General features: G+C 35.5%; 1 protein-coding gene and 1 long non-coding RNA gene across 7 annotated transcripts; both read right to left on the bottom strand.

The window, feature by feature from the left end:
• Positions 1 to 44,499: 44,499 nt before the first annotated feature.
• LOC120779723 (transcriptional activator cubitus interruptus) lies at positions 44,500 to 97,573 on the bottom strand. 6 transcript variants are annotated; one of them, XM_040112092.1, is made up of 7 exons: positions 84,526 to 84,933; positions 83,997 to 84,178; positions 51,530 to 51,946; positions 50,594 to 51,258; positions 49,973 to 50,434; positions 49,551 to 49,715; positions 46,242 to 49,424 (listed from the first exon to the last, which is right to left on the bottom strand). In XM_040112092.1, exons 2-7 carry the CDS (start codon positions 84,028 to 84,030, stop codon positions 46,242 to 46,244), a joined length of 4,926 nt encoding a protein of 1,641 aa, XP_039968026.1. In that variant the 5' UTR covers positions 84,031 to 84,178; positions 84,526 to 84,933. The 6 variants fall into 6 exon arrangements, with proteins under 6 accessions (XP_039968027.1, XP_039968026.1, XP_039968029.1 ...); XM_040112095.1 differs by lacking the exon at positions 84,526 to 84,933 and having other exon boundaries at positions 50,594 to 51,189; positions 51,247 to 51,258; positions 83,997 to 84,445; XM_040112093.1 differs by lacking the exon at positions 84,526 to 84,933 and having other exon boundaries at positions 44,500 to 49,424; positions 83,997 to 84,445.
• Positions 97,574 to 105,740: 8,167 nt separating this feature from the next.
• Positions 105,741 to 107,049, bottom strand: LOC120779697. The gene is made up of 3 exons (XR_005705718.1): positions 106,930 to 107,049; positions 106,824 to 106,856; positions 105,741 to 105,772 (listed from the first exon to the last, which is right to left on the bottom strand). It is a non-coding gene; the product is annotated as an uncharacterized LOC120779697 (long non-coding RNA).
• Positions 107,050 to 144,179: the final 37,130 nt, after the last annotated feature.

Raw genomic sequence — 144,179 nt, 5'->3', positions numbered from 1 at the left:
TCCGGGGTTGTCACTTTTTTCCATAAAATTTCAGAAATATATTCAATTTATGATTTTTAGCTTTTGAAATCGTCGCGCAAAGACGCTTGTAGGCAAAGCATGCTCGGGGAGATGTATGGCGACTGCTTTCATGAATGAATCGAATATGCTTTTTGAAAGTACGTTTGCGTTCATGAATGAAAATTTTGTTGTTGTGTAATTTACTATAAATTTTGACATCGGCAATTTAGCTGCCATATTGGTTTCTGATGCTTTTTCAAACGATTTTTGTTTTTGTAGAACAATATTTGTAATTTTTGCCGGTGACATAAGTATACACATGTGAACGCATGTAGGTATGTATGTTGTGTATGCATTGTTTGTGTGGGAACGTCATACGCACATATGTACATACATTGATTTGTGTATACGTAAATATAGAGAAGCGCGCGCTTTTTATATTACTGATAAATGACAATATATTGATTTGAAATTGATTTATACTTGCATACATACATATGTTTGTATCTGCAGGATAGATGCGTATGAAAGTTTTAAATGATAAGAGGTATGATTTCATATATTATTATTGTAATATATTATGTGTTTAGGATATTACGATAATATTTCATATATGTATATAGCATATAAGTATACATGCATACGAATTTATATAATATTATCAAAGATAAGAAATATTTAAAAAGTAGCTTTTATTTGGACATTAACTACAAATATTACCATGAAAATAGCATAATTTAATAATAATGTTATCAATTTTGCTTGAATTCACAAAAATTTGCAAATGATATTCATATCAATTGATATGATTGTATGTAAATGTATAAAAATATCGGGTGATTTTTTAAGAGCTTGATAACTTTTTTTTAAAAAAAAACGCATAAAATTTGCAAAATCTCATCGGTTCTTTATTTGAAACGTTAGATTGGTTCATGACATTTACTTTTTGAAGATAATTTCATTTAAATGTTGACCGCGGCTGCGTCTTGGGTGGTCCATTCGGAAAGTCAATTTTGGGCAACTTTTTCGAGCATTTCGGCCGAATAGCCCGAATTTCTTCGGAAATGTTGTCTTCCAAAGCTGGAATAGTTGCTGGCTTATTTCTGTAGACTTTAGACTTGACGTAGCCCCACAAAAATAGTCTAAAGGCGTTAAATCGCATGATCTTGGTATTAACTGCCCATGCATCCCGAAAAATGCACTGTTTGGTGTGGTTTGTACGCTGGTGGAATCATTGGACCGTATTTTTCAAAGATGCTGTTGGACGCAACGTTACGGTGAATGGCGATCGCTATCGTTCGATGCTAACAAACTTTTTGTTGCCAAAAATGGAAGAACTGAACTTGGTTGACATGTGGTTTCAACAAGATGGCGCTACATGCCACACAGCTCGCGATTCTATGGCCATTTTGAGGAAAACTTCGGAGAACAATTCATCTCAAGAAATGGACCCGTAAGTTGGCCACCAAGATCATGCGATTTAACGCCTTTAGACTATTTTTTGTGGGGGCTACGTCAAGTCTAAAGTCTACAGAAATAAGCCAGCAACTATTCCAGCTTTGGAAGACAACATTTCCGAAGAAATTCGGGCTATTCCGACCGAAATGCTCGAAAAAGTTGCCCAAAATTGGACTTTCCGAATGGATATGCACCTAAGACGCAGCCGCGGTCAACATTTAAATGAAATTATCTTCAAAAAGTAAATGTCATGAACCAATCTAACGTTTCAAATAAAGAACCGATGAGATTTTGCAAATTTTATGCGTTTTTTTTTAAAAAAACGTTATCAAGCTTTTAAAAAATCACCCGATATAAGCAAAAGACAACATACGTCTGTAACAGCAATGTATATTTCTGAGCATAATTTTCATTCAATGCTCAGCTCTGTTAATTCATTTCTGTTAAAATTTCTCCTTCTGAGCCAAAAGTGGTGAAACCCACTAATGATTTTGTTAGCTCTTGACAGTTCACATGCCGGTCCGCAATTGGAGTGGTAAACACAATGACTGCGACAGACTGCAGCAGCACGACAGTGAACTGAAAATGGCGTTGTGCATCTTACCACATGAACATTCGTAAGAAGGCAGCAACATAACAATGGCCGGCATGTACACAAGACAACTCTGCTGTCCATTTTGCATGTCCACAATTTCGTAATTGGCCCTACTAATACCTTTCACTTCAATGAAATTTTAATATTTTGTTCAAATGAAAATTTTTATGCAAAAAAATAAGTAAATAGGTAAATATTTTTGCTTTTAGAATTATCAATTGTTATTACAAATGATATAATAGAGCTATAATATAGCTATTTTATGCTTTTATTTGTTAAATAACTTCAAGTTTGTTAGAGCTGTGAATAATTTTACATTTTACATATTAGTGGCATCACCCAATATAGGAGAATATTGAAGAACGACAATTGTCGGCCTGCAGTCGTGTAGTCGTGCAGCTGTAAAAATAACAGTGTCCGTAGAGATTACGTGTAGTATTTTAATATTTGACAAATGTAGTTTGCAGTCTGTCGCGCTCTATGTGTGCAGCGCTTGAACCTTCTCTATATTATGTATATGTTCTTTGGAAGCAGTCACAATTGGCGTTCGTTCGTTTGTGTTTTTTCGGAACAGCTCTGATTTTCTACCAACAACACAGTATTGTGAAACTTTGTTGTCACGTCAGCCCTTCGACGAATTGACTTTGGTTGTCCGGGACAACGGAGATTTCGCATGAAACAATATGTGTACATATTTACATACATATGTAAGTAGTTGTGTGTGGACAAATTTGCAAACATTATGGAAGGCATACACGCACCAATTATTGTACCAATTTCATCGAATTGCACAACTGATTGTTACGCATATGGGGCAGTTGTATGAGTTGTACCAACTGATTGGATGAAAATCAAAATTTTTGATATTTTGTGAAGTTGGTTGTGTTAGTTGGATCGTGTTTGGGTTGGTCGTGCGATTTCAAACCATTTTATGTCGGCTGTCGAAGAGAACGCGTCATATATAATAAGTAAAGCAACAACTTCCGAACTCATATTTAAGCAACGAAGTGAATATTCAAAATGAAGTTGGCCTCAAAATTGTATTAAAAGTTGTGTCGTATGTGGCGACAAAGGCAATTTCTAGCCCAACTCAATCAACCAACTAATTGTTGTGTGTATTCCCTCCATTATGCGTATGGTTCTTTTTGTTTACTTGCTCACATAATTACATATGTATGTATGTACATACATACGTGAATATGTCCGACCGCTTGACCTTTAAACTTTTAAAGGCCTACAAATACATATGTACATACATATATGTATGTATATCTTATCAAACCTACATTAACTAAATATTTAGATAACAACATAAACATGACTATTATACATATGTATATTCCGAAAGAGTTTAAGGAATTCATCATGAAATAGTTCAATTTGTACATACAGTCACTCACATTGAAAGTCGGGCAAGCGCAAAACAAAATTTGTACTTATAATAAAATTGTAATGAAAAAAGATATTCAACTCGATCTTTTTTCATTTTATTAAAACAAGTCTTACTGTTAAAAAACAACAAAATTATATATTCATAGTAACATAAAACTTAACGCATGTAAGAAAAACTGTGCCATATTTTGGCCTCACATTGAAAGTCGGGCAAGACGTAAAAGACATAAGTATTTAAAAGTTTGCATACAAAAAAATAATTTTTAGTATTTTGTGGCTCTACCCCTTTGGTTTGCTACTGCTTGTAGTCTTCTTGGCATTGATTCAACCAGATTTTCGCACACATTCGGACTAATCTTGTTCCACTCCTCTTGTACAGCATTCTTCAACTGGTCCTTTGATGTGCACATCCTGTTCTGTATCCTGCGTCCTAATTCGTCCCACAAATGTTCAATTACATTGAGGTCCGGGCTTTGGAGTTTTGATTACTTTTGGGCAGTTATACAACAACCAACTTCTTACATCAAGCGCCGAATGTTTTGGGTCGTTGTCCTGAAAAAACTGAAAGTTGTTTTCAATACCAAGTTATTGCACGCTTTCTTTCAAATTATTCTTCAAAATCGCCAAATATACATATTTGTTCATTATGCCATCTATAAAAAGTAAATTTCCAACTCCTGAAGCTGCCATACACCCCCAGATCATTACTGAGCCACCACCGTGCTTCACTGTTTTCCTTAAATTTTTGGCATCAAATTCTTGATTTACTTTACGCCACACTTTACCTCTTCCATCACATCCGAATAAATTAAACTTACTCTCGTCTGTAAATAATACATAAAAAATCGACCTTAGTATTATAGAAACGTTCTTATTGTCAATATTTACCGTTCTCCAATATGCTATAAGTATTATCAGAGAACGTACATATATTTATAGAGAAGGTTCACGCTGTCGAGAATTTAGGGATATTTACTGTTTTGGTTGAGCGTGTTTGACCACAGAAAATTATTAGCGTGTTTCACCACTTAACATCTCACGAAAATAGCAGAATTGAGCATTTTCAGTATTAAATGAGAAAAATTATGCTATTTCCGATGTTAAAAATGTACGCTTACAGATTCCCTTTTTTACTATGCGCAAACGATGCTGCATACATATGTTTTATAGATCGGTATACATATGTTTGTGATGAAAGTACAAGTTAACACAAGCGGTGTTACAAATATTACAAACACGCGCACTTTATTTCACCAATGTTAATAACCCTTAGCCAACATTCGGCACGAGCTTTCACCTCAATGTTAATTTTCTTAGAATCAAAAATATTAAACTTTTTATTTAATTGTGCCAATTCAGATTCTATGTAATTTGCTAGTGCAATTGTTACAATACAGATCGCACGTAATTCACTAATGCAATAATGTTGACACAGCTGTTTGAGCGATTTCCGATCAGTACGTAAATTCAATAACCTCTTCTCAAAATTTAGCCAGCAAACTTTCAGGTGCGTTAGTATAAACTTAGCATATAAAAGAACTAGCTATTAAGATGTAAGTCAGTTGTGAATTGACTCGGAATAAAGATGGACATGCTGTCCAAATAAAATAAAATAAAAATAAAAAAAAAAATAATTTTTTTTATATGTTTTCGCACCAGAAAACATAACTGGCGCCCGAGCAGATTACAAACGAGCGTAAAGCTGTTTGTACGTAAACACCGCGTAAAGTAAGATACAAAGGAGCGTAAAGCCATCCGTATCACGCGCCGCGCAAAAGTACACCAAAAACCACATAAAGTGTAAAAAAGGATACAAAGGAGCGTAAAGCCGTCTGTATCACGCGCCGCGTAAAAATATATCAAAAATCACGTAAAGTGTAAGAAAGGAGACAAAGAAGCGTAAAGCCACCTGTATCACGCGCCGTAAAAGTATAAAAAAAGCTTAGAAAAAAGCTTCATTCGCTAAATATAAACATTAGCAACCGCGGCTCTAAAGACTTTTATTTCGACAAAGGCCCCTTAGTAACCTTGGTAAAAAGGAGGTACTACGTACCAGCCTACGCGATAGAAACTCATGCTGCCTAACGAGCAACATCCAGAGGAAGACATCACTAGCCCCATATCCTCGTTCACGCCAATCCCAGAAGAAGAGGCAAAAGGACAAATATACGGAGAAGACGAAGACACCGCCGATTTCCAGGAGACCATCAGGGAACTAAAATACAGACAACTCTACAAAAAAGAAAATACATCAAGAACGTAAGCTTAAGTATCTTAAGTATTTTTATAACAGAGAGTCCTAGGGATAGGTAAAGAAAACCATGTCTAATCCTTACAACCTAATCCGTCCCTCTTCCCTTGCACCGGCTGCATCTGCAGCACCGGCGGCTCCAAATGCACCACAAAACAACCAATTAAGTATGGACGACTTAACTGCCCTAATATCGAATATAGCTTCTGACATTCTTAAGCGACAAGGACCACTAGTAGTTGAAGCAACACTGAATCCTAACAGTAGCCTATCTTCCGCAGTAGATCAGACAATTGAAGAAAGGCATCTAACAAATCTTGGGGATTTAGATAGAATACCCGACGTAGTAAAATATTTAAAAGAATTTTCCGGTTGTCCAGGTGAATTTAACTCTTGGAGAAAGAGTGTAGACCGCATTCTCAATATCTATGAGAACCAAAAAGGAACACCAAAATATTACGGTATACTTAGTGTAGTCAGAAATAAAATAGTAGGCAATGCTGATCTGGCATTAGAATCATACAACACGCCTCTTGACTGGTCAGCTATATCTAAGTGCTTAACTATGCATTATGCAGACAAACGCGATCTTTCCACTTTGGAATATCAAATGACAACCTTAATACAGGGTAACAAGACAATTTCTGAGTTTTATGAGCAAGTCTACAAACACCTTTCATTAATTTTGGACAAATTAGGATGCCTTGAAATGGGTAATGAATCCCTACGCATGATTACCCAGTCCTACAGAGATAAGGCATTAGATACCTTCACTAGAGGACTAAACGGAGACCTACCAAGACTGTTAGGCATAAAGGAACCTCGTGACCTACCACAAGCCCTTCATCTATGCTTAAGATTAGGTAACCAGAACTTTCGCACAAACCATGCAAACCATGCCAAGCAGATGTACCACAATAATCGATTCTTTCCTAAAAATTATCCATCTCACATGTGCCACAACCACAGCAATTAGGCAAGCAGGGTAGACAACAGATGCATTTCCAAAATACAAATGCTCCTTCTAGACCACCAAAACCCCAACCAAAACCTGAACCAATGGATATTGACCAAAGTATCCACTCAAGGCGAATTAATTATATGAATAGATCACCTCAAAATCACTTTCAAGGCAAGAGACCGCCTTCGCCCAATAATTTCCAACATAACAAACATCAGAGAACCTTCCACATTTATACAATGGAAGAAGAAAATGAAAAAAATTGAATATGGAGAGCCTAGCGATATCCATTTTTTAGCATGATTAGCTCTTCTCTTCCTTATTTCGAAGCGAAGACGGAGAGCGGTAATATTTTAAAGTTTCTGGTAGATACTGGATCAAGTAAAAATTATGTTAAACCTGAATTAGTTGTAAAAAGAATACAAAATGAAAACCCATTTTTTGCAAGATCAATAATCGGCGATGTAAAAATTAGTGAGCATACTTACGTACAACTCTTTAATATCCCAAATAAAATAAGACTTTACCTAATGCCGTCCTTGAAGACTTTTGATGGAATATTAGGAAATGACACACTAAAAGCACTTAATGCAATAATCTATACCAATAATAACTATATGAAGCTAGGAAACGGTTTCACTGTTTACTTAAGCAGCTTCCTTCAAGCGTAAATACAATAAATATTAAAATGGAAAACCTATCCTCCAAACAAAGTAAAGAAATGGAAAAGATTGTAAGTGTTAATTCAAAATTGTTCTCGGAACCAGACGAAAAACTTACTTACACAACAAAGGTCGTGGGACAGATCAGAACGACGACTGACTCTCCCGTTTACACATGATTCTATCCTTACCCCGCATCCCTTAGGAGCGAGGTAGAGTCACAAGTAAAAAACTTTTAAACGATGGTATCATAAGGCCATCCAGATCACCATACAATTCACCAGTATGGATCGTACCAAAAAAGGCAGATTCAGCCGGTAACAAACAATACCGTATGGTAATTGACTATAGGAAACTAAATGCTGTCACAACCGCAGACAGATATCCTATACCCGAGATATCAGAAGTAATATCTCAGCTCGGAAATAGCAATTTCTTTTCCGTTCTTGATTTAAAAAGTGGTTTTCACCAAATTCCACTAAAAAAATCTGACATCGAAAAAACCGCGTTCTCTATTAACAACGGTAAATACGAATTTACAAGGTTACCATTTGGATTAAAAAATGCCCCATCTATCTTCCAACGAGCATTGGATGATATACTCCGGGAGCACATTGGAAAATGTTGTTATGTTTATATCGATGACATTATTATTTTCAGCAAAACTGAAGAAGAACACTTTAACCACATAAAAGAATATTCAAAACTCTGGAAGAAGCCAATATGAAGGTTCAATTAGACAAATGTAATTTTTAAAAAGAAGTAGAATTTCTCGGCTTCGTTATCACCCCGGATGGTGTAAAAACAAATCCAATAAAAATGGATGCAATTGCCGAATTTCCACAACCAGCAACCCTAAAGGAACTCCGAAGCTTCCTGGGAATGTCTGGATACTATCGCAAATTTATAAAAGACTATGCAAAATTAGCTAAAGAGGGGAAGAAGGGAGAATTTCCAAAAATAAATCTCAACATGTGAAAATCACTTTGAATAAAGAAGCAGTTCAAGCCTTTAACAATATAAAAAATTCACTTATTTCTAGAGATGTTGTACTAGCATACCCTGATTACAGTAAGAAATTCGAGTTAGTAACAGACGCCTCCAACTATGCTATTGGAGCCGTCCTATCTCAAGATTCGAAACCTTTAGCGTTCATCTCCAGAACACTAAATAAAACTGAAGAGCATTATGCGGCTAACGAGAAAGAGATGTTAGCCATAATATGGGCTCTAAACTCATTTCGAAACTATCTATACGGATCAGCTAAGGTACAAATTTTTACTGACCACCAGCCGCTTACATATGCGCTGAGTAACAAAAACAGTAATACAAAAATGAAAAGATGGAAAGCAGCTTTAGAAGAATATTCCTATGAATTGTTTTATAAACCAGGCAAACAAAATGTCGTTGCCGATGCATTGTCAAGAATACCAATAAAAGAGTCTAAAGTCAATACCTTGTCGATAGCAACAAACTCTGACGAGAGCTCGTCACATAATTTAATATACAGCATCGAAGTACCTATTAATGTCTTCAAAAATCAAATTTTTCTGAAGCAAGATGAAGTCTCTAGTTATCAATTCAAAATAATATTTCCCACATACCATCGTCATATTGTAACAGAACCAGACTACTCCCAACAAACTTTAATTTCGATTCTCAAAAGATATCTCAACCCGTCGGTGATAAATTGCATAAAAACTAACGAACCTGTAATGAGCAAGATTCAGCAACTGTATCCCTTACATTTTAGTAAATATCGGATCAGGTTCACACAAGTAGAAGTTAAAGATATAACTAGTGAACAAGAACAAGAAGAACTCATAATTAAAACACACAATCGTGCTCATAGAAATAGCAAGGAGAACAGGACACAAATTTTAGAAAAATATTATTTTCCCGAATGGCAAATAAAATCAAGAAAATTATAAAGCTATGTACTACATGTAAAGAAAATAAATACGATCGTCATCCGTCAAAGCCCGAAATACAGGCTACACCTATTCCAGAATTTCCAGGTCAGATCGTTCACATAGACATATTCCTAACCAGCAAGCAATTAGTTCTCACCGCTGTAGATAAATTTTCAAAATACGCTATTGCAAAAATAATACAATCAAAAGCAGCAGAAGACATTAGGCAACCATTAAGAGACATTCTTTTCTTTTGTGCCACAAACCATAGTAATGGACAATGAGAAATCCTTTAACTCCGAATCAATAAATTTTATGATAGAAAATGAATTTGGGATAGAAATATATAGAACTCCTCCATTTACAAGCTGTTCAAACGGACAAGTAGAACGTTTTCATTCCACGCTTCAAGAAATAATGCGTTGTCTACAAGTAGAAACAACTCATAGATCATTTCAGGAACTTTTAGAAAAATCTGTTAAAAAATTAACTATTCAGTTCATTCCACCACTGGAAAAAAACCAATAGAAACTTTCTTTGGAAGAAGAGTTAGTTCCGATCCAAAATTATTACTTGCTGATAGGCAAGAGACAATAAAGAAACTTCAGGATAAACAAATCGCTGACCTATGCTACCACAATAAAAATCGTTCACAACCAAAGCAATATTTAAAAGGAGACATAATATTCGTAAAAATTAATCGTAGATTAGGCAATAAATTATCACCTAGGTATAGAAAAGAGATTGTAGCACAAAACTATAACTCAACAATCAAAACAGAATCTGCAAAAATAGTTCATAAGAATGATATTAAGCAGTAAGCGAGAAATACACGTTTTCTTATTTTTTGTTTTCCCCAAGGATCATGGAAAAAATAGCATTTTATTTGTTACTGACAACGACGATTATGGCTCAACAAATTGATATTCAAGACTTGACCAATAATAACGGGTATATTCCCATCAAGACGGACGAATTAAGGGTAATCGACCATTACGACAAGATCCTTCACTTCGTCAATCTGACAGCATACGACGAAACGACTTTTTTAATTTCACGTAACATCGAAGCATTAACAGCAATAACTTTCGAAGACAAACAATTATTGGATACTTTACATAAAAACTTCATTTTACTAAGAGCTAAAATAGATAATTTGCACCCACATCTTAAGACGAAACGAGGCTTAGTAAATATATTAGGTAAAGGACTGAAATTTATAGCAGGCACTATGGACAGTGAGGACGAAGAACAGGTCAATGACGCCCTTAGTAAAATTCACCAAAATAACCAAATTATGGAAAACAACATAGGTAATCTAACTTACTTTAACAACATCTTAGCAAATCAAATTAGTAACATTACGAATAACATAAATGAGCAGCAGACCCTTATTCAGGACTACATAAATTTATTTCAAGAAAACACACAGAATAGAATAAAAACATTAGAAGACGAAGTACAATTTATAGGACAGGTGTACCGAATAGACAATGACATATCTCTTTTGCGAGATCACATTAACGACATTGGACAAATAATTTTTTCAAGTAAGCTCGGTATAATCCCTTCGGACATTTTAACAAAAACAGAACTAGACATAATAACTGACTTTGACAGCTACACAAATATAAAGATAGCAGTCGGCACGCAAGATCAAAACATTATAATAATCCTCCAAATTCCCCAATATTCTCCTAATATCCTTTCAAGAATAATTTTCGAACCTATTCCTAATATGAACAATAAATCTATAAAATTAAGCACTTACGAATATTTTACGGACTCGAACAACAATGTATATGACATAAATATCAAAAATAATCTTAAGAAAAACCTAAAAAGAAATTCTGATATATGTACATATGTATATCGAAAATATTGAACTTTGAAGAAGCATACTGCGCTATGCAAACGTTAACAAACACTGATATAATCGAAATATTACCTGGTATATTAATTTTCAAAAATTTTTTCTCTGAATTATCTCATAATTGTAATAAAGTAGATTTAAAAATAAAAGGAACATTCCTACTTAAATTTGAAAATTGTGAAATCTTTGCTAAAAACAAAACATACTCAAACGTTAAAATAAAAATATACGACAAAATTATATTGCCAAACCTAATCACAAAAATTAGAGAAAATACGAATATAACAACTACGGAATTAAAACTAAAGAATCTGCACCTAAAGCAACTAAAACATGATGATTATATTAAGATATTATTAAATGAAAATAAAAGCACTCATGTAATTAGTTTGAGCACAGACATAGCACTTGCAATTTTTATTATTATTGTAGCAATTATTCTTATTTGCATTTTTAAATATAAGCAAAAATTTTATGTTACATCTGAAACGCTAAAACCAATGAAAGTGAGCTAAATGGTCCATTCCTACAAATTAAAAATTCAGCACCTAGTAATAATACCGATTGAGGACAATCGATTTAAGAGGGGAAGAGTTAACACAAGCGGTGTTACAAATGTTACAAACACGCGCACTTTATTTCACCAATGTTAATAACCCTTAGCCAACATCCGGCACGAGCTTTCACCTCAATGTTAATTTTCTTTAGAATCAAAATATTAAACTTTTTATTTAATTGTGCCAATTCAGATTCTATGTAATTTGCTAGTGCAATTGTTACAATACAGATCGCACGTAATTCACTAATGCAATAATGTTGACACAGCTGTTTGAGCGATTTCCGATCAGTACGTAAATTCAATAACCTCTTCTCAGAATTTAGCCAGCAAACTTTCAGGTGCGTTAGCATAAATTTAGCATATAAAAGAACTAGCTATTAAGATGTAAGTCAGTTGTGAATTGACTCGGAATAAAGATGGACATACTGTCCAAATAAAATAAAATAAAAATAAATAAATAAATAATTTTTTTTTATATGTTTTCGCACCAGAAAACATAACTTACATAAGTATGTATATACTTTTGTACATATATGTTTTAAAATTGAGCTATTTTATGATGAATTATATAAAATCTTTGCAAATATATAATTCAATAAGATTTGTATTACTACCTAAATATGCATTTTATATAGGTTTGGTACGACATACATATAATATACTTAAATAAATATTTGCTTTGGTCATTAAACTTTTCGATATCATGTTAAAAGACCAAGCGGTCGCACATTTGCCCATATATAATTATGTATGTAGGCATGTAAACAAATATAAAAGAACCACACGCATAATGTTTGTAAATTTGCCTACATGCAACAAATGTATGTAAATATGTATGTAAGTTAACACGAAACATATTCATAATTATAGCTGACGGTAATATTTTAATAACAAATATAGCTGAGCTAATATTTCGCAATCAGAAATAAAGTTATAGCTGACAGTAATATTTTCGTCAACAACAACAACAGGAAGCGAACATCCGCCACGAGCCGCAAAGGTGCAATTCCATAGAACTGCAAGTTACGGGACAGGTAGATTAAGGTTACTTTTAGCTTAAGAAAGAATATATAAGTCAGTTGCAATTTAAAGTTTAATAAAGAAGGTCATTCGGACCCAATTAAAATAAAACCACTTATTTTTCGGAGCTCTAGCAAAAAGCCCGATAACTGGCGCCCGAGCAATGTGTTAAACAAGCAACTCACAAAAGTACCATAAGGAGTGAAAGAGTGCGCAAAAGTACCAAGAGGAAAAAGGACAACTGCACGGTCACCGGCCATGGAAAGGAAGCTGATATCTATGTAAGGAATAAGTTAAGCTATTTAAATTTAATAATTAAGAATATAAAAAAAAAGAACATTTTTTGAAAATTAATAATTTAGCAATATATAAACAAATTTTTTGGAAAGAAAAAAAAGAAACTTATAAGAGAAAATTAATAATTAAAAAATATTTAAAAGTTTTTTTTGGAAAACAAAATAAATAATTTAAAGAAAGTTTTAAGAGTTCCAATAAGAAAATTATTTCTTTTACAAATAATAAACGGGCTCGTACAGCCAATAATAAATAATATTACAAAGCTGCGATTCACCACCTACGGGGGGACCCTCCAGCTTATAACATACAAAATTTTCTGCGATTCACCACCAAAGGGACCCTCCAGAGAATTATAAACCACAAAGAAAAATAAAAAAGGGCTTGTACAGCCAATAACATATAAAGTTAAAAAGGGCCGCGATTCACCACCTAACGGGGGACCCTCCGGTTCTTATAAAAGTAAAATAACTCTGCAACTTTCCTGTAAAAGGGACCCTCCAGAGATTAATAAAGAAAAAATATTTATATATTTTAACGAAAATGTCTAACCCAAATAATTTAATCAGACCACCAGTGCTAGGGAATACAACTTCCGTTGCACCAACAAGACCTTCTGGTTCTGGCACCCAAAATTTCGCCAGAATTGGCACATTTAGTTAAATACGCTGTAACTCAGATGTTACAGACTGACGGACAAAGCATAATACAAAGTATTTTGAATAATGGTACGAACTAGAACATTAGGGATCAAACTATAGACGAAAGATACAGAGACAACATGAACGAAATGGACAAAATTCCCGACGTAGTGCGATCACTACGAGAATTTTCAGGAAACGCTTCAGAGTTTACCTCCTCGAAAAACAGTGTCGAGCGGATTCTGAGGATATATGAACCCTCGAAATGCACACCAAGATATTTCGGAACTTTAAATGTAATTAGAAACAAAATTATAGGGAAAGCGGACGTAGCACTAGAGTCGTATAACACGCCTTTAGATTGGACAGCAATATCTCGTTGTCTAACTACCCATTATGCAGACAAAAGAGACATTGGTACTTTAGAGTATCAAATGACTTGTCTTATACAGGGAAGACAAACGATTAACGAATTTTACGAAAAAGTATATACGCACCTATCATTAGTCCTCAACAAAATTGGTTGTATGGAAGTAGGAGAGGAAGCAATACATCTTCTTACGGAAAACTACCGTGCTAAAGCCCTTGACACGTTTGTCAGAGGACTTTCGAACTTTCGGACTTTCGGAACAATCAATTTCCTAGACAACAATTCCAACAACAGAATTTTTTTCCAAATTTTAATCGACAACTTCCTCAAACCAAATTCCATCCCGAGTTAGCTTTTATACCAAAACCAAATCAAATATTTAATCCTTATGGTCAACAACGGTACCCCCAAAATCCAGTAAACCAACAACATGGTTTTCATAATCAAAATCCATTTAATCAACCACCAAATAATCCCCCTCCAAGACCACCAAAACCACCTCAACCAATGGACGTAGACGTTAGCTTAAGAACAAATGCTATCAATTACGCCAATAGACCAAATCTCAAATTCACTGTCAAACGACCATCAAAACTTTCAAACAAAAATGATCTGCAACCAAAAGTTCAAAGGAACTTTCATGTAAACTCAAACTTTGAACCTTACAGCGAACAAAATTATCAATACAACAATGACTACCAAAACAACGAATACAACTATGACTTTTCCGATACAACACAAACCGACGAAAACGAATAATCACTAGACCTGAAAAATGTACATTTTTTAGATTAAACAGCTCTTCGTTACCTTATTTCAACTGCAAAACGAAGAGTGGAGAAATTTTAAAAATCCTAGTCGATACAGGTTCCAATAAAAACTATATTCAATCAAATTTAGTACTAAATCCCAAAGAAAACAAAAACCCTTTTTACGCAAATTCAATCGGTGGAAAAATGCACATTACCCATCACACTTTTCTAAATCTTTTTAATATTGAAGAATGCAAATTAAATTTTTTTTTTGTTACCCACTCTTACAACTTTTCACGCAATTCTTGGAAATGATAGTTTAAAGGAACTATCAGCAATAATACATACTAAAGAAAATTTCATGATCGTAGCAAACAAACGTAAAATTCAACTCCATCAGTATAGAGCTCAAGATGTTCATTCCATTCAAATCCGTGACGAACATATGAATACTTCAGAAAAAAATGAAATTAAACAACTTGTACAAAAACACCGAAACTTATTTTCAGAACCTAATGAAAAACTAACGTACACAACAAAAGTAGTAGCGTAAATTAGAACAAATTCAGATACACCCATCTACTCAAAATCATACCCATATCCTGCCAGTTTAAAACAAGAAGTTGAAAAACAAATAAATAAACTATTAGAGGACGGTATTATCAGAAAATCAAGATCACCATACAATTCACCAATATGGGTTGTACGCAAAAACGACGATGCATCAGGCGAAAAAAAATTCAGATTAGTTATTGATTACAGAAAACTAAACACAGTTACAACTGCTGACAGATATCCAATACCAGAGATAAATGAAGTACAATCACAATTAGGAGAAAAACGAATATTTTCAGTAATCGGCTTAAAAAGCGGTTTCCATCAAGTTCCTCTTAAGGAATCTGACGTGGAGAAAACAGCCTTTTCAGTGAACAATGGGAAGTATGAGTTCACAAGATTACCTTTTGGACTAAAGATTCATTTTTTCATTTTTTCATTTTAGGATTCATAATTTCTTCTGCTGGTATTTCCACAAATCCATCTAAAGTAAAAAGTATTGTAGATTTTCCATACCCCAAAACACTTAAAGACCTTAGATCATTTCTAGGACTTTCAGGATACTATAGACTTTTCATAAAAGATTATGCAAAATTAGCTAAGCCCCTCACAACTCTACTTCGTGGTGAAGAAGGTAGAATGTCAAGAAATGTTTCCAACAAAATCCAAATCCAATTAAACAATGACGCTAAAGCAGCATTTAATAAAATAAAATCCACATTGACATCGAAAGACGTCATTTTACACTATCCGGATTATAAAAAGGAGTTCGATTTAACAACAGATGCTTCCAAATATGCCATAGGTGCTGTCTTAGAACAGAATGGAAAACCCATAACCTTTATATCTAGGACATTAAGTGAAACCGAAAAAAATTATGCAGTTAATGAAAAAGAAATGCTTGCTATTATTTGGGCATTAAATACTTTTAGAAATTATTTCTATGGAACGGCAAAAGTAGTAATCCATACAGACCATCAACCTCTCACATACGCCTTAAGCAATAAAAACAATCATTCTAAATTAAAACGGTGGAAAGCCATACTCGAAGAATATAATTACGAATTAAGATATAAACCTGGTAAAGCCAACATAGTAGCAGATACACTTTCAAGACCATTCGAAATAAATTCTTTATCAGTAGCCACACATTCAGATGACAGCCCATCTCACAATCTAATTCCAGTCGTAGAAGTACCCATAAATGTTTTCAAAAACCAACTTTGGATCTCTTTAGGAGACGAAGATAGTTACCTATTTAAAATACCATTCCCTACATACCATAGACATGTAATAATTAAACAAACATTTTCCTCAGAAAACCTAATATCACTTTTTAAACGTTAATTAAACCCTTCGGTGATAAATGGCATATTTACTTCCAAAGAAATAATGGGAATAATTCAACAAATATACCCAATCCATTTTTCCAATTATAAAATTCGATATACTCAGATGAAAGTTGATGACATTATGAAAGAGGAGATTCAAAACGAAACAATATTAAAAGACCAATAGAAACTTTTTTTGGAAGACGCGTTCCAATAGACCCACAGCAATATGAAAACTCAAGACGAGAAAATATCGAGACACTAAGAAAACAACAGATGAAAGACTTAGAAATTCACAATAAAACTAGAAATCCAATAAAAACCTACGCCCCAGGAGAAATAATATATCTTAAAATAAATAAACGAACAGGCTCGAAACTAACAGCAAGATATAGAAAAGAAATTGTAAAAGAAGACAAATCCAGTGAGTGTAATCACAGAAAAAGGACGAACAATACACAAAAGCAATATTAAGACCTATCTACATATCATTCTTTATTTTAATTTTTCAGATTTTTCGTCCATTGGGTGTACGCTGACTTTAGGATAATAGACCATACAAACTCACAACTAGCCACATTTAGTACAGGACCAGTAAAAATTCAAACAAGAACATTCCGACTGATACACAAAGTGGACATAGACGAACACTAGAACGCACTAAACAATTTAAGTAATTCAATTAGAACTAAAGTTAAAGAAGAAAACCCACTCCTTCCTATCCTCATTAATGAACTAAAACTGACACAGACATACTTAAATGGACTAAAACCAAAGAGATTTAGGAAATCAGTAAATGAATTAGGAACAGTGTGGAAATGGATTGCGGGAAATCCTGACCACGACGACTTAATAATACTAGAAAATCATATTAATAATATAATTGAAAATAATAACGAACAAATAACAATCAATAAAGTAATTTTCGACAGAATAAATAATATTTCTACAATATCAAATAAAATTTTAAAAGAAGTACAAACAAATGAAATTGTACAACATAATATTGCTATTGAAATTAAATATAAATTAAATATAATAAAAGATGAGATAATTAATATAGACTATGCAATACATTGGCAAAAGCCGGCATAGTTAATTCTTATATTTTGTCAAATGAAGAATTAAATATTTTACAATATACACTAGGGAAAAATAACTTTACACTAAATAATATTGAAGAATCTATCCAATTAGCAAATGTTAAACTTGCATCAAATGAAACTATGTTACTATACATTATTAGAATACCGTTATCTAATAAAGATCTTTGTGAATCAACTATGATAAAACCAATAAAAATAAAAAGGAATATAAATAAGATTCCATTTGAAAATGCAATAGCGTGTAAGAATAATAAAATATTTGGTATAAGGTATTTTAATAAATAATCAGCACATACCATCGGTAGAAAATATATCACCTGGCATTATATTACTAAACCAATATAACGGTACAGTAAAAATTGACAGCAATAGTATACATCTTTCCGGATCATATGCAGTAGAATACCATAATTCCACGGTGTGGATAGAAAACCAAACATACTCATTTAACGAAAAATTTACCAGCAAACCGTTAGCAGCAATTTTACAACCAAATAAACCATCGTTTCAAGAAGAAGAAATTTTAAGTTTGGAGATGATGAAGGAGCTTCATCTGAACAACACACATCATCTGGAAAAATTAAAAATAGCCCACACTGCAGCTTTAATTACCAATTTTTTGCTCATAATCATCTGCATGATGTGCATAATCGTAATTATCACCATTTTGAGTCTAAAAAATAAATGCAAAGCAAGTATAACAGAGCTATCAAATTACCATGTAAATGTTAATCTGAACGATCATAATGAAGTCAAAACACCTGAAATACCAACACTAGAAGGGTCAATAACTCTGACAGATCAAATGCAGCGAACAAACGGGGGCGTTTGTTTTTGACGGCGGAGGAGTTAACACGAAACATATTCATAATTATGGCTGACGGTAATATTTTAATAACAAATATAGCTGAGCTAATATTTCGCAATCAGAAATAAAGTTTTAGCTGACAGTAATATTTTCGTCAACAACAACAACAGGAAGCGAATATCCGCCACGAGCCGCAAAGGTGCAATTCCACAGAACTGCAAGTTACGGGACAGGTAGATTAAGGTTACTTTTAGCTTAAGAAAGAATATGTAAGTCAGTTGCAATTTAAAGTTTAATAAAGAAGGTCATACGGACCCAATTAAAATAAAACCACTTTTTTTTCGGAGCTCTAGCAAACAGCCCGATAACTTGTACATTCAATGCTTTATGCGAAATTTCCGTTGACGCGGACAACCAACGGCGAAGCTCATATTTTTTGCTTTCATGTCAAAGAGTCAACATGTCGAAAAAATGACGCGATGACAAAGCTTCACTACATTGTGTTGTTGGTAGAAAATCCGAGATGTGACGAAAACACAAACGAACGATCGTCAATTGCCACTGCTTCCCTTGTCGCTGTAACAGCTTCTTCAACAAACCAGCGTAAATATGTATGTATGTTTCTGTATGAGCTTACATACATATCGACGCAGATTGCAAGCCGCGTAACAATATTTTTTGCATTCCTTGACAAATGCTACAGTCAATCCTTGTTAAAACCACAATCAAAGATACAGATTTTTGTGGTTTGTTAAAAATAAAAATATAATACGTCACATAAGCACGTGCGGATACTTAATCGAGTGGTACTTAAAACAATAATTTCGATGTATTTCAAAAAAACAAACCGTGAGATGCAGCAAGATATGGGTAGTTAAGAGGGATGATTTTCACCTGTATCCACTGTACACATAAATCAGAGGAATATTGAATATTTGCTTTGACACATTTCTTGACTTGAAAATCGACAAATAAACTATGTTGTCAATTTTATTCTAATATAATATATTTGAATACTTATATTAGCGGGGTTGTCACTTTTTCCTTCTCATACAAATATCAGAAATTGTTCAATTTATGATTTTTAGCTTTTGCCATCGTCGCGAAAAAGCGCTTGAGGGCAAAGGCATGTTCGGGAAGATGTAATTGTGTCTGCTTTTATGAATGAAGCCAGTTTGCTCGTTGAAAGTGCGCTTGCGTTCATGAATGAAAATATTGTTGTTTTGTGTTTTTCTACAAATTTGGGCATCGACTATTTGGCTGCCATATTGACTTGTGATGCTGCTGACGCTATTTGAAACTATTGTTGTTTTTTGTAGAACAATATTTGTAATTTTTGCGGGTGACATATCTACATGTAAGCGCATATACGTATGTATGTTGTGTATGCATTATTTGTGTGGGAATGTCATACGCACATATTTTCATGTGTACGCAAATAAGTATGTATGATGCTATTTGAAACGATGGTTGTTTTTGTAAAGCAGTGTTTGTAGTTTTTGTGGGTGACATATTTACATGTGTACGCATATTTGTATGTTGGTTTGTGTATACATTATTTGTTCGGCAATGTCGTACACATATGCATATGTATGTACATATGTATAGAGCAGCAACGCTTAAATAAGGCCATTGACGACGTCGGCGGCTTATCCCCAAACCAATTTGGATTTAGGAAGGCAAGATCAACAATCGAAGCGGTGACCGTAGTGAAGACACTGGCGGAAAATGCCATTAGTGGGAAAAGATGGAAAGGTGGCACCATTAAATATTGTATGGTTGCAACCCTCGATGTCAAAAATGCCTTCAATACGGCATATCGGCCAAGTATACTAAGTGCGCTAAAAAACTTCTCGGTACCGGCATATCTCTACAACCTGATAGTCAGTTACTTCAACGAAAGGACCCTATGCTACAACACAAACCAGGGCTACAAAAAATACAAAATCTCCGGGGGAGTGCCACAGGGATCTGTACTCGAGCCCCTCCTCTGGAATATAATGTATGATGGAGTACTACGACTCAAAGTACCGGCAAACGTACATATAATTGGGTTTGCAGACGACATTGCCGTGGTGGTAATAGCTAAGCATATAGAGGAAATAGTTTCGGTAACCAACACAACAATTTCACAAATTAACAATTGGCTCGAAACTAATGGACTATCTCTGGCAGAGAGCAAAACCGAAGCCGTACTTATTACAGGCAGAAAGGTCCGAGAAGTTGCTACATTCTGTACGAAAGGTGTAAGCATAACCACACAGCCAGCTATAAAATATTTGGGAATCGTTCTCGACGCAAGGCTATCGTTTAAAGAACACGTGGCTTATACAAGTGAAAAAGCTACGAAAATATGCAGAGCTCTAACCCGGCTAATGCTCAATACACGTGGACCAAAACAAAATAGGAGACGACTACTAGCCGGAGTATTAAAGTCAGTTGCTCTATTTGGTGCCCAAATATGGGAGAAAGCTCTTGAAGTCAAATCATACCGACGCGGCCTATTTTCCACGTACACCATATGCGCATTGAGAGTATGCTCCGCGTTTCGTACGGTATCCGAAGACGCTGCCCTAGTGATCGCGGGCTTACACTCGCTATACCTCTTAGCCAAAGAGCTCACATACCGTTCAAATGAGATAGTAACGCCCAGAACCCAAAAAGAGGAAGCCAGAACAGATACGGTGAAGCGCTGGCAAAAACGATGGGAAGACAGCCGAAATGGCCGCTGGACATTCCGACTAATCCCTAAATTGGAACTATGGCTTAACAGATCGCACGGAAAAGTAGATTTTTACCTCACCCAAGTTTTCACTGGACACGGCTGTTTCAAATCATATTTGAAGCGATTCAAACATGAAGACAACGATGTATGCGACTATTGCGATGGCGAGATCATCGAGAATGTGGAGAACACAATTTTCCTATGTGCGAAATACGACGAAGAAAGGCAATCTTTGAGAAACGCATTCGGGGTAGACCCAACCCCAGAAAATCTACTGTCTCAAATGGTAGAATTACTAGATAAGTGGAAAGCCGTGTCCGAAGTGGCAGCAAAAATCATGAAACGCCAAAGAGCTGGAGAAGAACAACGTAGAAGACTACTCCAAATTCCAACGAACAACTAAGACGCGACACACGAACCATGACTGGAGCAGACAAGAAGGTTTTGGTGACAATCACTGTACTAGGGGGGTATAAGACAAACCGAGGTAGGGCCAAGTAAATGCAGCTTGTTACTGAATGCATTGGTACCATCACGTACGTATGAGTAATACTCAACCTTCCTCCCGACGTTATACTTGACGGTGGTACCGGGGGGTTCGGTACAAGACAGTAGGAGGTTTAGTTCGGATTAAAGTTCCACACTGACATGGGTTCAGGCTTTCGATGCTTCCTCCTCGTAAAAAAAAAAAAACAAAATGTATAGAGCAGTGCGCGCACACTTTGTGCTGATAAATGATAATATCACGATTTGAATTTGAAATCTACTTATGAAAATTTAAATGAAGAAATGTAATTTACATACAATATTATTGTAATATATTAAGTTTTTTGGGATATTATGATAGTGTCTCATATACATATATAGCATATATACCTACAAACATATTCATATATGATATTATATTATATTACCAATCATAAGAAATATTTAAAAAGTAGCTTGTATTTGTACATTAACTACAAATATTACTTTGAAAATAGCATAATTTAATGATAATGTTGTCAATTTTGAAAAAATTCAGCAAAGGTCAACATGCGTCTGTAATACAAACTGTATATTTCTGAGCATAATTTTCATTGAATGCTCAGCTCTGTTCACGCGCCACTGCTAAAATTTCTCCTTCTTAGCTAGATGTGGTGAAACACGCTTATCGCATTTTGTTAGCTTTTGAGAGTTCACACGCTTGTCCGTTTTTGACCTTCTCTATAAACAGTCTACGTCTATCATAGAGAAGGTTCACGGCGCGAAGAACGTAAAAATATTTTTCGCTAACTCGGTAGAGATGGAGGTGTTTCACCACAGCCAGCTCTGCAGCAGAAATTTTAACATTTTGCTTGAACAGAGCAGCGCGTGGAACTAAAATTATGCACAAAACTATATATTGCTCTAACAGACGTACATATGTATGTTCGCTCTTTTGCTTATATTTTTATACGTTTATATGCAAACATGTGTATTCGTATGAATTCTTTTTGTGCATATTAATGAATACATGTTCAATTGAATACATTCAAATTAAATTACTTTTTCAGAGCAACATTCGTAGTTAATGTAAAAATAAAGCCTATTTTTTAATTATTTTTTGTATTATTATAGATATATTCATACTTACATATTTATATAACAAACTATTATAACATTATTTAAAAAATTAAATATATTACAATAATGATAAATGAACATTAATCGTATATTTTATTATTCAAAACTTACATATATTCACATGTGTCATGACCATATGTGTTTATGTTCGCTTTCGCGAATTCAAATCATATTATCACTTATCAATAATAACATGTGCGCGCTGCTCATATGTACATACTTAAATATGTGCGTATGACATTGGTACACAAATGATGCATACACAAACCTACATAAGTGTATACATATGCGTACACATGCAAATATGTCACCCCCAAAAACTACAAACGTTGCTTTACAAAAACAACAATCGTTTGAAATGGCATCATACAGACTTATATACGTACACATGTAAATATGTGTGTATGACATTCCCACACAAATAATGCATACACAACATACATACTTATATGCGTTCACATGTAGATATATCATCCACAAAAGTTACAAATATTGTTCTACAAAAACAACAATCGTTTCAAGTAGCATCAGCAGCGTCACAGGTCAATATGGCAGCCAATAGTCGATGCCCAAATTTGAACTTGTAGAAAAATACACAACAACTTTTTCTTTCATGAACGCGAGCGCACTTCCAACAGGCAAACTCGCTTCATTCATAAAAGCGACCACTTTCACATCTCCCCGAGCATGCGTTTGCCCACAAGCGGCTTTTCGCGACGATGGCAAGCGCTAAAAATCCAAAATTGAACAACTTTCTGATGTTTCTTCACAGAAAGAAGTGAGAAAAGTGGCAACATAGCTGTTGTCGATTTATAATATTTGTCAATTCTAAAATATTTTTCCGTGCCGATTGTCACCGCTTCCCTTGCCGCTCTAACAGCTTTACCATGAACTTGCGTAAGTATATATGAAGATGTATGAGCGTGCATACATATCGACGCAGATTTTTGCGAGCACAAAAGGAATTCATACGATTACACATGTTGGCATATAAACGTATAAAAATATAAGCAAAAGAGCGAACATACGTCTGTTAGAGCAATATATACTTAGTTTTGAGCATATTTTTATTCCACGCTCAGCTCTGTTCCAGCAAAATGTTAAAATTTCTGCTGCAGAGCTGGCAGTGGTGAAACTCTTCCATCACGAGCGAGTTAGCCAAAAATATTTTTACGTTCTTCGCGCCGTGAATCTTCTCTATTATAAACGTTCTCTGTTTATGGAGAAGGTGCACGATACGAGAATTTAGGGATATTTCAATTTTGGGAAACCACAGAAAATTAATAGCGTGTTTCACCACTTAACATCAGGGGACACGAAAATAGCAGAAGAGAACATTTTCAGTGCTAAATGAGAAAAATTATGCTATTTCCGATGTTAAGGAATGTACACTTACAGATTCGCATATCCACAATGCGCAAACGACTCACATACATTTGTATGTATATTTTCTATATATGTATGTATGTATTTTATACCAAAGCAAACAAGCATGTAAGTACATACGTAGGAATTGAACTATTTCATGATGAATTCCTTAAAATCTTTCGGAATATACATATGTATAATAGTCATGTTTATGTTGTTATCTAAATATTTAATTAATGTAGGTTTGATAAGATATATTGGTAGGCCTTTAAAAGTTTAAAGGCCAAGCGGTCTCACATATTCACGTATGTATGTAATTATGTGAGCAAGTAAACAAAAAGAACCATACGCATAATGTTTGTAAATTTGTCCACACACAACTACTTATAGCCCTGACAGACGAGCAAAATTAATGCGCCTTAAGCAACGCTAATGCGCATTGAAATCTTATGGTGACAGACGGCAGACTTGTGCATTTGGACAGCTGATAGTGAAATTTGTTTATTTATTGAACAAAAAGTGGAATGAAAGTGTGTGAAAAAGTGAAGAATATTGGCAAAATGGATAGCAAACTGTGCGTTGTTTATTTTCTGCCCTCTAAAAATATTAAAATTTGTTTTTGTTAATATACTTGCACATAATTTAATTAACAATATAAAAACTGTTTACCTCTGAAGCTGTAAACACAAACAAGGCGGCAGATTTCAAGATACATCTGTCAAACAATAGTAAAAATCTGTCATTTTTAACCAATGTTGCCTACTAAATTCAGCCAAATGCACGAAATTCTTGTGCATTACAAACTTTCATTCACATGGGTCAAATGCGCTAATAAATGTAACTTACCCATATTGTTTCATGCGAAATCTCCGTTGTCCCGGACAACCAATGGCTGAAACTCAAGCTTTGTCAAAAAGCCAATGCGTCGAAGGGCTGACGTGACAACAAAGTGTCACAACATTGTGTTGTTGGTAGAAAATCTGAGCTGTTCCGAAAAACACAAACGAGCGAACGCCAATTGTTACTGCTTCTCTTGTCGCTGTAACAGACTCGCCTACAAACCTATGTAAATATGTATGTTTATGTGTAAGCTTGCATACATATCCACGCAGATTTTTGCAAGCCGTGTAACAATATTTTTTACATTCCTTGACAAATACATTCAATCCCTGTTAGTGCCACAATCAAAGATACAGATTTTTGTGGTTGGTTAAAAATATAAATATAATATGGCACATAAGCGAGTGCAGGGATACTGAAGCGAGTTGTACTTAAAACAATAATTTCTATGTATTTCAAAAAACCAATCGTGAGATGCAGCAAGATATAGGCAGTTAAGGGGAGTGATTTTCATTTAAGCGGAGTGCTACTTAACCAGGATTCACTGTACACATAAATCAGAGGAATATTGAATATTTTCTTTGATACATTTCTTGACTTGAAAATCGGCAAATAAACTATGTTGTCAATTTTATTCTAATACTAGCTGGCCCCGCAGCCGTTGTACTGCAGGAAATTATGTATGTGTTTTGAAATTAAAGTAAGTAATTTATCATTTCATTTTTTTTAATGTTACGCAGCTTTATAAACAACATTTTTTGGTTTCTGTTCCGATGCACAGAAAAGATGGCTTTCCAAATCGTGAAATCCAACGGTGGCATACCAAGCCTCTCCAAGAATTTAGAAATTCCACTGGATAATTCACGGCGTCGTCCTCATTGTCAAGACGATCGATCGATTTGTATGAGCGCAAGTCTCCCGGAATTTGACTTTGAGTCTTTAATCTTATTTTTGGCAGCTAAAATTGCGCGTGCACTCAAGCAATTGTAGTTGCGATAATGTGACCAATGTTCCGATGAACATTGATAACCATTTGTGATTAGTTCAGCTTTCGTGAATAGTTAAACGGCAGATGGAATTTATATCAAACCACCGGAAGTATCAACCGGAATCGACCCATATCCAATTCTTAGCGAATATGATGTAAAATGTTTTCGAAAATAAATTTTTGTTCGTATTCCATAATTTCCGCGGATTTGAAAGGTGATATGTCGAAATGATCATCTCGAAAAGTGTGCGAATTTTATTTGCATTCGAAGTAGCTATCATATCGAAGTAGCTATCATATCAGTGATTATCATGTTCCGGCAACTGAATTGGCTGGCTTGCTTCTCAAAAAATTGCACACGCCGTACTATTCATAGTACGCAATGACTCAAATGAAGTTGAACCGCGTACATTAATCAATATCAACCAAAGGTAGAAACAATCATCGTTTTTGGAGTGGATTGTGTTTATTTTCTCCGAATGCATTAGTTGAGAATACATCTGGATGTCAATATACTGGCTGGTCTTGCTTTCTGCGTAACTATTTCTTCGACGATGCATTCCATACATAATATCAAGGCATTTCCGAGTAGAGCAATGTTCTCGCAAACGGATCACTCATGAAAGTTGAGAATAAACTAATCGATGGTACTTTTGTTGCTGGTGGTTTTTCCACCTGCTGTACTGTATTCATTGGGTTGAAACACACTCTACGGCCATTCTATAAATGAACTGCGAGACGCACAACAGTCACAAAACGTTCATGAATTACAAAAGTAAATATCATACAAAAAGCTGCATTGCAGTTCACGTATCGACCCATTTGAAACTTGCTGATCTGATCTCGTTCAAGGCCAATAACCGCCATGTTGCTTCCTTTGGTGACGTAATTACAAGCGTATGTATTTTATCGATTTCACCAAACTGCAATACTCAACAATGATATGAGTTTTGAATGTGAATTAGACAATAATGGTGAATATAGTACGATCTATGTGCCGACATTCACTCTTCTACTTTGAATAGAAAGGATATCCATCATTTATAGTTTGTGTTTCCGAAAGAAAAGGACGTCGATAGTGTTTCGTGCATATATTGTCAGACATACAACCCGAAGTGGGATTGTGGTGTCGGCAAGGTTCATGAATCATATTGATTTTCACCACTTCGTATAATACTGGATCTTTCTCTGCATCAGGAATTTCCGCAGAAATTATTTCATCAATTTGATCTGGCGTAACCACCATCAAAAGAAGAATTTGAACGTGCGGCAAACCTCTCTTTTGCCACTCAACAGAGTACTTCTAGCATCTAAAAGCACCACAAATACGTTGGTTCAAGATAAAGTCCATCAAACATCGCAACTGGTGTTTGAAAAGTCATGCTGTGACATTGTGACGATCGCTTGCTGATCGTCCTCGATGCATAATTCCGCACGTACTATGTCATCGTATCCTGGGAGTACTTCTTGCCTTGCCTTGGTCTGCCATACGGTGATGGCGAAAAGAACGCCGACCGATATTAGGGCGACCTCTTCGTGGCTTCGTAACAAATTTCAATCTGCAATTGATCATTTTATGTGAAACACGCGTAAAGTTTTCACTGAAAATTTTCAATAATTTTTCTTTTGAATAGCCGTAATAAAAAGCAAGCGACCGAAATTGAACGATTCAAATAATTTACAAATCAAAATTTTGAAAAACAAAACAAAAAAAAAATTTATAGAAAAAACTTAATTTTTGGAATTGTCTAATTTTCCGACTGTTCCTCATGAAAAGCATACGGTTTTTTTATTTTCAACAACCTCTGCAAATTTCATCAAGAATGGTGCAGCCGTTTTTTAGCGTTACTAACAAACAAACAATCATTCGTTTGTATGGAAAAAAGAAAAGAGCTGTTTTTAGGGATTTTCCGGCAATTAATAGAAATTTTCTTGAATTAAAAACCATCCTTGAACCTCAACGAACATTTAGAAGAAAGAATTGGCCAAATTGTTCCAGGCGTTGTTGAGTTATGCGCTTAGCAACACATTTTGCGATTAATTTTTATATATGTACTAGCTGACCCCGCAGCTGTTGTCCTGCGTGAAATTATGTGTTTTGAAATGAAAAGAAAGTTAAATTATCATTTAATTTTTTTTTTTCAATGTAACGCAGCTTGATAAACAACATTTTTTGGTTTCTGTTCCGATGTACAGAAAAGATGGTTTTCCAACTCGTGAGCACGCCACGTATGTACTATACATATATCTGCAATTTTCACTGGAAACGGATTACGCTTGAACTGAATTGGCAAATCGTTAGAACTCAAAGAAATTCTTTGAATCAAGCATTTCCTTATATTCGGTAGAGCAGATTGTGGAACATAATAACGACAGATCCAACTTTGAGACGCAAATGATGTGGCGGCATACCAAGCCTCTCCAAAGAATTAAGAAATTTCACTGGATAATTCACGGCGTCGTCTTCATTTTCAAGACGATCGATCGATTTGTATGAGCACAAGTCTTTTGGAATTTTACTTCTAATCTTCCAGTTTAAGTCAACAACATCGGTATTTTTGGCAGCTAACATTAAGCGTGCACGTAAGGAATCGTAGTTACGATAATTTGGCCAATGTCCGAACATTGGTGCGGAGTTCATCTTTCGTGAATTGATAAAGAGAAGATGGAATTGATATCGAACCACCGGAAGTATTAACCATTTCCAATTTTTAGCGAAGACGATGTAAAATGTCTACGGCAATGTCATTTTTGGACATTGGAATTATGTTGAAGTTAGGGGGTTACGATTTGTTGCGAGTTTTTTCTTTTTTACAGTTAACAGGTATTAAATACAATTATGTATGAGTTAGAGTTAGATTAGTGGGGGGAGTTTTAATTAGTTTAATTTGTTTGCGTCAAACGGATTTAAAGGCTTTAATTGCTTATTCATCTGTTGCTCATATAGGAATTGTTTTAGGGGGCTTAATAACTTTAACTTATTGGGGTCTTTGTGGTTCTTATACTTTAATATTTGCCCATGGACTATGTTCATCTGGGTTATTTTGTTTGGCTAATATTACATATGAGCGATTGGGGAGTCGAAGCTTATTGGTCGCTTGCTTTTTTGTTCGTATCCCATAATTGATGTGGACTTGAAGGCTGATATGTCGAAATGATTATCGCGAAAAATGTGCGAACTTCATTTTCATTCCAATGATTAACGTGTTCCAGTAATTGTAATTGCTGGCTTACTTCTCCAAAACTTGCACACACCGTACCATTCACAGTAAGCAATGACTCAAATAAAGTTGACCGCGTACATTAATCAATAGCAACCGAAGGTAGAAGCAATCGTTGTTTTCGGGTGGATTGTGAAAATTCGTCCTAATGCATTAGTTGAGAACACATCTGGATGTCAATCTATTGGTTGGCCTTGCTTTCTGCGCAACTATTTCTTCGACGATGCATTCCATGTATAATATCAGGGTATTTCCGAATAGAGCAATGTTCTCGCAAACGGATACTGGCGAAAGTTGAGAAAAAACACGTCAATATTAATTTTGTTGCTGGCGGTGTTTCCATTGGCTATACTGTATTCTTTGGATTGAAATACACTCTTCGGCCATTCTCCAAATAAACTGCGAGACGCACAACAGTCGGAAAACGTTCATGAATTGCAAAAGTAAGACCCTACAAAGCGCTTTATTGCAGTTCACGTATCGACCGTACCGTTCAAGACCAATAATCGCCATGTTGCTTCCTTTGGTGACGTACCTACTCACAAACGTATTTTATCGATTTCACCAAACTGCAATATTAATCATTGATATGAGTTTTGAATGTGAATTAGACAATAATGGTGAATATAGTACGATCCTTGTGTTGTCAATTTCGATATTAACTCTTGTAAGTTGATTGCTGCATGTTCTGTTATCTGGTGAACGACGCCGATAGAGTTGATATCCATCATTTCCAGTGTGTGCTTCCGAAAGAAAAGCACGTGGATAGTATTTCTTGCATTTATTGTCAGACATACAAACCGAAAAGATGAACCATATTGGTTTCCACCACTTCGTATAATACTGGATCTTCCTCTACATCAGGAATTTCCACAGAAATCATTTCATAAATTTGATCAGGTGTAACCACCATCAAAAGAAGAATGCGGAAAACCTCTTTTTTGCCACCCAACAAAGTACATCTAGCACCACATATACGTTGCTTCAAAATAAAGTCAATCAAACATCCTAACTGTTGTTTGAAAAGTCATGCTGTGACATCGTGACGATCGCTTGCTGATTGACCGCGATCCATAATTCCGCAAGTTTGTCACCGCATCCTGGAAGTACTTCTTGCCTTGCCTTGCCTTGGGCTGCCATACGTTGGTGGTAAAAAGAACGCCGACCGATATTAGGGCAACCTATGCAATTGACCTCTTTGTGTGAAACACACTTAAAGTTTACACTGTATAATTTTCAATAATTTTTCTTTTGAATAGCCGGAATAAAAAAGCAAGCGACCGAAATTGAACGATTCAAATAATTTACAAATCAAAATATTGAAAAACCAAACCAACAAAAATTGAAAAAAAAAATTGTACTTTTTGGAATTATCCAATTTTCCGACTTTTCTTCATGAAAAGTATAAGGTATTTTTATTTCTGAACCTTCCTTTACCCACAACGAGCAACCTCTGAAAATTTCATCAAGATTGGTTCAGCCGTTCTCTTAGCGTTGCTAACAAACAAACATTCATTCGTTTGTATGGGAAAAAAAGGGCTGTTTTTAGGGATTTTCCGGCAATAATTCGAATTTTTCTCTCCGTAAAAACCATCCTTGCACCTCAACGAACATTAAAAAAAAAAATATCAAATTTGGTTCAGTCGTATGAAAGTTATGAGCGTACATATAGTTTGGCGATTCATTTTTATTTATATAGTATGTAGATATTTGAATACTTATATTTGCGGGGTTGTCACTTTTTCCTTCTCATACAAATATCAGAAATTGTTCAATTTATGATTTTTAGCTTTTACCATCGTCGCGAAAAGACGCTTGTAGGCAAAGGCATGCCCGGGAAGATGTGATGGTGTCTGCTTTTATGAATGAAGCAAATTTGCCTGTTAAAAGTCCGTTTGCGTTCATGAATGAAAATTTTGTTGTTGTGTGTTTTTCTACAATATTGGTCATCGACTATTTGGCTGCCATGCCTATTAGCTTATGACGCCGCTGATGCTATTTGAAACCATTGTTGTTTTTGTAGAACAATATTCGTAATTTTTGCGGGTGACATATCTACAAGTGAACGCATATAAGTATGTATGTTGTGTATGCATTATTTGTGTGGGAATGTTATACACATATTTACACGTGTACGCATTAAGTATGTATGATGCTATTTGAAACGATTGTTGTTTTTGTAAAGCAATGTTTGTAGTTTTTGTAGGTGACATATTTACATGTTGGGCAATGCCGTACACATATGCATATGTAAGTTTTGTTCTTCCTTGACTAATTTTTAAGTAAAGCACGGTCCTTCATTCGTATTACAGCATTTATATGCAAGTCTATTTGGTAAGTAGCCGTATCTCAGTCAATTACCCCGCGTTGATTCGAAGATCCTATCAGCTTAATCGTTCATTGAAGACTGAGCTGGCTTCCCTTAAGCCCCAAACGTTTCAGCGGTGCATTTTGCCTACGTGACAAAATGATAGCCGAACATTGCCTGGATTATTCAGTTGACCAAGGTGACCTCTAAACGCATAGTTATAACATAAAATTTCCAGGAACATCACATAACAATTAGCAGCTGTTAAGAGAGGTGAGATATAACTCGCCCTCCCTTAAAAAATTCGAGTCCCTGCGAATTTTGTCTTATTTCTACGTTTATGATTCAAAACATAGATATTTAAGAGATTACAATATTTTCTCTCTTTTGATAAATTTAACACAACTTATTTAATATTTAATTTCTTAGACAAACATAAACTAGAAATGTAACAATTCATTTAGTAAGGAAGAAAAATGAAAACAAATATTTTTTTCTTAACTTTTACTTAATAAAACATTATAAGAAAACATTACATTTTATTCAAACCTTTTTAATGGTCTACGAACACACGCTATATCGATTTTATTAGGATTGTTTGTTGTATCTTTTATGCAATTTATTTCTCTTCGCTTGAGAATTTTTTATAAATAACTCTTTGTTGTTAAAATCAGGTATTTTGTCCCTAGTTTTGTTTATTCTTTCAATAGCTTTTGTTTTTTCATTATGAATATTTCGTTCTATTTGTTCAAAATCTAAATCTGTTTTAGTCAAAAAATCAAATGGTTTTAGTTTAGTTGTACTATGGACTGTGTTATTAAAAAAGCCTACGGCCCTTATAGCAATTTGTTCGATACTTTCATTTAATTTAGAATTTTTTAGAATTCTAATATGTTCAATAATGGTAGAGTGGAAACGCTCTATGTCGGAATTTCCTGTGTGACTCCCCGGTGTTGCAAAATGCGCCACTATATTGTTTTCCCTGCAAAACATTCGAATTAATGAATTGTTAAACTCATTATCCATTATCATTTTTTCAGGTACACCCAAGTAAGAAATTCTTTCCAAAAGTTTTATTATAATCGTACACATGTTCTTATCGCTAATTTTGTGTAAAGACGCCATCTTTGTAAACCTGTCGATGGAGGACAAGAAATATGACTTTGATATGTGAAAAATGTCTATGTGAACAATTGATTTGGTTTATTAGGAGTTTCAGTATGAGTAAAATATTTTTTGAATGGCTTCCTGTCATATTTGTTTTCATTACAAATTATACAATTGTTGATAAAATTATTTATATATTTTTTAATATTTGGGTAAAAATATTCAAATTCCTCTATGATTACCGGATTCATGAATGTGCTCAATCAATTGATAAAGTTCTTCTTTAGTTTGAATATCTTTTGCTAATTTCAAACATTTTGTGAAACCTATGTTTTTGTCGTTAGAAAAAATGTCGAATCAATTTTTCTTGGACAATATTGTATTGGTCATCAGGTAATTCTGAATATATACCAATTTTACCTTTTTTTCAGATATTTCCTGAATAAATCTAATAAGTAAGGACTTTTGTGTAAATATTTTTCGGAAATATAAACTACTTTATACTTTTTATACAAAAGCTCAAATTCGTTTGTTTTATTTTTTAAAATTCTAATTTGAGTAAAGTATCCATTAACGATAGTATCAGAAATAAAAAAGTGATCATTAGTATTTTCAACGGCTGAATGTATTGTACTTATAGAATCATGAAATAATGATTTAATATCATAATTTTCCACGTCATCAATTTTTCCTACATTATCAATTTCTAAACGACTTAGAAAATCCGCCACTTTGTTTTCTTAACCTTTGATATATTCAATGTCAAATTCAAATTCCGAAATAAGCGCAAAATCCTTGAGTTTGGTTCTTTTAAGGACCACAACCATTTTAATGGCTGATGATCGGTTTGAACTATGAACGATGTACCAAACAAGTACGGCCGAAAATATTTTAGTGCCCAGACAATCGCTAAAAGCTCTTTTTCTAGAGTATGATATTGTTTTTCGTGTTTATTCAACGATCTGCTAGCAAAACATACTGGCCTATTTGATTGAATAAGAACGGCACCTAAAGCAACATCACTAGCATCAGTTGTCACAGTAATTTTTTTTTTTAAATCAGGGTAAATCAAAAGTGGTGAAGAAGTAAAAATCTGTTTAAGTTTACGAAATGCCTCCATGTATTCGGGGTTATTGATGTCAATCTTGGAATTTTTTTTAAATAATGTAAACTTCCTCAAAAAGCTACATTTGTTGAATTGGACTTTTAAATTATATTTCATTAAACTTTTAAATATTTTTTCAACACTTTCAATATGTTTTCTTAGTGAAGTGGAAAACACCAAAATGTCGTCCATATACAAAATACATATTTTATTAATATGATCACTCAATACATAGTTCATCATCCTTTGAAACGATGCAGGGGCATTTTTTAAGCCAAATGGCATTCTCAGAAATTCATAGTGCCCTTTAGAACTAGAAAATGCAGTTTTCTCGATATCATTTTCGTCCATTAATATCTGGTGAAATCCTTTTGCTAGGTCGATTGTGGAGAAATAAACAGAACGACCCAACTTTTCAAATAATGTGTCTATATTAGGTATCGGAAATCTATCATCAATTGTAAAGCTATTTAACTTTTTGTAATCAATTACCACTCTTTTGTGACCATTATTGTCAACTTTTTTGGGAACTATTAAAAGTGGTGAATTGTACGGAGAACGACTTGGTCTGATAATATTATTTTTTAACATTGAGTCCATTTGACGATTGATTTCCTTATCCAATGCATACGGGTTTTTTTATAATTTTTTATGTAAATAGGACTGTGAGGACTTGTGAGGATTTTATGCTTAACACATGTAGTGGCAGTCAAATACTGCCCTTCCTGATAAAAAATATTTTTGTTTTTCTTCAACACTTTAAGTATTTCCGTTTTTTCTTCGACTTTAATATCTTTTGACAAGAGTAAATCATAATCTAATTCGTCTTTTTCTAAATAACAAATATTAAGAAAATCTTCCTCTACAATTTCAACACTTCTACCAACAGCAGTATTCTCAACAAAAGACAATACCCGATTATTTATTACCAATGCACCAATAGAGAAATCAATGGATGCCTTGAGGGGCAACAATAAATTTGCACTAATTATACAATCAAATGGTTTGTTCACAAATTCCACCAATTTTATAGACATAGTTTTATCTACCATATTGAATTCTATAGGAATATCAACTATAATTTCCTCAGAAATTAAGCGAGTCCCCATTAATGTTTTTAACAATACAGGCTTTTTTAATTTTCATTCATTATTGTAGTTTTTAAATGTATCGAGGTTGCCTAATGTGGTCATGGAACCACTATCAATTAAACACCTGATTCTGCTATCATTAATGGTAAGATCTATTAAGGGTAATTCGTATGGAGTGGAGAAAGACGAAAATTTTCGTATGTTTGCAAGTTATCTACCTCCATAGGTGTTGTTTGTTGTTCTGGGCTGAGATTTCGACCAACAAAATCACCACTGTTATTATTTCGATAATTATGATTATCTCTGAAGTATCTACCATTATTAAAAGCATCTTTTTGAAAATTATTTCTAAAATTCCCACTATTATTATTTTCAACATTATTTCTAAAATTTCCACCATTACTTCTGAAATTTCCGCTATTATTTTGAAAGTTATTTCTGAAATTTCCATAATTATTTTGAAATCTAGTATTTTGTTGAAACTGATTATTATTATTATTTGAATTATTTAGATTTAACGTGTTTCGATAACCATTAGTATTATTACTTAAATTATCCTTAGAATTACTTTTATTTAATATTTGAATGTCATTCAAAATATTATTGATTTTAAATAAAAGCTTGCCTTTTCTAAAGTATCAATACTATTTTGTAATAATAAAGTTCGAATGTTTAACGGTAAAAATGTAGTATACAGATCAAAAATCAATACCTCATTATTCCTTGGAGTATATAAACGTTCTACTGAACCTTCTAAATGAAATTTATTATTCATTTTAAATAAAATTTGACTTAGCTTATAATGAAGTTGTTCGATGTTTCGAGCGTCCACGTTCATTGCCTCGTTGCGAAGATTCAAATACGTTGTCTTTACCCCGAATTCGGTTTTTAATTTTGAAATTATATCCTCAAAAGATGGTTCAATCAGCGTTTCTATCATCTGCAGATCTTTACCACGTAGTTTATTTGTTATCACTTTTCTTATAATTTCCATATTTTCTGGTGAGGGGAGTGATAATATTGTTTCCATATTACGAAAAAATGTTAATAGTTTATAATTGTCAGTTCCACAGAAAGTCGGAATATTTCGTGCTTCTCTTAAGCTTTCAGACAATGTTAATGCCATGATTATTAATTAAGTCAAGTAGCACAACAAAAAAAAATGTTTGAGAGTAGATTAAAAACGCTATTATAACATCAATCGGTAACAGCTAATTATTTCATTGTTATTGTAAGCCTTTGACAGCAACTGAGTGCATCATCCGAAACACAAACCACTCAAGAGCACAAACCACAATAGAACGGTTCCTTATTCCTCTCCTATTCCACTCAAGAGCACAAACCACACTATAACGATTCTTTTTTAATAATAAATTGTACACCTTTATCTTGTGTACAGTAACGTATGTTTTTTAATAGTCTTGAACAATAATTCACTTTTAGTTCGTACACTGGATGTTTGTTTTAATATCAATCATCCCATCCTCGTCGCCAGTTTTGTTCTTCCTTGACCAATTTTTAAATAAAACACGATCCTTCATTCGTATTACAACATTTATATGCAAGTCTATTTGGTAAGTAGCCGTATCTCACTCAATTACCCCGCGTTGATCCGAAGATCCTATCAGCAGGAATAATGGGATGCCCAACTTATTCCAGTGTGAGAGCGCCTCAAAATAAGCGTTTTTTATAACATTTTCCATTGTGGCCACATCGAACAAAATAAGAATTTTTGGGCATCTAAATTAAAACGCCCAACGTTTATTACGATTGCAAATTATTATATATTGGATTTTAATATATGGCGAAACCACTTAAATCCTTTTTTATGATTTTATGATATATTAAAACAACTGACTTTCGATCTTTCAATACTTAATAAGGTGAATTAAGCCTGTTAGTTGTCAATTAATGAATGTTTTTAATCATTTGTAATAGAAAATGATTTCTATTATGCATCAAATTACAAAACGTTTCATGAAATATGTTTAAATTTCGCATTTTCTTTGATTTTTATTGTTTTAAATTTTTATTAACGATCTTGAACGGCGGCAACAAATTTCTCCGTTCACATATATTTTTGGTATAATTTTAATCTGGCCGTTCCAGTCATTCCAATTGCAAAACGTCAAAACCTACCCAATCCAGTCAACTGTCAAAGTTCGGTAGGTGAGCGGCTCTCACATTTCCAGTGACAGGAGAGTTGGGCATCCCATTATTCCTGCTATCAGCTTAATCGTTCATTGAAGACTGAGCTGGCTTCCCTTAAGCCCCAAACGTTTCAGCGGGGCATTTTGTCTACGTGACAAAATGATAGCCGAACATTGCCTGTAATATTCAGTTGACCAAGGTGACCTCTAAACGCATAGTTATAACATAATATTTCCAGGAACATCACATAACAATTAGCAGCTGTTAAGAGAGGTGATATACATATAACTTGTATGTACATACATATGCGCGTACACTTTTTACTGATAAATGATAATATCACGATTTGAATTTGAATTGTACTTGCATACATAGGTATGTATGTAATTATGAGATAGTATGTAGATGCGTATGAAAATTTAAATAAAGAAATGTAATTTACATACAATATTATTGTAATATATTAAGTTTTTTAGGATGTTATGATAGTATCTCATATACATACATATGTACTTATATCGCATATATATAAAGACATATTCGAATATGAAATTATATTATGTATATTACCAAACATAAGAAATATTTAAAAATTGACTGTTATTCACTCATTTAATTTAAATGTTATCAGTTTTGCATGTGTTCATAAAAATTCGCAAAATGATAATCATATCAATTAATATGATGGCATGTAAACGTATAAAAATATAAGCGGAAGGCCAACATACGTCTGTAATAGCAATGTATATTTCTGAGCATAGTTTTCAGGCAATGCTCATCTTTGTTCGCGCGAGTTAATTTATTTATTCGTCAGGAATAAAATAAATACATATATAATTTTAAGTCAGCCAATGAGATTGGTTCTGACTGATCCTTTATTTGTATAATATTTCACCGTATACACATGTACTTCAATATTGAATATATCACACTTAAACTGTACAAGTGTTACAAGTGGTAACTTGTTACTCGGCAGTCGATAATGATAAAGTGACCTCGAGGCTATTGTTCCAGTTGCTTATATAGGCTATGCTTATCGCTGCTCATACTATTGATATGTTGGTTGTTTACTAAGATAAAGTTGTTTTGATGATTTTTCTTTAGTGTTTACTGAAACATAAGGTTGTGGTTAAATGTTAAAATATTAACTCGCGCAATTGTTAAAAATTTCTCTTTCTTAGCTAGCTGTGGTGGAACACGCTCACCGCATTTTGTTAGCTTTTGACAGTTCACACGCTTGTCCGTTGTTTGACCTTCTCTATAAATATACGTTCTCTGGTACAGGTAAAAAAGCTTAACTATAAATAGAGCAAATATCGGGTGATTTTTTAAGAGCTTGATAACTTTTTTTAAAAAAAAAACGCATAAAATTTGCAAAATCTCATCGGTTCTTTATTTGAAACGTTAGATTGGTTCATGACATTTACTTTTTGAAGATAATTTCATTTAAATGTTGACCGCGGCTGCGTCTTAGGTGGTCCATTCGGAAAGTCAATTTTGGGCAACTTTTTCGAGCATTTCGGCCGGAATAGCCCGAATTTCTTCGGAAATGTTGTCTTCCAAAGCTGGAATAGTTGCTGGCTTATTTCTGTAGACTTTAGACTTGACGTAGCCCCACAAAAAATAGTCTAAAGGCGTTAAATCGCATGATCTTGGTGGCCAACTTACGGGTCCATTTCTTGAGATGAATTGTTCTCCGAAGTTTTCCCTCAAAATGGCCATAGAATCGCGAGCTGTGTGGCATGTAGCGCCATCTTGTTGAAACCACATGTCAACCAAGTTCAGTTCTTCCATTTTTGGCAACAAAAAGTTTGTTAGCATCGAACGATAGCGATCGCCATTCACCGTAACGTTGCGTCCAACAGCATCTTTGAAAAAATACGGTCAAATGATTCCACCAGCGTACAAACCACACCAAACAGTGCATTTTTCGGGATGCATGGGCAGTTGGCCACCAAGATCATGCGATTTAACGCCTTTAGACTATTTTTTGTGGGGCTACGTCAAGTCTAAAGTCTACAGAAATAAGCCAGCAACTATTCCAGCTTTGGAAGACAACATTTCCGAAGAAATTCGGGCTATTCCGGCCGAAATGCTCGAAAAAGTTGCCCAAAATTGGACTTTCCGAATGGACCACCTAAGACGCAGCCGCGGTCAACATTTAAATGAAATTATCTTCAAAAGTAAATGTCATGAACCAATCTAACGTTTCAAATAAAGAACCGATGAGATTTTGCAAATTTTATGCGTTTTTTTTTTAAAAAAAGTTATCAAGCTCTTAAAAAATCACCCGATATAATTTGGTTCTTGAATTGGATAATAATAAAGAGTTTATATGGTAGTGACTTTTCCAGATTATCTTTTGGTGGTCTAATAGTGGAATTCTGTAAGCAGTCTCTTGTCACTATTTGAGGATTTTGTAAAGTCTCAACTTGTGACTGGTTACTATTCACTAAACAGTCTCTAGCGTTAGTCTCTAAATATTGACTCAAATTTGAGACCTGATAGTTAGCAGGTTACAAAAGTAAAAAGAACTCTTGTTTGCCATTTTGAATATACTGAATAGAGACCATCCGTGATATTAATCGTTTGTCGTTTTTTTATATTTTGTAAGCAACTCAAACACGAAATGGTTAAAAAATAATGTTGCACACAAATATTATGAAACAAAGTCAACATATATTTTTATTGGTAATTATGTTTTTTCACTATGTTATAGAAAATTTAATATTTGTTATTGACATATTTATTTTCATTCAATTCTAAAAACATCTTTGAATAATGAAATGTAATAGATTTTGTGACTGTCCCTTACAGAATAGTAAAATCGTCTCAAATCACAAAAATTGTCACTAACTTGAAATCTCAAATTTAGAGACTTAAAACTGTATCACAGTACAGAATCGCACAGTAAGTCCAATAAGGAAAAATTATAATAGATTGCCTTACATTCACTGAGACAACGGCCTCTCGACTCAATAATCTCAATGCACTTTAACTTCCGGCGATCTCACTGAAAAGTACTTCTGCGCAGAAACAAGTTTTTTAATTAAAATTATTGAATCTATTTCTTTCACATTTTAATTCTCTCCACTTTGCTTCAGGGTTGGTGGATTAAAAAGTTAAAAATATTAGTGTTAAATTCATTGAAAATCGAAAAAATACGCATTTTTAAACTTTGAATGCAAATATCTCAAAATCCACAAGGAAGTGGCAACTATATATTTTCTTGAGCTGGAGGATCTCCTATGTCCGTACATACCTATTTTAACCCCGAAATCGGTGGATGCAACTCTAAAATTTATCCGTATTCATCGTTAGAAAAAATTGTCCCTGCTCAGTCTTTAATTTCTTTAAATACTATTATTAAAATTTATTTAAAAATCGAGATACAAAACTTATATTAAATGTTTCACTGGAAATCCGAAAATGGGTAAAATAATTGAAAAATTAAACTGTTTTCATGACAATTTGTTTTCTTTATGCGCTTCATTCTTTTATTTGTTGTTTTCATTAGCAAATTACCCACAGTTGTAAAATTATCCGGCAAAATGTTAATGGAAAACTCCATTATTTTTATTTAGGTTTTCAACTTCGACAAGCTATGCAAAACAAATGCTAATATCAGATTAGCCGAATAGTTGCAGAAGTGTTGCAAACTTTCACAAGCTTAGCAGTATTGTCGTTTGTATTACGTGCCTCGAACAAACCCTTATACTGCAACATTTTTGCGTCGAATTTGATCCCTTGCTATACTGCCGCAGTGATTGAGACATGAACCAGAGAACTGCAAAACTCACTTTTTCCTTGAATCAGCTCATACGCAAAAGTTTCTATTCAAGTCCAATCACTGAGCGAAACACAGCGTTGAGTAAAAATCAGCTCATGTTGCCGAATCGCTCATTCGCGTACAATGTGAGCCTTCGGTCCGAAATGCTTTGCTCACGTTTGCTCACTTCACGAAATATTTAGCTCATGCTCGCTCACTTTACGAAATGTTTAGCTCAGTGATTGGAATTGAATAGAAACTTTTGCGTATGAGCTGATTTAAGGAAAAAGTGAGTTTTGCAGTTCTCTGGTATGTATATAGTTTTTGTTACTTTGTTCGCGATCAGCTTATGTGTCACATGCATTGCACTAAGAATTTGGTACACAACTTATATTTTAGTATGTATTTGTCATCCCGTCGATATGGAGCAAGAAGATATTTTAGAAAAAATACGTACAAACGCCTACACATTGTCAGCCCGACATAAGGGAAGGAGCCATGTTTGGAATATATTATCTGAAATTATTAAAGAGGATGGCACTATTTGGAATGGATTTACATATATACTGCCAATCCTGTAGCAATATTTTAAAATATTTGCCAAAAAATTCTTCAAATTTAAACAGACATATGTATGTATGTAAGTGCTGCAAATCGCTTAAGGAGACGGCGCTTTTATTCAAGCACAGTGAGTTTATTCATATGCGTTGAGTTTTCTCATACCCATTGAGTTTGCTCATAGGCGTTGAGTTTGCTCTTTTGTGTTTTTGTTTTCATTCAACACGATCATTGTTGAGCCGAATGAGCGAACGCTTGAGTAGAGCTGTTTCAACACGAGCGTGAATAAACTCAGCAAGCAAACAAATTTACCGCAATTGAGCTGAATTTAGCTCATTCACGAATGCCATTTTGAGCGCTTGAGCCGAATGTGCTGATAGTTCGGGTATTGATCGTGCATGAACATTTTTGCGCTCAACGGAAGCCGTTTTCTGACATGAACATCCCTCAACTATATGAAATTGGGAAAATGGAAATAAATAGGTTACACATTGCTTAAAGATACCTCAAAACTTTGTTGACAAGCTCTGGATTGGAAAGCCCAAAGAAAGTCGTAAGAGAAGCCGCCCTAAGACTACGTGGAGATCGACAAATGCGGAAAATCGTGGAATGAACAATAGATGATAGCAAGCAGGAGCAGATTGAAACGCTTTATTGAGGCCCAATGCTCCCCAGAAAATTATGATTAAAGCAAAGCTGAACTTTACATTTATTTTTTTAACCACTTAAATAAATGAAATTATAAACAAATACATTTACTAGTTTTGATTTAGTTGTAATAATTTTTATTTTGTTTTCAAATAACTGACTTCTGAATGCTGTAAATTTATGCAATACGTACTTATTTTTTGAATTGTTAAAAAGGGAAGACATTAAGTATTAGTAATAATGTATGTATGTATATATAAAAAATATATAAACTTCTGTCAACTTATTAAGCACGACAACGTGATATAAATTACCTAATAATACACACAAAAATATGTTTACTGAAGACCCCTGTCAGTCAAAAGTGGTGATAAAACCAGTGAAACACTAGGTTTTGAAAAGAAGTGGTAACCACTTTTCTCATTTAGTAGTGTCATATAAGAAAAAGTATATTTGAGCTGCTCTAATATCCCCAATCGACAGCTGATGATGACATTTTCTGATTCCCAATTTGAAATATATTTAGAATTCTAAACAAACATTTTAAATTTAAATTTTTTTACTTTTTCTTTATTAATATACAATTTTAACATAATTACAAATATATTTAATAAACAAATTATTAATATCTGAAAATAAAGAATAATTAAATAATTACACATTTTTTCTCTATGCACTAGCGCCATGTGCGGGTTATTTTTTTAACTTAAATGCTATGAAAAAAGTTATCTCATTTCTTGATTTATTTCAACATTCATTTCTTTTTATAGCATTGGAAATCAGAATAGAACTGGAAATAGCAGCAGTAGCAATATCATATAAATTGTTAAGTAAGTATGTGAAAATAGTGTGTGTTGTGTGAAATTGGACTGCGCAGTCCAATATAATACGCAAAAATAAATACATTGTATGTACATGTGTTTTATGCGTTTAAGGCGGCCTGCACAAACCAATATAAAGTGTGAAAACAAATGTTTGTTTTATTTATTATTTTAAATGATCAGATAATATTAATATTTCTTTCACATATTATTATTATTTTTTTTTAATTAATCTTTCTTTTCAGAGTTTATCACTATTTTCATTTAATTAATCTTTGCTTTCAGAGTCAATTCTATTTGTATTTAATATATTTTGTTTTTTTTTTCAGATAATATTAATCTTCTCTTTCAGATATTATTATCATTTCATATAATTTTTCTTTTAGATATCTTCAATTCTATTTAATTATTCTTTATTTTCAGATATTAATAATTTTTGTATTAAATATATTTGTAATTCTGTAAAAATTGTATATTAATAAAGAAGAAATAAAAAAAAAAATTAAAATGTTTGTTTAGAATTCTAAAAACATTTTAAATTGGGAATAAGAAAATGCAACCCTGCATCAGCTGTCGATTGGGGATATAAGAGTAGCTTAGATATACTTTTTCTTATATGACACTACTAAAGGAGCGCAACAGAGATATATGTACATTATGATCACACGTATACGTATGTACGTGTAAGCAGAAAAGTGGTTAGAATCTGCACAACGCCTATGGCGGACTTACCACTTTTTTCAGTAGTTTGGAGGGTTTGAAAACCTAGTGTTTCAATAATTTTTTCACCACTTTTGGCTGGTAGAGTATATACCATTCATATATGTATGTGTACATTCATGGTTTTCCATAAAAAAATATGCTCATCCGACATTAATTTCATTTATAAATATATTTTTATATAATTTGTAGACTTGTTCAACTTTTCTTATTGTATTTATATATATCTTATATACACAAGTTAATATAAATACATACATAATTAGAACATATTTGTAGGTATGGATATTAAGGTGTTTTAAAAAATTAATTAAAGTAAGAATATTTCGATTGTTAAGTATATGGGAGACTTAAATAAAAATAGGAACCCCTTAGAATTGAGCAATAGGGCTCATGTTTGGTGAGGATTTTTTTTACATCAAATAGAAACACTTGAGAGGATAACGCTTAAAATTTTTTTAAACACCCTAATGCATATGTCATATAATATGTTTATAGTTTTGATGTTCATATGTTAGGTGTACTTGTATGTTTTGAAAATGATACACATACATATGTATGTATGTTTGTGCTACATAAGAATAATAATGTATGCCCTATTTGATGGGTAGGTTTTATAATTGTTTTTACTTCATAAGTACATAACTATTGCAATAAATACATCAATGAATGTATCTACATTGATGTAGTGTAATGCGCGTTTCTATATACATATGCTTACTTACATAGTATTTGCTTATCTTAACCAATTGCATTCATTTGTGTATATTTGCGCCAAATTTTATAAGCATTTATAATTATATTGTGTAGTATAATCGGTGGCACTTGTTGTCTTTTGTACTTTTAATACCACAATAATGTTATCTATGGGTTTGTAATATACTAATGCCTATGTACATGTACGGCTACTTTTATTCCAAGTAAGAAAATCTCTTCACGTTAGATAGATACTTTATTAAGTATGTAAAGTAGGGTATAGATATTACTTAGTATTCGTGATATCCATTTTAGGAATTTTAGGTTAGACAAACTATAATCGATACAATTGCTTTAATGAGACATACATATGTATATAGAAAAGCTGTAACTTTAGCCCAGAAAGATGAAAATCAAGTTTTTTCGGATTATTTAGGAAATGGCCCATTGCTACACGCAAAGGTTTTGTCAACAAATTTGGATTCGACAGCTTAAATAATTTATGTGTGACGTATAAGTGGCTGCGCCCATTTCCAAAATCAGGCTCCTCAGGTGATGGCGGATAGACAGTTATTGTTAAATCAATTCGTCATGTTCGTCGTTAAGAGAACAAAGCTGTTCAACATATTGGGAGAGTAAAAACATAATTAATTGCTTAAAAAACATAGAGAACTGAATGCAAATTAAAACATTTTAGAATTTTTAGAAATTTTATATATAAATGAATTATTCGTGGAAAATGTTTAGCACATTATCAGCTTAAAACAATTCGGCTAAATACTTTGTACATTGTTTTGTTGTTTATCCACTTGAAAATTTATAAATTTTTTCGTCGACAAAATTGCTTTTATAATATATAAGTACCTTCCATATAAAGAAGCAAAAATGCATTGGAAGACGTATGTATATTTAATAAATATATAAATGTAATTAGGTCTAAGCCAGCAGCTCCGATTGTTGACTTTGGTACTGGCATCATATGTATCTTTACTGCGTTGTAGTCAAAGATATCATACTGTAGCTATTCCGCTATTTTTTTATGTTACATGTTTTGTTTGGTTTGTTATGAATTTATGTGTTCGCCCATCATCTAACAAAGTAGACGCGGTAACTGGCGATGCATCTGCTAAGAAGATTTTCTGTTCCACATAGTGTGTCAAAACAAAAACGCCTTTTTCATTAACAACAATTAGTAAAAACCATAGATATCGAAATGCATGGAATCAAAAATTATTGAACCCAGGCAGTTATATTAATTTGTTCTGAAAAAATTGATTTTTATACGCAAATTGAACACAAGCTTTTGATTTGAAATATAATATTTTATATAAGAATTGTTTTGACTTTTAACGATCTGCAACGATTGTCCCCAGTTTCTAAGCTACCTCCCCACCAATTTTCAGTCAAATCGGTTCAGCCGTTCTTGAGTTATAAATTGTGTGACGAATTATATTTACTCAGATTAAAAAATCGAAGGTGATTTTGCAAAAAAGGACCATAACGGCACATAACGCAAAGTGTTTTCTTCTTATATATGACATAATACATAATATATTTAATTTAAACACAAAAAAATGTTGTAATAAGACACAATCATCAATCAGGAGGATGAACAGTTACAGTCTTGTCATTTGATTTACCATCAATGACACGTTTTTTTATCAAAAGAAAAATGAACAAGGGAACTATGGTGTGTAAATACGCACCGAAACTAGTTAAATATTTCTATTGTGCTCTATAAGCGCATATAGAAAGAGGGAATGTGGTAGCTAAGACAAAGATTAAATTTTTCAAATAATTTGTGAATATATACATGTATTTAGCATGGTAAAGAAAGGACATTGAGGACACGAAAGACCTACCGGATTTCCTATCGCCCAGAAAACCCCGTCAAATATTTATCTTTTGTTTTGACATAGCACACGAGTAATTGCTAAGTGGGAATATAATATACTTATGTATATGTATATATTTCATACTCATTGCAGGAGTTGAAAATATCTGTTTTCTTCTAGTAACGAGCTCAACGACGTTGTCATGTCATTGATTATCATATTATTGCTGGGATGTGTTGAACTGCTAACAGCTTGCTGGGCGTTTTGCTCGTAATCAGGCCTTTCATTGTCGTGATTGCTATTGCCATGTGTGCCGGAATCGTTAGTATGTAACCAGTTTTGGCAGTTCTGTACATATTCAAGTGTGCGTTGGTATGTATCGAAACGCATACCGCCATTAGCGACCGATTCGTTGTTTGGAATATAGGTCACATTTTGTCCATTATTTCTACTACTGCCAAATAATTCAGTAGTTGATGCCGCAACTGTTGTTATTGTTGTGGTTGGAAAGTTGTTTATGAAATGTCCTACTGCTGGGCCTACCTGGATTTGATTGGTCGACATTGATTGCATGGTCATAGCGGTAGTCACAGCTGTTTGTGTTGTAGTGTTTGCTGCCATTATAACTTTAGTTGGTGGGTTTGGTTGCCGTGATTCCAATATGGGGGACATTTGGGATTGACTGATATCGCCACATTGAATTTCGGCAACAGCTAATTTGCAGACTGGGTCACTCAATGCTGGTAAGGCTGGCCTTTGAATTTGCAACATTTGCTGATGTTGCTGAAACCGTCGCTCCGTACTAGGTAGTCGGTAAAATAGGTTATTATTTACACCCACAGCTTCAACTGCTGTAATCTGCTCAGCGCAAGGTTTCGAAATACTGTCGGCTGTAGTTTCTGGTAAACTTGTCATTGACGAATCGACGCAAATAGCTGTATTTTCTTGTTGTGACTTTAGCTGTTGTTGAAATTGAGAATGCTGTTGGTGCTGATACTGGTGTGGTAAATTTGAATTGTGTACTCTAGAATGAATATTCAAATTCTCCATGCGGAAGTAGTTAATCGCCAAATGATGTTCGAATTGCTGTTGCGGTTGCTGTTGCTGATGCAATTGGTCGGCTAGCATCCTGCCATTTGTTGAATTGTTATAATTACAGTTATATTCCATATCGTGATGTTCTGCTACTTGTGAGTTGGCATGATAGTAGTTGTATGTTGAATTAGGTGCTTGAGGACTACTCATTTCATAATTAAGAGTGCGGGTGGAACTTTCCCTTGCCGTCACACAATAATTGGATAAAGGAGACATAATTTGACCTATTGTTGTTTGGTTTTGTGTTACGCAAGTTAAAGCGGGGCTGTTTGGATACATGGTGGAAGAAGCTGATGTGCACGCTGCTTTTACAACATCACTTTCTATTAGTTGGGAAGTTTGTGCTTGTTTTGCCGTATCATCAACGATCGATGAAGCTTTTATTTCTTTTGGTTTCGTTTGTAATGGCTGTTGGCTTGTTGCCTCCTGTTGCCGAGTTGAATATGGTTTATCGGCTACTTGATTAAGATATATAAGCATTTCATCTGGTAATACCAATTTATTCTCGATAAGTTCATCTTCTTCAACTTCGTCCAGATTAACTCTTTCGTTTGGATGATGTTCACGAGATGAAGCGATAGGTTTCGCTCCAACACAATTAATTGTTTTTAATTTATCCTGATTGTCTTCTAAATCTATGCTATTAGCTGTGCGAGTTCTGCTGGGCATTTTGTATGGAACAAATGGAACGTAAGTCGGCTGAGGAGATGCACGATGATTGTTTTCTGTCCTTGTGGGCTCAGATTGACGACGCTTAAAATGTCCTTGAGAAGATTTTAACAGTGAGCATGAAGTACAATGTTCTTCAATGAGTTGTGGAAATAGAAGGTTTGGTATGGAGCTACGACCACGGTCGCGAGGTGGAGTTTTGTGCTGATAATTTTTGTTTTGAAGACGCAAACGTGATGATATCAAATGCGAGGATGGTGGTGGTGGCAAACTGTGGCTGTTCACATTGTTTCTATTCAATTTAATTATATTATTGCACAGAGAACTATCAGTAGCGGTCGCTGAATTGCTTAACATCAAGTTATTTGCTGGGCTTTTGTCAATGGTCATAGTGTTATTAATATTGCTGTTGGCGTTCACGTTGGTACCACCATTAGCATTATAATTACTACTGTAGCCGCTCAAAACATTAGAAGTTATATTCGAAAGTTGGCTTGATCTTCGCGAACAGCCTGGCGATATAGGATCATAGAAAGAGCCTATGTTATATGTTGGTCTCATAGTAGATATGGAAGACACCTGAGAGGATTGGCTACTGCGCCTACTTTGCATACTGCAATAGTAAGTGCTAGCATTGGAATTCTGACTATCACGTCTTAAAAATTGCTGTTGTTGTAAACGGGTCTGCAGCTCAGTTGTATGACTTCCTGTCATTTTGGACATGTTATCTGGGCTGGGCGGCGACATTGGGGAAGTGGTTGACTCCATTTTTAAATTATTTATTCTTTTATTTAATTCACCAATTCCTATGCCAACATTTCGACGTGCTTCAGGAATGTTTGATAACATCACTGAACCCAAATTTATACCTTTTGCCTGTAATCGACCCCGAAGACGCTGCCGCGACATAGTTCCACCAAGAACCCCGCTTGCACCACCCCCGCCTCCCAGGCCACTATTTATATTTCCGCAGCCACCATTTCCGGCGTTGACCGCACTACCAATGCTTACCATTGCACGCAAAACATATGGCAAATCTTCAACTTCCAAATCTTCGTCATACTCCCAACCCTCATCAAGGGGCGCTACAGAGCTCAATTGAAATTCGTCAGCCCTAAAACCGGTTCCTGAAGTAGAATTTTCGTTGTCACGAATATTACCAGTCGAACGTAATTGTGACCTATGTACCAATAGCTGATTACCCTCTGCCCCGTTGGGGCTGTGATCCGGAGAATTAGCATCAGATTCCGATTTGATGCTTGGACTTGAAATGCTGTTTGTTTTGCCCGAGTGCATGTCATCGCTACGAGGACTTGAATCGAATTGAGGATGATTGTGATTATGAAGTTGCATATGTAAGGAAGATTTTAAACCATTTGATCCAATCGCACTGCTGGTAATACCATGCCCATCTATACCACCATTATCATCCTCGTTGGAAGACCCCTTGTGTTTTTTGCTAGCATAAAAGTCGGCACCATGGACTGTTTTTACATGTTTACGTAAAGAGCTAGGGTCGGTATAGCGTTTGGTGCATCCTGGTGCTTTACATATATATGGTTTCTATTAAAAACAATATTATATGAATATTAGTATAAATAAATGCATACAAATGGGAATTAGTGGGACAAATGAGGTCATACTATTTTCAAAATTAATGAAATATTATATATAGATATCTTATCTTACCTCATTGCTGTGTGTGCGATTTTGGTGCTTAGCGCGATCACTTGCATTGCTAAAGGCTTTACTGCAACCAGGGTACTCACAGGTATAAGGCTTCTCGCCTGTATGTGAACGTAGATGGGTTTTTAAATTCTCAAGACGGGAATATGCCTTGCAGCAACCCTCAAACTATAAAAAAGAGATATAAGAATATGTACATATATGTTAATAAATAAATATAGTTATGAGCGAATTTATGTGTCACAGCCTATAACTCTAAAGTACATTAATCATGCAACCAACAGACTAATCACTATGAAGCAGAATTTTTTGAAGCTTGGATGTAGAACTCTTAATAACAAACTTGTATCATTACATTTTATGCATCTACACTATCCATTCATGTTTGTACATGATAATTGTTTTATACATCTACCGAAACTTACCGTGCATTTATGCGGCTTTTCCCCCGTGTGCCGCCGCATATGTACAACCAGCATATATTGGGCCTTAAAAGGCTTTTCGCCACGAGAACATTCAATCCATCGGCAAACGAATGTTTTCTTATTGGTCTGTACGTGATCATTGTTAATATGTTTAACTAACTCTTCCTGCGTCACGAACTCTATACCACAATCACGCCAATGGCAGTTGGTTTCTATAAAATCACCCGGTTCGTCTTTTATGTCGGTAGTGTCGACAATGGGGCACTCATAGTCGCTGTGTGGTGTTGTTGTATTACACTGAACATTGCTAGAGCAGGGTGCCAGTGGACTCTTGATGATTTTGCACCGATGCAGGAGTGTGTTTGATGACGCACTATCCGCTTCAACTTGTGCTACACCACTTGATGTTGAAGTCGGCAGCTCTGGCTTAGTTTTATTTATTAATGCCACGTCTTCATAATACTATAAATAATTAAAAAGTACGTAGATATGGAGCATGTAAAAATAAATTGTTATTTGTAAAAAACAAAAATAGTGTAAATAAGTACAGCTAAGATACATATGCATGTATACGCACTTATAAAACAGTTTTATATTTATAGGAAGCTCACAAATGCTTACATTTTTTGAGATAGTGCCTGGATTTGGCGTATTTACTATGTCACTAACATTATTTTTATTGATTTGTGGCATTCCTCCAGCGTTGCTTGTGCTACCAACACCATTGTTTGTAACTGTTGCTGCGACAGCGGCTGCGGCAGCTGCTGCTGATTGCAGTGGGTGTATATGTCCCATAGCAAACATACTGGCAGCTGCAGCTTGATGTGATGGCATAGGATGCAGTAAACCAGCACTAGCGCGTATTAAATGGGCTTGTAGCTGTTGCAAATGAGGAACTGGACTGATAGTACCAGCTGATAAGTGACCGTACGATCCACTAGCGGTGCTGCTGGAGCGCGAACCATTCATAATTGTGGCCAATGAGTTTGGTGAAAATCGAATCATTGAATTTATATCGAAGGAATCCGAATATGGCGAGGAGGAAAGAGCACGTTTCCGACTAATGCTGGCCCGTATACTTCCCGCTCGTGAATTATTCAGTCGGGATCCATCGACGCTCAAATGAAAATCGGTACTTGTTAAGGAATTGGCAGCTACTGCTGCAGCTGCCGCCGTTGCTGGATGTAGATCACCCAGGGAACTAACAGCACGAGCACCTAAATAATCACCAGAGTTGAAAGTTAGCCCTGTTAAATGAAATGTTGAAGGACAACCTGTGTATGGATCTGCAAAAGAACAAAGCTAGTATGATTATGAATGAAGCGGTAAGCATGGTTGGTACACTCAATTATACAATTTTTCTGTAAGTAATTTCTAACTGAATACCTCTCCGAAATTCTAAAGTATCGTTATATTAAAGATGTGAAATAACTTTTAAGCTCAGTAAGGTACTGAATGCATTGAATGAATGGCATTCTATAATTGTTTCTGAATTATCACACTTATTGTGTTTTTAAATAATATATGCAGTTTTGTGTGAGTTTAAAAAATACGTACCGTGAAAGGATGCGGTAGGACTGGTACGTTGGAGTGAGTACAAATGTTCCATGTAGCTTGGAATTCTGTAGGCTGGATGAAAATCGTGCGGTTGAGCTGTAGGTGGTGGTACAGCGCCGTGAGTGTTATGAAGTGGGTGCGAGTGATGGTGTACAGCAGCAGCCATGTTCATGACGTCCAGAGACATCTGCAATTTGCTGCTCTCGGCAGGATTGCACTCATCCGTACCACTGTTTGGATTGTCATTACAGGTGTTGATGCAATTGACGTTTGTAGAGTTAACTGAATTCGTAGCAGTCACTGCTGAGGTCGGTAGTGGTGGAGGTGGGGGCAGCACAGTTGCTGCAGCTGCCACCGCAGCTACTCGTCGAGAAGCCAGAAATTGTAAATCTGAATAGGTACTGAAATACAAAGAAACTATGAGATGTTGTAACAAAATTGAAACAAAGAAGTATACAAATATTTTAGTCAAATTAATAAAATTGTATAATAGTATATCGTTCCACTTTGGCTTATCAAGACTGAAACTTATTTTAAAAAGTTTCAATCATGAGCTGGTTTCTGTGATGTGGGCGAAGCTTAAAAATTTGCAGCATTCAATTCAAAGTCCAACGCAAGTCGCGTCAAAAAATATTTCAAACTTTTATCATAAGAAAATAGATGTATTGGATAACGCTTTGTTTATATGTAAGTATATTTGCCTAAGAATTTAGTCACCTTATCAGTAGTGCATTATTTAATCAATTCTAATCTGAATTTCGAACCGGATCGAACGATCGGCTTCTTCTCGATCAACGTTTACATGTCGTAAACAACAGCAATAGGCCATCATAACTAAGTGCTTCAAATAATGGCAACCACATAAGGAGACAAATGATAAAGAGTTTGCACCCACTTTAAAGGAAATCCGCAACCCTTCATACTCTCTTCATAATGGCATGTTATTAGTGAAAGAAATTGAATTTGTAAAATAAAGATATATTTAGATCTATATATATGTATATATAGATATATTCGAACATAAATTCAATATACAATGTATTATATCGGGTGATTTTTTAAGAGCTTGATAACTTTTTTTAAAAAAAAAACGCATAAAATTTGCAAAATCTCATCGGTTCTTTATTTGAAACGTTAGATTGGTTCAACACATTATGGTAAATAAATGCGTTTGATGCGGCCGTAAAATTGAAATCGGGCTCAGAATGTAAATATACTTGAAGCTCTTGCCATATGTATGTATGTATGTACATATATGGTCATGGTTACGAGTATTTTATCCATTGTTGGATTCACATCGCCCTCTCATATATACTCGTAGTATTGCGTTATTAGATGTATGTATGTATATATTTATGTGTGTATGTACATACTACAAACGAATTAGTGAAAACATTATTTTATTTACACATATGTATATATCATATATAAAATAACTTCAGATGCAATAATCAGCAGGAATTTTTAGCAAGTTTAAATTACGCCAATTTTTAATGGTTCAATTTCAAATTCCGGTTATGAATATGTTGGCTATTACCTGACAAAATCGGATTTTATTTGACAATGAGTGTGGCTACGCATTTAAATTCTTAATTACCTTTCAATAAACAATTGAATAACTAGTAAATTTGTATATACTTATATATAAAAACGTCAGACCACCGAAAGTACATTTTAGTGTCTGAATTATATTGTATTAATCTAAGGGTAAATATTTCGACCATTGCAAAATATAACTTAGTGAAACTAAGTGGCGTCCTATAGAAAAGGTTAATTTGATACAAAAACAAGAAAACACGTTAAATTCTGTTGCATTGAAGCCGTACAAGTAATACTCTTCACAAATACAAAAGATTCCGTACAATAATTTAATTCTGATCGGACATTTCTATGGCAGCTACATACATATGTACATATGTATATGCTTTAGTAGTCTGATCTGAAAATTTTTTACAAAGATTGTACTATTATTATTATCATTAATGAAAAGAATAATAAAATTAAACCTTAAAAATACGAAAAGTATCAGCTTTAACGACTAAGGTCTTCATCTTCATAACTTACTAAATAAATCTACTAAACTAATTGTATTACATTATCATACTTCAAAATAGGTGCTTAATTTACATATAAATTTAATGAAGTCTTTAATGTTAGAATGTGTTACATTGGTTAACAATTCTCTTAAGTTATGGTTATTTAGTTCTAGTCTGACGTATTCTAATGAGTTACAGTTTTCTATTAAATATTGAACTGTGAGATTCTCCAAGCTGTAGTATGGGCAGACTGGCTGTAGGGTCTTTTCCAATAAATGTTTGTGAGTTAGTCTGGTGTGACCAAATCGAAAGGGGGTATATATGTATATGGTTATTGTTAAAGGAAAGATTGGAGGACATCGATAGGGATTTATGTTTTGGTAGTAGTGCGAATATCTGGCCCAGCATTCTTTATGGAGAATTGTCTTGCACAATAATCTATGCCAAATTTTGTAAAATATCTTATCAAATAAAACACTTTCCATAGAAGAACATGATATTAATCGTTAATTTGTATGGTAGCTTTTCGACAAATGCACGTACCTATTCACATCTATGTATATCTTATATATAAAAATGAGACGCCTTTCTTGTATTGCCGCGCATTACGCCCGAACCACATCACGGAAAGACGTGAAAATTTGCACAGGTGTCGTTTTATGTCAAAGGTCACAACAATTCATAAATAAACAAAATAAAATCACACAGCTACTAGCAGGGTACAGTGAATTTTGTTTACATACACAAACATATATATGAATTATAGTGATAGTTATAACTGAATAAGAAAAGGTTGAATCATAATTTGAGACGAGTAGATAATAGCAGAGAAATATTCCTGAAGCATTCCTCAGAACAATGCAATATCTAAAAGGAACGATCAAGTTTGTGTTTTCTTACTGTAGTATCTGCGTTTTAGCCACCGATTTTGCAATTACATTCGATAATGTTGATCATAACATTACCATATGATTAGATATAAGGCGTGAGACGCGCCCTCTTACAACTAATGAACTAATTGGCTCAAAAACGTGTTCTACGCATCTTAATTAAAATAATCTTATATGTAAATGTATAAAAATTAAACGCTTCTTTGTCATTTACCCACAGAACGACCGATCCACACACGAAACGCCCTAAAAATATGTATGTATATCGTTTATTCATGCAGAAGGTCTTAAGGGGCTATACACTTTCAAAAAGTCGATTTGTGTTTTTTCGATAGTTTATATTTTCCAAAATATCCTGTGAAATCGGCACGGTCATATCTTGAATAGCATTTAATGGCAGTATTCTAAAGAGCGACTGCTCCCAGGTATGTATTTCGCAAGTAGTTCAAACTTTAAACGCGTTTTCCTTGAAACAAAATTTTTCATAATTGCTGACATCATAACTCAACGAGAATTTAACTGATCGACTTCAAATTGAAGCTGAGTATTCTTGAATGTATTTACTATACAATGACGTACGATCTTTTTGATTGGTTAGAAATTCTCAATTTGGAATTAAAAAACGACAATTTTTTACCTAAAAGAACGAAATTTGCTTTCAGAACTACGCCATTTTGTTAATTTTTGATATTTTTCAAAAATCGTAAGTCATTGTATATGAAATTCCTTCAACCAAACCCTTAATGGACCTCGATTAACCGAAATATATATAGAATTATATATCAAAAATCGGGATGACGAGGCGAGTTGAAATCCGCATGTTTGTCTGTTCGTCCGTCCGTTTGCCTGTGCAAGCAGTTACTTAAGTAAAAACAAGTAAGGAAGGGCTAAGTTCGGGTGTCACCGAACATTTTATACTCTCGCATGATAAAGTAATAATCGAGATTTCATTATACGTCATTTACATATTTTTCAAATACCGTATTTTTGTAAAGTTTTATTCCGCTATCATCATTGGTTCCTAATGTACATACTCGTATTATACAGATAAGGTATCAGATGGAATTCAAAATAGCGTTATATTGGAAGAAGGCGTGGTTGTGAACCGATTTCACCCATATTTCGAACATGTCATCAGGGTGTTATTATATACCGAATTTCATTGAAATCGGTCTAGTAGTTCCTGAGATATGGTTTTTGGCCCATAAGTGGGCGAGGCCACACCCATTTTCAATTTTTAAAAAAAGCTTGGGTGCAGCTTCCTTCTGCAATTTCTTCGCTAAAATTTAGTGTTTCTGACGTTTTTTGTTAGTCGGTTAACGCACTTTTAGTGAAGTGGGCGTGGTTATTATCCGATTTTTTCCATTTTGGAACTGTATATGGAAATACCTGAAGAAAACGACTGTGTAGAGTTTGGTTGACATAGCTATAGTAGTTTCCGAGATATGTACAAAAAACTTATTAGGGGGCGGGTGCCACGCCCACTTTTCCAAAAAAAATTGCGTCCAAATATGCCCCTCCCTAATGCGATCCTTTATGCCAAATTTCACTTTAATATCTTTATTTATGGCTTAGTTATGACACTTTATAGGTTTTCGCCATTTTGTGGGCGTGGCAGTTAGCCGATTTTGCCCATCTTCGAACTTAACCTTCTTATGGAGCCAAGAAATACGTGTACCAAGTTTCATCATGATATCACAATTTTTACTCAAGTTACAGCTTGCACGGACGGACGGACAGACGGACGGACGGACAGACAGACATCCGTATTTCGACTCTACTCGTCACCCTGATCACTTTGGTATATATAACCCTATATCAGGCTCTTTTAGTTTTAGGACTTACAAACAACCGTTATGTGAACAAAACTATAATACTCTCCTTAGCAACATTGTTGCGAGAGTATAATTAAGATATCGTAATGAAAAACATCATTAAAGAAATCCCTATAAAGTGGCATAAATAAGCAATAAATTAAGATATAGAAAAGTAATTTGGCACAGAAAATCTCAGTAGCAAAGGGCACATGTGGACCAAAAATTTTTGTTTAATGTACGTATCTCCCAAACTACTTAAGCTATGATTACCAAATTCGCTCAGGATAAATCATGCAAGAACCTATCGATACATATTATGACAAGTAAGGAAGGGCTAAGTTCGGGTGTCACCGAACATTTTATACTCTCGCATGATGAAGTGATAATCGAGATTTCATTATACGTCATTTACATATTTTTCAAATACCGTATTTTTGTAAAGTTTTATTCCGCTATCATCATTGGTTCCTAATGTATGTACTCGTATTATACAGAAAAGGCATCAGATGGAATTCAAAATATTGTTATATTGGAAGAAGGCGTGGTTGCGATTTCACCCATATTTCGTACATGTCATCAGGATGTTAAGAAAATATTATATACCGAATTTCATTGAAATCGGTGGAGTAGTTCCTGAGATATGGTTTTTGGTCCATAAGTGGGCGAGGCCACGCCCATTTTCAATTTTTAAAAAAAGCCTGGATGCAGCTTTTTTCTACAATTTCTTCGGTAAAATTTAGTGTTTCTGACGTTTTTTGTTAGTCGGTTAACGCACTTTTAGTGATTTTCAACATAACCTTTGTATGGGAGGTGGGCGTGGTTATTATCCGATTTCTTCCATTTTTTAACTGTATATGGAAATGTCTGAAGAAAACGACTCTGTAGAGTTTGGTTGACATAGCTATAGTAGTTTTTGAGATATGTATAAAAAACTTAGTAGGGGGCGGGGCCACGCCCACTTTTCCAAAAAACTTACGTCAAAATATGCCCCTCCCTAATGCGATCCTTTGTGCCAAATTTTACTTTAATATCTTTATTTATGGCTTACTTATGACACTTTATAGGTTTTCGGTTTCCGCCATTTTGTGGGCGTGGCAGTGGCCCGATTTTGCCCATCTTCGAACTTAACCTTCTTATGGAGCCAAGGAATACGTGTACCAAGTTTCATCAAGATATCTCAATTTTTACTCAAGTTACAGCTTGCACGGACGGACGGACAGACGGACGGACAGACGGACGGACAGACGGACGGACAGACGGACGGACGGACGGACGGACAGACGGACGGACGGACAGACAGACATCCGGATTTCGACTCTACTCGTCGCCCTGATCACTTTGGTATATATAACCCTATATCTGACTCTTTTAGTTTTAGGACTTACAAACAACCGTTATGTGAACAAAACTATAATACTCTCCTTAGCAACTTTGTTGCGAGAGTATAAAAATTAATGAAACCGGATCATAACCCCACTTACTCCCCATATAACGTTACTGTTAAAAACTACTTAAAGCGCGATAAAGGAATAACTCAATACGCCAGATACATCCTGTCAAGAAAGAATCCGGAATTTATAAATAAAACGAAAAATGTTTAATCATCATCCAAATTTATATTATCGCCTTCAATTTGAAGCGATGCACATATGCCAACGCTTCTCCTAATCGTCAAAACATTTTGTTATAGGCACTTTCCGGGATGGCCTTCAACTCTCGTGCCGAATTTGTTTTGATGTTTTCAACTGAGTCGAAGCGTTAAAAGTCACATGGAGCTAAATCAGGGAGATTCAGTAATAGTTCAATGATATTTGTGGAGTGTTTGGCCAAAATTTAACACTGACAAACACTACTGAGGTCGACTGACATAAAGAGCTGCTGTAAACACACTGGTTTACAGATCGCGCTAATTTTTGGCATCATAATTTAGGACAGTTATACCAAACCAAAAAAAAAATGTACCTGTGTTCCATATAAGCGGGAGATGAGAGAGGGGGGAATTAAGAATTCCCGATACTTTCTTGACAGAATGTTCATTAAATCACATACTTTAGGACCTGCCAGACTGATTTTAACCAAATTTTGTATTTGACATTTCTATGTTACAGTACAAAAATTTGCGAAATCTTATTACAACTACTCCCACTTCCTGTCTAACGTAATTTTAAATACTATTTCATTCTTTTACTTTCCAGTGTACAAATTCAAAAACAGTAATTAACGGGGTTTTCAATAAGAGCTCTACAAAAGCTTTTTTAAATAAAACAAAGACGGTTTGGGATATCAATAAAATTTTTTATTCTTGCGAAAGTACATTCGATACCATTATGTATGGAACTCGACTTCTTTTGCATTACCACTATTGTCGCTGCCTTGTTGGCATAGACCATAAACCGCACCAAACCGGAGTGGTAACTCATGGAGTACTTATGATTGTACTTTCACAAGAATAAAAAATTTCATTGATATCCCAAACCGCCTTTGTTTTATTAAAAAAAAAAAACTTTTGTAGCGCTCTCATTGAAAACCCAGTTCTTAAAGTTGAGGTCACTGACACCGAGTTTCGGTAATCAATTTTAGTAATTTCGACTCACTGTTGGATCGTAAGTCTTTCCATAATAAAATGGCAAACCTTACTATAGAGAAATACCAAAAGAGCGGCAAAAAATATAGCGTCGTTTGATGTCTGTATCGGTCTTCCTTTGTAGCGTTCCTATTGAAAACCGGGATAAAACTTTGCACGAATAATGCCTTTGAGGTATGTCACATTATGATCAAAAGTCTTTCAAGCCTAACCAAAACAGCTCAAGCCACTAGGTACCGAATATTTGGAGCCCAGTACCGATAGTTGACTTTTTTGGACAGATCACGCGTGAGTCGTTTAAAACTGTCAGTATTGTTTGCATTTCACTATGGAAAGACTTACGCAGGCGTTTTAAAAGACGTTTAGAAATTGTTCAACTTTATTACAAAAATTAACCTTCTGTAAGGAATGTGTTTCGCCCGCTGCGCTCAACTTATGGTCAACATAATCGGCCTACTGACCGCACTATTCGCAGCACCATCACCCATATTGAGACCCAGTATTCATTAGTGGTTAATATTCGGCCGAATAGACCACGTCCATCACGAAGTGACGGAAATATAATAGCCGTACGTGAGAGTGTACACAAAGAACATGGAGAGCCGATTAGGCGCCGTTCGCAGCAATTCGGACTGACGTATGGAACGACTTGACGCATTTTACGTCGATATATTAAATTGAAAGCGTGTGCAAGAACTGAGCCGTACGACCTCCCCAATCGCTTCGCTCTATGGGCTCTTGAAAAGTTCCAAGAAGATCCGACGTTTTCTAGCTAAATTTTGTTCAGCGATGAGGTCCAGTTCTGACTCAATGAGTATATAAACCAGCGCAATTGTCATATTTGGGACGAATAGTAATCTGAAGAGATTCAAGAAGTGCCATTTTAGTATGGGCAATGATAACCGACTACACTGTGTAACATTTTTGGGATTATTGTCTGTGGAGTGAGAAATTCCAAGTCAGGGTGATGGTACTAGGTTAGTATAGTAAAACCCTCAAAGGGCTTGGCGTTCGTATGTGTCAGTTTTTCTTTATGACCTTTTAAATTTTTCGAAATTAAGAGTGGGTAATAAAATAGCAGATGTTAAATTTGTTATTTGTTTTGTCATTTGTTACTGTATATATGTATCTTCTATGTATGTATGTATTTTTATTGTAGCTATAGTTCCTCATATATAATATTCATAAATAAATAAAGCTCGACTGTCGCTTATAGAGGTATAGATAAGTAGCAGTCTCACTTTCGGAGGTCTATGAGGCAAAAACGACTCTCTCTTATAGAGGTTTTTGTTTCTCACTATTAGAGGTTTAGGAAGCTTAAAATGACGGGTCCTAGCTATTACTCTCACTTATAGAGTTTTCTCACTAATCCAGTTCTCACTTATCCAGGTTTGACTGTATTTAATATCACAACAAAAAATGGCATTGAAATTTTCATCGTCAAGGCACTGCAGATACTTTGCTGGATTATTGGTCAAGGACGCAAATGCATTCATAACAAACCAAACGCGATATCTAACATAAAGATATAGCGGAATAATTGGAGTGTTGATAAAAAGGTTTATTATAATTTTAGATATACAGAAATCTTTTCGATTCTTTGCAATATACATTGAAGTATGTATATGTGTACAAATATTTTCTGTTATGTCGAAAAGGTCGATTTGCTTTGAGTACTCAATGTGCGATGCCATAAAATACCTCTGATCTGTAGAAATTTAAAGATAAATATCAGGATTGTAGTGTATTTTCTATGGAAAAATTTTACATGCCTCGGTCCAGTTCTTAATGTTAATATTTAAGGCTAAACTTTTCAGGGAATTTTTTTTTTGGGGTATTTCCAAGGAAATTTCGTGACGGGACTGAAAAAAATTAATAGTTCAAAAAAAAAACACCCTAATGTATATAAAAAGGGGGAAAGTATATGTAGTTAAAATTAATTTCGAAAATTTATAGTAATTGAGTATTGTAATACATTTGGAATAGATGATGTTTTTGGTAGTATAAAAATGGTAAATATTTTACATAATAAAAAAAAATTTTATACTTTATTCAATTATTATCTAATTCACTTTATTAATATATTTCTTAAAATATTTGATTTTAGATTTATAAAGTCACTTGACGCAAAAAGTGCCAAAATGATTTGCATAACATTTTTTTGTTTGAATTATTCAATTAATTCAAATATTATGACAGAAAATAGCAAAAAAGAAAAAAAAACAACATGCGGGAGCTGTAGCACATGAAAATTTTCATAAGCTCCGCTGTGCTACCGCTCCCAATTTTTTGCTACCGCTACGCCAGAGCATAGCGCAGAATTTAATTTTTTGCTCCCGCTCCAGCTATAGTTTTTTACCTAACAAAACTCGGAGCAGAGTAGAGCACATACTTTACATTGTTATGCTAAGGCTATGCTATGGCTCCCAACAAAGTGAGAGCGGTAGCGATAGCATAGCAATAATTTTAGAAATTTTGCTGCTACGGAGTAGTAAATGAGAACCCTGCCAATTACCATCGAAATGCTTGAACGAGTCATCGAAAGTTAGATTCAACCGATGGATCATCAGAGGCGTAGGTGCGGCCAACATTTGAAAGAGATAATCTCCAAAAAAAAATTACAAAGAATGTTCTTTCGAATGATAATAATGATTCCCCATTAAATTTGAAGTTTCTGTGTTTTTCTTTAAAAAAGTACAAATTACCCTTTACATTAGGGTGGGTCAAAACAACGAATGAGTTTTTCACCGCTTCATATTCTGAAAAGACATTTGGAAGCGAGATACACCTTCCCGTTATAAATAAGAGCTCATACTTGGAGACCCTTTCTTAGAAGAAAAAAGAAACTTCAGATTTTTACCCATCCTCATGTACACTAGTACTAATATTGCAAAATGAAATTTAAATAAGCAGATACACAAGAGTAAAAGCTTTGTTATTAGCAAATAACAAACCGTGAAAAATGGTATACTGCATTCACATCTATGAACTATCATTTATGTATGTACATACATACATATATGCCGTGAATAATTCAGTGGCTCGCATTACGATTTTTTTTCCACCCTAATGTACTCTACCCATTTCGACTATACTTCATCCTATGTCACAGGGCGAAAATGAATGAAATTGGATTTCAACTACGCCTGCTTTCCATATAGCACATTTTTAAATTCCATTTGATTCTATCGCTTTGTACACAAACCAATAAGCAATTAATACAATGGGATAACACTTTGCAGGAATAATGCCTTTAGAGTATGCCACCTTATGACCAAAAATTGTCCAAATCCAACGAATTAGGATGAAATTGGACTAAACCTCACAGGGCCGACCCGTTGGGCAATTGCCTAGAGAACAAAAATTTTAGGCCACATTTTAGCTAACTTTCTTTACATATTATATTTCATTAAAATTAATTTACAAAACTACTTCATTTATTTCATTTGTATATAATATACAAATGTCATAGTTCTACATTTTCGTATTATAAAACAAAAATGTAAACATATACGGGGTGTTGTTACTTTCTTTTAAATAGTGCGTCAATTAGTTGTTGTTAAATTGCATGTTGCTATGCATTGATTGCGAGTATTCCGTTGATTTGCTCACAAAATATCACATGTTTATGCATGTATGTACTTCCGACGGTACATGTAAGAACGGCCCACGTTCGCTTAAGAAAACAGTAAAGACAGTTCAATTATGAAGGGGAAGATGATCAAATTCGCGATTATTATTCTGATTTTTATTTTTTTTTATATATTTAGTAGTAAATATGGCTTATCGAAATATTTGTGTACACAAATAAAGGAAAAATTGTGAAAAAATTTTTTTAGTCAGATAATGTCTCTTTGTAAAATAAAATTTAAAATTAAAGAAATATATATATTTTTTGGCATATTATTTGTGTATATATTTATTTAATTATTTGTTTTTATTAATAATCTTTGATACATATTTCTTTAAGGGATTCAATGGGAGTGAAGCCGAGAGTCTTTATATACATACATACATATATAAATCGTCTGACCGTGTGTTTGTAATTGAACTGCTCCTAAACGGCTGTACCGATTTTGATGAAATTTTTTGTGTGTGTTTAAGGAGATTCGAGAATGGTTTAGATTCACAATTTCAAATTACTGGATAATGTTTTTTTAATTAATTTTTAATTTGTAATTAATTGCTAATTTTGGAATGTTTTACATTGGATCCGATAGATTGCGCTACCATCGCAGTATCCAATATTCAAACCCTAAATTGGCGTAATAAACAAAACGATGCCAAAGTAAAAGGCGACATCTGTAGACAAGTTTTCATAATGTGGGCAGAGTTGTTCGTTCTTAAGTAATAAATTGGGTGATTCAATACATCTATGGGTAGCTATATCTATATATAAAAGAAAGTTGTTGAAAGTTACACCATTTATAACTCAATTGGTGGGGAAGTAGCTTAGAACCAGGGTAAGGACATAGGATACCTTTTATCTCTTTATATCAAAATTTAATAAAAATAAATACAAAATTTATAATAAGCATTTGTTCAAAATTCATGTTTGTGGGAATCATTTGAATATATGCGTACAAATTTAAACAGATTCTTCTTCAAAAATAATACAATTGTTAAGTATTTGTAATAGTAGAAAAGAACTGCAACCAAATATGCAGGCAATGGATTATAACTGGCTCAGTAATCAGTCGTTTAGTATGTATTATACAACATGCATACGAAAAGACTGATGTCATAACCTTTCCATCCGACTTTTTCGTCTTTCCACGCCTGAGAATCGGTTCATCGTGTGCAGTTCACTAGAATGACAGTCGATTGAACTCCAGTGGCAAATGATGGAGCTATGTTTCTATTGTCACACACCGACGTAAAAATTCGGTTTTATTACGATTAAAGAGCGCTCAAATACTTGTCAGAATCAGTTATTCGTATTTTTATTGGATTAAGAACTTGCGTGGCACCCACTTTGCACATAGCTTTTGAATCTGTAGAGCATCATTGCCCTTGGTGCTCAATTCGTCTGTTTCCCCAGCTTAGCAAATATGTTTTCAACGGTGGATTTCCCTGAGCCCAAATTCAACAGTACTTTCCCCCAAAAAGTAATGCTTTATTAACACACGAAATTCTTTATGATACATTTTTTGTAAACTAACAGAAGTCGCTTCACAAAAATGCTATATCTTATTAACTAATAGTTATAATCCAACTAATAGCAATCATATAGATGGTAGTAGTAGTATTATCTATGTATCAGCCACAGTGAAGCGTGGACGGGTCCTGTACCCATAGAGAGCGTGTTTTATTCATAACCGTGTATATTTGTGCCTAAAATAGACAAAATTGGGCGGAAACTTGACCTAGCTCCCATATCCCTTCTGACTTTACTCCATATGATTGGTTATTATATGTGAAACGAAGGAGTATTTCATTAGTCTGGGGTATGTTAATTGTATGTAGTCTTTTTAAAATAGATAAAAATCGAGTAAATGCGGGCCCCAACTCCCTTCTACTACTTATACTGATTTTTGTTATTCCAACAAGTTTAGTACCAAATATGTATGTCGTCAGTGAGTATTATTTATATGTATATAAAATTGTTTCCGAGTGTAGCTGAGCAATATCAAAATTAATGTAATCAGCCCTTTCCACCTATGTACATATATTTAAACCGTTCAGGTTGGTCAAAATGCGTGATATTTTAATAAAACTAAATGGACACATTTTCTGAAAAATTAAGTGGTTCAGCGCTGAATTAGAATGGAATGAGTCTGTACTTTGGCCTAAACCTCATATCCCTAATATAATGTACTAGCTTACCCGGCGCGCTTTGCTGCGCAGTTCGTAAATATATTAATAATTTATTCAATTTTTTTTTAATATAAATATTTATCGGCTATTATACTTCATTTAATTTTTTTCATTATAGACATTTTTGTCATCTTCTTTTTAAACATATTGAATATTCAAATATGCGATAAATTTGCCAAAGTAATTGCCTATTTTCAGATTGTATGAAATATCCACAAACGAGAAATCTAAATTTTTATTTATTTGACGTTTGAGTGTAAACAAAAACATAAAAGAAACAAAAAGATAAGCATTTGACATGAATGAGTAGTGTCACATTATATTGTTACTTGAGCAAAAGTCAACTTATTTAGCAAACAAAAAAACCTGAAATTTCATGGTCTATAATTATATTCTGCGATAATAATTACTCTGTAATTGAAAATAATGTGATTTTCCATTCATAAAAGTGTAATAAAACAGCAAGTTAATAGCCAAACAAAAAAGTCAATAACAAATACAATATAATTCAATATAATAAAAAAATTTTTTTTTTTTTCCAAAGTATACCATACAAAAAATGACGATGAAAAGATTCGATATGAGAAGAACATTCCATTCTGATTATCTTCAGGAAAAAACAGTTGTTGTTCAGTCGATTGACAGCCCATCGTTCTTCACCGTAAAATTCAGACCGGAAGAAAGGGAATACCAGCATGTAGAGCAAATTCTGAATTGCCGATTAGCAAATATCAAGTCAAGTAATGGGAAATACTGGTCGCGAGAAGCTATTAAATATTTTGAAGAAATTGCTTTGAACGAATCCTTCACTATGAAAATAATGAAACAAATAGACGAAATCTTTTTCATAAATTTAGACGATTATGAATTAAGGATGAGGATTGACCAAGATATTGTTGATAAAGGATATGCGGTTCATGAGAATGCATTCGTACGATATTATCCATTCAATTGAGAAGCGTTCATAAATACGAATAATAAGAAAATTGTCATAGCGATTCAATAAAAAATTCAACAAAGTAATACTTTTCAAACATTGAAAGTATTTATTCTTCAGTTTCCTCTTATTTTTACATAAGCGTATATAATAAATTGTAAATCTCAAAAATTCGAGTTCTAATCTAAAACATTGTGATAAACAACGTTCTTAATTTTACTGTCCGGTGCATGAATGAATAAACGATCCGCAGTACCGACTCTCGAACATGCAACATATAATTGCCCATGTGAAAAACACGATTCTTCCAAATTTACTCCGCATATTTGAAATGTTTGTCCTTGTGCTTTGTTTATAGTCATGGCAAATGATAAACGCACCGGAAATTGCAGACGTTTGAAATTCAATGGCATGTCTGTTGGAATCATTGGAATACGTGGTATAAGGATTGGAGGAGGATTGATATTTCGTAGTAATATGATTGGTGAACCAACCTTAAAAATGGAATCAGTAATATATTTCATTGAACCTCCTTACAGATTTATATTCTGTAATGATTAAAGTAAGGAACAAACCTTTAAATTCAAAAGATGTGGCGGTGTACCAGGTGGTTACAATGAATTCTGATATTCAATTGGATAATTCACAGCTTCATCTTCATCCATAACGCTGTCAATGGATTTATAAGTTATGATTTCACCTGGCAATTTTTCTTGAATTTGGAAGTTCATTGCATTGACGTGTATATTCTTCGGTGCCAATATTGAACGTTCTGCTAACCAATCATGGCTTCTGTGATTCTGAATGATATTTGGGAAAACGCATTCGACTAATTCTTCTTTTGTTTGCAAAATTGTACAAAAATTTTCGGGCAAGGTGATCATTCCATTTGTATTGTCGATTTGCATTTTTTTATTTCCGATATCCAACAATTGTTCCGAAAACTGATGTGCAGAAGATTCGTCTTGTAATAGGACACGCATATTGACATTCAACGACAATTTTTTCACAAATCTCCAGAGAGCAGAAGATTTCAGACATGCATTTATTTCATCGGCAGGAGTTGATCGAGGAAGAACCGGCAATGTTTGTCGAAAATCACCTGATAACAATATCAAGGCACCATCAAACAGCTGTTGATTTCCGCGTAAATCTTTCATAGTTCGATCCAACGCTTCGAGCGATTTTTTGTTGGCCATTGTACACTCATCCCACAGAATAATCGCTACTTGCTTCAAGACTTTACCCATTGCAGAATTTCTTGAAATATTGCATGTCGGCGTTTCACTCACTTGCATGTTCAATGGCAATTTTAATGCAGAGTGTGCTGTTCGTCCTCCGTCCAATAAAGTGGCAGCAATTCCAGAAGAAGCAAGAGCCAAAGCAATTTTTTTCTGTGATCGAATAGCTGCCAGAATCAATGTAATAATGAATGTTTTTCCGGTTCCACCAGGTGCGTCCAAGAAATATAATCCGCCAGTGTTGTCAGAAACAGCTTGCAAAATTGTTTGATATACATACATAGTTTTGTTGATCATTTAATTTGTCAATATTTGATTGCACAAATTCAATCAATTCGTCACAATTGAATTGTTGTTCACGTTGCAATTCTTGATCCATCAAATCATGCATCGGACGATCAGGTGAAATCATAAATAACTGTGATAATGCTTAATGCGCAATTTTGTGACACATATCTTCAATGATTATTAATGCTTCATTGTACATTTCCAAGGTAATCATCAAATCTGGATTATTTGACGTACGACGCATCCGAATCAAAATATCTTCCGTCATGTAATCTTGATATTTGTTCCATAATTCCAGTGGATTCGATGGCATGCATGTTGATATTATAATCGAGAAAAGCATTCTTATTTGTTGTGTTAAAGATGAAACGCATGCAAATGTGAACAAATGCAGTAGGTGACATGCCTCGCGATACGTCTCACATAAATGACCATCAACTATATTCGAACGATCTCGGTCCTTGAACGTTCACCAATAGCAATCGCAAATAAAAACATTCCGTGTTATTGGGATGAATCGTATACATTCTGCCCAAAGCATCTGTTGAATATATACCTGGGTGACCATCAACTGCTGTACCCTGTTTACGTCGTTGGAATTCTTTTGATAATGTATCCCATGTGTAATACTGAGGTACATCAGTATATAGCAAACTTCTGGCATATGTATCGGTTTCACAAAGTCGAAAAAAAGCAGTTAAAGTCGTTGAACATTTTCAAGATGCACCGCTAGATGAACAACAACAGGATGTCTTTTATACAATGAAAACGAAAATATTTGCCAAATTGCTTCATTGCTGCTAACGTATCGGCCCATTTGATATCGAGTAATTTCATCGTTCGTATTGTCAGCATCAGGTACTTCAAAGACAGCAATATCACTTTCTTTATTCACATACTTGCAAATGTATTTGATTGACTTGACGGAATTACAATACTCAACGTTAATGTGAGACTGAAATATTTTTGACAGAAATTGTGAATATTGCACAACCCAGCGATTATCGACGATGATTTCTTGATGACGAATGTTCATCATTACTGATTGACCATTATCTTCAGTAGACCGTCGGCGATGCAACGGGTATCCATCATTGCCTGTTATTGTGTCGGAAGTCAATGCTCTGGGATAACGCTTTGAGCATTTGCCATCAATCATGTATGGTGAATTCATATTTAGTACCCCACATGGGCCATGAATCATATGTTTTGTGACGATTTCAAATAATTCTTGATCAATTGTTTGATCTGGTATCTCGGCTGATATGATATTATCAATTTCATCTGGCGTGATTTTACGAACCAACCATATCAATATATGTGCGTGCGGCAATCCTCTCTTTTGCCATTCGATTAAATACATACTTACATATAACACCGCACTTCTCCAAATACGCGCAATTTCACAATTACATCCATCAGCGCTTTTAATTTTTGCCGAAAAACACGTGCATTTATATCGTGACGATCTGTTGTTGATTGACCGTCAAACAAATTATTTTGATATCGCTCCACTTCGGATTACATGTGAATGTAATAAATAAATCTGGTCGGCCGTATTTTCTCACGTATGACATCGCATCTTGAGCATATTCGTGCATATGGCGAGGACTTCCAATATAAGATGCTGGTAATATCGTCAGACGTCCAATATCATTCAAATTCCCATCATTTGTTATTGCATCACATACATCAAATGTATGTATTCTTCTGATCGCAATTTACTTTGATTGAACCGGATGTAATTGAGACGTTCAGTCTCAATTTTCGCATACATGTCCACAATGTATTGATGAAACAGTTTTCCACATCTCAAAATGTAATTTGAACTTCCTTCGCGAATCATTAATCTGTATGAATAATAATTCATGGCGCTGACTTTTGAGCATCAAGACCTGTAAAAAATATGTTTCAAAACGTATTTAGAAGTTTTCAATTCAAAATCGAAATATTTTATTTAAACGAAATATTTATGAGCACGATATATATTATGTACCTGTGCTTGGAATGATCATTGGGATATTTATATTGTATACATCATGGCCATTCCAGTGCAATATAGGAAACTGTAATGCATCGTAACAACGATGAAGCTCCGAAACACGTTGTAATTGTTCATTTCTACGGTGAAGAATAATATCTCGTGATTGAAACTGATCGCCAACAATCACAATGGCCACTTCATCAATGGTTGGTGCATTGAATCTTCTTGAATGCTCTCCAGTTGGAGTTTTATCGGCTCTTATTCTGTGATTATCAGATGGCAACCGATCCATAGTAGTTTTGAACAATTGGACTAATTCATTGTGCTGATGAAAAAAATCTTGTAGTTCGCAAAGAATTTCTCTTTTTGTTTGAGAACCAATTGTGCAGCGCTGATTTAATTCACGATTTTTATCTCCGATGAAATATACATATTTTTAAAAATTGATGGTTAGCGTCGGGGAGCGGTAACAATGAACCCGCTAGGTGATAAATTTGACCTTGGATCTGTAATATGTATGCAATGTTATAGGAATAAATGTTTCCCTATTCATTGAAAAAACCATAAAATATTCCATGCAATCACCTTAAATGTCGGCATAAATTGATCTCTTATAATTTTTGTAGCGCCGAAAAAGTCATTTGAAAAGACGAATTGTACTCTTGTATAAGATTTAAAAAATTTTTCGATTCTGGTGATGTCTCAAAAATTAATGATTGTAATGATTCAGGAGGCGGTTCAAATTCCGGCAATTTTACTTTCCCGTTAGCGCAACACATTCCAGCCGTTTCACCCGAAAATTTAGCCGCATCACAATGTGGGCATATAACATCCATCATTCCAATATATCCATGTACATTATAGTCGATTGAAGGGTCGTAATCAAATGCAGCACGGAACATATCTTCCAAAACACGACGTCGTATTCGCGTAGGTCTTGCTGGATTTCTTGCATGATGAGCTTCTTCACATCTATTTCGTGGACGTCGCACTGCAGTTTGTGATACTTTTTGTGACAACACGCCCCGAGCATTTCGAATACGTCGACCTATGTTTGATTTTGGACGTGCCGGCATTTTCTTTAAAATAATTTCATATATAATCACTTCGTTTGAAACACACATAAAGTTTTCATTGAATAATTTTCAATAATTATTCTTTTAAATAGCCGGCATAAAAAAGCAAGCGACCGAAATTGAACGATTCAAATAATTTACAAATCAAAATATTGAAAAACAAAACAAAAAAGAATTGTATGAAAAGTCACTTTTTGGAAATTTCCAATTTTTCGACTTTTCCTTATGAAAAGTATATGGTTTTTTTTTATATCGAACACTTTCCAGATCCACAGCGAACAACTTTTGATTTCATGAAGATTGGTTCCGCCGTTCTCGAGCGTTAGCGTTACTAACAAACAAACAATCATTTTTACTTACATATGTACATATGTACATATGTATGTATGTATAATTTGAGCTAATGCGAAGTAAAATATATCAATAAAACTAAGCCTAAGTTAGAAAATTTAATATTTGTTCATTCAAGTTTATATACTTCTTTAAATAACGAAATGTAAAAGCTGATTAGAACTGCTCGTTTTCAATTGATAGATCAATCAGAAATTTAAAATGTCCAATTTTTATACTTGTGTCTGTACAGAATTCTGATATAAAAATGTGTTACTGGTTCCACGTGGTGCGTCCTAAAATCCCATGTCCAATAGCAACAATCAGTACTTATCTTCCATGTATACGAAAATTACTCTTGCAATGCCTATTTGGTGGTATTATAATTTTTTAAGTAATAAAATATTCAAATAAGTTTCACATTTGTACACGAATTTGAATTATGATTTGAAATATAATTTTTGTAATTATGAACATAATTAATAAGATAAAAAGTATCCTATGTCCGTCCCCTGTAGGCATGGTAAACTCGATTCCGATTCTACTCGAGAATCGAGTTTTCTCGTAAAATAATCGAGTTTTCCGAATCGATCTTCAGTAGTCGAAGTCGATTTGGAATCGATTCTTGACATTCGACTTTACTATTAATTAAGTGTCCAATGTGGAAAGCAATTAAAATATAATAATAGTACGTCTAGCTTAAGCAAATATTTTAAATTTAAAATAAGTTTTTAAATTTTATTAAACTTGTTTGAATAACTTGAATTATTTAAAAAAAATTTATATGAAATGTAATGTTCTAGGTACATTATTTATAGACAAAAAAATTTAATTGTTTTTACTATTTCTGTGTTTTATTTAGTCGATTTCAATTATTCATTCAATTTATGCCTTGTGATTTAATAAATAAATTTTTGTCCTTTTAATTTAAAATCGATTAAAATCGAAATAATCGATTATTGCGCTCGATTAATCGATTCTTAAAATTGAAAAATATTAAAAAATAATTAGAATCGAGAACCGATTCTGTAAGCAATCTTTCTATCCACCTAGTCCCCTGTTTCTGAGCTACCTCCCCACTAATCTTCAGTCAAATCGGTTCAGCCGTTCTTGAGTTATAAATAGTGTAACTAACACGACTTTCTTTTTTACATATAGATACACTAGATTACAGTACATTTGTTGCCGAAGAAATTTTAGCTGTTACTGACTACATATATTATGCTATTTCCAAAAAAATAATTTAAATATTTTTATCAGCTCTAGTTTCAGAGTTTCAGCTATGTAGGTATTACACAGAAAAAAACATGTATTTATTAAGAAAAATTTTATTTAGAAAAATAATTAATCATTAGGTTCTAATTAACTTTGTTTTAAAGCTCTTCTCCGATGTGTAGACTTTGGAAAATGATGTATTAGGGATCAACAACAGTCAGACATCATATTTGTATCCCAGAAACCCTAATAGCGCTCTTCCATGACGCATAAGTCTTGATGCATACGCTCTCCCTGCTCTTCGCTCATATCTCCTAAATTTCCCGGAAACCTCTCTAGGTGACTATGGAGAAAGTGGAGTTTTATACTCATATTGCATCCCATATTTTTTAATTGTAGCAGAAGGTCTTCTAACTAAAAGTTCAACATAATTTTTAGATTTTTTATTTCCCAGAAAATTCTGCATCACAGATACGAATGCTGTCCAAGCCTTTAGTTCTGACTCAGTCATAGAATTTTTAAATTGAGTATCTTTCGTACTCCTTTGAAGTTGGTCGCCTTGTCGTGGCGAAGGGGCTTAAGTAAGAGTAAAGTGTGCATCCCAAAGGAAACGCACTCTAATCTTACGAACTAAGAGGGACACTTCATAATTCCCACAATAGTGATATGGATGAATAAACCCTAGGTTTTACGCTCATCTCCTATTGTGGAAGTATGAGGACACCCGAACCAACACCACCCTAAGCCAAGGTGTCGAGGTACCCGTGCCGAGGGCTGAATGGTCAGCGGGGGGTAATAAATAGCTGATCGCGAACGGTCCCCTCCGATGCCCGGGCGAGGTCGGAGGTATAAAAGCCTTCTCTCCGCATACCGGCTCTGCGGACGAGTGACTTCCCCTTTCCGGACTACTCGTGGGACCAAACATGAACGCAAATAATACAAAAACAACAACAACAACAACACCAACTACAACAACCAAATTGACGACAACAGCAACGATTAAGGACATGAGCTATCGGAATCCTATAACGGAATCCGATGAGGACGAACTACTTGCCTCCAGCCAGGAGACGAGTAAGAGTACTACCGAACATACCAAACAAAGTATACCGGTAGACACAGCAGTGACAACCACAGAGGTAAGGGACGAAGCGTCCACCTCCAAGGCTGCCATGAGCACCAACCAAAGTGCATTGGCGGCTAAAAGTGAGAACAAAAAGAAGCGCAAGAAATCCCAAAATCAGCTGAGGAAAAACCGGTACCAGAGGGCGGTCTTCATACTAGAGAAGATAGCCAAAGACCAGGCAGCCGGTACCCCAGTTGATGAGGCTGAAACAAAGCCCCTCAAATCCATCGTAGAGGAATATGAAGGCTACCTGAAAAGGAAGCAATCACAACCTCAAGTAGATAGCAAACGAGAGAGCACTTCTCAGAAGAGAAATCGCTCCATCACAGAGGCACCCGGAACTCAGCCCAAAAAACCGAGGCGGAGTGAAGGAGAACACAGCAGCACAACAACGGCAAGGCATTTCTGCGATGTAGCCAGGGATAGCCTGCAGGTGGCCATTATAGATGGAAATTCCTCCTTTCCGGGCACAATACAGGAGAGATGGGTGGAGATCGACGTCAGATTGTCGAGTATGGTGCTAAGCTATGTACTCGACAATCCTGCGGGTCCTCACCCGGAGTTTGACTCCTCTGAGACCCTCAGGGGCTACAGGGACATCAAATGCGCGGACCAGGCCTCGCTAGATTTCCTGACGGGTAGTGTTGCTATAATTAGTATAACGCCTCCAATTGAGGCTTATACCCGCTAGGGACATTCCAAAGAGACCCCGTGCTCGCATTTGGTTACCTCCTCTAGAGGAGCCAGGCGAAAAACTCCTGAGGTGCATTAAGCTGCAGAACAAATCTATACCAGGTATAGATGAGTGGCAGCTAATCAAGGAGGAAAATCCGAATTAAGCAAGCAAGCCAATACTAGTGGCCATTTGTGATGAGTCCATTGAGGCTCTGAAGAATACTGACTACAAAATCAGCTTCGGAATCCGCAAGGCCAGACTAAAAATCTTCCAAGGCGACAAAGCGGCTGACGAAGACGACACGGAAGAGGTCGACGACGCCAGCCAGTTGCTAAGGAATGTGGACATCAAAGAAACCCGAGATGCCCAATAACAACCTTAGATGTGTACAGATAAACCTGTAGCACTCGAAGAGTGCTACAGCGAATCTGTCAACCCTCGTGAACGAGAGGGGCATCGACATCAGCCTAGTACAGGAGCCCTGGATCAATGATGATTCCAATAAAGGGCTAAACAGCAGCAACTATAACCTGTTTTACACACGGAACAGAGGTAAACCTAGGGCATGCATCCTTATTAATAAAAGTATAAATGCATTTCTTTGTCCTAATTACAGCACCGCAGATATCACAGTGGTAAAGGTGGAACAGAAGGAAAAGCCCTTCTTCTTGGTCTCGGCCTACTTGGCCCATGACGAAGACTTACCACCGGCCCCGCTCGCCAGACTAGTAGAGGAGAACAGGAGGGATGATGTTCTAATAGGGTGTGATGCAAACGCAAGGCACACCGTATGGGGTAGCTCCAATATAAACACCAGAGGTGAGTCACTCTTGCACTCTTGCATTTTGAATAGTAATCTAAGTATTTGCAACAAGGGCGATAAGCCAACATTTACTTTCCCAAGCTCGGATAGGTTTCCGGGGTGGGAGGAAGTGCTTGACCTCACGCTATCAACAGACACAGACAGTCTCGTTGTGGATAACTGGAGGGTATCCGATGAGCCTTCCATGTCGGATCACTCTTGGATACTCTTCAGCATCCGCGAGAAGTACAGTGCGCTTCTCACATACCGGAACCCTAGAAGAACGGCATGGGGCAAATTTACCAGTATAGCAAGAAAATGCCTTGAAAAGGGAGGCAACAAGAGAATCAGAAATCCTGAGGAATTAGATTCAGAACTAGAGAAGTTGGAAAAAATCTTAACCACAACTTTTAATAAATCTACTCCGCTAACAGTTTTGAAAAAGAGAAAGTCTCTTCCTTGGTGGAACAGTGAACTTAAGAGTTTGAGAACACAACTAAGGAAAACTTTCAATGAGAGTTTTAGAACCAAAATCTGGCAGCCATATAAAGACATTATGAAAGAATACAAAAAAGCAGTCAGGAAAAAGCTAAAAAGGACTCATGGCAATCTTTCTGCACATCGATAGAAAGTTGCAGAGAAGCCGCTAGGGCTGTGAGTAAAATGCTATTCAAAGATCATATTAACACCTCTGCCTACATTAGGGCTGAGGGAAGTGATTGGACCTCCTCGGCAAAAGAGTCTCTGGAGGTACTAATCACAACGCACTTCCCCGGGAGCCAGCAAAAACCTTCAACGAGGGTTCAACCAGAACCACCGCTGAATGCAGCTGACTATCGACGCCAAATAGTAGACAAAAGTAAAATCAAATATGCCATAAAGAGTTTTGCACCATTTAAAGCGGCAGGTCCTGACGGGATTATGCCCATAATGCTGCAAAAACTAGTAGAACCAATGGTTCTAAGGCTTGAAAATATATACAAGGCTAGCATTCAACTATCTTACATCCCAAGAAGTTGGAAAAGGAGTAAAGTTGTGTTCCTTCCAAAATAAGGCAGAAGAACACACGAGAATGCCAAGGATTTTAGACCTATAAGCCTTACCTCCTGTATGCTGAAGGCACTAGAAAGGCTAATAGATCTACACTTAAGAGCAATAATGGCGAAGAAGATATCGAAGTCCCAACATGCGTACATGAAGGGCCGATCAACCGAAACCGCCCTTCACGAGGTGATAAGTGTAATCGAAAAATCACTACACCACAAACAATACACCATGGCTGCATTTCTAGACATAGAGGGCGCCTTCAACAACATAGAAGTAAATGCGATAATTAATTCTCTGGCACATGGTGGCATAGACGACACTGTGTGCAGATGGATACTATCGATGCTTGAGAATGGGAAGATTATAGCTTCAAACGGCGCTGCAACACAAACAAGCTATGTGAGTAGAGGAACGCCTCAAGGGGGGGTCCTCTCTCCGATTCTTTGGGTTGCAGCGCTGAACGAAATACTACTCCAACTAAACGGTGAGGAGTGAAAGCAGTAGCGTATGCAGACGATATAGTGTTGTTGGTATCAGGCATGTTTCCTTCAACAGTCAGCGAGATTATGGAAAGGGCACTTCGAAGGTTAAACCTATGGGCTAAAAACAATGGTCTAGGAGTTAACCCGAACAAAACAGAACTGATGCTATTCACTAGCCGAACCAAAATACCTCAGTTTCAACTTCCGGTACTAAACGGTACAACACTCACTCTATCCCCCACAGCTAAATACTTGGGGGTGGAGATTGACACCAAACTGTCCTGGGAAATAAATATAGAAAAAAGAATAAACAAAGCATACATGGCCTACTATACTTGTAAGAAAATCGTCAACAAGAATTGGGGCCTTAAACCAAGTATAATCATGTGGATGTATACGGCTGTCATAAGACCTATACTTACATATGGAGCTCTGGTATGGTGGCCAGCGCTAAACAAACAATACAATATTAGAAAATTAAATGGAATACAAAGAGCAGCATGTGCGGGTGTTACGGGTGCAATCAGGTCATGTCCGACTGATGCGCTCAATGTGATCCTGCATCAACTACCAATGGACATTTTTATTCACAAAACAGCAGCTATTGCGGCGATAAGAATAAAAGAATTGGGAGGTTGGAAACAGCTGAACTACGAACATAGTGTAATTCTAAACAAGTTCACTAATCACAAATCAGACTACATTCTCCCAAAGCTAGATTTCAGTAGACACTTCCAGGTGAGGATACCATCTAGACGAGAATGGAGAAGAGGTTCAATAGTAGAGGAAGATACCACCTCAGTCTATACCGACGGGTCCAAAATGGACTGCGGAGTGGGCACGGGGGTATTCTCCGCTGATCTAGGCATATTTCTCTCTATGCGTCTACCGAACTCGGCTAGCATCTTCCAAGCAGAAGTACGAGGCATAGAAAAAGCCTGCGAGGTTCTATTAGAAAACCACGGAAATATACATAAAGCAACTATATTTACGGACAGCCAGGCGGCCCTCCTGGCATTGTCTTCACCCATGACAACTTCCAGTATAGTTCACAGCTGCAAGAGAGCACTAAGCTCAATAAAAGACAAGCTCCAGCTAAACTTGATCTGGGTTCCCGGACACAGGAACTTTTTCGGTAACGAAAAAGCAGACGGAGTTGGCAAAGGCAGGAGCTTTCTCTCAATGAATCGAGGCGGAGCTAATACCAAGCCCGCTAGGATCGATAAAAGGAGAGATCAATAGAACAATTTCAGCAAATTGCAAACAACAGGTGGAAAAACATTACAAATGCGTCATAACTAAACAATTATGGCCAACATATGACAGGAAAAGAACAAATGATTTATTAAATAGGTCAAGAAAAAGTATTTACAGAATAACAGCTACCACAACAGGGCACTGGCCATTTGGGGAACATGCGTCCAAAATGGGATTGCCCTGCAACGATATCTGCCGTGGATGCGGAGTAGCAGGGAACAAGGAAACAATCTTCCACTTTCTCTGCGAATGCCCAGCTCTAGCACAGATCCGACACAAAACACTCGGAATCCACCAAGCACTAAATCTTGAATGGATTTCCACCAAAAGCATATCGGACATAAGTAGTTTCATCGAAACCTCAAAATGGTTTGAGAGAGAAGGTGAAACGTAATAGCAGATACAGGGGTTCTACGAATAGAGTATCAAAATGGCACATCAAGTGCTAATTGAGCCCGATAGGGCTGCACTCCTACCTACCTACCTTTCGTAAGTTGTCTAATTTGGGGGCCATCAAAAATTCCGGCTTTAATCTTTTCCATAGTGAGCTGAGGAAATTTTTGGTAAATGTAAGAAAAGCAGTTCCCATCTTTATACTAGTGATTTTACAAACTGTTTCATGATGCCCAGTTTTATATATAATGGTGGAAGGATAATTTTGTTACGAGCTGCTAATGAATTGTGGACTAGACTCCATTTTTTCTCTCAAGGGCCAGTTTTTTCTCACCCAATACTCTTGTTTAGCTCTACTGTCCCAAAGACATATAAAACAGGGAAACTTGGTATAACCACTTTGTTGACCGAGAAGAATGTTGACCATTTTTAATTCGACACAAATTTGCCACTCATGGTCATTGTATTTTATTTTGTTCAAGCCTAGCGAAATGTTACAATATTCCTCCTTTAATTTTGTACTGTGGGCAATAGGTACCCCAGCGTATTTATTTCCATTATGTAATTATGCGGACTACATAAAGCTACGTTTTGAGTTGCCAATGAATAAACGCCAGTCGTTTGGTTCGTATAGCTTCAAGCCCATTTTTATTAACAAGTTTTTGATATCTGAATAAAAGGTAATGCCGTAATTCTGCATCTCTTTCACGATAAAAACTTATTTTAGTATCCGAGGATAGCAAGTTTTTTTCTTTTAGTCTTAATGCTAACAATTCTGAAGCTTGTTTATAAAGATTTAAATCTCTTACAAGATCATTAAACTTATTTTGGGAAAAGCGTTTTGGCTCATTAGACATACCTTCAAAATCAGCATCATTTTGTGATGAGCTTGGCCCTTCATTGTCTTGCTCTAATGGTTCAGATATATCTTAAGCAGGAATAATGGGATGCCCAACTTATTCCAGTGTGAGAGCGCCTCAAAATAAGCGTTTTTCATAACATTTTCCATTATAGCCAGATCAAACAAAATAACAATTTTTGGGCATTTATTAACCCAATACCCAACATTTAGTACGAATATAAATTACTAAACAGTGGTTATTTATTATATGGAGAAACTATATAAATCTTTTTAAAGAATATTATAACAACTGACTTTTGTCCTTTCAATACCCAATAATAGGATTTAAGGTTGTTAGCTCTCAATCATTAAAAGTTTTTAATAATTTTCAATTGAAAATAATACTATGATGTTTCAAATTACAAAAAATTTCATCAAATACCTTTAAATTTCAAAAATTTATTTAATTTTCATTGTTTTGCATTTTTGATAAGAGGTCTTGAACGATGCAACAAATCCCGCCGTTTATATATTTTTTTGGTAAGTTTCAATCTGGCCATCGCTCGTTTCCAATTGCTAAACGTCAAAACCTCCCCAATCCAGTCAACTGTCAAAGTTTAGGTGGTTTTGACGTTTAGCAATTGTTCTTTCACTTCCAGTGAGAGAGGAGTTGGGCATCCCATTATTCCTGATTTTAAGTCTCTGAGAAGTTAGGTGAACGCTGCGCTGGACGTTAAACACAACTAGTACTTGGGTACTGCCATTTAGCTCGATTTTTAGTGTTTAAACCGTTTATGTTCACACTACAAAAATAACAGTCTACGAGATGATTTCGTGGTTCTCGCCAAATAGTCGGTGTTCCAAATTTAAAGGCACTTCTCTTACCACTTTTCCATAATCTTAAATATTCCACACCAGATTTACAAACACAATTGGGAGCCCAAGAATTCTTATTTTTATCCAAGATCACCCCAAAATACTCAAAATAGGTATCTTTCACCAACTCTGATATAACTTTTCTACAATTTTTAAACACATATTCTCCGCATATGTAGCAAAAATGATCTGGTTTATTTAAACAACCGCTTCTTGAACTACTCATGACGCAAAAACTTGAGAAACTAATCTTAACACAGTAAAATACGCCTGTTTTCGATTAATATATATGCTTAAATGATAAAAATCAAAAACAAAGTAACTCGAGATGCTCAAAAATTTTTGAGGGTAGATTTGACAAAAACAAGTAATAAGTGAACAATATGTATCAATCGCAGAATTCGCGGCAACAGACAAAAAGTTCAATACTGTAAACTAGTGTAATTTATTACCAAACATGAGTCAAATGCATTCGTCATTAAAAATGGTTGATATCGCTACATAAGTTCCTTCCCAATCCTTATATGTATGTATATCAGGCATAAATTATTCGGCCATCTGATTGACAAATTTATGTGTTAGTAGGCCAGATCTCTCAACGAAAGTGTTTAACATTAAAAATGAAAATTTAGTACCTTTAACCCTCTTATACCAAATATACTTACCTTGCTGATTTTATCAGATCTTGCACTAATAGGCGATGCATATATTTATACTCCTGCAAAAACCTGCAACATAGTATAATAGGTTTCTTCACCTAATTGTTTTGTGTAACATCTAAAACTAATCGGGATAGGTATAAAGTTATACATATATATTTAAGAAATACTGTAAGCCGTTATAACTACGCCACTAAATAAGATACAATACTGTAATTTATTACAAGGATTGGTTAAAAGATGAGTTTGCGATTCTCCCCCAATCGGTTTAATCTACATGTCACATTGCCGAGAACAAGTATTTGAAGGACCTCTCCACACTCCGTGAAACTAGATGAAACCCTTCGCGCTTTCCTTCTTGTTACTATAAAATTTTATATTTCGCATTAACTGTATTTTGATGCATTTAATGTAGATATCAACACATGTCATTTACATTATAATTTAAAACGAGCAATAACGGATCATATCATACATTTTATTCGATATTGCAATAATCTTTTATTTCGTCTGTCCAATCAGTTTTAAATGTTGTTTATAAGTACTTTCTTTGATTCTTCGCTGTTTTTAGCTACTTATGTACATACATATGTCCATGTTCTCTTATCATTATCAATTTACATTATACAAGCTTGTATATGTACATGTCATGAAAGTGATACAATCGCATGTGTTCTGTTTATATTTGATTATGTAAGTCTGTATGTTAATTGGATTTGTCACTCCTCACGAACTTAAATTATAATGAAATGATATGTTCTCAATTAGAAGGGTTAATGAACAAAATATAAATATACATAAATTAGATATATTACTTAATACTGAGTTTTTTTGTCTTGGAGCGGGTTCATTTACAGGGAACAAAAAAAACGGGAAAATCGCGAATGCGGGAAATATTCTACGGATCAATCTGAACAACTTTGCCTAAAACTAGTTTTGTGTCGGCAATTTATGAGGCGAAGTTTTTCGTCAGGTTTTATGATCTCCGAATGAAGTTTTAATCGTAGGTACATTTTGATATTCTATTGACAATTTGTCGGAATCGGCCAGATCGTAGAACTAAAAGATATGTCTAACATCTGAGAGATTCAGATTATTTAAACTTCGCCGGTTCGAAATCTGTTTTAGAGCCAGAGTCTCTTAGGCAAAGTTCTACATAATAATCCAGAGAGAATTTCTCTCACAAGCGATTCATAGAAAAAATAATCGACCCGCAGTCCTTAACATGGATATTAGAGTGTTTGTTCTCAGTGCCACTGTCCATCTTAAGGTGAACACTTATATCAGGGATAATGGGATGCCCAACTTATTCCAGTGCGAAAGCGCCTCAAAATAAGCGTTTTTTATAACATTTGCCATTGTGGCCACATCGAACAAAATAAGAATTTTTGGACATTAAAACACCCAACATTTATTACGATTGCAAATTATTATGTATTGAACTTTCAATAAATTGCAAAACTACTAAAATCCTTTTATATGATTTTATGATATATTTATTTATTTATTTATTTATAATAATTCATATAACAAAAAGAGTTTTATTATATAAATACATAAACGCAGCACTGGCTACGAGGCCTTCAGCCGGTTATGATATATCGGGTGATTTTTTAAGAGCTTGATAACTTTTTTTTAAAAAAAAACGCATAAAATTTGCAAAATCTCATCGGTTCTTTATTTGAAACGTTAGATTGGTTCATGACATTTACTTTTTGAAGATAATTTCATTTAAATGTTGACCGCGGCTGCGTCTTAGGTGGTCCATTCGGAAAGTCGCAATTTTGGGCAACTTTTTTCGAGCATTTCGGCGGAATAGCCCGAATTTCTTTGGAAATGTTGTCTTCCAAAGCTGGAATAGTTGCTGGCTTATTTCTGTAGACTTTAGACTTGACGTAGCCCCACAAAAAATAGTCTAAAGGCGTTAAATCGCATGATCTTGGTGGCCAACTGCCCATGCATCCCGAAAAATGCACTGTTTGGTGTGGTTTGTACGCTGGTGGAATCATTGGACCGTATTTTTTCAAAGATGCTGTTGGACGCAACGTTACGGTGAATGGCGATCGCTATCGTTCGATGCTAACAAACTTTTTGTTGCCAAAAATGGAAGAACTGAACTTGGTTGACATGTGGTTTCAACAAGATGGCGCTACATGCCACACAGCTCGCGATTCTATGGCCATTTTGAGGGAAACTTCGGAGAACAATTCATCTCAAGAAATGGACCCGTAAGTTGGCCACCAAGATCATGCGATTTAACGCCTTTAGACTATTTTTGTGGGCTACGTCAAGTCTAAAGTCTACAGAAATAAGCCAGCAACTATTCCAGCTTTGGAAGACAACATTTCCAAAGAAATTCGGGCTATTCTGGCCGAAATGCTCGAAAAAGTTGCCCAAAATTGACTTTCCGAATGGACCACCTAAGACGCAGCCGCGGTCAACATTTAAATGAAATTATCTTCAAAAAGTAAATGTCATGAACCAATCTAACGTTTCAAATAAAGAACCAATGAGATTTTGCAAATTTTATGCGTTTTTTTTTTTAAAAAAGTTATCAAGCTCTTAAAAAATCACCCGATATTAAAACAACTGACTTTTGATATTTCACTACATAATAAGTGAATAGTGAATTAAGCCTGTTAGTTCTCAATTAATAAATGTTTTTAATCATTTGTAATTAAAATTAATTATTCTATGCATCAAATTGCAAAACGTTTCATGAAATATATTTAAATTTCACATTTTCTTTGATTTTCATTGTTTTAAATTTTTATTAGCGATCTTGAACGGCGGCAACAAATTCCGTTCACATATACATATTGCCGTTCCTGTCATTCTATCATGACTATGTTCCAATAAAGCTTTGCATAAAGAGTGCTTTTTAGGTATTCCGTCTTACAGCAAAAAATTTTCGAAATGGGATAATAACATTTTAAGGCATCAGATACCAAATGTATGTATACCCCAGTGAATATAGTTGATTTTTTACCGAAAATATCGTTCATTCTTTAATGTCTAGCATTGAAGTTCGGAGATAATGTTTTTGTGAACACAGCGTTCACTTGTGTCAAAAGTGGGTAAAATTAGGTCAATACTTTCTCTAGCCCCATATATGTTACCTCATATGAGAATTTTTGTTATTTGTACTTTACTCTAATGATCAAATTTTTAGGATCAGCGGGTTATGTGTAGAGAAGAACTTTTCTTTTCAACCTTCCTAAACTTTTGTAACATATCAAGGCCTTGTGAAGGTTTAATCTATATACTGGCCTATTACCTTATGCCCAAATGAACGAGTAAAGGCGTTGGTTAGTTTACATTGCAATTTCTTAAGTAGTACAGAAATTTTTTCGTAATATATACATTTTCTAAAAAATCAAAGTGCTACATCTACTATTTTTACTACTATACTACACCCTATATATAAATAAAGCAAATTTAGATTGATTTACATTTTTCCATACATGCCCATAAAAAGTTTCAAAAAATATCTTTTTACCTGCTACTCTATAAGATGGAAGAATAAATAGTGAATATTGTTCTAGAAGGTTTCAATTGAAAATATAGAAACCTATGTGTTTAAACACTTGGTATATTCGCAGCATAGAATACATATACATACATTCATTCAAGTGAATTTGAATTTTTTTAAAGATAATAAAATTAAACTCTGAAATGCTTAACATGCATAACAAAAACATCTATTGCAAAATAAAGTGTGTGCTTATTTTCTCTTGACATTTTTTGCGTGTTTTTATATTTTATTATTTTTAAATATAAACAAATCCAACTTGTGTCATGTAATATCCGCAACACAATATATGATTTGCTCAAGTGGTCATGAAATTAGGATAACATTTAAGAATCCATTTTTCAGAAGATAAAGTGGCACACATAAATGTAAAGCCTTAGTGCATCAATTTTTAACTGTTAATGTTTCAAGGATGGTCTTGAGGAATTTTGTTTTAAAAAAATAAGTATAGATAAAATCTGTATATAGGACACCACTGTCGCTCGTTAAGTTGCAATTTCTTCTAACACAAATTTTAACAAAGAAAATTCAGCTTTTAAAGAATAAGCTGAAACTACTTACGCCAGTGGGAAGTACGTTGGTAATGTGTAGGCATCCATCCCTTTTTAATGAAATCATGCGACTAATAGTTTAGTAAAGTTAAATGTTGTTGTGTGAAGGAATGTTTCCGTTGTATTTATTGATGATTATAAATGCTTCTGGAGTTTCATCTACTATAACATCACTTTAAATTCCGTTAGCTGCTAATAGAGATATTTTACATAATTTTGGATTTTTTTTTTACAATTTCAGCAATCATGCAGTTGCATACGCACATCCGCATATATTTAATTAATTAAAATAAGTGGATATGATTGATATCGCCTTTTCGAACATAAACGATTTGCCGGCGGATAGTCTCGTTTTGGATTGCGGCAAAATTTGATTGCGGCTTATTCGTTGCTTTTCATTAATGTTTTGAATTTATATTTTACATTTATTTTATATAATTAAATTATAATTTCAATGCACTACAAATTTTATTATATTTTTTTGTTGTTTTACAGATATTAAACTTTTTAAATAACACGAGTTAAATGTTCAAACATACTAATATATGCGAGCTGATTTTGATATATGCATGTAATATTAAATCCAGTGCTGTTTAATAAATATGAAAACGAAGCGTTCGTATAGGTATGTGAGTATATATAAATAAATATGTGTACATATGGCGAAAGTGGACAATCTAAGCGCGTACGTGCACCTTTTACTTGTGTTATGGTCGTACTGAATATCAGGAAGTTGAGCATGGATGCAAGCGCAAACAACTTGTATCTGCAATGTTTGCTTATTATAGCTAGAGCAGAGACGATTTCAAGTATGGATACACGTAGGAAATAACAGCGGTAGCAATACGACAAAGCGATCGACAAAAAAAACAACAAGAACATCAATGTTAATGTAATGAAAGACAACTAAAATTGCCTCGAAAACTAACAAAAAGAAAATACATGACTGGCAGTTAGATGTTGGACATACTACCACACATACATCCACTTATCCCACATGTTCAACATTGAGACGAAGCTGCTTTGGCATGCTATGTATGCTATGTATGTTGTGAAAAGCAGGTTGTTGGTGGCTGCTGAGTGGAACAATTGAGTACACACGATCGTATGAAGCGGTTCTCTTTTTTAAATAACATCTCTTTTGAGTTAGATTTATTTATTTATCTGTACATTAGAGCGGGTAGATTTTTTAAGTAAAAACGCATATGCGGGGAATGTTCTACGGATCATTCTGAACAACTTTGCCTGAGAGACTATGGGTCTAAAACCAAAAAAATCAGGTATTTTTAAGGCTAAATTTAAAAAATCTGAATCGGTTGTATGGAAGATATGAACAGCTGCGAGCAAATTTTGATACATATTTTGCACTACATAAGGTATTGATACCAATTATACATTTAACGTCCCTATTGCTCTCAATTTGAGTTTAGTTTTAATTAAAAACCGTAATTTCGTAGAACAGATAGCATTGTGTTATTTGTAACACCCAGCTTAAAAATTAGATTTCACGTAAAGGTCATTGATTTTAATATGCATAAATTGTATGTTTGAAAGTTTTTCCCTATTTTTTGAACTGATAATAAAAAAAATATTGTGTTTGTATCCTTTAATGTAACGCGTGAAACATTTAACTGCGAAAAACTGAAAATTTTTTAGAAACCGTATACAGACCGGCAAACCTTTAAAAAATACAAAATATTGGTTGGACATAAAGTAGCAATGATCTGCAATGAGATAAAACATAAAAAACAACAAGAAAACAGTGATCCCAGAAGGATTATTCCGAGGGAAATACTGCCAGATATGCAAAAACTCGACCACTAACGGCTGTTGTAGATATCAGGGAAGAATTAAATTTAGCATGCGTATTCATATAGTGAAAAGAATGTCTAAAAAAATCTATTAAAAACTCACACAGCTCGAAGTCTTAGATTTGAACTGGAACATCTGACGTGGCCAATAGCAAAATGTAGGAACATACTTTGGACTTAAGCATGGTGATGTTTTTCATTAAAAAGCGTTGGTTCGATTCAACGAATTGAAGACATGGTGGATCAGCACACTTATGCCAGTATACTACAAAGAATTGAGTAGTGATATTATAGATATAACGAGCGATTTTCTACTCGACTTGCACTCCTACTCTTTAAGAGCACTCGTCAACAACTCAGTGTAAGGGAACTGCGGGACGGCATTTCAAGCTCCTTACGTACACCTGCGACCGAAACCATTGGTTTTCGGAAAAATCAAAAGAACAGCCGTGCCGCCACGGAGAGAAACGTTACGATTGCAACGTTACGATCGACCTCAATACGTCCGGGATGGGATAGATACCGAGAGCTGAGAGGGAAGCGAGACGCCTTTGCAGACAGAAAAGGAGAGAAGCCGAAATGCGTGGGTCGACAAGGGTAATGCTCGAAAATGACACGAAAAAATGCGGCGACTAACAGAAGGTTTCAAGACCGGACCATACTCTTGCAGAACCCAAGGAGGTAATCTAGTAACCGATGCCCAGAGCATGCTAAAGTTACGAAGAGAACACTTCTCCGGCTTCTCAATGGCAGGTAGAGCATAACACTAGGAGAAGGTGAACCCGATTCCCCAATCGATGACGATGGAGCATCCGTCCATTGCCCGAACATGAAGAAGTTCGAATAGCAATTACCCGTCTGAAGAACAACAAATCGGCGGGGACCGATGGATTGCATGCCGAGCTATTCAAACACTGCGCGAAGAACTGATATGGAGCATGTATCAGCATCTTTGAAAAATATGGTCGGACGAAAGCATGCCCAACGATTGGAATTTAAATGTGCTCTGCTCAACAAACTGATTGGACCTTATCAGTATGGCTTTAGACCTGGAAAATCAACAACCGACCACATATTAATCATGCGCCAAATCTTGGAAAATACGCGGGAAAAGAGAATCGACGCACACCACCTTTTCGTCGATTTCAAAGCTGCTTTTGACGGAACGAAAAAGAGCTGCCTTTATGCCGCGATGTCTGAATTTGGTATCCCCGCAAAACTCAAACGGCTGTGTAAGCGGACGTTGAGCAATACCAAAGCTCCGTCAGGATCGGGAATAACTACTCCGAGCCATTCGATACCAAACGAGATTTCAGACAAGGCCACTCCCTATCATGCGACTACTTCAATCTGCTGCTGGAGAAAATAATTCGAGCTGCAGAACTCAATCGAGCAGGTATAATCTTCTATAAGAGTGTACAGCTGCTGGCGTATGCCGATGATGCAGATATCATTTCGACGTTTCGTTGAAACCAGTATCAATACACAATGTTAGCCTGGAAATCTAACGCAGAAAAGCTATTACTAACAGATGCTACTTCGGATAGAGTAGGCAATTGGGAAGTAAAGTCCTCTCTCGACAAACAATAACCAAACTCTATAAGTCACTCATTATTAACGTCCTGCTACATAGTGCAGAGGCATGGACGATGACAATGACTGATAAGACGACGTTAAGAGTTTTCGAGACAAATGTTCTGCGAAAGATTTATGGTTCTTTTCGCGTTGGCCACGGCAAATATCGCATTGACATAGTTACGCTGGCTAGGCTGGCTGTTGTCCGAATGGTCGAAAACACTCCACCTCTGAAAGCATTCGACGCAGTACCCGCCCGGGAAAGCAGAAGAAGAGAAAGACCTTCACTCCTTTGGAAGGACTATGTGGGGAAGGACCTGGCTTCGCTTGGAATATCCAATTGGCGCCACTTTGCGAAACGAAGTAACGACTGGCGCGCTGTTGTTTACTTGGCTATAACCGCGTCAGCCGTTTCTACGCCAGCAAAGAAAAATATTATATAATAATTAGTAATATTTTGCCAATAGACGCAGTCGTATATCTTCAGTAGTAATATTTTGCAGAAGATAAGATTGGTATTCCACCAGGACAATGACTTGAAATTCGCCAGTAGGCTGTCACAGGAATGGTATCAGATCATTGGAATTGAGGGTATACATATACTAGCCAGCTCGTTCTCCTGACTTCAGTCCCATTGAAATCCTTTAGACTTATATAAAAAAATGTGTTAGGAAGGCTTAGCCCATAAAACAACAACGAGCAGTTGTCCGCCGTTAGGAGTTCATGGCGAACTATATCTCCGAACAGGTTCGTAACACCAGCGGACTCTATGAAGTGACGTTGTAAAGTTGTGACTAAAAATAAAGGTTATACCATCAATTACTGAATATAAGGACAGAGAGAACCACAAAAATATCTTTCAACTATCAATTAAGATTACTCTTTTTATGCACTACTATTTTATTGTTCTTCTTCCTTATTGGCGAATACATCGTTTACGCGTCACTCGTTCTTTCTTTTCGTTGTTTGGAGATTCTAAGTGCAGTCAGGTCCTTTTCGACCTGTTTTTTATATCGGAGTGGAGGTTTTCTTTTTCCTCTGCTTCTGCATAAATCTTAAGCAGAATCTTTCTCTCGAAAACTTGTAACGTCGACTCATCAGATGTTGTCATCGTCCATGCCTCTTCACCATATAGCAGGGCAGGGATGATGAGGGACGTGTAGAATTTGGCCTTTGTTTTTCGAGGGAGGAATTTACTTCTCAATTGTCTACTCAGTCCGATGTAGCACCAGTTGGCCAGACTTATTCGTTGGTATCAATGCTGGTTCCAAGATAGATAAATTATCTATGACTTCGAAGTTATGACTGTCAACAGTGACGTGGGAGCCAAGTTGCGGGTGCGACGACTGTTTGTCTTGCCTTCGTTCGTTACCAGATCCATTTGCTCCGCTTCTTCGCCCAACTTGGAAAAAGGCAGATCTAACGGTTGTTATGGCAAATGATACCGATGCCTTCAGCACCTGTATACTCTTATAAAAGATTGTGCCTTCTCGATTAGCTCTGCAGTTGGAATTATTTTCTCAAAGGGTAGATTGAAGAAATCGCACAATTGAAATTCGCGTTCTCTCCTGACGGAGCTTTAGGTATTACTCAACGCCAGTTTACACAGACATATTAGTTTTGCAGGGATACCAAATTCAGACATAGCGGCATAAAAGGAGTTCCTTTTTTTGGTATCAAAAGCATCTTTGAAATCGATGAAGAGGTCGTGTATGTCGATCCCTTTTTCACGTTTCTCTTATAAGACTGATGAATATCTGGACAGGTGTTGATTTTCGAGGCCTTAAGCCACCTTATTAAAGTCCAATTAGTTTGTTGACGGTGGACTTTAATCTATCACACAATACGTTTATAGAACCTTATATGTGATTGTTAGTTCTTCTATTTTGTTGATTGGGCAGAGCACAATTTAATTCTAATCGTCGGACACTTTTCGTCCGACGTCATATTCTACAGAAAATGCTTTCTAATGTATTGCTCCAATTTGTCATTATGAGAATTAGAAGTGTTAGTGTGATGTATTTATCTTCTTCTCTTTACTAGCGTAGAAACTGCTTACGCGGTTATAGCCGAGTTAACAACCGCGCTTTAGTCATTTCTTCTTTTCGCAAGGTGGCGCCAACTGTAAATTCCAAGCGAAGCCAGGTCCTTCTCCTCCTGGTCCTTCCAACGGAGTGGAGGCCTCTTCCTCTGCTTTTCCCGGCGGGTACTGCGTCAAATACTTTCAGAGCTGGAGTGTTTTACGGGAATAATTAGTGACTTACAGAGTTTTGTTTTTGTTCGTCTAGAGGACTTTACTTCTCATTTGCCTACTTAGTCTGAAGTAGCACCGGTTGGCAAGAGATATTCTGCGTTGGATTTCGAGGCTGACGTTGTTGTTGGTGTTGAAACGTTCCAAGGCAGGCTAAATTATCTACGACTTCGAAGTGTCATGGGTGCCTAGTCGCGAGTGCAACGACTGTTTGTTTTAGGACAGGAGATATTTCGTCTTGCCCTCGTTCACAACCAGACCCAAGCAGAACTAACGGCGCGGTTTTTAAGGCCAATAATGTCAATAGCATCAGCATACGCCAGCAGCTGTACACTCTTAAAGAAGATAGTACCTTCTCGGTTTAGTTCTGCCACTCGAATTGTTTTCTCCAGGTAGGTTGAAGAAGTCACATGGAAGAGAGTCGTCTTGTTTGAATCCTCGTTTGGTATCGAACGGCTCGGAGAGGTCCTTCCCGATCCTGACGGAGCTTTTGGTGTTGCTCAACGTCCAAAATTAAAATAATGAAACATATGGTTATTGCGTAATTCATTCTTTTTTATATACATACATATGTATATCAATGTACATACATCCAGGAATACGGCAGGAAAATCTAATTGTAAAATCTTGTTCGAATCCTTATAATTATTTATGTACGTATGTATATACATTCATATATATGCTATGTACTTATACTTACATACATATGTATATCCTAGCTTTTTTCATAATGTGACATTTCGAATACATATGTATGTATATGGCAAAGTGTAAAATATTTCTAGCAAATGCAGCAAGAACAAAAATTTACAGCACCAAAGCGAATAGCATAGTTTATACCTGCTTTTTCGAGTATACGATAGTTTATGGTATCTGCTTCAATCACAGTTACATATGTATGTGCAAACTTTACATTAATTTCTGTTTAAAAGCATTATATTGCCTTATACATATATAGTACATACATATATAAAATTATATAGAAGTGGATATGTAGTTGTACGCTTGTGTTTATATTATCTAAACACATACGATTGGGTGCGCACATTAATGTGTGCACATGTGCCATATTTATGCTTAGTATGCAATTATAATATTTATATTTCAGCGCGAAACCATTTAATCTTCGGCCCTTGTGTGCTGCTATTTTTAAACTTTTTGCAACATGTTGCTGCAGAGTACAATAGTTTTCTTCACCTAACTGTTGTTTGTATCTCCTAAAAATAATCCAGGTAGATAAGGAGTTATATTTATATACATACATATAATGGTTGTCAAAAAAGTCTTGCGGTGTTTTTATTGAATTTTTTTTTTATTGAAATTGAAGTGAATTTTTGATGACTCATGCCCAGCTCTTGACCGATGCTACGGCTGCTACTATGCCGGTCTCTTTCGAACAATTCAGCGATTTTATCGCAATTTTCGACGACACGCCTTCCGGAACGTGGCGCATCTTCGACCACCTCTACACCAGAACGAAAACGTTGAAACCATCGTTGTGCGGTGGAAATGGAAACTGTATCGGGTCCATAAACTGCACGGCGGCTTGAGATGCATTTTTGCCTTTATTGTAGTAGTACTGTAAAATATGCCGTATTTTCTCTTTATTTTGCTCCATGTTTGCGACGCTGTAACTCACGAACGACTTAAAAGAAACGACAATCAAGCAAACACGTGTTAGCGCATGAAATAAGCTTTCCAAAAAGGTATAACATGACCCGATGCGACGAATAAAACTGGAACTACGCGCTTTCAGCGCCAACTAGCGAAAATACCGCAAGACTTTTTTGACAACCTATTACTATGTAAATGATCAAAATGACGAGGCGAGTTGAATTCCTGGTGACTGTCTTTCCCCACCACCCATGCAAGCGATAACTTGAGTAAAAATTTTGATATCTTAAGGAAACTTGGTACATATGTTTCTTGGCAAAAAAGTGAGGATGAGTTCGGAGATGGGCGAAAACGGACCACCGTCACGGCCACAAAACGCCATTATTCAAAAACCAATAAATTGTCCTGAATAAGCTCCGCAAAAAGATAAAATACTGTTATCTGGTAAAGAAATATCATTACAGAGGAACATCAGCAGTTATAACATATCCTACTCATGCAACTTGCAATGATCAAAACCCTGGAAATACCTTCAGATGTTGGCAGAACTTTATTTACATACATACTATATACAATATTAATAAATGTTGCGAAAGAATTCGACATTCATTGTTCGATAATACCGAGTGGATAAGAATCAAATTTGAATCTTATAAACTTATATTATATGCCATAGACTAAATTATTTTTCAGCGAAAACTACGTATGTACATATATCAAAATCATCTTCAAATAACATAATCGGAATTCATTATGTGAGGGATATGAGGTTTCGACCAAGGTCTAGTCCATATTTATATTGAGCGCAAAACTTTTAAGAAATTTTATAATTTTTTAGAAACCTTGTCCACTTGATTTTAATGAAATATCTCACATTTTAATCAACCTAAACGATTTAAAGCCAACTGGAAAGCCGGACTCTGACTCTGACACTGAGTCAAAAATGGATTGAATCAGATCAATAATTCTCTTAGTTCTCATATACATATTGGAAAAATTTTCGAGTTTCCGCATTTAGCGGTCAATAATAGATTTATCTTACTAAAATTAAAAAGCGTATTTTTCTAATAATAATGCATTTCTGTGCTAAAAATTGATAAAAGTGCTTGAAAACTTGCCGACCTTATATAACCAATATCAAACTTTACGCCTTAAATATTGGTGAAGGTATGTTAGGCACCTTAATGAAACTCAGAGCGCATCTTTTTCTCTTAGTAATATACACTAATGCCAAAAATAGATAAAATCGGGTTAATACTACCCCTCTTTACCATATCCCTAATATAATATTTCTAAACTTTTTATAGTATGGATATACTTTACATAGTTTAGCCCATTTCCGACGGCACCAAGATTCACTGCATTGATTTCATTTCAACTTTTTATTTTGCTTATAATAAAAAAAAAACTCGATGCTTAAAATTTTTTTGATTGTTACTTTGAGCCGTTTAGCCACGGATTCAGAAAGATGCAAAATCGCATACAATTATTGATTTCACGACATACTTATTTCATTTCATTTCATTTTCAACTTGGTGATTTTTCAAAGTTGCTGGTCGAAAAATCGACCTACAGCTATTGGTGCCGCGAAAATCTGAAACTATTCAGATATACTAATGATTATTTATTTATTTATTTATTTTATAATTCTAATACTTAAACCGTATGCAGAATATGTGCACACTGAGGTGGTTGAGTTATACATACTAGGGGGATTCTCTTGCTCTTGCAAGATTGCAGATTGCAAAAATCCTATACCGAAATATACAAGGGCACGAGAGCACCCATTGCAGGATCTAGTGATATATGAACGGCTGATTCGGTCAATTTATTGTAAATGACTATTGTGCATGACTATTGTGAATTGGCGCACCTTCTGCATTCATTCTTAACAAAAAAAAACTGTACCAAATCTTTATAATATAAATAGAAATAAAATCTATTGAAAATTTACCTTCCTCAACAATTTAACGTCAAAATATGTATTTAAGTAAAATGACAGCTAGCACAGAGTTGCAATTATTTTTTTACGTGTCATTGCACGAGAATAAACATGGTTTTTAGTCTGACATATTTCACAGCCATTGCAAATAATTTTCTGCGTGTGTTTGTTGTTGTGCCGGTGCACCAAGAGGAAATATCTGCAATTCGTGCATCGTGCAAGAGCAAGAGAATACCCCTACCATGTTTATGAAATTGCTTGAAAATATGCTCTTGAGGAGACCTGAGTAAAGTTAAACGTTAATACAAGAAGTTCAGATAATAATAATAATAAGATACAAACGTTGTTTTTCAGGTATTTTCGATGTTATAAAAAAACAAAGTTTTATTGAAATATTTGTTTCATATCCATACATACATATATGTACATATGTATGTGTGTACATGTGAAAATATTTATGTATGTAAATATGTATGCAAGATTTTTATGAATACATACTACGACTGAGAATCAATCGCTAGGAAAATAAAAACTCTGAATGCTTGATATTTTTAAGCAAATTATACGTCCAATAAATACACGGTTCTATTAAGAACGTTATTGGTTAATTACGTTTTATTGCATTCATAGTTGTCAATTTCGGCAAAATAAAAAGATGATGCGATATTACTATGTATTTAGGTGATATACTCGTATACAAATTATTTTGTTATGTTTTTTATATCAGCTCCATACGACGAAAAAGTTAACTATTGACACAGAGTCGTGAGACATACATATATACATACGTTTGTATATGCATTATTTAAAAATATATAAAAATTCTCTTTCGTCTCTGACAAATCTCTTTGATTACTCTTTTGAAGGGTATGCATGTACATATGTGTGTGTAACGTTTACACTCAACTGCAAGTTAGAATGCATCTATTTAGTTGTATGTAGTTGTATACATATGTATAGTATATGTGTATCGCAGTTCGATGTCTTCATTATTGGAGTCTACTGGCCTTATGCTTTTCGTAACTGAAGCACCTTATAGTTACAAATATACAAATCAATTAATTGCTTCAATGAGGTTAACGTGAATTGATCACGCTGTTGTGAGAGCTTAAAAAAAGTTTAGAAAATTTAGATGTTCAGAAAATTTGTGGCTTTTGACTGAGTAATAGATTCAGATCTTACAAGCTTACTCCCTGCTTTTATTAACATGGGATTTTGCCTGGAATTCAATTTGGAGCTAAACCAAGTTACGCACTTTCCACTCTGGATTCCAAAATCATAAAACCTTTATACTGCTTAGAACTCTGAACTCACCGGAAATTAAATTATTTTGTTGCTTTTTATAAACACTATTTCTCTGTCATGGCTAACTTTCATTTAAGTGGAAATTCTTCCCTATTCACTATAATATATACGATATTCTTACATACATAGATATACAGTTCATAATGATAGCTGCACTCCCTGTGTGTCGAGAAAAACAGAAAAAATTACTATTTTAAATAATTATTTTGCCAATAAATTATTTTTATTTCATAAAAGTATAAACATAGCATCATTAAATAAGGTTTCGACTTGATCCGACAGAGTTTCAGAAAATAAAACGTAACTTTATAAGTAATTTTGTTTTGATCCAGTTCCAACCGAAGCTCTTTGTGCTGACCTTAAATAATCCTTGGATATTCATTTAAAATCAATCGCACAGAAACAAACGCTCTACAGCTAGCTAATTGCTCTCGAACGTTCCAGAGTTCCCGATAACCAAAATCTAATTATCGAATAACTCAAACATTTTTTTTCGGATTTGATTAAAATTTTTAGAGAATAATATACTATATATAGGATATTATATTATATGAAAATGCAAAAATCGATTTTTGGAAAATTCCGGCTAACTAATTTGTAACATCTGTAAAGTTAAAAGGTTTATTTATGCGGTATTTATTGTATATCTGTGCATAATATCTTCTATGATTTCATTATTATTGACACAAGGTCTGAAATTTCGCACCAATATTGAAAAAAATAATTTATGACCAGTTAGGTACTGAATTGTATTTCATAAAATGAATAAATGAGAGCACTTTTATTTTTATGATTATCCCAACGGCATATATGAAACTCGCATTGTCACATATTTCTATTAATGTGCAACTGTATTTCGGTTCTCAAACCGCTAAGTCTGTAAGCAATTTAATTCGAAAAGTGTGTATAGCCAGTTTTTAGAATATAGGTAGTATTTACAAGAGCGTTTTGTGGGGAATTCTTAGCTAAACTTTTATGGCGATATAATTTCTTCATTATACTAAATTTTAGCACTTCCAGTGACTCTTTCATATTTTGAATATTTTGGAGATTGGAAAGGGCAGGAGGTTGTAGTCCAATTCGACCAAATTGCCGGTGGTGATGCGGAATGCTTGAGCTTGTGCGTTGTCATGGTGTAGGGTCATCTTTTATGTTCACAAAAGTGAGTGAACAAACTACCCATCATTATACCCTGAACAGGGTATATTAAGTTTGTCACGAAGTTTGTAACACCCAGAAGGAAGCGTCGGAGACCCTATAAAGTGTATATATAAATGATCAGTATGTTGAGCTGAGTCGATTTAGCCATGTACGTCTGTCTGTCTATCAGTCCGTATATATACGAACTAGTCCCTTAGTTTTTAAGATATCGTTTTGAAAATTTGCTACCACTATAACATACATATAGCTGCCATATAAACTGAACGTTCGGAATCAAGTTCTTGTATGGAAAACTTTCACATTTGACAATGTATCTTGACGAAATTTGGTATAGAGGCAACTATGTAATCTCCGAAGAAATTGTTCAGATCGGCTCACTATAGCATATAGCTGCCATACAAACCGAACGATCGGAATCAAGGGCTTGTATGGAAAACTTTTGCATTTGATGTGGTATCTTCACAAAATTTAATGGGTTACTGCTTAAGGTAATAATATAATCTCCGAAAAAATTGTTCAGATCGGATTACTATAACGTATAGCTTCCATACAAACTAAACACATATTTACTAAAAGAAATGCACCTGTGAAGAGTATATTAGCTTCGGTGCAGCCGAAGTTAACGTTTTTTCTTGCTTTTTAATGAACCCATCATTATAAATTTTTCTAAAATTCGTGGACACGCCTTTTGCCAAAATTTAGTACTGAGCTTGGCTGCGCCTAGTTTATCGAAAATCGTATATAGTGCGTAAAATCTTTTCTATATGGTAAAATGCTGACGACCCGTATAGTACAATCTATTTGGCAAAAAGTGTTTCCTCAAGATCAAAACTGATGTCTAGAATCCTGGACTGATGTCTGAAAACGATACCGAACATGAGGACATCAGTACATATTGCTGACTTTGATGTATTAATAAAATTATAAATTTACCTAATATACCCAGAAGAATGCATCATCCTTGAGTATTTTTTGATTTTTCTTTTTAACTGTAATACATATGTATATAATACCATGAAAATCTACAGTGTTTTAATTGCGTAAATTCTCACTGCACGAATAGATGGATTAACATATAAAAATATATTTCCTTTACACGTTTTCTTTTTTTGCTTTGATTTTTTTAATAGTGAGTTTTGTTTCAAAATCTGATTTTTGTTGCACTGTCTTATTTGACTGTCTCAATTAGCCGTGCAAAATTGAGATCAAGTATATAAAATATATGCTTTTCGAGTTATTCGATAATTAAGAAATGGTCCTCGACCGCTCTGAAACGTTGATATAAAACTTCAAATACGGTTTTCTTCAAAAAACGTTTTTTTTTGAAATGGTGACCACTGCAAATTGAAAAATTCTATGGTAATTTAAAGCTCCTACTTAACTTTTGGGTTTTCACGAAAGTCTGGAAAAAATTAAAAACCAAAAAAAGATCATGTACTATTTTATCTAAACTAAGAATTATTATATCTTTCTCCTGTTAAATTTAGGTGAGTCTCCAAGGATTAGTGGATTAACACAAGCAAAAATTACTTTTAAAATAATTATTATTTTTTTTTTAATTTCTGTCAAGCCAAGTCGAAACTTCATTTAATGATGAATTATTTAATATAACTTCTGAATCTAGTGAGCTTGGTAATTTTTTATACATAATTATTTATTGCTCTGCTAAACTTGAACTAAAGTAAAATCACTAACTGGGGCTATATTTGTATACATGACACAATTCTTTAGATTAGCTCGTAACGATCGACCACCTTAATGGTTCCCTTCTTAAAGGGAGATAGTATAATGTTATAAAATAGTAATTGGAAATTCTTAGTTGTTTTCCTAAACACACGTTGTCTCAGCAACTTTTTGAAGGCATTATTTACCTGTCATCCAATTCATACAGGTTTTTTTTCGATTTTTGTTTTTGTAATTTTTGTGTCCGTAATGGCAATACTCTTCGCTTTATTATGTGAAGAACGTCTTCATTAAGCCATCGAAAAACTTCAGAATGTGTATAGGAGATTGACTCACAAACCCACATACACATGCATATGGATATGTCGGTCTGTTTATTTAACAGTGCACGCTGTCAGATGGATGGTTGTGTATAAGATATTGCAGGCAAGCAATTATGTATGGAAAACAATCTCGGAAGCAACAAATAAGGGATGAAATGAGACAGTGAAAAGCATTATATCTGCATACATACATATATTGGGACTTTTTTTAATACGCCTTTCACACTGACTTAACACTGTGTTCAGTACCAGAATATACTTACATATGAGCCCCACATTGAATCCAACTATTTAAAAATATTTTACAACTATGTAGTATGATCCGCCAGTAACTAATGCCTTTACCCATCCAAGCAATGCCTGTTGATGACTTAGGTTAGATTAAGAGGTCGATCCTAAAGGGATCTCCCTTGAACAGCTTGTGTGTGATGCCCTAAGAGCTGACAATTGTCAAATTTTTGATTTAAAAGATAACATAATATTATTAGTTTTTTAGTTTAAAATGTTAAAAAATAAAGGCCTCAAATTGTTCATATTTATTCTTCTGTTTTAGTAAATCATAATAATAAAAAATAATTGGTATACATAAGTCTGATATTTTCAGACTTCTACTGATTTTAATCAGTAAATTTTAGCTGCAAACTAGTCCACTTTCGACTAGTTTCATAATTCACTGCAGTTGGTTAAAAACCCATATTCTCACTTATATATATTTTACATATAATGGGTTCGTTTAATATTTGATGGTTATTAAACTTGTAACAATTCGCATAATAATTTGTTTGTATTATTCTGCTTCTCTTATTAAGTTATATACATATATTATTTTTCTTTTACTCTGCAATTCTACATTCAAATACCCTTACTCTACTAACTTCGAAAAAATAGTTGACTTTGTGTTAATTTAGCAAGTATTTTTTTTTGTCGTTCGCTAACGAAAAAACGTGTCACATATGAATAAGAGCTGAAGGGTATCAATAATAGTAATGTTCACAACATTTTGCTACTACGATGTTAACAATGTATGTATATCCAAAACACTGAAATGGTCGCTTAACTCATTCGTAGATTAATTTCCAAAATTTTTCTGAAATTTAAAATTACTTTGGCAATATAATACCGATTCAACATTTCTTCGAAATTTATATTGATTTGGCAATAAAATACCGATGTTCAAAAATCCGTTGAAAAATATAAAAAATTAGCAAATCCATGTACATACTACACATATATTTTCAACATTATACATTTTGTAGCACTTTCAGCAAAAACCAGAACAGTGTACTTTGTTGCTGTAGTTTATGTTCTATCATTGTAAAATGAGAAGTACATACATACATACATATGTATTGTTCTCAACATGAACTAAGGCGTGTCATGGCGTGGCTGTCAATTTGGGCATAGCGACGAACTCTCGCTGGTGATAAGATCTGTTGCCGCCAGGCAGGAGATAAAGAACTGTCTGTAAAAGAGGAATTGTAAAATAGTTGTTTCGTGTTGTTCATTTACAAACTGATTGTATTACTCAGTGTTTTTATACTGGACAGTCGGATACGCTTATAAATAGTTATGCGGACTCAGTTATTGCCTGAATAGGTTTGCATATGTACATATGCATTTATGTATATACGCACACACTCCAATATGCATGTTTGCCATGGATGGATGTGTGACTATACACATTTTCTTCCTTTTACCTGTTTCATGTAGTATGTTTCTGATTTAGTTTAATTGCTTAATTTTATGTACATAGATGCTACTGAGTAGACATAAGGGCTGTTCGATCTTATTTGCCCGAGTTGACTTCACATCCAAATTTGTGGCGAGCTTCAGTGTAAAACGAAGCCAACAATTAAAATCGACCGGACTAGAATTATAAATGTGATAGTGTACACATACATATGTACATTTATGCATATATGGATGCTGTTAATACGTAAAGATATGTGAATATGGGCAAATTTGATGAGTTCATTCCTTTTTTGAGCAGGTAGCATTTTGTGTTAAACTGAGTCCTATAATTTACCGGATAGTAGCATACACAACCTATTTACCTGGATACACACATGTGTTTACGAATGTGTTTCAATGTCTATAGAGGGGCTTACAGCTAGCTAAGTCGAGCAGACCTATCAAAAATTCTACTTTCTAAGAATCCAAAAAGCTGAGCCAAACTAGTTTTCAAAACAATGTAAACGCACTTACATATGTATGTATGTTTTTAATGTTCAAAATTATAATTCAACTAGAGGACCCGTCCACGCTTTACTGTGGCTGACACATATGTATATAATACTACTACTACCATCTTTATGATTTCTACTATTAGTTAGATTATAACTACTAGTTTATGAGATATAGCATTTTTGTAAAGCAACTTGTGTAATTTTACAAAAAAAATGCATCAATTATAAAGCATTTCGTGTGTTAATAAATCATTGGTTTTTGGGGGAAAATACTGTTGAATTTATGCTCTGCACGAGGGAATCAACCGTTGAAAAGAGGTTTGCTAAGTTGGAAAGAAGCGAAATGAGCACCGAGGAAATGGCGCCCTAAAGACGTGAAAGCTATGTGCAAAGTTGGTGCATCGCAAGTTCATACTATAACAAAAAAACGAATTGCTGATTCAGAGAAGTGTTTGAGTGGTCTTTAATGGCTCCATCATTTCACACTGGAGTCCAATCGATAGTAATTCTAGTGGACTGCACGTGACAAACCGATTCTCAAGCGTGAAGAAACGAAAAAGTCGGCTGGTATTCATCGACTGATTACGGAGCCAGTTATAATCCATTGTACTGCGTATTTGGTTACAGTTCTATTTTACCATTCCAAATATTTAGCAATTGTATTATTTTTGAGGCAGGATTAGTTTTAAATTGTACGCAAATACTTCATCGTTTCAGTTGAAATATTCCTCGTTAGAGAGCTGCAATAATAAACGTGTCCGAGCTAAATTCAAAGTGTTATAGGGAGAACCGCCGCCCCGGCCGACCTGTACCGCCGCAAACGCTACGTCTCGCAATTTTTAAACCTGTAATATCTTCAAAAATATTCATTATATCATATGCAGTAAAGGGCCATACAGATCTATAATAAATCAAAAATGTATTTAAGGCATTTAATTGAATAAGTATTAATGCTGTATTGGTTAAAATCGCTTCGAAAATATGTTATTGTGGGATATCCATAAGAGATAGACATATACCATCGCGCGGAGTTTCTGTAGACCTTTTCAATGTGTACAATATTAAGTACATTGTTTTAATAAATCTTGTAGAGTTCAGACTACGTTTGCAATGTAAGTGGAAAAATGTAATTACTTACGACATCGCATTAGAGACCTCAAAAGTAACAGTATTTCTCCACTATTTAATGGATGTCATTACACATATGAACTTTCCTCTTCAATCACTCTATCTATTAAAAAAAAACCCCATCAAAATCCGTCGCGTAGTTTTAAAGATTTAAGCATACAAAGGGTCATAGGGACAGAAAACGCGACTTTGTTTTGTACTATGTATTGATTATTTCGTGTACTTTCAAGTATTTTTGGGCAAATTTTTTTTCTGATTTCTTATATCGACCAATTTTTTTGTAACGATCATACACAAATAATTTGTTCAGCAAAATATTACGATGTGCAATAATAGAGCGCCAGAAATCACCCAAAAATTGGACAATACAATGCCCAAAAAGGCTTGAAATGGCCAAAAAAGCTTTTCCTAACATTGTCAATGTGTCGAAATAATCTGTGACTGCAGTTTTTGTCAATTCGTTATTAATAAATATTTGAAAAATACCTTACAAATACGAAATAAATAAATAATACCTTTGAACTTTCAAGAAGTATAATGCGTTTTATGGGATTTTAAAGATTTTTATTGGCGCTGCTCGAAATAAGATATGTATATACATACATACACATATGTATAGTATAGTACAATATATAAAGCAACCGCAATGCCTGGCGATGCATCAGTCAAAAAACAGTCTTGTTCATTAGCAACTATCAGTTTAAATCATATACATAAGTACATATGTACATACATAGGTAAAGAAATATATTGAAATACCCTGACAGCAGATGTGTGATGATATTGAACACTTGCTTATGATTTAAAAAATTCTTTTTTTGTATGAATTTTTGGTCCGCCTAGAACCAGGTACCTTCCTGCCAAATCGTCTCAGCCGTTCTTGAGTTATAAATATATATGCCTCCTTACGGATCTTCTACGGGATACTAACGAAATCGAGTTTTATTTTTATACATAAAATGAACTATTGTAATAATATGAAACTGAAAGTTCGCTCAAGGTTCCTATTATGAGTTGTTTTAGATATTCGATTTTCACTAGGAATGGTGAAATTCATACTCCGGGTTGACAAATCCAAAAATTTTATTGAAGTTTTAAATTATCCGCCGAATACGTTTTTTGATTTACGTATAGCGGTGTTTTGTGGTATTAGGAGTAATCAGATCTTACAAATAGATCTTTTTTTTGCATTTTCTTAAAGTAAAATGTCTTTGAACCTCTGAAAATTTGTAGATAATTTAACAGATACTTTTCGAGTTGTTCGATGATTAGCCAATAGTACTCGAGCGTTGCGGAACGTTGGTGTAAAACTTCAAATGCGTTTTTTACAAAACTATGTTTTTGGAACTGGTGACCAGTGTAGTTCGAAAATCGCTTGGTATATTTCAATGAAATTTATGCAGCTTTTTAAATACTTGAAAAATTTAGTCTGATTGAAGGTTTTTTTAATTTTAATTTTCTATAACAATACTCTGTTGGTTTTTTCCCGAAAATCTGGAAAGAAAATTCCTGAGGCTGACATTTTGTTACTTAAAAAACAAAAAAAAGAACAAAAACTGCGAAGCACTAAATTATCTATTAATAAAATTATTTTTTTTTTCGTTTTTACTTTTATAAAAAAATTAAATTTCCTGGCAAAAAAATGTTAAATTTAAATAACAGCCTCCTTAATTTAATTTGTAGCCGTGAAGAAATGTAGAAGTGGTGGGTACGAGGAACTTGTAACTTTTTTACGGTTCCTGTAATGCAATCGAACCACTAATGTTTATGTAATTTTTCAATCCAAAAGCGAAGTATTGCCAATAGCCTGAAATACATACATATACATACAATATATTTTTTGTTTGTCAATGTTGCTTTACTTTTATTAGGATATCTTTCAAAGGCAGGCGAAAATTACGAGATGTGACAACTTGCTTCCACTTATATCTGAACAATTATTATACCCTGAACAGGGTTTACTTAGTTTGTGACGAAGCTTGTAACACCCAGAAGGAAGCGTCGGATACCCTATAAAGTACTATATATACATATATAAATGATCAGTATGTTGAGCAGAGTCGATTTAGCCATGTCCGTCTGTCTGTCTATCAGTCCGTATATATACGAACTAGTCCCTCAGTTTTTAAGATATCGTTTTGAAAATTTGCAGACTTCATTTTCTCTTCAAGAAGCTGCTCATTTGTGGGAACGACCGATATCGGATCACTATAACATAACGATCGGAATCAAGTTCTTGTATGGAAAACTTTCACATTTGACAAAGTATCTTCACAAAAGTTGGCACAGGTTATTTTCTAAGATAATAATGTAATATACGAAGAAATTTTTCAGATCGGCTTACAATAGCATATAGCTGCTGTGCAAACTGAACGATCGGAATCTAGTACTGGTAGGGAAAACTTTTAAATTTGACGATATATCTTCACGAAATTTGGTATAGATTATTTTCTAATGCAACCATGTAATATCGAAAGAAATTGTTCATATCGGTTAACTATAGCATATAGCTGCCATACAAATTGAATGATTGGAATCAAATGCTTGCATGGGAAACTTCCTCATTTGACAATATATCTTCACGAAATTTGGTATGAGTTATTGTTCATAGAAATGATATAATATCGGAAAAAATTTTTCAGATCGGCTAACTCTAGCATATAGCTGCCATACAAACCGAACGATGGGAATCAAGGGCTTCTATGGAAAACTTTTGCATTTGACATGGTTTCTTCACGAAATTTGACATGGATTACTGATTAAGGTAATAATTTATTCTCCGAAAAAATTGTTAAGATCGGATCACTATAGATATAGCTTCCATACAAACTGAACACATATTTACTAAAAGAAATGTACCTGCGAAGGGTATATTAGCTTCGGTGCAGCCGAAATTACGGTTTTTTCTTGTTTTTTATTGAATATATCTCAATGAAACCGTGCTTTTAGGCTGTAATCTGGAATAAGCAAATTAGATTTGTACTTTCCTCTGACACACAGTACCAAAATTTCAATTAACGATTGTTTTTTTACGTAAGGTAGTAGTCTGGTAACTTGGGTTCAAAAAATCGATTTTTTTTGCTTAGTTTGAAAGTACAATATCTTGAAAATACACTGTGAAAATTTCAGACAGAAATTCGAAACATTTCGGGAGTTATAACGAGTTTCCTCGGAGTCCACTCTCTCAGAGTTGTTGAACTTTGAACACGTTTTTCTCAAAACATAGTTTTTCTGGTCGGCCCGGGTCCTAACTTTTTTCTACTGGACCGATTGCTTTCAAATTTTAACATTCTGTTCTACACACTTGTAGTTCTCGTCGATACTAACGAGAATTTTTTTTCACCTCTAACTTTTTATTTTACAACCCTTTCTTTGCTAAAATAAAAGAACTTTTTTTCAAAGTCCGCCATTTTGTTATTTACCCTTGAAATTTAACTTCAGTAGTTCCGACCAGAATGACATGTCTAAAGATTAAGAATAATCAAGAATATTTTTTTTGAGGTTCCAACTTCGAGTGACAATAATAATAGTAATAAAGTATTAAATTTTTTCAAATACATTTTTTTTATATTTTCAATATGTAAATAAAAGCACTTTGAATATTCAAGATAATTCATTCTTATTTTCCTATAAAAAACCACCCTCCAAAGAAGTCATGAAAATAGGCATAAGCTGCGAGACTACTACCTTAATAAGAAAATAAAGTAGTTGTCAGAAGCACCTTTAAAAGTACATACATAAATCTGTTCATACAAACTCATATGTATATGGTATATACTATAATGTACACATTGTTAAGACACACAGCTTCATTATTAGCATTCAAGAAATATATTATTCGACTCCCCAATGTCTTAAAACAGAAAAGAGTTTTTATGTTCGCTTTATGTTTCGTCCATTTATAAATTTTTATGACTAAATCTCATACTGCCGTAGCATGCTTCACAAGAGTAAACTACTTTTCTTCACATAATAATCCGCTGTAACCCTGTAAATATAGTAAAATTTGCTCCGATTTATAATGAACATCTCTGTGTACATATGTATATCTCAGAAAATTCATATCTAAATAAAATGTAATAAAGGTTCGTAAATACAAGAAAAATTATACATATTTCCATTAAAGATACCCCGAAAATACAGTAGGCAACTGCTTAAGATCTGTTTCTTGATTTTGACATATTTACATACTAGAATTACTTCATAGTAATTGATAATATGTGTTACACAAAGTGGTATTTCTAATATATTTATTTACAATATTTAGGAGTTTTTCCTTCTTAAATGCATGAATTTTACGTTTCCAAGATGATACACGATCAAGAAATTGCTTTTAAAAGACAATTCTCTCACACTTTTTTACGACCCGACTCTGACTTTACGAACTTGAACGCCGTTTTGATTTCAATTTATTCATTCAAGTCGTTGGGTAAGTCGATCAAGTTAAACATCTGTTCACATAGTTTTACAAACAAATTAAATTCAATTGACGGAATATCTCGTTATAATCATCGAATGATATCAAAATGTATGTACAGGATTTTCCAATAAATGTGATATGATTTTAAAAAACTAGCACACTAATTGTTCAGATAATTTAAAGGTTTTTTATTTATTGAAATTTTTTTTGTTGAAATTAACTAATCGATCCGATTTTTTTATAAATAAATACAATTTTGAATTATGAAGATAAAATGATTTTTTTTTATGTTTATTTATTGGGAGTATAATAGTTAAACAAATTAATGAAATGACACGTAAAAAAGAGGTCCTGTACGATGTCCACGATTGCGGCCGCAATTTTGATCTGAAACAAAAATTTGAAAAAGATTATTAATATGTAGGAAAGTCGCTATCGCGCTATGGAAGCTTTGTTTGTTTTGTTGAAATTTGGCAAAGTGGCGTCGGTTTGAACAAACAGTATCGAATTTGACCCTCTTTTGACAGTTTTTCGTAAAAAAATATAGGAAGTCTTAAAAAAAATATAAAAGCTTCCATAGCGCGATAGCGAATGATTTTAAAAATGTTCTCTTCAAATTGGCAGTAGATATCTTCAAAACTCTTCGTTTGTGAGGGGAAACTATTTTGAAAAACACCATTCTGAGAAAAACGCGTTTAAAGATTGGAGTCGCTATGTTCTCCACTCTATTCTCTTTCTACAAGAAACGCTGTAGCGACCGTAATAGTTTGAATTTCGTTTTCAGAACTTGAGAAAATGTTTATTACAGTGTATACTATCTGGTAATGTAGCATAAAAAAAATCGATTTCTCTAAAAATTCTCATTGATCCCTTAATATCATTCAAAAGGCCTCCACGAATTCTTTTGCAAGAACGAATTCGATTAACTCAATTTTCGAGAACTTTTCTACTAAATCAAGTCGTTTGTCATAGACTTCTGGAATATAATGGTTATTCATGAGTAATTTTTGGATTTTCTTCGCACCAGAATGGTTAATTTACCGCACCACAGGGATGAAAGTGAGCCTCATCGAAGAGGATGCTTTTCTTCAAAAACCGCTATCGTTTTCAAGTTATTCCAAGGTAAAATGGCTTCAGTTCCTGAGTGAGAACAATTTTATACTGATGCAACGCAAAAGAAAGTCTTGGAATCGACAAATTGCGGTCTATTTGTTTATATTGCGGTATATTTTCAATACTTCGAGCGGTTCTTTATCTTATTGGCACTTGAACATTGTGTTAAGAAAATGTACTCTCGAAATTTTTAACAATTCGACGAATAGCGAGCAATGGTGCACGATTATTACGACCATAAAATGGTAAAAGCGCATGAAAAGTTGCAATTAGAGAACGATTGTTTTGATAATAAAATTGAATAATATGTAAACGTTGTTCTTACGTATATCACTCCATTATGTAATTGTAAGGATCACTGAATACAAAAAAAAAACAGATCATGACTTAGTTAAAATGGCCGAAACGACACTTAGAAAATCATAGCATACCTTTTGGAAAACCCGTTATATCAATCCATTATATACATATAATCTGTAGCAGCATTTGCTATTCGGTTTCGCTCGAATATAGCCCAACTTCAGTTTTGTTTTGTTATTGTAGTGGTTACCTAAGGCAAGACGAGAATTAAATGATCAAGACTGCATGTAGTGCTCTTCATACTTCAATGCGTTAGAACAGGAAGTACAATAGCGGCTGAAAACTTGTGAGATGGCAATGGCAGTGGACAAAACAGCGTTAACGAAAGCGACGCTAAAAACAAAAATGCCAACAAACAACATCCAGTTTACTGTCTCAATTAAGATGATGACTTATTTTATAAACTATGGGGTCTGTACTGAATAAGTCGTCTTCTTTCTTTTTTCCCCATTTTTCTGTTTTATTTCAGTGCCACTTGTGTTGATGCTTCTCGATTGCGGTTTTGCAAGATTGTTCCATGCAATCGCTTTTGTTTTGTTTTTATGAACATGGTCATTCGTACTTAAATATCAACTTACATGTTATCTTTACGGGTTTATATAAACATATAAAAACGCATATGTGTATGTAAATAATATGAATATGTTCTTCATATGCCACTCCACGGTCTTGAATGTTGTTCATACAGATTTAGGCATGTTTGGGTACCGACGTAATGCACTATTGAAGTTCTTAAGCACTCAGAGTTCTATGATGCGTCCAACAATTCGCTTTTCTCCATAATTGTACTCGATATAGCATAATCAGTAGTTGCCAACTTTTCTGTAAGTGTTTTAAGCATTACATTAAGGGGAGGGGTAAGGTTTTTAAGTTAAAAAAAAGGAATTTTTTTGCGAATTTATTTCTTAAATACGGATTGAGTAATTTTATTCGGACCTTTGGTACATTATTTACCACACTTTTAAAAATATATTGTTATTTTTCATGCAGAAATATTGAAGCATAAGCCGGAAACAGATATGTATGTATTCTCCCATTAACACTTGAGAAAAAGGCCTTTGCGGTGTTCACCATAACTCGGCTGGAAATTATGCGAAAATAAAAAATCAAAAAAAATTAGTGAAATTATAATCAAACCTTCCCCCATCGTTCCCTGATATTTTTTTTTAATTTAAAAATTTGTGGCTGTCATTTAAAGTGAAGAATACTATTTTTCATTTCACCCTTATTGTAAAAAAAATTTGACTTTGAAAAAGTAGATTTGAGAAAAACGCGCCTAAAATTTATAAACTAATTGTCAAAAGTATGCTCAATAATGTACAAAGGGTTTTTTTTAGATTTTATCGTAATACGAGTTTGAAAATGGCGACAGAAGTAGCAAATTATATTCTTAACTTGGACCCAAACACAGAACGGCCTGCAAGATTTCAGACCAATTAAATGAAACAGTATAATACTACCGCGAGCTATATGATGAAGTGGAGGCAAAGAAGACACAGCGATTAATGACTTTGAAATTTATTATTATTATTTTATCATATTTAAAATATTTTTTGTTTATTCCTTTTAACAGTAATCCACATATATGTACATACATATATACTACCATGTAAATTCTCACAGAATGAGTGGATAGATTTACATGTAAAATGGGATCTTTTTTACACGGATTATTTTTTAAATCGGTCCTAATAGTGAGTTTTATATGAAAATCTGATTTTTTTGCACTTTTTTCACGATTAATTTACTATCCCAGTTAACCGTGCAAAAAGGAAATCAGTTGTACAGACAGACACGCGGACATGACTAAATGAACTCAGTACTTCCAACATGTGTTCACCAATATATTCATTAATATAAAATAAAATATCCAAATTTTCCTGATAACGATGGTGCATAAAATCAAAAATTTTCGGCTCAGATCTTCCTCTCGTACCTCGAAAACCCATTGACGTTTTACTTTATATTTATGTACACCTATGTACATATTACTGTGATCAAATTGAGAGGTGAATCTTTAATTTACACTTCGCGTGTTTTCAAATCGGTATTTTTTTTTCCTGTAAGTTGGTAGTACTATTAGTAACATCTATGCTAGACTTCACGTCAAAATATCCATTAGTATTTCAGATACGCGTCGTTTTGTGAGGCTTTAAAAGTGAATTCTTCGGTTTTTACTACTATATGTCTAACTTATTGAACAAAGAAGTGCGATAATGCACCATCTCATACTGAATGGTTATTCCTGATCATTTCGCCACATTTTCAAATAATATCATGCCGCAACCACCGCATTTGCCTGATTTACCTTCGTGTAACTTTTGGCTATTCAGCAAATTCACATGACCACTCCGAGGACACCGTTTTGACTCAATTGAGGATATAAAAGCTAAATTGAATAAGGCTCAGATGGCCGTCACAACGGAGGATTTTTCCAATTGCTATAATGACTGGAAAATTCGTTGGCATAAGTGTATTGCAGCGGGAGGGGATTACTTTGAAGGAGATGAAATGGACAAAATTCACCTTTGAATTTGATCACAGTACCTATATGTAAGTATATTTCAGCTCAACATTTGCATTCGCAGGCAAGTTAGGCAATAGGCTAACTAGGGCGCAAGAATTTTAGGTTGGCATTTTGGAAAATTTTCTTTGCATGGTTTTTTTTTAATTTTATTTAAATAAAATTTAAAATAATTTACAAAATTATTTCATTTATTCTATTTGCATATCTTTATATTACATTTATTATATTTCTTCTGTACGTGTGTATGTCACTGAACTCTTCCTAAACGGCTTGACCGATTTCAATGAAATTTTTTGTGTGTCTGCAGGTGGCTTCTAGAAGGATTTGAATTTACATTTCGGTATAATTTAAATTTATATTTAAATATATTTATAAATTAGTTTAGGTTTCGGAATACTTTATATTAGATCCTAAAGACTGTGCAACTGACGCTGTATAGAATTTTCAATCATATTCCATTCGGATTTCAGTTTGTCCCAACAGATAGTGCTGCGGTCGAATTCAGCAATACTATCGGGTGATTTTTTAGGAGCTTGATAACTTTTTTTTAAAAAAAAACGCATAAAATTTGCAAAATCTCATCGGTTCTTTATTTGAAACGTTAGATTGGTTCATGACATTTACTTTTGAAGATAATTTACTTTAAATGTTGACCGCGGCTGCGTCTTAGGTGGTCCATTCGAAAGTCCACCTTGGGCAACTTTTTCGAGCATTTCGGCCGGAATAGCCCGAATTTCTTCGGAAATGTTGTCTTCCAAAGCTGGAATAGTTGCTGGCTTATTTCTGTAGACTTTAGACTTGACGTAGCCCCACAAAAAATAGTCTAAAGGCGTTAAATCGCATGATCTTGGTGGCCAACTGCCCATGCATCCCGAAAAATGCACTGTTTGCGTGGTTTGTACGCTGGTGGAATCCATTGACCGTATTTTTCAAAGATGCTGCTGGACGCAACGTTACGGTGAATGGCGATCGCTATCGTTCGATGCTAACAAACTTTTTGTTGCCAAAATGGAAGAACTGAACTTGGTTGACATGTGGTTTCAAATAAGATGGCGCTACATGCCACACAGCTCGCGATTCTATGGCCATTTTGAGGGAAAACTTCGGAGAACAATTCATCTCAAGAAATGGACCCGTAAGTTGGCCACCAAGATCATGCGATTAAACGCCTTTAGACTATTTTTTGTGGGGCTACGTCAAGTCTAAAGTCTACAGAAATAAGCCAGCAACTATTCCAGCTTTGGAAGACAACATTTCCGAAGAAATTCGGGCTATTCCGGCCGAAATGCTCGAAAAAGTTGCCCAAAATTGACTTTCCGAATGGACTGACCTAAGACGCAGCCGCGGTCAACATTTAAATGAAATTATCTTCAAAAAGTAAATGTCATGAACCAATCTAACGTTTCAAATAAAGAACCGATGAGATTTTGCAAATTTTATGCGTTTTTTTTTTTAAAAAGTTATCAAGCTCTTAAAAAATCACCCGATATAAATGTACTTACTATACATATGTATTTAAAACCTCGATTCCTTCTTGTGTTATAAAAAATCATGTGTGTGTTAAAATTATATTGGAATATAATTAGTGTTTTTGGAAATATAGTCTGGAATTTAAGTAAGTATTTTATAATAATTTTCTTTCATATGTTCACCTGCATTGGTTAAAATGCGCCCTAATGGTACATATCATTGTGTTTGATTTAAAATGTTTTACATTGGATCCCACAGACCGCGCTATTATCGCTAACAGATGGTATGAAATATTACATTAGGGTCTGATTTGTGTTTTGCAAATTTAGAACAGAATTGAAGTAAGTAATATATTTTATATAATGCAGTGGCAATTACTTCATCAGGCATTGCAGCCACTTTGCTGTGTAATACTATATACCATGTTATAGAAGCATTCAGGCATGGATTTCTAAAGTATTCAAAAAATGAAAAATTGCTATATGAGATGAATGTACGATCGTCTACAAGCATTCACTTGAAAAATCTTGGCTTGTCTGACAAAGATATCAAGTGTAGTTCAAATATTTTTGAACATGCATGTCATAGAATATGCTGAGATATTACAAAATATGGTAAGGGCCAAACATAGCAAGACTTTGTTTATACTTTTTTCTTCAAAATATATATCGTCCCCCTCAAAGTAATCCGTCTTGATCCCAATACACTTGTGACAACGTTTTTTCCAATCCTCAAACAGTTGCCAAAGCCAATTTACGAAATAGCCTTCAATGCGCGTAGCGATTCACATCTAATGTTTTCAATTAACTGAAAACGGTTTCCCCTGAGTAGTCGCTTGAGTTTGTTGAATAGCGAAAAGTCATACGGGGCTCAATCAGGCGAATACGATGGTTACGCTTCGATGTAGGTTATACAAATAGCTTCGCGCAAACGACCCATAATACTCAAGTAGTATTCCTTATTGACAGTGGGAAGTAATTCGATTACACCACACCTAGATAATCGAAGAAAACTGTCAACATAAACTTGATTTCTGACCTGCTTTATCGTGTGATCCTTCTTCGGCTAACCTTTGCCATGATATTCGGCCGATTAATCGACAGTTGCCGAGTTGTAAGCATAGATCTAAGACTCATCGCTATTAATAATATGTTTCATGACATCGTGGTAGTCGGAAATGATTGATTCACAGACGTGCGACGCTGTTTTGAGTAATTTTAGAACCAATCGTGTTTTAACTTTTCTTAGGCCCAAATTATATTTCAAAATGGTTTTCACTGATCCTTCCGATATTCCAACGAAGTTGGCCAGTAAAATCTTTGAGTATTATCGTCGATTATCAAACGCCAACTCCTTTATTTTATTGACGTGCTGATGATCAGTTGATGCCGATGGCCGTCCTGGACGTAAGTTTTCGTGTACGCATTCTCGACGCACTTTGAATAATTTGTGCCAATCAAAAACATTTGCTCGTGACAGATAATTTCACCGAAGTCCTTTTCGAACATTCCGAACGTTTGGGCACCATAAATTTGATGTCGCAGAAATTTTTAAGGTATGAAAAGTGAACTTTCTGAATATGTGATGGTTATTATTGGGAAACGAAAATTAGTGAAATTTTTAGTTTGAATAAAACAACGAAAATTGTTTCATCTATAATCAAAATATGCGTTATTAGAGAGGCAATCCACACGATCTCTATGGCTCACTATTGCATCCCGAAAATTACGGTTCGGTGCGGTTTATAAGCCGGCGGCGTAATTCGGCCGTACTTTTTTCGTGATGATCAAGATCGACACGTTACCGTCAATGGGAATCGCTACCGCTCAAAGATAACCGAATATTTTTGACCTGAATTGAATGATATCAACTTGGACTTGTGGTTCCAACAGGACGGCACCACAAGCCACACAGCGAATGTCACAATCGATTTATTGAAAACCAAGTTTGGCGAACGTGTTATCTCACGAAATGGCCCATCAATTGGCCTCCTCGGTCGTGAAATTTGACGCCATTAGACTATTTCCTGTGAAGCAACGTCAAGTCTATGGTCTATGCAAACAAGCCAGCGACGATTGATGAACTTTGTACGAATATCGAACGTGAATTTATAGCCGTATCGGCCGATTTATGCTTGAAAACCTTCGAAAATTAGGTTTAACGTCTGGACTGGACTTCTGCAAGCGTGTCCGTGGGGGCCATGCAAAATAAATCGAGTTCCATACATAATGGCATCGAATGTACTTTCACAGATATACAAAATTTCGTTGATATCTCAAACTAAATTTACTTTAACTTTCTTTTTTAAACGAATAATAACCAAATAATTAATAACTAAATATTATGATATTTGTTATTTTCTTAGGTTCTTAATAGATCATGAAACGTTGTTCTTTTCTGTCTGCGCCTGCTATTTCTAGTCTTTCCTAGTTGTCGGGCTTCAGTGTTTACGTGATTTTGTAACCTTTTGCTTGTTTCGATGCCGCGTCAATGTATAATGGCGCAGCGTATCCCTATAGTTGAATTGTCCGTATGTCCAAATAGGTTTCAAAGTTTGATTATAGACCATGATTTTATTTGATTTTGTTAAGGGTGATTTCTTGCCGATTAACCAATTTATTTTGTTGTATTTTAGTTTTAGTTCTGAAACTTTTTTTTGTATATGATCCTTCCAATTCAACTATGCATCCCACGTCATACTAAGATATTTCACAAAGATGGAGTACGGAATTACTTCATTTCCAATATGCACGTTTTGTTAGTAGCACTTTTGTTAGTGAAGTTTATATGGATAAATTTCAACTCGTTTAAAGTAATGTACTATTTCTGTGTCCATTCCACAATTTGATTTAGTGAAGATTGCTTTCTGTGCGGCGACTGAACTTCATTTCTGCCGGTCGTAATGGTGAAGGTATCATCTACAAATGTGGGGATTGCGCAGTTTGGCGGCGTAGACATGTCGCTAGTAAACAAAATGTATAAGAGTGGTTCCAGGACACTTCCTAGGGGTACACCTGTTTTTATCGGCCGTAACGTAGCATATGATTGTCCCTGCTTGATTCTGAAGTAGCGGTTGCTCAGTCAAAGTCGACTAGATCGGTTAGATACTCTGGAAAGTGAAGTTTTAATTTATGTAGTGAGCCATGGTGCCATACTATCGAAGGCCTGGAATACGTCAAGAAAAACAGCTGTGCAATTGTGCTTTTTCCCATCGCATCTTCGATTATGTTCGTTAATCGATGAACTTAATCGATTGAGGAATGTTGGGATCTAAATCCAAAATGATGAAATCGTATAAGTCCCTTTTCTTCAATTATGTTCTGAAGTCTTCTATAGTCATACATCTGAAAATAGGCAACAGTGAGATTGGACGATATAACGAGGCCTCATGTGCGCTTTTGCCAGGTTTTTGTACCATAATGATTTCAGATACTCCCTATGACAATGGGAGTTGCTGAGATTTTAGCAAGCGCTTATTATCGTCGTAAGCTTTGCTATTGCTTTTCGCGTTAGATTTTTTATTACATCATCAGTAACCGTCGAAGCCGGGAGCCCTTTTTGGTTTAAATATATTTTTAATGATATTTTCCACTTCTTTATTTGTTGCTGGTTGGATTTCACACACGTATTGCGATTCTTCCACCTGCGGTAAAGTACCATCGAGCGCAACAGGACTCTGAAAAAACTACCGCTTTTTCTTGGTCGCTTTTGGCCCAGGATCCGTTTGGCTTTCTGAGAGGTGTATTCGACAGAATTGGTTTCCTAACATTATTTACAGCTTTCCAAAGGGAATAACATGTATTTTTGTATGGCGTTAATTTAATAATATAATTAGAAATATTGTGGTTTGTAAATTACTTTATTTTGATGCTGAGAAGCTTAGTTAAATTGCTTAATTCTATTTTATATTGAGGTGTAAGTCGCGTGATTTGCCTTTTTTACGTAGTTTTCTCTTTTTCTTTATAAGTCCTAAACCATCGGAAGGATATTTAGTATAAAAGTTTTTTTGTTTAGGAACAATAGTACTTTTCCAAGCCGATTCTTGAATAGTTTTCCTAACTGTATGAACTTCATCTTCTAAAAATATTTTTGAATCTAAACTTTGAAATACTTCCAATCCGTATGTCTATTAGAGCCATTTAGGATTAGATATACTGGCGAATCAACCGAATTTAAGTCCAACCCATTTCCCATGATAATGAAGGTCTTAGATATTTGTCGAGTGATGAAAAGTCGATCAGGTCAAGTAATTTTCTTGTGTCGGGAGGGTGACTGTCTGTCTGTCCGTCCGTCCGTCCATGCAAGCTGTAACTTGAATAAAAGTTTAGATATTTTGAGGAATTTCGGTATGCAGGCTTTTTAGTACAAAAAAGTTGAAGTTCGTAGATAGGCGTAATCAGACCACTGCCAAGCCCACAAATCGCCATTAACCGAAAACATATGAAGTGCCATAACTAAGCACTTAATTAAGATATATAACTCATATTTGGCATAGAAGATCGCAGTAGCCAGGGGCACCAATGAGTAAAAATTTTTAAAAAGTGGGAGTGGCCCCGCCCTCTTATAAGTTTATGTAATATACTTATATCTCCTAAACCACTTAGGCTACAAACACCAAACTCTCTTAGTATTGCGCATTGCAATTTAATGGTGACAGACGGCAGACTTGTGCATTTAGACAGTTGATAGTGAAATTTGTTTATTTATAAAAAAAAAATTGAAAAAAAAATGAATAAGATAAATTATTAATAGAAATTTTGGTATTTTTGGAAAATCAATATAAATTTTACGAAAAAATTCGTTTATTATTAACTATGTTAAAAGATAATAGAGTGGAATTAAAAGTAATAATTGATTGTAATGCGGAAAAAGTGTGCGAAAAAATTAAGAATAATGGAAAAATGGATAGCAAACTGTGCGTTGTTTATTTTCTGCCCTCTAAATATATTAAATTTTTTTTTTGTTGATATACTTGCACATAATTTAATTAGCAATATAAAACTGCTTACCTCTGATGCTGCAAACGCAAAGGAGGTGACACACTTCAAGCGACATCTGTCAAAAAATAGCAAAAATCGGCCATTTTTGAGCAGTGTTGCCTATTCAAATTTGGTAAATTCAGCTAAATGCACGAAATTCTTGTGCATTACAAACTTGCATTAACATGGGTCTAATGCGCAAGTAAATGTAATTTTATATATGTATGTATGTATGTATAAACCTATATCTATCTCGATTAGTTTTAGGTGATACCTACAACCGTTAGGTGAACAAAACTTTAATACTATGTAGCAACTGGTTGCAAGAGTTTATTTAAATAGTGATCACATCAAACTTTCAAAAATTGTGTTCTTCAAATGCAAAATTTTCACAATAAGTACTTAGCAGAATTTGCTCTTGAAGAAGTGAAATGAAAATATTCTCACTTGATTATAAGTCTTTTCTATTCCCCACTTGTATTGCGCCAAAGTATTAAAGAAATTGTATTATTGTCATTAGAGCTTTACTGTATTTAGTTAGCCGAGCTCTACTGCTGCTGTCTGATGACAGACAAACGTTAACCGACATTCCACATGCGACATATGCGGATGAAATAAAAGCATGTTGGAAAGAACATAGCAAGCACTTTCAACTTCAATATGATACATTAGCCTCAAGATTCTCTGAACAATTGCTACACAATGCATACATTCGACTTCCAGAGAAGTTTTGCAAAAATGTGGCTACCAGAGATGAATTAATAAAGGGTAGCTATCTAAATTTACGACATAGTTATACTAATCATGTATGGCTACGTGAACGAGTTTTTTAGCTGCGAAAAATTTAGATGTCGTGAAATTAATTTCAAAATACAACAAACAGTATTGCTAGGAAATAACATTCAAATCGATTGACACGAGTGTTAATCCTGTCGAAGTTGTCAATTATCCTGTAGAGTTTCTTCTACCACGGACCCCAACGATTCCTTCATATTTTCCTATACTGTTTAAACGTTTACAACATCCAATCCCCTAGCATTTGTCAAGATCATTAATTAGACATAAGGGAGATTACATGGGTTTCCTCGGGCAAAAAATGACCTTTTTTCAATAATTTTTTTTACATATAAAAAATTAAATATTTTAATGAAATTTTTTTTTTAAAGACTCATATTTAATAAACATTTTGTAAAATTTTCAAAAAAGTATATCAAAATGGCAGTCATTACGACGCTATTTCCGGCAGTCCCTCGGAAAAAAGGTGCATCCGCGTTGTCAGCAGAACTTCTTTCAGGATCATCTGAAATAAAAATAAAAAATACGTGTTTTAGTAAAGACAATAAACTAGGTATTGGACGAAGGAAAAAAAATGAAAATTGGATTTTTGGCAGACGTTTTTATGAAAAAATGCAAATTACGATCAAAATTTCTCAACATTTTTGTTTTTTAAATAGTTGTAATTAAAAAAAAAAGATCGGTTGACTAGTTCGCGGGAAATCTCGACAACCGACTTTGAAAACAAAGCTTTGAGAAAAACGTGTTTAAAGGCGGCTCCTTAGCCTAGCTAGCCTCGAGCGCACAAGTTTTCAAGGCTGTATCTCCGAAACTATTAGTCGGATCAACTTAAAAATTTAGGACAAGATTCTAGAGATGTTATAGAATTTAATAAGACAAAAAAAAATTCGATTTTTTGAAACTGTGAAACCCATGTAACCCCATAAGGTCAAACAATGACAATTTATGCTTTAAATCTAAAAAACCCGTGCTATTCGCAAAGCCGATTATATGTTGCGTATTCCACGCTTGAAAATCCATAGAATTGGTTTATGTACATTAGGGTGCTTTCAAAAAAAATTTTTGAGTTTTTTTTTCAACTCTTACCCCCTTAAATGTTAGTGATTGACAAAAAAAATCTTCCCTCAAACCAGGCGCTGTAGCTTAAGTCTAAGGGGCCATTTAACATAGAAATTTTCGTTTTTTCATTCAAACTGGAATTTCACCAATTAATTTTCGTTTCTTAAAATTAACCGTCACATATTCAGAAAATTGGCTTTTCAAACTCAGTGGATAACCAAAACGGTCCAGATTTTTACAGTTTATTCAAAAGATGTTGAAATTTCAGAATTAAATACGTGTGTTCTAAGAAACATCTGTCGGCTCCGCTAGTTGTTTGGAGTTTCATATTTTCGAATTTAAATACAAATTAAAAGCAACAACGGGAGTATTATTAATTTCTAATTCCGTTGATTTGCGCACAAAATATCAGATATTGATGTGTATACTTTCGATCAAAAATGGCACCAGTTCCTAAGAACCATACCATAGATATCGTAGTCTGCGCCAGTCAAAAGCTGTAATTATTTAAAATGCATTCTTAATAGCTATCGACAGCAAGGAAATGGAGAGTTTATGTTAATGTTTCTTCTTCTAATTTAGGAAAAAACAGCAAAATGAGTCTACTTGTATTTTTCCAAATTAATTTTCAATTTAAGGAACATATTAATAGAAAACGTAAAATGAGTAAACAATATTGTAGAAATATGTACATTTTCTTCTTCCTTACTAGCGTAGACGCCGCTTTAGCGGTTATAGCCGAGTTAACAACAGCACGCCAGTCGTTTCTTCTTTCCTCAATTTGTCGCCAATTCGAGATATCAAATGCAGCCAGGTCATTCTCCACCTTATCTCTCCTCTTCCTCTGCTTCCCTCGGTGAAAACTGCGTCCAATACTTTCAGATATGGAGTGTTTTCATCCATTCAGGCGACATGACCAAGCCAGCGTAGCCGCTGTCTCTTAATTCGCTGAACTATGTCGTCGCATAACTCGTACAGTTTATCTTTGCATCGAATGCGACATTCGCCGTTGCCAATGCGCAAAATGTCCATGTCGTCCATTCCTCTGCACCACATAGCAGGACGGGAATAAAGAGTTACTTATAGAGTTTGGTATTTGTTCATCGAGAGAGGTCTTTACTTCTCAACTGCCTTATCAGTCTGAAGTAGCACCTGCTGGCAAGAGTTATTCTGCGTTGGATTTCCAGGCTGACATTGTTGGTGGGGTTGATACTGGTTTCAACGAAACGACGAAAATTCCCACGACTTCGAAGTTATGACTGTCAACAGTGACGTGAGAGCCAAGTCGCGAGTGCGACGACTGTTAGATGACAGGAGATATTTCGTCTTGCCCTCGTTCACCACCAGACCCATTTGCTTTGCTTCCTTATCCAGTCTGGAGAAAGCAGAACTAACGGCGCGGGTGTTGAGGCCAATGATATCAATGTCATCGGCATATCCCAGCAGCTGTACACTCTTATAGAAGATTGTATCTGCTCGATTAAGTTCTGCAGCTTGAATTATTTTCTCCAACAGCAGATTGAAGAACTCGTACCATAGGCCGTCGCCTGACAGAGCTTATCAACGTTAGTGAACACAGCTGTATTAGTTTTTCGGGAATACAGAATTCAGACATAGTGGAACAAAGACAAGTCCATTTCGTGCTCTCAAAAGCAGCTTTGAAATCGACGAACAATTGGTGAGTGGATCCTCTTCTTACAGGTCCCTTCCCAGACTTGGCGCATGGCGAATATCTGCTGAAGTTGCTGATTTTCCAGACCTAAAGCTCCACTAATGAGGTCCGATCAGTTTGTTGGCGTTGGGATTTATTCTTTCACACAATACCCTCGATAAAACTTTATATGCGATGTTCAGGATGCTTATTCCACGGTATTTAGGGCAGCCTCTGCCGCGTTGTTTTTCTTCAGACGGGTAATTGCTGTTCGGACTTCTTCATGTTCGAGCAATGGATCGTCCGCTTCATCGTCATCGATTGTGGAATCTGGTTCACCATCTCCTGGTGTTATACTTTCACTGCCATTCAGACGGCTGGAGAAGTGTTCTCTTCATAATTTCACTATGCTTTGGCCATCAGTCACTAGATCACTTCTGGGCGTCCTACTAGAGTATCCGGTTTTAAAACTTTTTATTAATCGCCGCATCTTTTCGTGGAATTTTCGAGCATTACCCTTGTCGGCCATATTGTCAAGCTCATCGCTCTCACGCATTTCGTCCACTTTCTTTTTGTATGTAAATGCGTCTCGCTTCCCTCTTCAACTCTCGGTATCTATCCAATCTCGCACGTATTGCGGTCTTTTGAAACATTGCGAGGTAGGCGAGGTAGGTCTGTAGATATACAATTGACCAATAAGGTTTACATACATCTAGTTCTATTAAATTACCACAGGTTTATTTGTTATAAAATGAATAAATTTTGTGTTTTTTTCTATCCATTTCAATAGATGTATATATAGTATAACACTAAATTTAGCATATCAAAATATTTTTTTTTTTACAAAAATAAAAAAATTAATGCTAAAGCTAAAAATGGGCATAATTTATATCAACAAAGTTTACGTACACTAATGATTATTTCTATAAATCAAAAGTAATTACAATAGTTTTAGCGGTTTTTGGCCTACATTTTCTTCTATTATTGTCCCAAGACTTTAATGAATGCTCCCCATTAAATTTCTAGTTTTATTTTCGGATATTTTGACCCACTAGGTCCATGATCCAGATTTTTGGCTTTATTTTGATGAAATTCGATGTTTTTGAATACGATTTTCAAAAAGTTCCAGATATTTTGAATAGGATTAATGGATGGTGCTCCTTTGAAGTTGGTCGCCTTGTCGTGACGAAGCGGCTTAAGTAAGAGTAAAGTGTGTATCCCAAAGGAAACGCACTCTAATCTTACGAACTAAGAGGGACACTTCATAATTCCCACAATAGTGATATGAATGAATAAACCCCAGGTTTTACGCTCATCTCCTATTGTGGAAGTATGAGGATACCCGAACCAACACCACCCTAAGCCAAGGTGTCGAGGTACCCGCGCCGAGGGCTGAATGGTCAGCGGGTGGTAATAAATAGCTGATCGCGAACGGTCCCCTCCGATGCCCGGGCGAGGTCGGAGGTATAAAAGCCTTCTCTCCGCATACCGGCTCTGCGGACGAGTGACTAACCCTTTCCGGATTACTCGTGGGACCAAATATGAACGCAAACAATACAACAACAACAACAACACCAACTACAACAACCAAACTGACGACAACAGCAACGACTAAGGCCATGAGCTATCGGAATCCTATTACGGAATCCGATGAAGACGAACTACTTGCCTCCAGCCAAGCTACCGGACATACCAACCAAAGTATACCGGTAGATACAGCAGTCAAAACCACAGACGTAAGGGAGGAAGCGTCCACCTCCAAGGCTGTCATGAGCACCAACAAAAGTGGACTGGCGGCTAAAGGAGAGAACAAAAAGAAACCCAAGAAATCCCAAAATCAGCTGAGGAAAAACCAGTACCAGGGGGCAGTCTTCATACTAGGAAAGATAGCCAAAGACCAGGCAGCTGGTACCCCAGTTGATGAGGCTGAAACAAAGCGCCTCAAATCCATCGTAGAGGAATATGAAGGCTACCTGAAAAGGAAGCAATCTCAACCTCAAGTAGATAGCAAACGAGAGAGCACTTCTCAGAAGAGAAATCGCTCCATCACAGAGGCACCCGGAACTCAGCCCAAAAAACCGAGGCGGAGTGAAGGTGAACACAGCAGCACAACAACGGCAAGTCATTTCTGCGATGTAGCCAGGGATAGCCTGCAGGTGGCCATTATAGTTGGAAATTTTTCCTCTCCGAACACAATACAGGAGAGATGGGTGGAAATCGACGTCAGATTGTCGAGTATGGTGCTGAGCTATGTACTCGACAATCCTGCGGGTCCTCACCCGGAGTTTGACTCCTCTGAGACCCTCAGGGGCTACAGGGCCATCAAGTGCGCGGACCAGGCCTCGCTAGATTTCCTGACGGGTAAAGTTGCTAAAATTAGCAACGCTTTCGTAGGCCTCCAATTGAGGCTTATACCCGCCAGGGACATTCCAAAGAGACCTCGTGCTCGCATTTGGTTACCTCCTCTAGAGGAGCCAGGCGAAAAACTCCTGAGGTGCATTAAGCTGCAGAACAAATCTATACCAGGTATAGATGAGTGGCAGCTAATCAAGGAGGAAAATCCGAATTAAGCAAGCAAGCCAATACTAGTGGCCATTTGTGATGAGTCCATTGAGGCTCTGAAGAATACTGACTACAAAATCAGCTTCGGAATCCGCAAGGCCAGACTAAAATACTTCCAAGGCGACAAAGCGGCTGACGAAGACGACACGGAAGAGGTCGATGACGCCAGCCAGTTGCTAAGGAATGTGGGCATCGAAGAAACCCGAGATGCCCAATAACATAAGATGCGCACAAATAAACCTGCAGCACTCGAAGAGTGCTACAGCGAATCTGACAACCCTCGTGAACGAGAGGGGCATCGACATCAGCCTAGTACAGCAGCCCTGGGTCAATGATGATACCATTAAAGGGCTAAACAGCAGCAACTATAACCTGTTTTACACACGGAACAGAGGTAAACCTAGGGCATGCGTTCTTATCAATAAAAGTATAAATGCATTTCTTTTTCCTAATTACAGCACAGCAGATATCACAGTGGTAAAGGTGGAACAGAAGGAAAAGCCCTTCTTCTTGGTCTCGGCCTACTTGGCCCATGACGAAGACTTACCACCGGCCCCGCTCACCAGACTAGTAGAGGAGAACAGGAAGGATGATGTCCTAATAGGGTGTGATGCAAACGCAAGGCACACCGTATGGGGTAGCTCCAATATAAACACCAGAGGTGAGTCACACTTGCAGTATATTTTTAATAGTAATCTAAGTATTTGCAACAAGGGCGATAAGCCAACATTTATTTTCCCAAGCTCGGATAGGTTTCCGGGTGGGAGGAAGTGCTTGAACTCACGCTATCAACAAACACAGACAGTCTCGTTGTGGATAACTGGAGGGTATCCGATGAGCCTTCCATGTCGGATCACTCTTGGATACTCTTCAGCATCCGAGAGAAGTACAGTGCGCTTCTCACATACCGGAACCCTAGAAGAACGGCATGGGGCAAATTTACCAGTATAGCAAGAAAATGCCTTGAAAAGGGAGGCAACAAGAGAATCAGAAATCCTGAGGAATTAGATTCAGAACTAGAGAAGTTGGAAAAAATCTTAACCACAACTTTTAATAAATCTACTCCGCTAACAGTTTTGAAAAAGAGAAAGCCTCTTCCTTGGTGGAACAGTGAACTCAAGAGTTTGAGAACACAACTAAGGAAAACTTTCAATGAGAGTTTTAGAACCAAAATCTGGCAGCCATATAAAGACATTATGAAAGAATACAAAAAAGCAGTCAGGAAAGCTGAAAAGGACTCATGGCAATCTTTCTGCACATCGTTAGGCTAAGTAAAATGCTATCCAAAGATCATATTAATACTGCCTACATTAGGGCTGAGGGAAGTGATTAGACCTCCTCGGCAAAAGAGTCTCTGGAGGTACTAATCACAACGCACTTCCCCGGGAGTCAGCAAACACCTTCAACGAGGGTTCAACCAGAACCACCGCTGAACGTAGCTGACTATCGAAACCAAATAGTAGACAAAAAAAAATCAAATATGCCATAAATAGTTTTGCACCATTTAAAGCGGCAGGTCCTGACGGGATTATGCCCTTAATGCTGCAAAAACTGGTAGAACCAATGGTTCTAAGGCTTGAAAATATATACAAGGCTAGCATTCAACTATCTTACATCCCAAGAAGTTGGAAAAGGAGTAAAGTTGTGTTCCTTCCAAAACAGGCAGAAGAACACACGAGAATGCCAAGGATTTTAGACCTATCAGCATGCACTTGGAATGTCCGGTCCCTTAATTGGGAAGGTGCCGCTGCCCAGCTGGTTGATGTCCTCGTAAAAATAAAGGCTCACATCACGGCATTTACTACAGTGGCCATATAAAGGAGCGCAAGTTTGGTGTGGGATTCGTGGTGGGAGAGAGACTTCGTCGCCGAGTACTATCATTCACTCCGGTGAATGAACGTCTAGCCACAAACCGCATCAAAGCGAGGTTCTTCAACATATCGCTGATTTGCGCCCACGCCCCGACGGAAGAGAAGGACGATGTGACCAAAGATGCCTTTTATGAGTGCTTGGAGCGCACTTATGAGAGCTGCCCCCGCCACGATGTCAAAATCGTGCTTGGCGATTTTAACGCCAGGGTGGGCAAAGAAGGTATCTTTGGCACTACGGTCGGTAAATTCAGCCTCCACGATGAAACATCCCCAAATGGGTTGAGGCTGATCGACTTCGCCGGGGCCCGAAATATGGTTATCTGTAGTACTAGATTTCAGCATAAGAAGATTCATCAAGCTACCTGGCTGTCTCCGGATCGAAAAACTACCAACCAGATCAATAATGTTGTGATAGACGGAAGACACGTCTCCAGTGTTTTATATGTGCGTGCGCTCCGAGGTCCTAACATCGACTCGGACCACTATCTTGTTGCAGCTAAGATTCGCACCCGCCTTTATGCAGCAAAAAACGCACGCCAACAAACACAATGATATTGATATCATCGGCCTCAACACCCGCGCCGTTAGTTCTGCTTTCTCCAGACTGGAAAAGGAAACAAAAGAAATGGGTCTGGCAGTGAACGAGGGCAAAATGAAATATCTCCTGTCATCAAACAAACAATCGTCGCACTCGCGACTTGGTCACTGTTGACAGTCATAACTTTGAAATTGTAGATAATTTCGTCTATCTTGGAACCAGCGTAAACACCACCAACAATGTCAGCCTGGAAATCCAACACAGGATAACTCTTGCCAACAGGTGCTACTTCGGACTGAGTAGGCAGTTGAGAAGCAAAGTCCTCTCTCGACAAACAAAAACCAAACTCTATAAGTCACTCATAATTCTCGTCCTGCTATATTGTGCAGAGGCACCATTTACCAATGAGTCGACATTGCGAGTTTTCGAGAGAAAAGTTCTGTCAAAGATTTATGGTCCTTTGCGCGTTGGCCACGGCGAATATCGCATTCGAAGGAACGATGCGCTGTACGAGATATACGATGACATTGACATAGTTCAGCGAATTAAAAGACAGCGGCTACGCTGGCTAGGTCATGTTGTCCGAATGGACGAAAACACTCCAGCTCTGAAAGTATTCGACGCAGTACCCGCCGGGGGAAGCAGAGGAAGAGGAAGACCTCCACTCCGTTGGAAGGACCCGGTGGAGAAGGACCTGGCTTCGCTTGGAATATCCAATTGGCGTCACGTAGCGAAAAGAAGAAACGACTGGCGCGCTGGTGTTAACTCGGCTATAATCGCGTAAGCGGTGTCTACGCCAATTAAGAAGAAGAAGCCTTACCTCCTTTATGCTGAAGGTACTAGAAAGGCTAATAGATCTACACGTAAGAACAATAATGGCAAAGAAGTTATCGAAGTCCCAACATGCGTACATGAAAACAGAACTGATGCTATTCACAAGCAGAACCAAAATACCTCAGTTTCAACTTCCGGTACTAAACGGTACAACACTCACTCTATCCCCCACAGCTAAATACTTGGGGGTGGAGATTGACACCAAACTGTCCTGGAAAATAAATATAGAAAAGAGAATAAACAAAGCTTACATGGCCTACTATACTTGTAAGAAAAGCGTCAACAGGAATTGCGGCCTTAAACCAAGTATAATCATGTGGATGTATACGGCTATCATAAGATCTATGTTTACATATGGAGCTCTGATGTGGTGGCCAGCGCTAAACAAACAATACAACATTAGAAAATTAAATGGGATACAAAGAGCAGCATGTGCGGGTGTTACGGGTGCAATCAGGTCATGTCCGACTGATGCGCTCAATGTGATCCTGCATCAACTACCAATGGACATTTTTATTCACAAAATAGCAGCTATTGCGGCGATAAGAATAAAAGAATTGGGAGGTTGGAATCAGCAGAACTACGGACACAGTGTAAATCTAAACAAGCTCACCACTAACAAATCAGACTACATTCTCCCAAAGCTGGATTTCAATAGACACTTCCAGGTGAGGATACCATCTAGACGAGAATGGAGAAAAGGTTCAATAGTAGAGGAAGATACCATCTCAGTCTATACCGACGGGTCCAAAATAGACTGCGGAGTAGGCTCGGGGGTATTCTCCGCTGATCTAGGCATATCTCCCTCTATACGTCTACTGAACTCGGCTAGCTTCTTCCAAGCAGAAGTACTAGGCATAGGAAAAGCCTGCGAAGTTCTATTAGAAAACCACGGGAATATACATAAAGCAACTATATTTACGGATATCCAGGCGGCCCTCCTGGCATTGTCTTCACCCATGACAAACTCCAGTATAGTTCACAACTGCAAGAGAGCACTAAGCTCAATAAAAGACAAGCTCCAACTAAACTTGATCTGGGTTCCCGGCCACAGGAACATTTTTGGTAACGAAAAAGCAGACAAAGGCAGGAGCTTTCCTCAATGAATCTGAAGCGGAGCTAATACCAAGACCGCTAGGATCGATAAAAGGAGAGATCAATAGACAATTCCAACAAATTGCTAACAACAGGTGGAAAACATTACAAAATGCGTCATAACTAAACAATTATGGCCAACATATGACAGTAAAAGAACCAATGACTTATTAAATAGGTCAAGAAAAAGTATTTACAGAATAACAGCTACTACAACCGGGCAATGGCCATTTGCGGAACATGCGTCCAAAATGGGTATGCCCTACAACGACATCTGCCGTGGCTGCGGAGTAACAGGGAACAAGGAAACAATCTTCCACTTTCTGTGCGAATGCCCAGCTCTAGCACAGATCCGACACAAAACACTCGGAATCCACCAAGCACCAAACCTTGAATGGATTTCCACCAAAAGCATATCGGACATAAGTAGTTTCATTGAAACCTCAAAATGGTTTGAGAGAGAAAGTGAAACGTAATACCAGATACAAAAGGTTCTACGAATAGTGTATCAAAATGGCACATCAAGTGCTAATTGAGCCCGATAGGGCTGCACTTCTACCTACCTACCTGTATAGTGATTGCGGGACCTATGGAGTTATTTTTATTTCCATAACAACCCTGCACGTACAAGATACAATGTGTATTTTGGATCGGTATCCTGTTGGAAATTGATTTTGCTGCTATTAACAGCCGATTTAAGCACACTTAGAACTAAAATTTTTGTCTTAAAATGTTCAGCTTTGATTCGCTGGTTAACACAATATTTTCCCATAACCGATACGGTTTGCTTAAATATTTTTTAGCAAACGTTGACCTCTTCTTTTTATTAACCTTACTTATGTATGGCTTATGACGTGCGATTCGTATAAAAACCAACACTGTTCATTTCACATTCACATTCCCTACTGTTTGGGGATTTATTTTCTTTGGATAAATTTCAAAAATGGATAAACTTATGTATCTGAACATTTTATGAAAAAATTTTAATTTTGAGGGTGCTTAAATCGGCTGTTAATAGCGGCCATTTCTATTTACAACAGGATAACGAACCAAAACATCCGTCTTATCTTGTACGTGCAGGGTTGTTATGGAATTGAAAATCACTCCATAGGTCCCGCCATCACCATACATTCAACCTATTCAAAATATCTGGAACTTTTTGGAAAATCGTATTCGAAAACATCGAATTTCATCAAAATAAGGCCAAAAAGCCGGATCATGGACTTAGTGGGTCAAAATATTCGAAAATAAATCTAAAAATTGAGTGGGGAGCATACGTCGAAGTCTTGGGACAATAATAGCAACAAAATGTAGGCCAAAAACTGCTAAAACTATTGTAATTACTTTTGATTTATATAAATAATCATTAGTGTACGTAAACTTTGTTGATATAAATTATGCCCATTTTTAGCTTTAGCATTAATTTTTTTATTTGAGTAAAAAAAAAAAAAATTTGGATATGCTAAATTTAATGTTATATATGTAGATTTTAGTTTATTTAAATGTAGCTTTAAGTTTATTTGAACAAGAAAATGTATTTTAATTAACAGTGAACGAAAAAATCAAAAGTAACAAGGCTTCTTTTTAATGCTCGATCCGTCGCGCTCGCCGTCTCGTCTCCTACCCGTCGTCCTCCATTCAGTGAGATGATGCAGCAGCTCGCTCAGTCAGCTCGCTCAGGATAGAGTTGCCATCCCACATCTCGGCCATCCTGCTAGGCATTCGACTCGAATGTGCCCCTGACTATATCATTCTCCGGCCAAGGCTTCATATACTCTGCACATGTTGTCGTGCGCTTGGCTCCTTCGCCGTCACCGACTCGTAAAACATCGTACGTGTTGTTTGCTTTTGTTTTTACCACGCTATATGGACCCAAAAACTTTGGTTTAAGTTTTAACCCTCCACCGAACTGCGTACGTTTAATAGCCACAAGATCGCCATCTTTGTAGCGGGTTGCTGGTTTGCGGCGAAGGTTATAGGATTTTCGATTCTCGTCTTGTAATTTCAGTATTTGTTGTTTCGCTTCTTTTCGCATTATTTCACGGCCGTCGTTGTAGCTCTTCACGATTTCGTCTTGAACTAGCTGATTTACATCATGGTCGTCTTTAGTACGCATTTTAGTACCTACTAATAATTCAAACGGTGTATGACCAGTGCTTCTTGTGTACGTCGAGTTAATTGATTTTTGTACGCTATCCACATACTTATTTGCACTACTTCGTCGGATCTTTTATGCTAAGTTTGGCTAAAACATTGCTAATTGTCGCATTGAGCCTCTCCACTTGGCCATTGGCTCTGGGTAGACCTGTAGTTACTTTGCAGTGTATGATGTTTTCCGCCCCACAGTACGCTTTGAAATCTTCAGACATGAACGCCGAACCACGATCTGATACTATTTGAAATGGGTTGCCAAATACAGCACTCTGTATCTCTAACTTTGAAATTACCTCTTAAGCAGATGTCGTTTTGGTTGGGTAAGGCCAACAAAATTTGGTGAAAGCGTCGATTACCGCGAATATATGTTTATATTGCTTGCTTGTGGATTCTAATGGTCCTAGAAAATCGACGTGATACGTATGTAACGGTTAGTCTCCTTTGGTTAAAGGATGCAGTTCTCCTTCTCGTTTACCTTGCTTACGGTTGCCTACAACACACTGCACGCAATTCGTAATAGTATTTCGGATCTTCACTTCTAGTTCCGGTATAAAATATTCTTTGGTTATAAGTTCTTTCGTTTTCTTGACTCTGAAGTGTCCTCTTTCGTGCGCTTCCTTGATGATGGCTCTCTGGATTTCTTGAGGTACCACCAACAATTCAACGTCGTCGATCAACTTGTACAAAACGTCCCCCTTAATGAAATAGTTGTCGTATGCAGAGTTATGCTTTAGTACTTCCCTTATCGTTCGTAGCTCTTCGTCTTGGGATTGCGCGCGATAAATTTTTGTTAGTATGCTTTCACTGTTGATACTTAGCACGGCATATCTGCTCAAAGCATCGGCATGTCTCATTTGCGAGCCTGACCTGTGCTCCACTACGTAGTCGTATTCCTGCAGAAAGAGTACCCATCTAGCCACCCTGGTGCACAGATCCCTTTTTTCCAATGTCTTTGTAAAGGCTTTGCAGTCTGTTACCAATTTAAAGTGCAAACCGAGTAAATATACTCTAAATTTTTTAATGCCTCGATAGCTGCCAACACCTCTAGCTCATAGCTCGAATATTTCTTCTCTGCATCTGCTGTCTTTTTGCTCATGTAATACACAGGGTGCCACTGTTTGTCTTCTGATGATTTTTGTAGGAGTACGGCACCGTAACCATCGGCGGACGCGTCTGTGTGCACCTCTGTTTCATAACGCTGATTAAAAATATGCAAAACTGTTTTCTGGCTCAAAAGCTGCTTCACCGTCTCAAATGATTTTATTTGTTCTTCTCTCATTTCGAATTTCCTATTTTGTTTTCTTAAATCACTAAGCGGTTTAGTTATGGTCGAAAAGTTTCTTACGAATTTTCTAAAGTAATTAGCTAACCCTAGAAAACTTTCTAATTGCTTAAGGTTTTGTGGAAGTTTGTATTTTTTACTTTGGGAAGGCGTAATTTGCTGATTTTCAATTGTATGTCCAAGGAACTCTACTTTTCTTTTAAGAAACTGACATTTTTTAGAGTTTATTTGCAGTCCATGGTCTCTACATACATTAAACACTTTTTCTAAATTGTTCAAAGCCTCACTTTCATCACTAGCTGGTATTATGATATCATCAATGTACGACAGTGCAATACCGCTTCGCATTAAGTCACGGAAAATTGCGTTGATGTGTCGCTGAAAAACACTCGGCGAATTTGCAAGACCAAACGGCACCTTTAAGAATTGATACTGACCACTATGCGTAATAAACGACGTGTATTTTTGACTACTCTTTGCCACAGGGACATGAAAAAAACCGTTCTTCAGGTCAATTGTACTGAAGACTTTCGTGTCTTGTAGTCTATCCAATTGGTCTTCTATCAGTGGTAGTGGAAATCTGTCTCTGATGATTACCTTATTCAATCTACGATAATCCACACATAGCCTAGATGTACCACCGCGTGTTTTGACAAGGACAATCGGACTACTATACTCCGATTCCGATATCTCAATTATACCCTCACTAAGCCATTGCTCAATTTGGTCGTCTACAACACATCGCTCACTAAAAGGCAATCTGCGCGGGGTACAAAATATTGGGCTTTCGTCTTTAACAACTATGTTCATTTGCACATTGGTAGATTTACACTTATTTGGTTTGTAGTCTTTTACCAGTTCAAAAACTTTTTGTCTAGCATACGCACTAGCACCTCCGTCAATATTTATTTTATCACCACTCTCTGGTTCAATTTCAATGTTAAACACAAAAAACGCCTAATTTTCATTTTCACTATTCAATTTTCTTATATTAAGACCTGAAGGGTTTATTTTTATTTCAGCTAATAAACAAAAGTCAGCACCGATAATCATATCTACTTCCAAAAACTCAGTTGCCACTACTTGGAACAACAAATTGTAATAGTCATCGTCAATTTTTATTGTTTTTTCTATTTCACCCATTGGTTTAAAATTACATTTTTTACCAAACCCAGTTAGCAGAATTTTTGATTAACTCATTGCCGGCCTATTTAATGTCTTGTATAAATTGAATGATATTGTATTAACTTTGCTACCGGTGTCGAACAAAGCTTTACAATACATACCATCTATGCTAATTGGCTTGTGCATGATATCGTCTTTTGCACTCACTATGTTTACACTTTTTGCGTTGTTGCTCGATTTTTTAAACACACAATCCTTCGCTATATGGCCAAATTGCTGACACTCAAAACATTTTGTACCTTTTTCTTTTTTATCGCAATTTACTGATTTGTGCCCTTTTGCACCACAGTTATAACACACAAAGTCTCGTTTAATATTTTTGTCATTTTCTTTTTTGTCATTTTCTTTTTTCAGCTGTTTTTTCGCCGTCACTTGCTTTTTTCTTTCGCGTATACGTTCATAACATTTAAGTTTTTCCTTAAATTCTTTTACATTTTTCGCGCCGTACAAAATTGTTTTATTAATGTTTAGATCTGACATTCCGTCAATCACGTATTGAATTAACGCGCATTCTTCGATATTGCCACGCGAAGCAATTTCCTTCACGTTAAAAAAATACTCCAGCACACTTTCGTTTTCCTTCATTGTTCTACCCACAAGCAATTTATGCAATTGTGCACTCTTTGTTACTGATTTGAATTCATCAAGTAAACATAGCTTTAATGTTGCCCACGACGTGATGCCTCTTTCTCTTGATATAAAAAGTTTAGCAAGTCCTTTAAGCGATTTATTAGCAAACACAAATTTTTGAAATTCGTCCCAAAACATAATTGCCGCTGTCTCTTCAAACTCTTCTATCCATATTTCAACTGGTATTTTTTCTGTGCCGTCAAATGTTCTCACCGAATCCTCTATGTCTCGAAAATTAATAGCAAACCCCGACAATTGTGTCGTAATATTTCTCGCCGCGTCTGTATTTATATTCGCTTCACCCTCATTCGCAAAAGAGAGAAAGCAATCGTCGTTTTTTCTTATTTTCGTTGTTCTCGTTGAATTTACTCCCATAGTCTGTACTCGTTGATTTACGCCATCGTTGTTTTGTTTTGAGCTTGCCACGTCTCTTGCATCGTCTTTGCTTGCGCCGTCGCCGTCGCTCTCTTCGTTTTCGTTAGCGCTGTCGCTGCCGTCGTCGTCGTTAGCGCCTGCGCATAACAAGCGTCTCTTTTGAAGATTTTCAAATATGTAATGTTTTAAATTTTCGCGTTTGTAATTTATACCTAAAATGTTGCATATGCAAGCGAGGTTGTTTTCGTTTAAATTTTTGTCTACGTATGCTAACTTTTGTACGTATGCCTCGTCGCTGGCATCAAACAAAAATCCTTCAAATTCGCGCAACCGTTTGCGGTTTTCTCGGTCACCGTCACTTTCAAACACGAACTTGTGCAACGCCGCGATAGCCTCTTTTCTGCTACGCTTTAGATTTTCACGTATCTTTTCAAACGCACCAAGCGACGCCCTTATCCCGAATCGCACACACGCCCGCACACAGCAAAATTTTCACTTATGGACGAGCCTCCAAAATGTAGATTTTAGTTTATTTAAATGTAGCTTTTAGTTTATTTTAATGTAGCTTGAAGTTTATTTGAATGTAGCTTTAAGTTTATTTGAACAAGAAAATGTATTTTAATTAAAAGTGAACGAAAAAATCAAAAGTAACAAGGCTTCTTTTTAATGCTTGATCCGTCGCGCTCGCCGTCTCGTCTCCTACCCGTCGTCCTCCATTCAGTGAGATGATGCAACAGCTCGCTCAGTCAGCTCGCTCAGGATAGAGTTGCCATCCCACATATATACATCTTTTGAAATGGATAGAAAAAAACACAAAATTTATTAATTTTATAGCAAATAAACGTGTCGTAATTTAAGTGGGGGGGGGGAAGGTTTGTTTCGTCGAAAAAAGACCTTTTTTCGTGAATTTTTTTAGAAAAAATTATTGCTGTAGGTTTATTTCACTTATTATTATATGAAAGTAGAATATTTCAAGGATACTTAAAACAAGTTTTATCAAAAAATAGCGAGGAACGGATTTATCGTCGATCCCTGCAGGCACCTCGAAGGTGAAAGTTGTTGTGCGGTGACCAGCCTACAGCATCACTGGATCATCTGAAATCAAAAAATCAAAACGCTTTCTTTAGTTTATTAGTTTATCTTTCAATTGACGTCGAGTTTTTTTTAATTTTTCAATTCTTCAATTTTTGGTACCATTTTCAAGCCAAAATGACGATTTTGGACGAAAAAATCGTCCTATTTGTTATTGTAAAATTCTTAACAATTAAAATTTTTGGAAAAACTCGACGTCATTCGAGAGCTATGTATATGTAGAATATTTGTACAAAATTTCAAAACGATCGATGCAGTAGTTTTTTCTGTAGGCTGGTCACCGACTTTAAAAATGACATATTTGGGAAAATCGATTCAAAGTTTTGTACACTCAGCGCAGGTAGTTAGAGGTACCGTTATTCAACCTGCTGTAACTTCGTTAGTTTTTCTCCGAATGACCTAAGACTTTAACACAATATTCTTGAGATGTTAATGGTTCAGAAAAAAAAATAAAAAAATAAATGGAAGAAAAAGTTGTCAAACCTTACCTCCCCTTAATAGAACTAGGTGTATGTAAAATTTATAAACTTTATTGGTCCACTGTATATAGGTGGGTGAAAAATTGGTTGAATCTCTGGAGAAAATCTTGAAGTTGGACGAGGCAAACTACAATGTGGAAGCAGCAAATATAACATTAAAAGACTGTGGAAAGTGTTTCGAAGATAAAGAGTCCATGCAGTCTCTTATTACTAACGTACTTTTCTGCCCCAAAGTTGGATATATTTAAAATGCATTATTGATAACTACCGAAAGCAAGGAAACTGATAGTTTGTGGAAATGTTTATTCATCTACTTTTTTCACTGAAAACAACTTATGAACCTACAACAAACTTTGGGGTGCAGATCTTGACATTTGTCTAGGGCGGTAAATTGTCTTTGGCCGGCTCTGATTATTGGGCGAAAATTTAATTATCAGTAAAACTATGAGGCGCAGAATTTAATAGAACCCTAAGGCGGTAAATTGTGTCGGGCCGGCTCTGGTTATAGGACGAAAATGGCCGATTTCGGACAACATACACGCCAACTTTTCTCATAACACAATTTTAAATTACTTTTGATTATTTCACTTCCCAGTCCACAAATCAGGAAGCAATTAACATAACCGGATTATACTTTGCACGAATAGAGCCTTTGAAGTATGCCAACTTATAACCAAAAAAGGTCTAAATCTAACCAAAGCTGTTCGAGCTTTTAGGTACCGAATATATGGATCACTGTACCTATGCTGACTTTTTACGGAAAATATCGGTCAATGTGTGATATATATATTTGAATTTCAGAGCGAATCTTTTTTGGATAATAGTTTCTCTTTGGATTAAAATTTGTTTGAATTCGGTCAATACTCTCATTTATATTAATTCAGTCACCCTGGGTATTGGCTCGACCAGGATTATTTTTGTTGAAACGCGGCCGAAGGCCGCCAAAGTAGAAAGGACTACTAGGCAAAAGTAATTCAGTCATCCTGGGTATGGGCTCGACCAGGGTTATTTTTTAAAGCGCCGCCGATGGCCGCCAACACAAAAAAGTACTACGCAAAAGTCCTTCAGTCACCCTGGGTATGGGCTCGACTAGGGTTATTTTTTTAAATCGGATATTATACATACTTATATTTACATATGTATAAGAAAAAAGTGTTCACAACTAAATTATAGCTTGAAAATGTTGGAAACTATTTTTTAGTATAGTTAATATAAACTTTTCAACGATGAGTATGCTAAGTGATTTTTAAATTATTAAATATAGCTAAAATATAACAAAATAAAAGTGATATATGAACTTATTTCAATGTTTGGAGTGTATATTTAAATATACAAAAAGAAAGATGTGAATAAATTTAGTGAAACATTGTGAAATACTAAGTGTTATTGACACAAATTTTTGAATATTTAATCGGGAAATTTTAAAAAAATGTAAGAGTTAGCAACATTCTCTTTACATATTCCTTCTCTGGAGAAGCTCCCTTATCCCTAGATACCCCATTTATACTGAAATTCGTGTTTTTACCCGACCGCCAAAGTAATCGGAATCCTGCCAAATATTCTTTAGCACGAATTCGAACTTATACCTTCTTAACTTTACACTTGTTTGCACTAATAAAAAGCAAACAAGGGTTTTTCATTAAGAGCGCTACAAAAGCTTTTATTTTTTACTAAAACAAAAACGGCTTGGGATATCAATGAAATTTTTTATTCCTGTGAAGGTACATTCGTGTGTACTCCACGAGTCATGATTGCATTCTGAAAAAATTACGTTTCGGTGCGGTTTATGGACCGGCGGCGTAATTTGGCCGTATGTTACTGTGAATGGGAATCGCTACCTCTAAATGATAACCGAATTTATATGACCCGAATCGAATGATGTGGACTTGAACTTGAACTTGGACTTGTGGTTCTAACAGGACGGCGCCACAAGCCAAACAGCGAATGTCACAATCGATTTATTGAAAACCAAGTTTGGTGAACGTGTTATCTCAAGAAATGTCCCAGTCAATCGCCGTTAGACTGTTTCCTGTGAGACTACGTCAAGTCTATGGTCTAAGCCAACAAGACAGCGACGTTTGATGAACTTTGTTCAAATATTGAATCTGAAATTACAGCCGTATCAGCCGATTTATGCTTCAAAACGGTCGAAAATTGGGTTCAGGGTCTAGACTTCATAACAAATAACAATTTCATTGATGTGATTGTTTTATTTAAAAAAAAACTTTTGTTGCGCTCTTACGGAAAGCCTAGTTATTTGTCAATACATATGTATACTCAGTCATAAAATCTTTCTAATAAGGTAGCGGTGAGAATTACTATTTTAAATACAGTGTTACCTCGTTTCTTGCACATCTCGAAACTTGCAACAAAGAAATATTTTACATTATGTACTCAGTACTTGCGACATCCAAAAAATTGACCTCGATACTGGCGACAAGACCTTGTTGATTTTGGTAACAATTCCTTAGTTCGAATACATTTCTGGGAAGGCCCGTTTTTTTCGATGATGAATTATTGTAACTCTTACGCATGTGTAATTAGGGAGATTTTAATCAGTTTTAACTGACGTTTTGTGTAGCGCAATTTCATAATAGCAAGAAAAAAATTTACGTTGCTAACAATAAAAGAGAAAGTTGACATTTTAAAGAAACTAAGAGCAGGATATCCTGTCAATTCCTTAACCAAAAAAGATTCAAGTGCATAGAGTGCCTCCTTAACGAAGTTCGTGTCGCATGCTGAATCTGGTCCTGGAAAGAGAAAAACGTTTAAACCATCAGAACTTCCAAAAATGGAAAAAGCACTCATGAAATGGTTTGCAAAACAAGAGCAAAGAACTTACCTATCACGCCTGATATGCTCAAGATAAAGGCCAAATTTTTCAATGCAAAATACAGGAAAAGCTAGGTGACTCTCGTGCTGGCAATGTGTGGATCACAAATTTCAAAGAGATATGGAATACGAACACTGAAAATATGTGGCGAAAAACTTTTAAATAATACTCATTCAGTTAACCCATATTTGCAAAGTTTAAACAAAAAAAAAATACTGATTTCAGTTTGAACAAGGAGCAGATATACAATGCCGATGAGTCTGGCCTCTTTTGGAAGCTTTTGTCTGATAGAACTCTTGTGCGCACAAAAGAAACCTCGGCTCGGGGACATAAAATCAGTAAAGAAAGAATAACTTTTCTTGTTTGTACAAATGCGCCTGGTAATCATAGAGTAAAATTAATGGTTATTGGAAAATCATTGAATCCACGATCACTTAAAATTTTCCTAATTTGCCTGTTGTCTTCTTCTTCTTATTTACTGGCGTAGACACCACTTACGCGATTATAGCCGAGTTAACAACAGCGCTCCAGTCGTTTCTTCTTTTCGCTACGTGGCGCCAATAGGAGAGTCAAATCGAAGCCAGGTCCTTCCCCACTTGGTCCTTCCAAAGGAGTGGAGGTCTTCCTCTTCCTCTGCTTCCCCCGGCGGGTACTGCGTCGAATAGTTTCAGAACGGGAGTGTTTTCGTCCATCCGGACAACATGACCTAGCCACCATAGCCGCTGTCTTTTAATTCGCTAAACTATGTCAATGTCGTCGTATGTATATCTCGTACAGCTCATCGTTCCATCGAATGCGATGTTCGCCGTGGCCAATGCGCAAAGGACCGTAAGTTTTTCGCAGGACGGGAATTATGAGCGACTTATAGAGTTTGGTTTTTGTTCGCTGAGAGAGGGCTTTACTTTTCAATTGCCTGCTCAGTCCGAAGTAGCACCTGTTGGCAAGAGTTATCCTGCGTTGGATTTGCAGGCTGACATTGTTGATGGTGTTTATGCTAGTTCCCAAATATACGAAACTATCAACCAGTTCAAAGTTATGACTGTCAACAGTGACGTGAGAGCCAAGTCGCGAGTGCGATGACTGTTTATTTGATGACAGCAGATATTTCGTCTTGCCCTGGTTCATTGCTCATTTGCTTTGATATCAATATCATCGGCATACGCCAGCAGCTGTACACTCTTATAAAAGATTCTACCTGCTTGATTAAGTCGCACGATAGAGAGTCGCCCTGTCTGAAACCTCGTTTGGTATCGAACGGCTCGGAGAGGTCCTTCCAGATCCTGACGGAGCTTTTGGTGTTGCTCGACGTCAGTTCACACAGCCGTATTAGTTTTGCAGGGACACCAAATTCAAATATCGCGGCATAAAGGCAGCTCCTTTTTGTGCTGTCGAAAGTAGCTTTGAAATCGACGAAGAAGTGGTGTGTGTCGATTCTTCAAGATTTGGCGCATGGTGAATATCTGGTCGGTTGTTGATTTGCCAGATCTGAAACCACACTGATAAGGTCCAATCAAGTTGTTGACGGTGGGCTTTAATCTTTCACACAATACCCTCGATAGAACCTTATACGCGATGTTGAGGAGGCTTACCCCACGGAAGTTGGCGCAGATTGTGGGTCTCCCTTTTTGTGGATTGGGCGGAGCACACTTAAAGTCCAATCGTTTGCATTGCTTTCGACCCACCATATTTTACAAAGAAGCTGATGCATGATCTTTATCAATTCTTCGCCGCCGTGATTGAATAGCTCGGGCGGCAATCCATCGGCCTCCGCCGCTTTGTTGTTCTTCAGGTGGGTAATTGGCATTCGAAATTCTTCATGGTCGGGCAAAGTCTGCTCTATCGTCATCGAATGGGGAATCGGGTTCGCCTTCACCTGGCGTTGTACGTTCACTGCCATTCAGCAGGCTGGAGAAGTGTTCCCTCCATAATTAAAGTATGCTCTGGGCATCGTTGACTTGATTACCTTTGGGGGTTCTACAAGAGTATTTTCCGGTCTTGAAACCTACTGTAAGCCGCCGCATTTTTTCGTAGAATTTTCGAGCATTACCCGTGTCGGCCACTTGACAAGGTGGCCGACAGGGGTTATGCTCTTCATACTCACGTATTTCGGCCTCTTTCTTTTTCTGTCTGCAAATGCGTCTCGCTTCCCTTTTTAACTCTCGGTATCTATCCCATCCCAGGCAACCTGTTTTCTCTCCGCTGCGACACGGCACTCCTCGTCGTACCAGCTGTTCTTTTGCATTTTCCGAAAACCAATGGTTTCGGTAGCAGCTGTACGTAAGGAGTTTGGAATGCCGTCCCACAGTTCCCTTATACCGAGTTGTTGACGAGTGCTCTCAGAGAGGAGATATACCAGCTGAGTAGAAAATGGCTCGGCTGTCTGTTGTTATTGCAGCGTCTCGACATCGAACCTTTCTTGTGTTTGTTGACGTGCGCTTTTTGCTGCACAGAAGCGAGTGCGTATCTTGGCTGTAACAAGATAGTGGTCCGTTGCCTGTTGTCTACATAGGAAATAAAAAGGCTTGGATGATCTTTGCTTTATTTGAAGAATGGTTTCACAAAAGACTGGCTCCAGAGGTGTGTAGATGTTTTGCTTTAAAAAATGTATCTTATCAATTTAAAATTTCTTAAAACTGCAGGTAAAAGAGTTTCTATAGACTATTTTACTTATAGATAATGCTCTCTGTCGCCCCAAAAAGGAGAATTAAAGTGTACTGATGGTCAAATATTGGTAATGTGTCTTCCTCCAAATTGTACTGCTGTTATACAGCCCTTGGACCAGAATGAATCATAAGGCTTACGAAAATTAACTACAAAATAAGCCTTTCCAGGTCACATCGTTCGACGAGGAGTATCAGTAGGCGAAGCTCTGAAAAGCATCAGCTTGAAAGACGCAATATGTTTTTTATCTAATGCATGGAATGTCGTTAATGTGTCTTCAATTCGGTCATCTTTTCAAAAATTTTTTGACATAACAACCGAATGGAATAATGAAGATGGCATCCCTCTTTCAGAGTTACGTTTACAGCCAGCTGAAGATACATCAAAAATTCACACCATTTCAAGTTTGCTTCAATAAGTAGAGCCATTGTAGAAAATATCCAATTCTGAAATTGAGCAATGAATTGTTGAACCTACTTTGGAGTCTTTCGTACAAATTGAAGTTCACTGTGCCGATGATGATAACTCTACTGGAGGTGAAGAAGCAAATGACGTAATGCTCAATACGTAGAAAGTTACGTCGGCTTAGACATTATAACCATTCAATATTTGCCCAGAATGGGCGGAGCAAAACAAGGCTTCCTTAAACGATGTTATGACGCTTCAGAGGCTCAGAAGCAACGTAGTATTGAACAAGCGAGCTTGTACCAAACAATTAACATTTTTTTTTAATTTATAATAAACATATGTATATGTTTGTATGTATATCTATTTATATTTTTGTATATATACTAACATCTTTAACTTAAGGATTTTTGAATTGAAATACATATAAAAAATAAAAAATATGTTAGTAAATATATGTAAGATTCGTTTATTTTATATGAAAAGAGACACTTGCAACATCCTCAATACTTGCATCGAGCTCGGTTTTCATTACGTGCAAGAATCGAGGTACTGCCGTACTGCTAAATTTCTCATAGTTGGACACCAATCGTCGTGTTTTCATCCGGCTAAGGGAGCTGTCCATATATGTGGCAAAAACGAGCGTTTAAAATGTATTCTTAGAGTCAGAAACTCGGAACTATATTTCTATTGAATTAATAAATATGTCAGCCAGGAGTGTCAGCACCCCCGCAAAACAACTTTAAAAAACTGTGTCAATACACCAAAAATAAATAAGAATTTAGAAAAGCGGAAACTGCAAATTGTACACATTTTTTGAAAAATTTTATGAATTTTTTTTTGTTTCCACAGAGACAGTTGGAACGAAATATTACCAAAACAGTGTCCTTGTTCGGTCATTGAAATGTACTTATGTCCGGTAATAGGAATTACTTTTTGTATGAAAAAGCTCTGTCCAGTTATAGGAGATGTCCGGTTATGAGGAATGCCCGTAATGGGGAATTTCACTATATTTTATTGCACACCTTAAACCATACAAAACATATTATATATTCATAGAAATTCCAATTGAAAATATAAGGGCCGAATTATTATCATCGTATAAACGCTGAAAAATCCCAAAGCTTGAAGCGTTTCAATATTTGGATAAAATAATTTGTTGCTGTTTATGAAAAATAGAGCAATTTCTAAAATAGTTTCTGCAAAATTTTTTTTCGAATATTTTACAAAAATAGGTTGTCAGAAAAATAATAAAAACAATTATCAAATTTGTAATCTTAAACCTTACATACATATTAGGGTGATTCAAAAAAATTTTTTTTTTCGTTTGGTACTCGGAAAAATTGGTTCCTAGACACCTCTAAGAAAGCCTCTCCAAGCATGAGTTTTTAATTCTAACGGGAAGGTCCTCCTACATACAGTTTTCTATTTTTTCTTACTATCAGATAGAAAAATTTATATCTCGCTTCCAACTACTTGAAAAAATATCATGTTCCTAAGATTTTGTAGGAAATTGAATACTCTACGAAAAAGGTCCATTTTGATTTTTTCGTTAACCCAAACGTTAAAAAGATATTAACAGTTAAAGTTTGATTATTTTTGGGAAAATTTTTTATTTCTTATGAATTTTATAACTAAATGAAAAAAAAATTATTATGAATGATGAAGGTCATAGTTTTGTAAGAAATTGACTGCTCTATAAAAATGGTCTCAAATGATTTTTCGATTAAGTTAAGCGTTTACGAGATATTCATCGTCAAACATCAATCTTAGTGGTGTCTAGGAACCTATTTTTCCGAGTACCAAACGAAAAAAAAGAATTTTTTTTTGAATCACCCTAATACATATAGATATATCTTCATCCTTAAGTCGTGATAATCGCTTAGGCCGAATATAAAACTCCATTGTAGCTGGAATATTCAGTTTTTTTAGTTTACAGATTAGTGTTTTTTCATAAACCTTTATGCTGTTAGGCGTTACTGTTTCTCTCCGTTCAAGTTCTCTTTTCTACTCTTACGTCACTTAAAAAGAGTTGCAAACTTAAAGAAAATTTGAGAAGTCGTAGGGGGAGGAGCTTACTGTAACTCTCCTAGCAAAATGGTGAACGTAGTAGATAAGCCCCACCCATTATGTATGGATAATTATATAACGTTGCTTTCGCGATAATGTGTGCGTGTGCCTATGCATGTGTAAATGCTGGAGGGTTTAACAAATTCTCGCACTGTGTCTCATAATATAATGCTATCATTAAAAAAATAAATTGGCTGCAAAATAAAAAGTATTTTTTTCTGTATGAGTGGTGCTCAAGATAACTTCAGTAAAAATTTAGATACCATAGTGAAACTTAGTACACGTATTGCTTGACACTCTTAGGTATTGAGGAGGAAGTAAGACAAATGCTACGACTACAAAATCCTTTTAATTGAAAAATTACAACGTGCTATACTAGACCAAAAATCATGCTAAGGTACCCATAGTGAGAAGGTACATTAGTCATAAATATTGTCCGAATTCAATAATTTTTAGGCGAGAGTTGAAATGCCTTAAATGCAATATTTGACCAGAACGATCATGGTGAAGGGAGTAACGTCTACTAGGTGTTGTGTCTAGTGTCTAGTGTCTAGGTGTCTAGCTTCACTAATGTCTCATATCGGCACAATTCCGATTTCTTTGGCGCCGCGATTTGAAGGTACCGTTGGAAAGAGGAAATCCTCATGAATAAAAAATATATATAGGTACCGCAAACGCTTAGTTTACGAGATATTCGACTTCAAAGTTCAAATACCCCCAAAATTCGAACTTTTCAACAAGCTTTTTCATCACATTAACCACACTTTTCGCACATTTCTTACTTCAAATTAATTAAATTAAACTATAAACATTTAAATACATCCAAATTTTTCACTTTTTGCAGGTTTTTTACCTACGAAATCTTTATTTTAAAAATTACTTTTTTACACTCGTAGTGAACATCATTTATGTGCTAACAATTATGAGAAAATGTAGCGCTGCCATATGATAATAAGCAAATATGAGCAATTCGCTGAATTTCTCTATTTCAATATAATTCCTCTTTCTTTATTTATCAATCTTAGTTCTAATAAAAACAAGTGTGTCTATACATTATATTTCAAAATAAATTGAGTATAAACAATCTTTCCATGCATATGGATTTTTACTTATTTAAATTTAATAAACGACTAGGTAGTATTATAAAGGGTGATTTTTTAAGAGCTTGATAACTTTTTTTAAAAAAAAACGCATAAAATTTGCAAAATCTCATCGGTTCTTTATTTGAAACGTTAGATTGGTTCATGACATTTACTTTTTGAAGATAATTTCATTTAAATGTTGACCGCGGCTGCGTCTTAGGTGGTCCATTCGGAAAGTCCAATTTTGGGCAACTTTTTCGAGCATTTCGGCCGGAATAGCCCGAATTTCTTCGGAAATGTTGTCTTCCAAAGCTGGAATAGTTGCTGGCTTATTTCTGTAGACTTTAGACTTGACGTAGCCCCACAAAAAATAGTCTAAAGGCGTTAAATCGCATGATCTTGGTGGCCAACTTACAGGGTCCATTTCTTGAGATGAATTGTTCTCCGAAGTTTTCCCTCAAAATGGCCATAGAGATCATGAGCTGTGTAGTATGGCATGTAGCATCTTGTTGAAACCACATGTCAGCCAAGATGCTAACAAACTTTTTGTTGCCAAAAATGGAAGAACTGAACTTGGTTGACATGTGGTTTCAACAAGATGGCGCTACATGCCACACAGCTCGCGATTCTATGGCCATTTTGAGGGAAAACTATTGCAAATAACTTTCTGCGTGTGTTTGTTATTGTGCCGTTGCTCCAAGAGGAAAATTCTGTAATTTCTGCACCCTGCAAGGTTTTGCAAAAGCAAGAGAATCCCCCCAATATGAGAATATCAAGCGACAGCTGTTTTTGTATATGGAATGTAAACAAATATCAAGTGACAATTTAGGGCCGGCAAAATATGCCTTCCAAAAACATCGATTAAACTAGAGCAGGCACCGATTATAATGAGTGGAATGTAAGTTTTCAAGTAGTTTTCACCGAAAACTGTGTTTTCGTATGACAGATTTTACATGGACGAAAACACAAGTTTTCGTGCGAAAACCAGTTTTTCCCACGAAAACATGTTTTCGTTGTCGGTCCGAACATAGTATTAGATTGACAAAGGCTTCATAACGGTATTTCTCTAGTCGAAAAGCTGGACACCCTAAATGACAAGCATGTTTGCGAAAGATTTCCCAAGGACACATTTTCTTCTCATTTCTCGGGAATAAAAAGAAGTGATTCGATGTTTTTTTGAAAAATTGAGGAAAATATTCTCGATATAATTTCATTCTTTGCCCCAGCTTTACACAAATAGAGCCCGTAAGTCAAAACGTTCTGAGTATACATAACATCAAAAATATCAAACTTTACGATGAAGATGTGAGTTGCTATATTTTATAATAAATAAGGGACGATGGGCAGATTTGAATTGCTTTATGAGTAATTTCACTTGCTTAATCTTTTTTAAGTCAACCCCAGTGTTGGAAATCGTATAATTTTCACGTTAATTTCAGCAAGACGGATCTCAATAAATTGCACTTGGCTTCTAGCAGCACCATTTACAAACACTGATTTTTTTGAGAATTACATATACTCCAAATTATCACAGAAAGTAAATTGACTTGCGCCCATGGATTAACGAATTTTGAATAACGTAACATTACTTTTCGCCTTTTTTGAAGATATAATAGTTTAATTTGCATTTAGCTCGAATACACATGCTATTTCGATTTTTTTTCTTAAATACGCATACACTCTTGGAGAATA

This window comes from Bactrocera tryoni, unplaced genomic scaffold, assembly GCF_016617805.1.
Source record: "Bactrocera tryoni isolate S06 unplaced genomic scaffold, CSIRO_BtryS06_freeze2 scaffold_11, whole genome shotgun sequence".
Lineage (NCBI taxonomy): Eukaryota > Metazoa > Arthropoda > Insecta > Diptera > Tephritidae > Bactrocera > Bactrocera tryoni.
Note: the sequence above shows the minus strand (reverse complement) of the source record. Positions and strands in the feature narration are given on the sequence as shown.

Coding starts and splice junctions, on each gene's coding strand:
- LOC120779723 (XM_040112092.1), bottom strand. CDS start 84,030: ATGCCTACACATTACCAACGTACTTCCCACTGGC. Junction 49,716..49,972: donor AAAAGCCGCATAAATGCACG/GTAAGTTTCGGT, acceptor TCTTTTTTATAG/TTTGAGGGTTGCTGCAAGGC. Junction 49,425..49,550: donor ATCGCACACACAGCAATGAG/GTAAGATAAGAT, acceptor TGTTTTTAATAG/AAACCATATATATGTAAAGC.